This window comes from Neofelis nebulosa, chromosome 17 (genome assembly GCF_028018385.1).
Source record: "Neofelis nebulosa isolate mNeoNeb1 chromosome 17, mNeoNeb1.pri, whole genome shotgun sequence".
In the NCBI taxonomy this organism is placed as follows: domain Eukaryota; kingdom Metazoa; phylum Chordata; class Mammalia; order Carnivora; family Felidae; genus Neofelis; species Neofelis nebulosa.
The window spans coordinates 10,423,947-10,540,744 of record NC_080798.1 but is presented as its reverse complement, the minus strand read 5'-3'; the positions used below and the strand labels follow the sequence as shown (position 1 = coordinate 10,540,744).

General features: G+C 54.7%; 4 protein-coding genes and 1 long non-coding RNA gene across 10 annotated transcripts in view; 3 read left to right on the top strand and 2 right to left on the bottom strand.

Annotated features, from left to right (window-relative positions):
* The window catches only part of ARHGAP35 (Rho GTPase activating protein 35), a 122,765-nt gene extending 99,236 nt beyond the window's left edge, over positions 1 to 23,529 (top strand). The window contains exons 4-7 of the mRNA XM_058707645.1: positions 13,355 to 13,432; positions 15,052 to 15,183; positions 22,133 to 22,238; positions 23,021 to 23,529. Of these exons, the coding sequence (XP_058563628.1) occupies positions 13,355 to 13,432; positions 15,052 to 15,183; positions 22,133 to 22,238; positions 23,021 to 23,378 (674 nt within the window). The 3' untranslated portion in view covers positions 23,379 to 23,529. The remainder of the gene's footprint in view (positions 1 to 13,354; positions 13,433 to 15,051; positions 15,184 to 22,132; positions 22,239 to 23,020) is intronic.
* Positions 23,530 to 37,290: 13,761 nt separating this feature from the next.
* On the top strand, positions 37,291 to 52,633 carry NPAS1 (neuronal PAS domain protein 1). Of its 6 annotated transcripts, none has more exons than XM_058706887.1 (12): positions 37,292 to 37,523; positions 38,603 to 38,814; positions 39,246 to 39,481; positions 45,645 to 45,718; positions 45,972 to 46,061; positions 47,927 to 48,098; positions 49,471 to 49,586; positions 49,752 to 49,909; positions 50,379 to 50,485; positions 50,819 to 50,966; positions 51,624 to 51,718; positions 52,048 to 52,633. In XM_058706887.1, exons 2-12 carry the CDS (start codon positions 38,693 to 38,695, stop codon positions 52,509 to 52,511), a joined length of 1,782 nt encoding a protein of 593 aa, XP_058562870.1. In that variant the 5' UTR covers positions 37,292 to 37,523; positions 38,603 to 38,692; the 3' UTR covers positions 52,512 to 52,633. The 6 variants fall into 6 exon arrangements, with proteins under 6 accessions (XP_058562871.1, XP_058562870.1, XP_058562866.1 ...); XM_058706883.1 differs by having other exon boundaries at positions 38,582 to 38,814; XM_058706884.1 differs by having other exon boundaries at positions 38,579 to 38,814.
* Positions 52,634 to 52,751: 118 nt separating this feature from the next.
* On the bottom strand, positions 52,752 to 55,455 carry TMEM160 (transmembrane protein 160). Its single transcript, XM_058706889.1, has 3 exons — positions 55,206 to 55,455; positions 53,833 to 53,925; positions 52,752 to 53,093 (listed from the first exon to the last, which is right to left on the bottom strand). Exons 1-3 carry the CDS (start codon positions 55,411 to 55,413, stop codon positions 52,828 to 52,830), a joined length of 567 nt encoding a protein of 188 aa, XP_058562872.1. The 5' UTR covers positions 55,414 to 55,455; the 3' UTR covers positions 52,752 to 52,827.
* A 15,621-nt stretch (positions 55,456 to 71,076) lies between these two features.
* Positions 71,077 to 115,397, bottom strand: ZC3H4 (zinc finger CCCH-type containing 4). Its single transcript, XM_058708242.1, is given in 16 exon segments — positions 71,077 to 74,966; positions 76,137 to 76,388; positions 79,270 to 79,613; positions 79,761 to 79,927; positions 79,929 to 80,126; positions 86,406 to 86,515; positions 87,079 to 87,190; positions 88,538 to 88,645; positions 89,208 to 89,347; positions 89,460 to 89,556; positions 90,226 to 90,377; positions 92,537 to 92,759; positions 96,191 to 96,301; positions 96,610 to 96,829; positions 114,019 to 114,184; positions 115,300 to 115,397. Coding segments are annotated over 15 exon segments (3,915 nt in total). The 5' UTR covers positions 114,180 to 114,184; positions 115,300 to 115,397; the 3' UTR covers positions 71,077 to 73,446.
* LOC131499833 (uncharacterized) lies at positions 99,057 to 107,838 on the top strand. The gene is made up of 3 exons (XR_009256083.1): positions 99,057 to 102,547; positions 106,928 to 107,017; positions 107,066 to 107,838. It is a non-coding gene; the product is annotated as an uncharacterized LOC131499833 (long non-coding RNA).
* Positions 115,398 to 116,798: the final 1,401 nt, after the last annotated feature.

The window sequence follows — 116,798 nt, the reverse complement described above, 5'->3', positions numbered from 1 at the left end:
TTTCGGGACTCAGTCTCGCAAGCCAGTCCTCACTTCAGACGCCATTTGCAAGTATGGAATCCCCGAGTTACCCACGCACACTTCTGTCTGACCTGGCCACGAAGTCAGGGGTTCCCTCAACCTCCCCCTAGGTTCAGTAGTTCGGGCGAACGCCTCACAGAGCTCTGGACGGTGCCGGACAGACCCTTACAGTTGGTTACGTGGGATGCAACTCTGGAAGAGCTGAACAGAAGAGCTGCTAGGGCATCGTACACGTGCGCTCTCTGAGTGTGCCACCTTCCCGGCACCTTGGCGTGTTCCCCAACACGGCAGCTCTCCCAGCCCTGTTGTGGAGGGGTTTTACGGAGGTGCCATTAGTTAGGCATAGTTGATTAGGTCATTGACTGTCTGTAATTGGGCTGGATCTGAAAGTTGTAACCCCTTTAATCAAGACGCGGTCTTTGTGGTCACCAACCCCCACCGTGAAGCTGTCTTGAAGCTGTCTAGCGCCCCGTAAGAGTCACTCATCAAAAACTCAGGTATAGTTAGAAAGGGCTCGTTATGAATAACAAAAGACACTCTTATCTTTAAGGAAATTCCAAGGGTTTTAGGAGCCCTGTGCCAGGAACTGGGGACAAAGACCAACTGTATATTTCCTGTTATACGACACTGCCCCTGCCCGTCTTCCCACAGGGTGCTTAAGTTTAAGGTCTTGCCGGTGGGCTTCCTCTGCCCCTCTGAGGGCACCAGGGCCGAGGAGACAGCTGTCCTCCAAGGCTGGGAAGGAGAAGCCGGAAGGGAGCAGCCGGAAGAACCCAGCCTGGGCCAGCGTGCCCCTCCGCAGCCTGGGGAGAGCCCTGTGCTCGTGCCGCTTCTTCCCAGGTCGCCGTACAAACTTCATACGCTATTAATCTCAAAGTACCACTAATCCCTTTTTAGAAGAGAGGAAACAAGTCCTGGAGTCCTTTGGGCAGAGGCCACTCGCAGCCCGTCGGAATGGAAAGGACCCACGTTCCAGCTCTTTCTTCCGTGCTTCACACTGCTGAAGCTGTGAGCTTTGCTCGTCCGACTGAACAGATTCAGAATTTTACCAAGTTCTTTAACACTTGGGAAACTGCTACCCTAAAAAAGCGTCCATATTTCTGTCCACGTGCATCGTAGTCATACTCTAGAGCTATCGTGAGCCGTCAGATCCAGTCGGTTATTTCCCTGCCGTCAGCCTAGGTCTCTGTGGTTCTGTCTTTCAGAGAAGGCAGCTGATTTCAGTGCAGATGCTCCCATCTATCACTGTAATGGTTTAGTAGGCACGGTTACGACTTGGGTACACCAACAGGCTTTATGGAGTAATTGCCATATTTATACTGCTTTGAATTGATGATAAAGTGCTGAAATAGGTGTGTGGTTTCATCTGCTGTGATTTTTATGGGGTTCTGTGTTCCTTAATCTCCCCACCCCCTGTGATTCTAGGTTCGCTGGCAAGTTGCTGGCCCATAACCTAAATAGTGTGAAGACAGAGGTTTTTCCACTCTTTTTGACTGCCTCTCATGTGCCCCTTTCTCACCACCCTCCTGTTTTCTGGTGCCTTGTAAGTTAAACACAGGCACTTGTGTTGTAAAAATGCCCCCATGGGGCACCTGGTGGCTCAGTCAGTTAAGCGCCTGACTCTTGATTTCGGCTCAGGTCATGATCTCATGGGGTCGTGGGATCGGGCCCCACCTCAGGCTGTGTGCTGACAGTGTGGAGCCTGCTTGGGATTCTATCTGTCCCTCCCTCTCTGCCCCTTCCCTGCTCACGCTCTGAATCTCTCACTCTCAAAATAAACAAACATGTTTAAAAACTGACTTATTTAAAAAAAAAAAAAAAAAAATGCTCCCTTGCCATAAAAGCAGGCAGTCGGCCCCACTTTGGCCTCTTCCAGATAAGCAGGGTTCGTGTGGCTTGTGACTCGGCGTTGCTAGCGGATTTCCTCAGGACCCAGTGCCCTGATCTGCACAGCGCGCCCTGGCCGGCTGCCTGGACAGCCCAGCAGCCAAAGAGAAGTAAAGCTTGTTTCACAGAGTAATCCTGCCCTTCCATCCAAGACAGAAATAGTCTGGGTGGAAGCCCAGCTCCCCGAGACCGTTCCGACAGACCTGCCTGGCCTGGCTGTTCCGGTCGTGCCTTCCCTCTCGGCAGCGGTGAGCTCCGTCAGGCAGGCTGCTCCCCCTTAGCGAGCGGCCCGGACACACGCCGCGTTTGCTCCCACAGTCGGTTCTGCAGGCCGCCCGCAAGAGCCTCTCCGCACCCGCCTGTGCCCCTGAACTGTTGCCTGAGGGGAGCTCTTTGGCCCTCGCCCTCGCTCTCGGTCCCTGTCTATCCTTCATGCCTACACGTGTGCGTGTGGGAAGGGGTGCAGCCCACTGTGGGGGATCCCAGCCAAAGCCAAACTATGGCCCCTCCCTGTAAAAGTGAACAACCCAGGGGCGCCTGGGTGGCTCAGTTGGTGAAGCGTCCGACTTGGGCTCGGATCGTGATCTCACGGTTCATGGGTTCAAGCCCCGCGTCGGGCTCTGTGCAGACACGCTCAGTGTCTGGAGCCTGCTTCCGATTCTGTGTCTTCCTCTCTCTCTGCCTTCCCCTGTTCGCGCTCTGTCTCTGTCTCTCTTGAAAATAAAAGAAAACAGGGGCGCCTGGGTGGCGCAGTCGGTTAAGCGTCCGACTTCAGCCAGGTCACGATCTCGCGGTCTGTGAGTTCAAGCCCCGCGTCAGGCTCTGGGCTGATGGCTCGGAGCCTGGAGCCTGTTTCCGATTCTGTGTCTCCCTCTCTCTCTGCCCCTCCCCCGTTCATGCTCTGTCTCTCTCTGTCCCAAAAATAAGTAAAAAATGTTGAAAAAAAAAATTTTTTTAAATAAATAAATAAAAGAAAACATTTTAAAAATTAAAAAAAAAAAAGTGAACAACCCAGATCGGAAAGCCACACACAGAGCAGCAGGCGACTAACCCCCGGGAGATGATAAATGAATTTATGAAGTCCCCGTGACCTCTGCAGGGACTAGTGGAGATGGGGAGCGCAGACCCTCACCCGGTGCATAAAGGAAGGTAGGGGTTGGACACAGTTGTTCATGAAACATCTTTTCCATGCTGGCCAGGCCGGAGGCTTTCTCTTTCCCACATTCCACGGGCTGGGAAGGCCTGCCAGTACGCCTGGAGGCCCGAGGCTGTCCGCTTCCTCCGTCTCTTCAACCAGAGAAACTGCACATTTATTTATTTATTTATTTATTTTTTTAATGTTTATTTATTTTTGAGACAGAGAGAGACAGCATGAACGGGGGAGGGTCACAGAGAGAGGGAGACACAGAATCTGAAACAGGCTCCAGGCTCCGAGCTGTCAGCACAGAGCCCGACGCGGGGCCCGAACCCACGGACTGTGAGATCATGACCTGAGCCGAAGTCGGACGCTTAACCGACCAAGCCACCCAGGCGCCCCGAAACTGCACATTTAGTGTCAGGCACTTACTTCTCTTTCCCTCCATTCTGGGCCTAGTTGCTGCATGCCTTCTTCCGGTATGAGCGGCTCTGCCGAGTCCGGGTACCTAGACGGGTAATCAGAAAGCCCTCCCTGCTCCCATGGCCTACTGGGGGGCCAGCACGCAGCAGATAACCTCTCGGCTGTGCAGGGACTTTCCGGCTCGCCGGTGCCCTGTAAGAAAGTGCAGAGCGAGTGGGGTGTGGGGACTGAGCACAGGCTCCGGGGCCAGACTGCCTGGGTTCGAGTGCACCCCTGCCATTCGTCTGCCGCATGGCTCGGTCTGTCCCGCTGTAAAATGGGCACCATAACAATGGTAGTCTACAGCTCCCGGGTTGTTACGAGGCCTTGCTGAGACGGGGCACGTAAAGTGCTTATCCCTGAGCCTGGCCCGTCGTGGCAGCACCGCGTCAATGGAAGCACTTACCGTAACACGCTTAATTTAGATCTGGGGGTCAGGGGAGTCCTCTCTGAGGGAGCGACGTTTAGCCAGCCAGAAGCAATGGGGGGAAAGGTAGAAGTAACAACCTGCAAGAAGGCCTTGCGGAGAAGGATCCGGTGCTTCCAAGCCAACACGATGGGGGGCTGGGGGGCTGGGGAGCAGGCTCGGGCGGTGACGCAGGCCACCCCACGCCACGTGTGGTATTGTGTCCTAGACGCAGAGCAGAAGGATTGCCGGCCGGTGGGGGCTACAACCCCCTTTTCTGCCTGAGGATTATAGGCCTCTCACCTATGAAGAGTGCTCGTCTTAGTGAGGAAAGGGAAACCGGGAAAGGAAGGACACCGGGCTGTGATTGGTGACGTCTTTGTCCCTTTCATGGTTCATTGGGAATCAGGAACCTGAAAGAAGTTAACCTCTGCCCTCATTAATGCTTGGGAGGAATCTGCCCGTGACCTCAAGGGGCCGCTCTCCTTGGGGGCCTGTTGGAAAGGAAGTTGGCATTATATGCATGGGGCTGGGGCTGGCAGTGACACACTACCTCTGCGCTGGTTGGAGCTGTGTCTTTGTTGGTAGCGCTTTGTTTAGCCAGTGAGACCCCTCACCGTGGTGGCCCCGGCTCGCCTCAGAGCCACACTGCCGTCACCCCTGTGCCACTGGGCTTGTGCGTGTGCCGACAGAGCCACACCCGGAGCCCGAAGGATGCTCGAATTCTTGGCAGAAGGGTCTCCCAGCTGCTCCCGGCTTGGAACGTTGGTTGCTGCTTTGCTGGGTACGGTTTGCTCAGCTCGACTGTGGGTCGCACTCTCCTCTCCCCTCCATCCCGGGCTGCCCAGAACAGGCAGCATCAGCTCTAGGCTGACCTGAAGTTCACTTTGTCGGCGTGGTTTCTCAAACCCATCTTTCGGGGTCTGCATTTTCTTGAAAATCAGGAGAAAAATACAGGACCCCTTGTTTGGCTCAGAGCAGAGTCCAGAAGCCCTCTTTCACAGTTAAATGCAGTAAATACATGGGGAGCTTATAAAGGATCAGCCAGATGCTAGAGCCATATGATGCCCCAGACCTGGTGTGATATTTTCATCTCTTTCCCCCAGATCTCTTCTCTCCCTTCCTCCTCAGCCTTGAGATTTATGACATGACTGTGTGTACGTACAATAGAGTTGGAAATTTATAAAGCCACAGTGCCTACTTGTGGGGCTAACACCCGGTCAAGCAGTCATAATAGAGTGTTAGTGGCATTCTGTCATGGGGAGAGAGGAGGTCTGGCATTGCCAGAAACAGATCTTGATTGACGAGGGAATTACTGAGGGAAGACAGCTAACAAAGGGGCGCTGGCGGGGCCAGAGTGACCCTAGTGTTCGATTAATAGAAGAGCCAGAAAATCATTCCGAGCACATCCAAAACAGGAAGGCAACGGGGAGATCTGGCGGGGACTCTTTCGTGTCATCAATAGTAGAACTGCATCGTAGGAATAAAGCAAGGACACTTCCCATTGGCTGCTTTTTATGTGGCGAGGAGGTGGCATTTTTTCTGTGGCGCTTCCTCCTCACCCTCCAAGTGACAGATGAGAACACGGAGCGGGGTGTGAATGAAGAGATGAATGCGTAGGACTACGCAGGGGATGGAAAGTTCTCAGAGCCCATAGTGGATCGATCTGGCATTGGCAGGATGTAACCTCCATACCACATTCAAGGGAGAAGGGACCGGGGATTAGCGTTGCAGATAGTAGACCCCTTGCACAGTAATCAGATGTGAACCCACCACTGACCCAGCTCCGTGGCTTTGGGCAAATGGCTCAGCCTCACCAAGCCTCCATTTGCTACCTGTAAAATGGGAATAAGACCAATATTTACCTTAAAGAATTAGTGGGCGGATCCACTATGATAATTCTAGTGAAGAGCTGGAAAACTGCCGGGTACATAGTAAGCCCTCAGCAAAAGTTACCTGTCATCGTTTTCTTACTGCCATTGGCCTTCCAGCGTGCCAGCCATTCGTATTCCCCCCTTGCACGTGTGTAATCTCAGTATTTGCGGCGTCTCGACCAGAGTCCTTAATAAACAACCCTGTTTTTGACCAAGTAGCCGAAGCTCCGAGAGGTGAGTGATCTGTCCCCAGTCACCCTGCCAGCTGTGAGGCAGAGCCAGGATCAGAATCACGGTCACTTTGGTGTCGAAGCCCAGGCGTGTTTAAAAATATTTTTCTGCAGACTGGCTGGTTTGGGCTCAGCCCTCAGAACAGGCCCTGCCTCTAGGCGCCACTGCCGTCGAGGCTTGTGAAGGGTGTAGAGCAAGGGGGAGGACAACAGCAGCCGTTAAACTGAGGCCTTCGCGTAGGTTTCTGTCTCTTCCTCACAGCAGCGAAGGTGGGCGTGCATCCGTTCCGTGGTCAGGTGAACCGCAGCGAGGGTCAGGATTCGAGCCTGTGTCTCCCTGACAACAAAAGTCAGGTGCCCCTCCACTTGCCAGCTTGCTTTCCACTCAGATCATCCGGGTAATAGCTACTGCCTTAACCCCAAGGTCTCCCGAAAGGCACACCACTAGGCCACGGCGGGGGAGGCTGTTCTGTCTGTTCAGAGAAGGAAAGCCAGGGGGCCGGGACCCCACAGCTAGCAGGTCGCTTCTGCTCTTGACCTCCGTGTTCCACCGCCCCCAGCCCTTTCGTCTTCCTCCAAGGTGGGGGTGCTGCGGTGTGACCCTCAGGAGAGACCACGTGTGCTGCTGGCCTGCGGCCCCAACGGAGGGCATCTTCCTCCTCCCCAGAGGTTGGCCCTCTTCAAGACCGTTTGGATTTTATGGTCGAGGGAGTTGCCTTCTCTGCCGAGTTCCCAGCACCCCTCTGGGCTTGTAATTTAGCCCACCTGTGACTTCTTAGTCTTAGATGCATGGATGAGAAGAGTACTCTGTTAGATAGATGGGTTTTCAGCCCCCAGAAAAGTCAACAAAAGTTATTTCATAGTTAAGGCCTGTCTCGTGTGGGCCACTTAGAGCACCGGCAGCACCAATTAAGTTTTTTCTAAAGGACTGAAGTGCTGAGTTTTTATACCTAAATATAGAATGTGAAAAATAAACAAGTCAGAGTTTATCTTAGAAGAGGAATTGATTTGTTGCTAGAAAGGAAACTTGGGAGGAACGGAGTCCTGGTGTGAATGAGCAGAGGCAAAGCCTCACGTGGGCCGACTGTGGAAAGCCTCCTGGCCACGAACGCTGGTGCTGAGAAGTGGTGCTTGGGATCCAAGAACATAAACTCGTTTGGACATTTCGGAAAATCAGACACGTGCCCTGGCAGGAGGTGATTCGCCCCCCTCGGTTTCCAAGCTCCCAGTGTCCCTAGTGCTCCGGGTGCCAGGGAGGAGCCGGGGTCAGCAGCCACTCTGACGGGGAAATCAAGGGTGAAGTCTGCTAGTTCTCGGGCCCATGGGGCGTGCCTCCTGGCTGGCATGGGCGGGCCATCTAGCCTTCTTAGGTCATCAGAGGAGTTTTGAGGAAGACCACACCTGAAAGGCTCTGGAAAGGCACTTAACTGCCATGTAGGGGCTTGGTAAATATTCAGTGAAAGAAAGAATAAGGCCCTTTTGCCTTTCTCTTTACTATGTTTTAACATTTTTATGAAAGTCATACATGGCTGTGGGTAAAGTTTAATACATTAAAGGCTTGCTCACGTTACGAAAAAGCAGCAGTTTAATACTTTGGAAAATGCTTTGTTTCCAAAGTATCCAGTATTTATTTTGCCTTGTACATATTGCCTCCCAGTTTTATTGAAACGTCGAATTTAGGAGTCTGAGATCTTCAAGGTCTGGGTCATCTTCGACAGTAGCGGTTATGGTTATCAAAAAGGATGGTTCCCCGACCGGCAGCGTCCGCACTGTCCGGAAATGTGCTAGAGATCCACGTTCCGGATCCCGCTCCGGGCTGATGATGTCGGAATCTCTGCGGCAGAGCCCGGGCGCCTGTATTGCAGCCGGCCTTCCCAGGGGTTCTGACGCGTGCTCAGTTTGCAGAACTGGTGATTTAGAACAGGGTAAAAGAACGCAGACTCTAAAAGTCAGGTGGGGTTGAGGTCACAGCCCAGCAGCTCTCTGACCTTGCCCGTCTTACTTTACCTCTTAGTGTCTGCATTCCCGACTGTACGATGGGATCAGTAATAATCTCTCTGAAGAGGCTGTTGTTAGAACTAACGTAAAAATGCACAGCAAGCGCTTGGCATCGTGCACCTCACACGTAGTAAGCATCCAGTGGGCGCTTTGGTATTGTTGTTGTTAGCTATCTTCCTAGACCAGGTGTTAATATTTTTAAACAGAAACCCTTGACAAATGGCTGTCCGGTGAAGAGGGAGCTCAGAAGCTCTGGCCCAGGCCAGCGAATGTCAGCTGTAGGTATTAGATTGTTATTTCATATATTGAGAGAACGTTTCCCTTCCTGCAGTTTCCGTTCTTAGTCGTAGCCCTGTTCTCCAGAGCAGTTGGACAAGACTGTTCACGTAGCAGTTGTTGAGGTATTTGAAGAGAGTGACCTTGGCCATTCTGAACTCTCCCTTGTTCTATTCCCAAAAATTAGCTTTAATGGAGAAGATATCTGAAGGGCTTTTTCAGATAGGACTTTTTTAAAAGGAAAGAAAAAGGACTGTAGGTGAGGCCCTGCTTTACTAGTGGGTCTTTGGAGATTTCTGGTGTGCGGAGATGCCTCAGAGTTGAGGTTGAAGCTTCTCAAGCAGACTTGCGGGCGTGGAATGGATGTGTCATCGGGGCACCGCTGGCAAGGGCTTTGCTTCCTGCTGGCAGGCCTGAGCCACAGGGCGCTCCCCCCCCACCCCCACCCCCAGAGTGTTTCTGCGTGGGTCCCGGGAGGCGCAGCCCGGGGAAGCCGGTCCTGCTGTGTCAGGGGCCGTGGTTCTCAGCTGTATCGCTAGCCCTGGGCTCTGTTTCGGTAGCTGCCTTTGTGGTGTTTGCAGTCTGTTCTGAGCTTTTGTTTTTATTTAATTGATGTCTGATTAGTAGCTATGAAAAATTGTAGTGGCCAAGCAGATGATACCTTTCCTAAATTATGCTGTGGCGTTGTGTAGGGCAGCAGCAGAATTGCTATTTTAAAATGGCATTTCGTAAAATAAACACGTGTCCCGATTACAGGAAATACTAAGTTGATGATGAATTGACGCTGCGGAGCTGGCCTTGCGCTTGTAAATGCCTCCACTCCCGTGATCGTCCATCTAGTGAGGTTTCAGCAGGCCCACGCCTCGGATAGTTTCCAGAGAGCTGATTTGCAGCTTGTTTTCTGCCCTCCGGTGCTGGGGCAGGTGGCCACAAGGAGACAGCGCAGAGGACTTCTCTCCACGCTGGAGGTCAGAGTGGCCAGAAGATGGTGAATGGCCTGAGGCTGTGTCAGGATCTTCCGCAGTTCCTACGGGGCCTGTCCACACCTGGGGCTCAGACCAGGGCATTGCCACATTCTTGAGGGACTTTTAAGGCCCTGCCATTTGTGCCGTTGTTTCCTGTGTGCTGGAGGGAGCTGATATTCAGATAAAGGGAAGAATATGTAGAAAGTAGGTTGTATTTTCAGCCTATAGGAGGTGAAGCCTTGTGCCTGCTGACACATAACACAGGGCTTGCCAGAACGTTAAAGTGTGGATGATTGTGTGTGTGTGTGTGTGTGTGTGTCTGTGTGTCGTATGTGTGGTTACCTGGGATGTGAAATAGGTAAAAAGTTTAAATATGTCTGAGACGCTTTGGAAAAGTCACTAAGAAGAAAAGAGACCATTGGAAATTTACTAGGTCCATCCCTGACTCTGACCTTTGGGGGTTGACAGCATTAGGGGATGTGCCATCTCAAAAGCGACCCCAAATGGCGAGGACCAATGGACTTCACTCAAGTGTGGCCTATCTTCTGCGGGGAAGACTGTGGTCTGGACCCCAACCTGTTGGATAGATGCCAGACATCTTCCGGAACAGCACTGAGGCAGAAGGGTGACAGAGGCCCTGGACTTGGGCTTCTTATCATCTGTGTAGTTTGGGGCGAGGATTTCACCTTTTAGAATCTTCCTTTTCTCATCTGTGTTGTCACTGTCCAGCAGCTCCTACCATAAGGGCTGGAGGGTTCAGGGGCATCATCGTTTATTGAGTGAGTGAGTGAGTGAGTGAGTGAGTGAGTGAGTGGTAGGTGGATGTGGTGGGGAAGCACCCGGCTCAGTGCACAACATAGAGACACTCCAGAAACGTCAGTGCCGAAAGGGAGGCAGTGAGCAAGGTTGCCGAGCGGGGTTCGTCTGGGGCCTCAGGTTTGGAAAGTGCATGTACTTCTCCCTCCCCACAAATGCAGTGAGGGCAGCTCCTTTGTAGCCAGGCATTGCAAGGTAGGGTGTCCTTACGGCTGGCCCGTTAACCTTTTCTCTGGGGTGAAAGGCCTATGTGCAATTAACAGCTTTTAAGCCAGAGAATTGATGACTCTTGCTTCGATGTTCTTTAGAGTTCACCTGCTACTATTGTGGGGCCCCAGAAATAGGCTGCTGCTTTTATCTTGCCTGACGGGTGCCTCTCCAGAGGCAGTAATTACGGTGATAACTGACATTGAGACACTTGGCTCTCAGGAGCTCACTAATTGACTTCCGGGCCTGGTCCCGTCTCCACTGCCCACACTGCCTTCTGGTGTTGGCTCCGGGGCACATCCTCAGGGCCCCTTCAGCTAGCCAGGGTTGCTCGAAACCGTAGTCTTCAGGAGGGGCCAGGCTTGGTTTAGCCATGAGATCCCACTCTGCTCTTCACTGTGACTTCCTCGTCCTTTAGAACTGTGGTCTCAGGGGCACAGCCGTGGCCTCTCCTTCCCTGAGATGAGGACAGTAGAGGCAGTAGCCAGGGCCTGGACTCCACTTTAACCTGAGCGGTGCTTCCTGTGCCGAGGGGTCGAGAGCTGAAGGGTGGGGTGAGTCAGTCTCTCACCTGATCCTTTGTGTTCTTCTGTATTACTTAACTACATTCTAAGATTTTTTTTCCTTATCTAACGCTGTATATACTAAATCAGTTATAAAAGGATCACAGAGCTAAGTGAAAAAAAAAAAACTATAAAAGAACAAGAAAGAAATAGAGAGTACCTGCTCTAAAAATAGGAAAAGCTGTTCAAAGGTAAAAACAAAGGGAGACATCCGGGCGCCTGGGTGGCTCAGTCAGTTGAGTGTCGGTTGACTCTTGGTCTCAGTTCAGGTCATGATCTCACAGTTCGTGAGATAGAGCACCTCATCAGGCTCTCTGAACTGATAGCACAGAGCCTGCCTGGGATTGTCTGTCTCTCTCTCTCTCTCTCTCTCTCTCTCTGCCTCTCTCTGCTCCTCCACTACTCGGGCTGTCTCTCTCAAAATAAACAAACTTTTAAAAAAATGTTTAAAGACAAAGGGAGACATGATAAAGAAACAGACTGGTCCTGAAAACCTAAAAATTTTAAATTACATACCTCAAAAAATTCATTATACATATTTAGAAGACACATAACAAAAAGGGGGAATGTTGTAACATTAACATAGTTCCTTACTATTCAGAGGCCTCTTTCAAGTACACAGTGAGAGGGACCAGTCGTAAAAAATGAACAAGAATGACAAGAACAGGGGCGCCTGGGTGGCTCAGTCGGTTAAGCGTCCGACTTTGGCTCAGGTCATGATCTCACAGTTTGTGGGTTCGAGCCCCACGTCGGGCTCTGTTTTGACAACGCAGAGCCCGGAGCCTGTTTCGGATTCTGTCTCTCCCTCTCTCTCTGCCCTTCCCCTGCTCATGCTGTCATGCCCAATCTCTCCCCTCCTCCCCCTCTTTCTCTCTCCCCCACCTCTCAAAAATAAATAAACATTTTTTTAAAATTAGGGACACTTGGGTGGCTCAGTCGGTTGAGCTTCCGACTTCAGCTCAGGTCATGATCTCACAGTTTATGAGTTCGAGCCCTGTGTCGGGCTCTGTGCTGACAGCTCAGAGCCTGGAGCATTCTTTGGATTCTGTGTCTCCTTCTCTCTCTGCTCGCGTGCGCGCTCTCTCTCTCTTTCTCTCTCTCTCTCAAAGATAAATATTAAAAAAATGTTTTTTAATAAAAAAAAAGAATGACAAGAACATGAATAGGAAATTCACAAAGTAAGAAACACACATTGCCAAGAATCTGTTAAACTTACTAGCTTTCCAGAAAACAGAAGAAACATAATTGTGGGGTATTTAAACAGAAAAAAAAACTCAGGAAAAACTAAATGATTAACAATAGGACTGTTTTTAAAGTTACTGTATACTTTGATGTCTTTAAAAGCATGTTGTAAAGAATAGTTAATGATTAGAATAAGCTCACAACATAACTTTGTAAGTGAGAAGGTCAGGTTAAAACACAGCATTATCTCCCATTTAAAAAAAAAAATTTTTAAATTAAAACTCAAGGGGCACCTGGCTGGCTCAGTCGGTAGAATAAGGAACTCTTATTCTCGGGGTTGTGAGTTCAAGCGCCACGTTGGGCAAGGAGCCTACTTTAAAAGAAAATTAAGGGGGTGCCTGGGTGGCTCAGTTGGTTAAGCGTCCGACTTTGGCTCAGGTCCTGATCTCACAGTCTGTGAGTTCGAGCTCCACGTCAGGCTCTGTGCTGACGGCTCAGAGCCTGGAGCCTGTTTCAGCTTCTGTGTCTCCCTCTCTCTTTGACCTTCCCCCGTTCATGCTCTGTCTCAAAAATAAATAAACGTTAAAAAAAATAAAAAAAGAAAAAAAGAAAAAGAAAAAGAAAAGAAAATTAAGGGGCACCTGGGTGGCTCAGTCGTTTGAGCACCCAACTTCGGCTCAGGTCACGATCTCACAGTTCGTGAGTTTGAGTCCCACATCTGGCTCGCTGCTGTCAGTGCAGAGCCTGCCTTGGCTCCTCTGTCCCCCTCTTTCTGCCCCTCCCCTGCTCGTGCTCTCCCAAAAATAAATATTTTTAAAAGTTTTTAATTAGGGGCGTCTGGGTGTCTCAGTCGGTTGAGCGTCCGACTTCGGCTCAGGTCATGATCTTGCGGTCTGTGGGTTCGAGCCCCACATCGGGCTCTGTGCTGACAGCTTGGAGCCTGGAGCCTGCTTCCCATCCTGTGTCTCCCTCTCTGTCTGACCCTGCCCCGTTCATGCTCTGTCTCTCTCTGTCTCGAAAGTAAATCAACACTAAAAAAAAATTGTTTTGAAGTTTTTAATTAAAATACAAGAATATACATCAAAATGTGGACAAAAATTATCTTTAGCTGAGGTATTTCTCTATTATTTTAATTTTTACAAAAAATATTTTTAAATATTGAAGTAAAAACGAAAATGGGGGAAGTGGGTTGAAGCATCTAGGAAAGTCTGTGCTTCGCCCTCTTCCTCCCCCGTGTGGGCTCCTCGTGGAATCGCCCCGTCTTTGCTCAAGTCCAGTCCTGCTCATTCTCTGCACTCCCTGCTCCTAAGATACCTGTTTGTTTCTCCTCAGGACTGAGCACAGAAGGGATCTACCGGGTCAGCGGGAATAAGTCGGAGATGGAGAGTCTGCAGAGACAGTTTGATCAAGGTGAGGCCACAGCCTGGCTGAGCATCGGAGGCTCGAGCCGGTCAGGGCGGACGGGATGGCCAAATTGCCGGGGTGTCCTGCCGCGCACAGCCCCGGAGCCAAGAGGTGCTGGCTCTTGGTGACTGGTGACTGAGAAAGAGAAAGCATTTGGCCCCAGTTTGCCTTCCCTCCGAGGTCACACTGCCACTCGGAGGGGAGGGGAACGAGCCCTGCCGCCAGACGGAAGCATTCCCCGCGCCGAACCCGAGTCAGCCCGCTGCTCCCCCGTGTCACCGTCCACTGACCGTATTCCAGGTCACCTCTTGAGGTGCCTTGCTTCTCTCACCCTGGGAAGGGCAACGTGTGCCTCCGTCACCTCTCAAGGGCCTTGCTTCCCTTGCCCTGGGCCCCCGGGGCGTAATTGCAGGCACATAATCTGAAGTTGGGTTGCAGCAATATTCCCGTTTTGCCAACCCCAGGAATACCCTCAGCTATGACTCCCCTCCTCGCAGAGTCCCTGCACGAGAGAGACAAAGCGAGGGAACGTTTATGATCAGCTGAGCGTTGGGACCCAGACTCCCAAAGCTGAAGTCTCATGAGTTAGACTGGCTCTTGGCCGGGACTCCTGTCTCCAAAGCTGGGTCTCAGAGGTCTGAAGCCAGAGAGCTAAACTCTAAGTCTTAGAACTGAGCACACTGTGGGCTGAGAAGTCACACCCACTGGTGCCAGAAGCAAACGAGCCAAAGCAATGAAACTTCTCAGATGTCACCAGCCAGAGAGGAAAGTAAGCTGAGGATCAGAGTAGGGTCCAACCCAGCGTGTGGCTGGGCCTGGGGAGACCAAGCCAGATTCTGAAGCCAGGCAGCCCGTGTGAGCGTGTGGGACAGAGCAGCGGCCAGCGGCAGGCCCCCAACCCCGCCACGGCCAGCCGGTTAGCCAGCAGTGCGGGGAGGGCACGCACTAAGGAATCTTGCAGGATGGGAGGCCTGACGTCAGCACGAGGGTAGAGCCACATACTCCATTACGTACATGTATATATGCAAGAATCTGTTAATGGTTTCTACCGCCCCAAATGGAAATAGCTAGTGTCTAACAGTAGATGATTTCTTGTAAATCGGGAATGTAATAAAGCATTTAAAGAAAAGTGAAGGCACAGAGGTCATTGGTTTCATAAGCTGGGAGGGGCAGAGGGAGAAAGAGGACTCTCCTCACCCTGCCACCTTAAGGAATAAGGATGGAGTTGAGATTATTGGTAACATTCTGTAACCCACCGTGAAAAGTGAGCCAACCTTTTAGGAAAGTCCTTTGATTTTCCAAGGGGGTGGGGGGCGGGGGGGGGGTGTAAGGAAAAGGCAGGACAGAAGGAGGGGGTGAAGCTGCTTTATTCAAAGGATGACCTTGGAAGGAGGCATTGGGTGTTCAGCCTCTGTCTGCGAATCTCACAGCTTTTTTTTTTTTTTTAGCAGGGAATGCCACCTCCTGTTCAGTCTTTGATAATCCTGAGTCCCTGCCCAGGCTCCAGGCCAGCCCTGGGCAGCATCCCAGGGTCTTCGAGGTTTCTCTGCCTTTCTCCAAGCACTGAGTTTTCCTTTTGCTTCTTTCCAGCTTAGACTGACCTCACTCTCCCAACTTCCTTTCAGACCACAACCTGGATTTGGCAGAGAAAGACTTTACAGTGAATACCGTGGCTGGTGCCATGAAGAGCTTTTTCTCAGAGCTGCCAGACCCCCTGGTCCCGTACAACATGCAGATTGATCTGGTGGAGGCACACAGTGAGTACTGGTAACCCAGCCCGGCTCGTGGGCCCAGGCAGCACTCCAGGCTGACTGTGTTTGTTGAACTAAGGGAGAGGAGCTGAGCATCAGTAGAATGAGTCCTGTGCTCAGGGAACAGACACTCTGGCTCTTAGAGCTGAGGTTGGAAAGATATAAGGACAGGGAACTAACTAAGGATGCTGCTGTAGGGGCTTGTAGATCAGCCCCCACCCCTCCCACCCCCGCCTTTGTAGACCAGAGATGCTTTTCTAAGCATTCTAGCAAAATCGTTGCAGGTTCCCCCAAAACTCCATGACTTACTAGCCTGGTTTTGTGGCAGACTTGGGTCAAATCTGCTCCTATGCTTGTTCAAAGTGTAAGCGTGGTCGACACAATGTTCCCTGACCCTTAGTTTCCCTACAACACTGTCTCCGCTCCTATTTATGAAATATTAGGAGAGACCTCGAGGCAGGGTGGTAAGAGACCTGTTAAAGGGGGCGGGTATTTCTTTTCCCCTCTGCTTGCATCCCTCTTAACATCCCTCTTACAAGGAAGTTAGCATGTAGTCTGGGGCCAGCCCACCTCTGGGGGGAAAGGGATGGTTCCAGTTGCCCTGACCAGATGATCAATGGCCGGGGGGGTGGCAGGTCAGCACCTCTGGTTTTTTGTTTGTTGTTGTTGTTTTTAATTTTTTTAATGTTTATTTATATTTGAGAGAGAGAGAGTGAGAGCGAGCAAGCGGGGGAGGGGCAAAGGGAGGGAGACAGAATCCAAAGCAGGCTCCAGGCCCTGAGCACAGAGCCCTACACGGGGCTCCAACTCACAAGCCATGAGATCATGACTTGAATAGAAGCCGGATGCTTAACCGACTGAGCCGCCGGGTGCCCCAGCACCTCTGGTTTTAATGGCGACCTTTGTGAGCCATCCTGCCCGCCCTGCCAGCTGTTTCCACCCTGACCTGCTTCTCTCAGGAGGCATCTGTCCACCCGATTGGGAGCCTTCCCTCCGGGCAGCCTTTCCCGGACTTTGTGTAGTACCGCAGCTTCCCACCTTGTGGCACTTTTTACCTTTTTTTAGTCAGAGGCATCCTTCCTGCTGTGCAGCTCTGGTGGGCCGGGACCCCCAGAAGGAGCCATCGCTGCGCAGCTGCAGAAGGGAGTGTCTTGGCCGGTGACCATGGAGGTGGGGAGGAGGAAAAGGAGCCACAGGACTTTAGTCTCATCTCATCAGTGCCCAACTCAGAAGAGGGAGTTTCAAGCAAGCATGGTTTACTCACAAGGCTGGTGGCGTAGGCAGAAATTTGGGGGCAGTCGCAAATCAGGGTTTTAAGTCTTAGGTCACAGATTCTTAGTGGCTTCAGGAAATGGACGTGCCGACAAAAGCCCACCCCTGAAATGTGAGGGTGCCCAGGTCAGAACCTGGCTGCTGCCAGAACTGCGGGACCCCTGGGGTCACCTTTCCATGGTCTACGTACTCCGCGGTGCTAACTTTCACAACCTGGGTGCCACCTTTGCCTTGCTTTATCCTCATGGTCTCGGTGGATTGAAATCTCTCACGGCTCCTGATCTTATCCAAGCCCATCACGGATGGGGCAGGAGCGCATGGTTCTGGGGCTGTCGTAGGGTTGCCGGGCCTTCTTTCCCACCTGCTTTCTCTGGATAGGAGTCCGGGTTTCTCCAAGATGAGTTGGGTGGGGACAGGTGCCAGCTTCTGCTCTGATCCTGCTGTCCAAAGACTCCTCCAGCAGGCTCCAGGCTGGCCCAGATGTGAACCACATAGGAAATCTCTATGTGGAGCCAGCTTTCTCTCCACCTAAGCTTGTCTCTTGGCGGAAGTTGGGGAGAAAAGGTGTGGGCTGGTACTCCCCTCCTGGAGCCAGTGGATTCCTGTCAGCATTTGTCTTGACTTGGCGCCATCTAGAGGCTTGTAGAGTCCTGGCACCCGACAGAATCCCATTGTCTCTGCAGGAACTGCTAACATAGCATCTTTTTGGTTTTGGAGGGGTGTGGGGGGGCAGGAGAGGGAGGTGTTATTGATAGAGAATCAGCTGCCCTTCCTACAGCAGCTTCCCTGGTCTCCACTGCTGAGAAAGGGAGCCCCTTGCTGCAGCAGCCTGGAAAAGGGTGGAGATTTCTGCTTCCTCTTCCCATTGTGTGTTTCCTGTGCCCAAGCCAGTCAGCTGGGGTTCCGTTGTCTTGAACCTGGGGGCAGGAGGGTGGAGAGGATCTCGCTGACATGGCACCTTTCAAGGCCACAGCAGTTGAGTGAAGGTGGGCTGTGTATGCCCTGGGGTGGCTTTAACCAGGGGCACCAAGTAGGCAGTACCAGTGTTAGTGTTAAGGGACATTATGAAACGAAGATTCTCAAGCCCAAAAGTAGCTATTCCCAGCCTGGCTGGGTTTCCATGGCAACATCAACTTGACCAGCTCTTCCCACTTAATACCTAAGAGCTGTTGTGTCTGTGTGTTCAGGGCTTGAGAATGGTTTCAGATTCCATCACAACAAATATCAAGGTCACTATCAAATTGTTTTGTTAGCTGCAGAATTTCACAATATTGAACATTGCTGAAAATGTGTGCACAAATAGAGATTTTTGTGATGATTTACCATTTATCTTCCTACCACACTCAAGGTGATGTGTGGGTGATTCAGAAATGAGTGACAGTAGCATCCGTCACCCACACTGCTGGGGAGTGGCACGCTGGGGCTTGACCTTCCATGCAGAGACGTCGTCCCTGCCCTGCCAGGGTGCAAACGTTAGTTACCTGCCAGACAGAATGAAGCCAGCTGAGCTGGAAGGGTAGAAAATGCAGGGTGGAGGGCTTTGTGGAAGAGATGGCACCTGAGCTGTGGCTTCAGGGAGGACCAGGATTTCAGGAGGCAGAGAAAAGGGCTTTGGGTTCCCTGTTCATCTCACACGCGCACCTCATCCTGGCCCTTGCCAAATACTGTCATTCGTTCTTGCCCCACGTCTTCCCCTCCTCCTCTTATGACACCGCCAGCCTCACCACCACCTATTTAGAGCCCCTCCGGTCCAGCCAGTCCTGTCCTAGGTCCTTTATGCCAGAGGGACCTAAAGCTAGCTCTGTCTTGGTCCAGAAGTTCTGAGCCTAAGGACCTTTGGCTCCGGGGCCTCATTAGCCCCGTAACTACTTGTAAAGCTCCATTTGTGCAGTTTAGTGTACAGAGAAGACCAGCAGCTTCCATCAGATTGTCAAAGGGATGTGGGACCCAAGTGGTTCAGGGCACTGGCTCCCGTCTTACCATTCCCACTGGGAGACGGGGTGCCTTACAGCTAGAGGCTGGGATCCTGCCTCCTCTTGTCTGTCGAGATAGCTGCTTAAGGTCACAGGGGTGTTCCTCGCTCACATCCTGGCTCGTACCAGGCCCTGTGTGGGACAGGGACAAATGGCAGTAGACAGAGGAGTGTGTAGTCCCTGCCTCGGTCTGGTGGGGTAGGAGGCATGGAACAGGTTACTGCAGGGTCACGCCTCCCGGAGAGAGATACCCGGAATCCTCCATTCCAAGCCCGGCGGAGTGAAATCTTGGCCTTGGACTCGTTTTGTACCTGAGAGAGAGGTAGAGGGTGCATGCTGTACGTGCCTGCATGCTTCACTGAGAGGGTGCTGTGACCTTGAGCCACTTTTTTCCTCTTCTGGTGGTGCAGGTGTGCGAGATGGTCGAAGGCCATCAGATTTTCCTCCAGGCACTGTGTGGGGCGGCAGCAGGTCCAAGCCTAGAGCCTGTCTGATGGCCTGGGGTGACGTGGGCAGCAGGGCGGCACGGCCAAGGCAGGGGCTGTGTGTGGGATCGAGATCCCTGACAGCAATTTGTGTGACCTTGGGCCCGTATTCTTACTTCTCTGAGCCTTAGTTTCTCTGTATACTGTGAGGGGTGTGGCGAGCTAACCTCTAGGCTGTGGCCTCTGGCTGTCCCCTTCTCTTCCTCCCGAGTTCTTAGGGTATGTATTAGTTCTAAATTGGTTCTAAATTGCCTGGCCTGTGTAAAAATTTTGCCTCGGTTCAGCTGGCCTGAAAATGCCTCTTCTGAACCCGTGTTGCCGTCTCCATCAGCTGAGACCTCATTTCACAAGTATGACATGTTAGCTGGGGGGGTCCTTGCCCTGTAGAGGGCCCCTCACCACCCGAGTCGTCCTTCAAAGAGGATCTGAAGCCGGAGAGCGCCGCGGCCTGGCAGAAGGCAGGGGACCCGGAGCAGACGTGGGGGACCGGGAGACGGAGCCTGTGCCCGGCCGCCCTCCCCCCACCGGTCTCACGTCCTTGGCGCTGCCTCTTGGCGTCGCCCCAGCCAGCGCGTAGGGTGAGCCTAGTGCGGTGAGGGCTGCGCAGACAGCCGCTCCGAACCTGCCCCGCTAGCACTCTGGCCTGTGCAGAGGAAGAAATCACTGGCGTCCCGAGCACCGGGAAGAAGATTGACTTGCTTGAGGGGGGAGGTGAGCGAGATGAAGTCAGAAGGTGGTCAGCAAGATGGGTCGTGTTTTTCGTGAGACAGACAACAGAGGGCCGGGCCCTGCGCCGAGAGGCTTCCTGTTGTCTCCTTGACGTCCTTGCTCCTCCTGCCAAACCCTGTGCTCCCCAGCACTCGTGAGCACCTGCACCCTGAAGCTGGCTGGAGAAAGGGAGGGGAAGCATGAGTAGGGGGGCCATCTAGGTCTTCGTTGGGCACCTTGCTGCCGCACCACGTGGCATTCCTGAGAAAGGGGCATGAGTTACTATCGAGGCAGCCTGATACCCCCACCTCTGCCTCCCCCCCCCCTCCCCCTCCTCCCAAGGAAGACCGAGGGAGCCAGCATCCCTGTGGCACCATGGATGGGAAGGAGAAGACCGGCACCTGTCACTCCAGCCCCGCTTCCTGCCTCTAGTCAGGATGGCAGAGACCCGCTTTTGGGTGAAGGCGCCCTAGGGGTCAAGTGCCTGATGAAAACACACAGCTGCGTTTGTGCCGCACCGGCGCCCAGCAGACACCTGGGCCGGGCTTGCATCTGTAAGGGGGCGCGATCGCTTTTTTATGAAGTGAGATTCTGAGCCCTGCCTGTGCTTCTCAGGTGTCAGGACGATCGCGCATCCTCCCTAGAGCAGTGTACTATTTTTAAGTAAACTTTTTGCTGAAGTTTAACAGTAAAAAGTATTTGAAATTCAAGGCCGGAGACAAAGCGTGCTCTCAAGGTGGAACCCTTAAAATAAATCCTAGGCGCAGAGCAGTGAAGGTGATAGTGACCCCACCCAGTTCGCTCCCTTGGCTTTTCAATCATTTTCTAACAGACAGACGCTATCAAAACACTGTTGTTATCAAGTCCCAATCTTGAGTCCTAAGACTCCCCAGTTTCATGACCGTGAGCCTACCGGCAAAAGCTCTGGGTCGCTCCGGCCCTGCCTGTCTCTGTGGCCTCCCTTCCCGCTGCTTCCTGACACTCGGACCGCCTCCAGATGCTTACTGTGTGTGTGCTGTTCCTTTCACAGTATGGCATCACCATCCCCAGCCCCTTTGACAGACAAGGGCCTGACACTCACATGTGTCACTCACCCAAGATCCCACAGCTGGCGGGTGTCAGGGACAGAATTTGTGCCCAAGACCGTGTGGGTTGGGTTTGGCTCTGTCCCACCGCACGGCCCTGGCCCCCTGCCCCTTGCCACCCACCCCCCTACCGTTCATGCACCACCTGTCCTTCCTCGCCCAGCTCGAGCCAGGCTCCTCCTGTGCTTCCCCAAACCGTGACCCTCTAGGGGCAATGCCTACCGCAGAGGTTCTTAACTTGGAGGCCACAGGCTTCCTAAGGAATGTGATGGGTTTGGGCGAGTCCGTGAACTCCAGAGGTCGTAGACAGGGTTGTACACGGCCTATCTGGGGAGAGGTTCTGGAACTCACATCCAGCCCAAAGGAGTCTGTGCCCCCAAACCAGTCGGGAACCATCGTATTTTTTTAGCGATCCCCCCCGTTCATCCACCCCCATAAGTATGGGATAGCTGTTATCTCTTCCTGGGCCCTACTCTAGTTTTTCTGAGTGCTAGAGATCACCTTCAGTTCTAAGAAGTAGCCACAGGGGGATCTTTCCATGCTCGAAGAAATCTGTCTAGGCTGGCTCTCCTAGCCAAGATAAGCCAGGCATATTCAGGGAAGGGAGGTGGGATCCCAGGAAACACGATATCCACAGCCAGTCAGTGATGTTTGAGTCCCAGCTCTGTCACCTCTCTGGGTATGAGATTCCTTATCCCTCAATAGGGCGACAAGCCCCTTCCTCGTAGGACAGCAAAGACTTGCTGAACCAGGCCTGGTGTGGATAAGCCCTTACTCGAGTTAGCTTGTTTTCACACTCCCACCACATTAGGATTCCATGATGGGCAAAGTGTGGGTGGTGGTGGGGGAAAGGGGTGCATAGGCCCTTTGATGAACTGCATGAGAATTCCCCCACTGTTTCCATCGGCTCCTCCGATAGGGGGATGTGTAGAGGGTCCTTGTGTCTCTAGGGAAAGGACAGAGCCCTGGTCTTGTGACAGACTCCCTCCCCTAGACAGTCTGTGGGCGTGGGTGGGTGGCAGTGCTCACCCGTCTGCTCAGGAAGCACGCGGGCTTTCTGCACCGGGATTCCTGTCTCCGGGGGCAACCGGATGAGCGAAGAATGGCGTTCTGTATGGGGAGTCTGTGTGGATCGTTGAGTCTCGGGTGGTGGGGGGGCCAGGAAGCCCCAGGCGCACAGTGCTCCCCTTCAGCAGGGGCCTGGGACCCCGAGGTGGGCCCGGTTGCTGGGTCGGTGCCACCGCCAGGTGTGCCCGCTGTGGGCACAGACTTTTGGGGGGAAGAGTGGGGCTGACCTGGTGTAAGAGCCCTGGGCCACCCCTAGGCGGCCCCCGGCCCACCAGTCTCACCACCCGCCCAGGACTGCCATCTCTCGAGCCCGCAACACCTACCAGCTGTGGCCACGGAAGTCTTTGGTTTTCTCTTTCCTCAGAAATCAATGACCGGGAGCAGAAGTTACATGCCCTTAAGGAAGTACTCAAGAAATTTCCAAAGGAAAACCACGAAGTCTTCAAATACGTCATCTCTCACCTGAACAAGTATGTGGCCGGGCTTGCCCTCGGGTCTTCCCTCCACCTGAAATGGCTAGTCAGGGGCCGGGCCGGTGAGCAGCAGCGTGACGCAGAGCAAGGCCCTGTCCTCAGCCTGGCAGTGATAGGGCTGCCGTCTCCCTCCTCAGTAGGCCACGTCTGGCTCATCAGGGGCATCCTGGGGTCTCGACTCCTCCTCCCATGTCCGTCCTGCTTCTGTCTGAGAGGCCCGTGTGGCCTCGGGCATGCCCAGGGTCCTCCGCGGTATGTGACAGAACACTGCCAAGGTACGTGTGCTGTGAAGAAGCTCGAACTCGTCGAGTACGTGCAGGAGTGTGGGCAGGAAGCCTGGAACTGTTTCCCGGATTTATGTACAGACAGAGTAGGTTGGTTTTCCAGGCAAACCTGTTCTTCTCTCGCCAGAGTGGTGTTTGATGGGGTTCCTATTCCCTCTCGGTGCAGCCAGAGCAGTGTCACGCACTTTGAGGCCCGGGCGATTGTCCCTGAGGCAAGACCTCAGAGTCACTCCTCGGGGGCTGGCCCTGTGGCGACACCGAAGCAGAGGACCAGCCCTAGAGGGTCTCCAACCTCGACTTCCAGGCCAGGCCCGGGAGAGCTGTGCTCGGGCCTTTTCTCTGTTCAGGCTGTAGACGGGCAGGCGGGCAGAGCGGTCTGGGGTGTCAGTGAGCACGAGCACACATGGGACAGGGCAGGGTCCCTGCTGGCAGAGAGCCTCATCTGGGGCCCCCTGCCCTGTGGAGCCCTGACTGTGAGTTTGGTGTCACCCACAGAGTCAGCCACAACAACAAGGTGAATCTCATGACCAGTGAGAACCTCTCCATCTGCTTCTGGCCCACCTTGATGAGACCCGACTTCAGCACCATGGACGCCCTCACGGCCACGCGGACCTACCAGACAATCATCGAGCTCTTCATCCAGCAGTGCCCTTTCTTCTTCCACAATCGGCCCATCAGTGAGCCTCCCGGTGCCACGCCCAGCTCCCCCTCCGCCGTGGCTTCCACCGTCCCCTTCCTCACCTCCACACCTGGCACGAGCCAGCCGTCACCCCCCCAGTCGCCTCCACCCACTCCCCAGTCTCCCATGCAGGCCCTGCTCCCCTCCCAGCTGCAAGCCGAACACACGCTGTGAGCCACCGAGGCCTGGGGCCAAAGGTGACCTTCTCTCTTCCGCGGGGTGGCATGTGGCCTTGAACAAAACCAGGTCCACTGGGGTAGGAGTGGGGAGAGTGTCCCCTCTGCCCTGTTACCTTCTCAAGACCTCAGCGGTAGCACCAGCCCCAGTCCACACCTTGTGCTGGGCCATCAGGCTCCCCGAGCCCAGCGCTGCAGACCCCGGAGCCGGCCGTAGGCAGCAGCCAGAGGGCGCCCTGCTCTCTGACTTGGACCTTCTTGAGGACTGAACTGGCCAGGCAGTGGCCCCCGTGACCCTCTACACGCTCCCTGCTCCCCAGACCACTTACCCCGCCTGCCCGCGCACAGCGGCCTCAGGGCATCGTTCACCGCTTGGACAGAGCCCCGGCCTCTGCCAGTGGAAGCGGGTTCCGAGATCTGGGCTGCCCCGGGGCGGGGTCGGCGGTCCCTGCAGAAAACAATTCCCGTCCGTTTTGTCCACCTCTTTCCACCTTCCGCGTCTGCACTTCCACCCCCGTCAGGGTGGCGCCTGTCCGGTGGCCTCCTCGGGAATGCGCGGGCCGCGGCTCTGTCAACCCAAGGTACCGTGCTGAGGGTGTACCCCCTGCAGGTCAGAACCGGGGGAGGGCGGCTGTGTGCCCGGACCAAGAGCGTGGGACTCCCCTCCACTTGGGCACGCCCCCTCCCTCTTCACAGGATCTGGCCTACGTTCCCTTTAAAACAAGGGAACGCTGGAAGAAAAACGGAAAACCCCTCCGATAACTCACAAAAGAAAAAGGAAGAAAATCCAGACCTCGAGACTGAGCTCTCCTCCCACCTCTCGGAGAGGCAAACGGGGGGCGGGTGGCCCTTGCCTTGGTAAAAGCGAAACGGGGATGCCCAGGGGTGGCTGCCAGGAAAGCTGTTGGGGTCCCACTGATACCCTGTCAGCAGATCCCCTTTTCCCAAGAAGACAGTTCAAGCCCTTGGTGGGAGAGCTTGGGAGACCAGCCTGGATCCTGGTCTGCTTTGGAACACACTACAGTGCTGTGGAAACACTATTCTGTGCGGGGGTGTGTGTGTGTGTGTGTGTGTGTGTGTGTGTGTGTATGTGTGTGTGTCCCTGTTAGGGTGGCGCTGGGGGCACCTGGGGCTTGGTTTAGTCATCCTCATCCTGGGCCACCGAACACCACCAACCCAGTGCTGAGGGCACTTCATGGGAAGTGGGTGACATAGGGGGAAGTGTGGCCCGGGTTCCTGCACAGGGACTGAGGGCCTGGGGGAGCAGAAGTCACAGAAGCCGTCGGAGTCATGAGGAGGGTGCCGGGCCTGCCCGTCACTACAAGCCCCGTGGCTTTCCCCGGCCCTTCCTGGGAAATGGCCTTCCCCTCAGCCTCCGCGCCCTTCCCACCTTCCCACCGGGAACCCTTCGAGTGCCCGCCCCCGTCTCTCCAGTGCAGCGGCTGTGCTGAGGCTGCTACAGATACTGGCTGCCCTCCACTCCTCGTGGCCGGGCCGTGGCCTCTGCAGCGGGGGAGCCTGGCACAAAGGTGCCCCGGGCCCAGGTCGTGGGGTCCGGGGCCCTGCGTGCCACACAGCCTCCGGGCCTCTTTGCACTTTAAGAAGCAACGCCTGTGGTGGGTTCCCCGATGCCCTGGGTCCCCTCAGCCGGTGGCCTGACAAAAAGCTGCCTCGGTCTGGCCCCAAAAACTTCCTGTGGGGCGGGGCGGGGTGGGGGAGGGGGGCGTCTGCGCTCGCCGACTGCTCCCTTACTGTTCAGAGTTCTCGTACGGCAACATAAGGTGCTTGGAGAATACTACCCCGCAAGTTTTACCGCCTCTTTTTAACACTAGTCAAAAAGAAACCCAAGGTACATGAATGTTTTACATAAATGCTGGATGAGGGCTCTATTTCCTGGCCGATCTGCACCTGAGGCTTTAGGCCCGGGTTGGCTTGTGGGTGACTGTGGTGGCAGACCCGTGGCTCTGGCTCTCCAGCTCCCTCCACTCTGAGTCCCGGGCAGGCGAGGAAATGACTCCACAGAATTAATCTCGGCCTTTTTCTAGATCATGCCCACCTGTCCACGCCCCCCCCCCCCTCCCCAAGGCAGCCCTTCAAGGTATTGGGTGGGCGTGGCCTGGGACCACCTTCCCTCCTGTGGACGGGGACAAAAGTAGCCTGATCCCCACCCACTGCCTGTTTCCTCGGCCGCCCAGTTTGTGCTGGTGCACCAGGCCAGGTGCCCCAGGCCACCACCTGCTGCCTCGGCTGTGCACGGGGGACTCCACAAGCCCCCAAGTTCCCCTCATTCTTGAGACTACCAGATGTGTAGATGGTGACTTTTCTGGAGGGGGGGGGGGACCGGGGGGCGCGCTGGGAGGAGGAATACTTGCTTTGTGCTCTTCCCCTCCCCGTCCCCCTCCCCTTCCCCAGAGTAGCAGGAGCCGGCCTTCCCCAGGGCAGCCTCTGGGCCGACGGTGCCCCCTGGCAGCCAGCTCAGGGAGCCCCTTCGTGTGCCTGCCCTGTGCCCTGCCGGGGCTTTAAAAGGTGTGGGGGGCGGAGCTGGTGGCCCGTGCCCCACAAGAGCCACAGCGCACAGGAAGTGCCAGGGACCGAGCTTCCAGTTTTCTGCTGCTCCAGACCGACTCGGACTAGGGGGTGTTTGTCTTGTCACTCTGGGTTGGCGTTGCCACTAGTGGTAGTTCTGGGCCCTGGGCTTCCCCCTCCGGTCGGGGGTGAGCACCCAGACCAAATGGGCACTTGGGTAGGACCCAGAAGGGCAAGTCTGGGCCCATGTCAGGCCGTGCTGCTTTAGATGGGTCGCTCCCCACCCCTCCGGTGCATGCGGTGCGGTCAGCTCTGAAGTGTTTTCACAAATGATTCTCGTGCGAGGTGCGCCACGGCTCCGGAACCGAGGGCAGGACAGGCTTAATGAGCCTTGGCCGAAATGGGTGAGCAGGTCAGCAGAGGTGGGGGACTTGCTTCCCGCCCGACAGCTAAATAGCGGTTTGCCCGGGAGCGCTCTGCCTGGCCCGCGTTTGACATCCACAAGAATGTGGTTGCGGTGACATTCAGTGGAAACGAACAGCCCTTGGTTGTGAGCAGAAGGCTCCTTCTAGAAGGCTCTGACAACTGAGGAAGGGGTCGCGGCGTGGCTTGCGAATTCGCCCCGAATTCTTGGCTGTGTTGTGTTGGGGATCACACACGGCACATTTATTCCTGCTCTCTGTTGAGTCGGTCTTCCCGTCACTTGACGTGCTGGAGTGCTGAGAGATACTCCGTACGGTTTCCTGTGTCTACACCTACCGCCACCCTGCTCTTCCTGCTGCCGGGTGTGATCCTTCCCGCCGAACGTGTTGGTCTTTGCCAGGTGGGCAGAGGGGGACGTCCTAGGAGCAGTGCGCCTCCGCCCCGGGCCCCTGGTCTCGGGAGGGAGGCCTGGAGGGCGTTCCAGCCTCGGCCCCGAAACTTGAAAAACACACTGGGTAGAAGCCCCTCTCCCTCTGTGCCCCCTCCCGCTCCTGCGAGGACAGCCACACTGCCGCGGGGTTCCCGAGAAAGGAGTGGACGCCGGCTCGCTGCCGCCCGCCGAGGGCTCTGCCCACCGTTGCTTCTCCAAGAGAAGGAAGCCCCAGGGCGGCTTTCTGGGGGCCGGGCTCCACATTCCTGCGCGGTGGGCACGGTGTGCCCTGGGGGCCGGGACAGCGGGCGCCGCACTCGCTCCCGGGCCCTGCCGACTCGGCGGCCGGTGGACGAGGAGCCGCCCTCCTGTTGCTTGGCAGGTTCAAGCCACTCGTTTGCGCTTAGGTGAAAGGACCGACCGAGTCGAGTCCGGGACCGCTGGCCCCGGAGAGGGGGTGGCATGGGGGGAGGGCCGCCGGACTGGCCCCCGAGTCGAGAGGCGGGAGCCACGTCCGCTCGCCGCCCTGGGCCAGCGCCCGCGGCAGTGATGTTCCACTTTCATGTAGTCAAGACAGGGCGTAAGTTATTGTTTGCATAAAAGAGAATCCTGTTCCCTGTGTACATTAAAAAAAAAAAAAAAAAAAGGCAATGTCTCTGAATTGTATGGGAATAAAACTTGTTTGAAAATTTGGAATAGTGCTGCTGCCAGCTTATTTTTCTGGTACTTGTATTTTCACATGTTAAATGATCTTTATATATGTTGAATTAACAAATATTTTGAGTTTCCTGAGGGAAAAAAAGCATATTAATGGTATTGAAATGTGTTAGTAGTCTGGCCGTGTGCCCAAATTTCTGTTTTGCAGCAAAAGTGGAGAACTGTATGTAAAGAAAGTATAACAATTATTTCTTTGTATTTTAGGGGCTTTAACCAGGACATCATCCTCTAGTTGGTGTTAGGAATGTTTGCTTAATTTCCAGACCCCCTTTTTTTTTTTTTAAAAACACGTTGTGGGTTTTTGAGGCTCCAACCCGATTAGTGCATGGTCAGCCGTCAATCAAGGCTGAAGCATCTCTGACTGAGGTGGTTTTGTTTGGTTTTGTTTTTTAAAATCATGTATTTGCTACAAAGTAATGTATTCGTCTCAATGGGAATGGTGTACAAACTGAAAAGGCCTTATGTGATATGTATCATAGTTAATAAATCAATCTTGTAAAAAACCAAACCTGAGAGACATGAAGGCGGCCCCTCCTGCCGGGCCCAGAGCACCTTCCCCCCCTCCCCTGCAGGGCACAAGGGTCCCAGAGCACCTTCCCCCCCCCCCTCCCCTGCAGGGCACAAGGGTCCCAGAGCACCTCCTCCCCTCCCCCTGCAGGGCACAAGGATCCCTGAGCACCTCCCCCTCCCTCCCCCCCCCCCCCCCCCCGCAGGGGACAAGGGTCCCTGAGCACCTCCCCCCACACAGGGCACAAGGGTCCCAGAGCACCTCCCCCCCCCCTCCCCTGCAGGGCACAAGGGTCCCAGAGCACCCCCAGGAGAAGACCTTCTTGCTGGGGGTGCTGCTGGGAGTTGACTTCCTGGGCAGCCCTGGAGTGTTAGCCTCTGTTAACCGCCCACGTTCTGGACAGTGCTCCTCCCACGGGAGCCTCAGTCACCCAGATCTGGCTACTCTGCCCCCTCCCCTTCTAGGCTCCCTAGGTCCACTCGCAGCCATGACCTTCCTGCCCCTACTGCCTCCGTTCCAGCACAGGCCCAAAGTCCAGCTCACCTGGCCTCTGACGATAATCCCAAACCCTAAGTGGCCCCCCTGCCCTCAGTGTTGCCCCTTCTAATCCTTCATTCCCCAAAGTTAATCCAGAAGGAGACCTATGGCAGGAGTGGAAACCAGTCCCCATACAAGCCCCCTCCCCTTCCTGTGCCTGCGGTAGATGTGGCTTGTTGACCACGGCACCCACGGAGCTCGAGCCCAGCAGGCCTTGAGAGGCAGCCGCTGGCGATCAACAGAGCTGGCACTGGAGAGGCCACCTGCTCGCACGGGCTTCTGGCCGGGCTGTCACTCAGATGCTGTGACATCCATGCTGGAGCCCCTCGCACTGGATTCAGCCTGCCTCTCCCACACTCCTCCCAGCAGCTCCCCGGCATCAGTCAAAATCACGCGCGTCCCCGAATGTTGTGGCTGCTTCCCGCACCCAGGTCTTTGCTTGTGCTGTCCCCTTTGCCTGGAACTCCTGTCCACGTGCCCCCACACCTCAGCTATATCCTCACCTGACCCCTCAAAGCTGGTCGCGGTCTAGAAATGCTTCCCTGACCCTTTCACACAGTGACTCTCCCAACGGCTATTATTTGCCTGCTCTGGGAACTTCTGTAACTCCCCGTAAATGCCTGAGCATTTGTCCTCGTTTAAAACAAAATTCTCTACAGTATACAGTTGGTACTCAATGGTGCGCTGGCATAAACCTGTCTATAGCTCTCCACGTTCAGGTTGTACCTATATACTTGCACCTCTCAGCTGCCCCCACCCGACTGGAGGGCTTTGCGGAGCAGGGCCTGTGACTCCCCCCCCCCCCCCCGACATGTCCTCGCGAGCTGCCATGAACACGGTGATCCGTTTGGAGATGGCAGTGGTCTCAACCTCGCCCTTGACTTGATTCTCCATCTATTAAGCCAACCTCTCCCATGTGACCCTCCAGCTCTGCTCCCAGCACCGCACTCACCCACCTGCCCGTGACACTGTACTTGGCGAGTCCACTGTGGCATACCCACAGCCAAACCCCTGACCCTTTCTCCTAAGCTGTCCATCTCCTACAAGCCAGATACCCTGGAGGCCTCTGCGTGTCCTTCTCCCTTTCCCGTCAACCCGGACCACCTCCACGGTCCGTTGCACCTTCCACATAGCTGTCCGGCCTGGCCACTTTCCTCCACGTCCCCTGCCACCGTCCTGTTTCAATCTCACCTAGGTGTCTGTCCCGGCCCCTTCCCTGGCCTTCCAACGTCCCATCCCACCCCCTCCCTTCCACCTCCTCAGGCAGCCAGAGGGAGCTTTCCAAAACAGATCTGGCCCTGCTACTCCTCCCTCGACCCCTTCCGGGGCTCCCCAGATCCCTTAAAGGAGAGCCCCAGCATTTCAGCCTGCCCACCTCTGGGGGGACCTTCCCTTCCGCCTGCGTTCCAGCCTTCAGACTCCCAGGGGACCCGCCCCCCTCAGGCCGTCTGCAGGGCTGCTCCCTCCCGGAACACTGTCCTCCCCTCCTGGCCACCCCTCCTCGCTAACACCCTCCTCCTCAACCACCGACTTGCTCAGCAAAGCCCTCTGTGACCCCAGACCAGGACGCACCCATTTGCTTTCAAGGAAAGACAAGCTCTCGTCTTTAAGAGCATTCTTCTCAGTTTGTTACTCATTCAAATTGTTATTTGCCACTTAACACACTCTTCCTGAGCATCCACTCTGTACTAGGCCCCCGAGACACAACTGGGAACCGACATCTAGTGAAACCCACAGTACACAGGCAAAGAAATGAATGTGTGCCATAATGTCAATCAAGCACAGACAAGGAGCTAAGGATGTGGATTTGGGGCCGCAGGGATGCTTTTGAGGGTGGTCAGGAGGACCTCTTGGAGGAGGTGACGTTGCAGCAGAGCAAGTGAGTGAGGCACTCGCCTCGGGTACAAAAGGGATACAAAGACTCCGGGATCAAGATAAAAAAAAAAAAAAAATGTACCCAGGCGGTGTCTTTTTTTTTTTTTTTAAGTGCAAAAAAAAAAAAATCGGTGTTCACAATTTTAGATAAAACCGGATCGATAACGGTGTTGAACCATACCGAATGAAGCCTGAGGCCAGCGGAGAAATCCTAAGACGGCCTGGGGTCGGCAGGGAAATGGTGGTGGGTAGACAGGAGCGGGGACGGCCAAGTGGAGAGAAAAGGCCGGACCGGACGACTCCAGGGCTGACACTGATTACCCTCCGCGCCACCCCCACCCCCACTACCCTGCGACACCCAGCAGCCGGAGTCTGTCCCCAAAAAGCACATCCTAGGCGCTCCCGAGCCCCCGCCGGCGAGTGCGGCGATGCTCCCCGCGGCCACCAGGGGTCAGCAGAGCGCCGCCCTCCCAGCCCCGGCCGAGCAGGACCGCGTGGGAAGCCGGGTTGGTGGCGATCTAAGGAAAGGGAGTCAAGGATTACGGGGACCAGTGGGGACCGGGGCGGGGGCGAGTTCTGAGAAATGGGGCTGGCAGCGGCCCAAGAGCAGACTGAGAAGCACGGGGACGAGCTACTGCTCCTGTTGTTTCTTCCACCCACCCATCCATTTCTTCCTTCAGTCGCAGCCAGGCCACACGGGGCTGCAAGCTCGTCCCCAGGGCGCTGTCGCGTGGTGAGGCAGGGTTGGATTTGCAGGAGTTCGGGGGAAGGAGAAGAAAGTGGGGACTGGAGAGATCGCTCCATCCCGCCCTCCCCCTCCCCCTCCCCCCCCCCCCATGGGATTACAGAGCACACAGTGGGTGTAAATGTTAGCAAGGTGAAGAATCCTAACAAAAGCTAATGACACTTACAAGGTATCAGGCCTTGTTTGAGTCTTTTTTTTTTTTTTTTTTTTTTACTCTATCAACTCAGTTTTCCCACAAACTCCAGGACGTTGTCATTATGCCCATTTTCCAGATGAGGAAACCGAGGCACAAAAGGGCCAAGTGATTTGTCTGACGTCTCAAGCGAGTGAGAGGGAGCCAAGGTTTGAAGAAGCCCTGCCATCTGACTTCCAAATGACCAGGCTGGCTGTCGGCACAGGGCCCAACGCGGGGCTTGATCCCACGGAACTGTGAGATCATGACCTGAGCAGAAACCAAGAGTCAGACGCTTCACTGACTGAGCCACCCCGGCGTCCCTCCTCCTCTGTCTCTTACGAGGACACTGGTCACTGAGGTTAGGGCCCACCCAGACGATCCAGGATGATCTCCCCTCGAGATCCTTAATTTAATTACATCTGCAAAGACCCTTTTGCCAATAAGGTCAAATAAGATCACTTTCGTAAAGTCTCCAGGGTTAAGACGTGGACATATCTTTCTGGGGGGAGGGGGCCACGACTCAACCCCCCTTCAACTCTTCTCCATATTATTATTATTATTATTGCTGGCACTGGTATAATTCTTACTACCTTGAAGGGCAGTTCAGTTCGGGGCTGGAACCAAGTGAGAGACCCCAATGTGGAAAAGTCCGCAGAACACAGAAGGCAGTGACAGTGAGGGGTGGGTGCCTAATAATTGCACAAGCCATCTTATCGTGGCCCCCCCCACCGCTGCCTCCCCAGCGAGTGCGCAGGCTCTTGTCCCCTCTTGGGGGGGGGGGGGATCTGCAGCATCGTGGAGAGAAAAGCCCTCCCTCTCTGGAAGGAGCGCCCTTGGACCGGAGGAGGCATCCCCACTGGCCGGTGGCCTTGCCTAGTGTCCCTCAGGGGCAAAGGACGAGCCCAGCGCGATGCTGACTGTCCCTCTGTGCGCCCTGCTGTGACAAGCCTCCGGCTCTGTTCCATCGAGGTTCGTTTTCTTTCTGCACCTGTGGACAGGTGGCAGGTGGCAGGGTAACCCTCGCCATCCTCTTTGAGATTAGAGTTCCTCCCTGACACCTTGGGTGGCCTGAAGGAGACAACATGGGGCCGGGAGATGGGAGCCACAGCGGGGTGAGGCAGAAAGCATCCGGGAGGACAGTCAAGTGTCAAGCTGGGTGATATTTAGATGTGGGGCTATTTATGGAGTGGGTGGGGGGGGGTGTTTTCTCTCACCCCCAACTTCTTCTTGCTAATAATTGTCAGTACTTGACCAGCCGACGTGACATCGTGTATACGCGTGCGCCCTCACCCTCTCTTCTGTCCTCTAGCGCTTAGCTCCATCTGACACAGGTTTTTCTTGTTTTGTCTGTTGTCCGACACCCCCACTAAGACGGGCGCTCAGGTGACAGGAACCTCTGCCTGTCCCTTCCCTGCTGGATCCCTAGAGCGTCCGGTATACCGTCGGTACTCAATAAATGTTTCTGGCTAGACGGATCAAAAACAAAAGCGTGACAACTCTGGGGCCAAACTGGGCTGCCCAGGTGTCATCCATGGATGACCCCTCGTCATCCATTTAATGGGCTTTATAATATATATGTTTTAATATTTATTCATTTTTGAGAGAGAGCGCGGGGGGAGGGGGGAGACACAGAATCCCAAACAGGCTCCAGAATCTGAGCTGTCAGCACACAGCCCAACTCGTGGCTCGAACCCACGAACGGTGAGACCATGACCTGAGCCGAAGTCGGCCGCTTAACCGACTGAGCCAGCCAGGCGCCCCTAAAATATTTTCACTCTTAGAACTGAACACGACATCATCCTCTCAAGGAGAACGTTCCTGGGGTGCTGCATCCCACTAGCACCCCAGGGCCAGGGCAGACATCTCCCTGATGACCTAGGTCTCCCAATCCCTGGCCTTGGACAAGGCCTGGCTCTAAGGCCCCTCTGGGTACATGTTGGCGCACTGAGGACCCAATGCAGAAGGGAGGCGGATCAGACAGGAAGTAGGACTTCCTGAGAAGTGAAGGGGGGGGGGGTCTCCAGAACAAGACGCCTCGGGGGGTGGAGGGGGGTTTCATCCGCTGCTGGGACGTTGCCCCCTCGTGAGCTCGGACCCAGCACCTGCTCCTCTGGCCGCCCCTGCCCCCCATCTCATTCAGGGCGGCCCTGCCTCCCGGCCTCTCCTGCCCACACCCCTGCGTCCGCGTGGCTCCTCTCCCCCTCGCACCGGGTCTCCGGCAGGGCCCGCTGTCACCTCCTGTCTGGACTTTTCCAGTCTCTTCCTCAGCTGCACCCCCCCCACCCCCCCGGCTTCTGCTCTCGCTCATGGCATTTCTTTTCCCACTCAGCAGCCAAGATGTCTTTAGAAATGAGGAATTCGACCAGGCCCCGCCCCTGCCCCACACCCCCCCCCATCAGTTCTCATCTCCGTGTAGACAACACCAAACCCCTCCCCCAAAGCCCCTGCCCATTGACTCCCCCCCCCCACCCCGCCCCTTGTGCCTGCCTCCCCCCAGTCCCGCAGGGACCTTCTCTGTCTGGGTCACCGACGTCTCCCAGCCCCTAGCACATACTAGGTACTCCCCCATTTTTTAGGATCGAGCAGTTTGTTCATGTTTGTTCATATGTTCTCATTAAATGCATACGTGGTCCAAAAAAGTAATTAAAATAATCCCGAAGGCTGTACGAGGCAGAATAAATCTCCCCTTGCCGACCAGGTTGCCTGAAAAAAAGAACCCGTTTCCTGAAATCTCACTAAATCTGGAGACGATCCACTTTTTTTTTTTTTTTTTTTTTGGAAGTCCGTCCACACCCAAAGAAAGATGGCTTGTTACCTCTTTGCTTATTTATGATTTTATGAGACAGAGGGGGCGCAAGTGTGCCAGGGGCAGAGAGAGAGAGAGAGAGAGAGCGAGAAAGGACTCGCCCAAAGCAGAGCTGGGCTCAGGCTCGCCTGACGTGGGGCGCGAACTCACGAACCGTGAGACCATGACCTGAGCGAGAAATCAAGAGTCAGTCGCTTCGCCAACTGAGCCGGCCCGGCGCCCCCCGCTTGACCCTATTGAAATGGTTTTCAGCTCGCTGGCATTGTGGGACCAGCGCTTCCTATGTCTTATCGTAAATTACATCCTACAAACAAAAGATCCCACGAAACACCTCTGCCTGGTTGTTTGTAGGGATAATAACTAAGCGGTTATCGGGGGCCCACCCCCTGGTCCCCCGACCCTCCCCGGCCAACCACATCCTCTCCCTCTGGAGTCATTGGAGACTCAACGACCTCATCACGTTAGTCCTTCTCTCTCTCTTTCCCTAAGTTTGTGTGTGTATTTCTTTATTTATTTTAATTTTTTTTAATGTTTATTTTTAAGAGAGAGAGAGAGAGTCAGAGCACAAGCCGGGGAGGAGCAGAGAGAGAGGTGGGGGGAGTCACAGATACCAAAGCAGGCTCCAGGCTCGGAGCTGTCGGCACAGAGCCCGACGCGGGGCTCGAACTCACAAGCCGAGAGATCATGACCTGAGCAGAGGTCCGCCGCTTAACCGGCTGAGCCACCCAGGCACCCTGGAAGAATAAGGATGTTTAAGTAGAAGTCACTGGAACACATACACACACCCCACTCTCAGTGCACACCAAAATCCTTGTTCCTCTCCTTGATTTCCCCCCGGTGACAGGGAGCTCACTATCTACCAAGGGGACATGCTATTTTTCCCCATTTCTCCCTTCCCCCTCAGGCCCCAGGTGCTAAGTGCTCCCTGCTCTGCCGGCCCTGGGTGCCGCACCAGCCCTCCTGGATGTCCCCAAACCTTGGTCAAGGGCCCTTGGCGAAAAGCTCAGTTCCCAGCTGGAGGTCCCCCGCCGGCTACACACCCCAGCCCAGACCCTCTCGTGTTTCTTCCCACCCCTGGCTTCGGAGCTGCAGAAGAATGCGGGTAACCACAGGGCAGCCCACCCATTTCACAGACGGGAAACTGAGACCCCTAGTGGTGTGCATACGAGTCTCCCGGCGACTCTGTGAGTAGTGTGGAGGTAAAGGATTTGGGGTACCTCCTTAGGAAAGACCAAAGAGCTTTATTTTTGCTTTAGCAGCCACACCAGACAGTAAAACTGAGAATCTTTTTTTTTTTAAAGGCAACATTCATTTTTAAACAGCAGTAATAAATCTATTACAGGTTAACATTAATAACGTTTTTAAAATGTATGGTCCCATACAAAACATGTTAGCGAGAAGAATGTCATTATCTCACACTTTTGCAGAGTTCTGTAAAGTCCGGCATTACGGAAGACAGCCGGACCCTCAAGGCCGCTCCTGCGTGGAGCCTATCGCGATATCACATGCCATGCAGCTTCTGGAAAACTCCACTGGGCACCAATGCCAGAACGAAGCGAAAAAGGCAGAAAAACATCTCGGTATGCAAATCTGACCTAGAGAAGGTCTCAGGAACCAGTCGCCAGGTGACGCTTTGAGAACGGCCGGATGAACTTCTGTAACGCTTTCCGCCACGCTATGAGGGTGTGTACTAGATGGAAATTTACCTCGTTTTCAAAGAAAAAAACGGGGGGCCCAGAGAGGTGAAGCTCCTTGCCCAGTGTCACACAGCAGTAAGTGGCAGACCTGGGGTTTGAACCTGAGCAATCAGGCCCTTAACCTTGACAAGATCTGTGTGTACGTAATCATAGATCAATTGCATAGCATGAGTGCTCCTCTCAAGGCCTGTCATGGCACTTCCCCGGGCCACACAGCCAGGAAGTGGTGACAATGGTGATCGGGAGATAGGAGCCACTGATCTGGGCTTGAATCCCTACCCTGACGCCCTATCAAGTGTCGCCGGGGATAAACAGGAAAATATTATTGGCTGAGAGACCAAATAATCAGGCTGTGTGGTCTCTCTCTGCCTCAGTTTCCCGAGCTGTAAAATGGGTTTAGCAATAGAGCCCCGCTCAGAACTTTCCTACGGAGAAAAGAATTCGCAGAACGTAAGTGATCCCTGGCTGTTAATTGGTGATCGTGAACAGGTTGAAAAGTGTTCCCATCAGGGAGGCCTGGCTGGCTCAGTTGGTAAAGCATGTGATTCTTGATCGTGTGGTTGTCACCTTGGGCATAAAGCTTACTTTAAAAACAAAAACAAAAACAGGGTTCCCACCAGCTAGTGCACAGGACTGTTCGGAGGTGTGTGCCTCAGTGTCTCCATCTGTCCAACAGAGACAGGCCCATGCTCTCTGTGAGGCCCCGCCTGCCTGGCTCTCCTAAGACTCCATTGCATTGGTGGCCTTGGGGTCTCCTAGGAGCGGTTAAGCTCCCGGAGCCCCTCATGCCAGGCCGCTGAAGAGGCTTGGGAGGGACAGAGGTGGGCAAGGCCTGGCTTGGACGCCTGGATCCCCGTTCTCCGTGGGAGGCGCTACAATCCCTGAGTTCTTATTTATGATCTGATAGGAAGCTCGGATGTTGGGGTTCCCGTCCCTGTGATAGGGGGAGGATGTCAGATCCCAGGATCCTGATTTCTGAAGTTCTGCGGATACCTGGGTCCCAGTGCGTGAGAGAGCGTAGGTCCAGACGCCAAAGCCTGGCCTTATGAGATGGGGGGCCCTCGGAGGGCGGGGTCCTCTTCTTATGAGGAAGGGATACTAACATCCTGAAATTCTCTCCTGGGAAAGGAGGGTCTCGAACACCTGGCTTCGCGTCCCTGGCGCGGGTACTGAAGGTTAAGTCTTCCGTCTACAGGGGGCTTGGGTGCACGGTACCCGCCGTGTCCCAGAGGGGCTGCTGGAGCACGGGGTTCTCTTGGACGACTAAGGTGCCAGCTCCTCCCGGTGGAGTCTGGAGACTCCGGGGTTCCCCTGTCGGGGCAGGGAAGCTCCGACTCCGAGGTTCTCATTCCGATGGGAGGGGGGCCGGACCCCCGAAGCTGCCGTGGGGGGAGAGGACTCGGACACCAGGGCAGCTCGGGAGTCCCTGGCTGGGAAGCCCCTACCCCGGCAAAGGCCGGAGAGGCTGGCGTTGGGCGGGACCGAAGGGGCGGAGACTAGGTGGGCGGGGCTCCGCAGACGCCGCCCCCGCCTGCCAGCGCGGTCCGCGCGTCTCCAAGTCTGCGAGGCCGCGGTGGGCGCGGAGAACCGAGCGCCACCGCACGCGCGCCCCGCCGAGCCCGGCCTGCCCCGGGGTCTATGGGGCCACCCCTCTGCGCCGCCCGGCCGGCCCCACGCCGCGCCCGGAGCCTGCCCTGCGGCCAGGTAAGGGGGCTGTGGGTCCTGCGGGTCGGGGACGCCTGGAGGCTGGCAGGAGGGGACAGGGAACTCCTGGGTCCTGCAGAAATAGGGGGGCCGGAACTCCAGCGTCCTGGGGGCTAGGGTGTCAGGACGCCCGTATCCTGAGGTTGGGGGAAGGGGCACACGGATGTTTGGGTCCTGGAGAAATAGGGGGCTGGGTACCTGGACACCAAGGTCTAGGGCATCTGGACACCTGGTTGGAGAGGCTTGGGGGCGGCCTGGATCCTGGGGGCAGGGTGGGGGAGGGAATCCTTAATGCCTAGTCCTGGAGGAATGAAGACCTGAGTGAACACGTTCCTGGTTCTGGAGGATCTGGATCCCGGGACACCTGGGCCCCGAGTGTCGGGTCCATCCTGCGGGCGTCCTCTGGCTGATGCTCTGGCCACTGCGTCGGGGGCTGTGGCTCGCACGACCGGGTCTTCGGAAAGGAAGTTGCGGTTGCGGAGATCTGGCGGCCGGGACAGATGGCCCCACCCCAAGGGGCTTGGAGGGGGGGGGGTGGTCCCTGGGCCGGGCATGGGGTGGGGTCCCTTGCCCTCTCCCTCCCCCCCTTACCTCCTTAGCCCAGCCTGGGAAATGGGCGCCCCGCGGATGCGAGCGCTCGGACTCGTGGGATGGGCTAGGAGAGCGGATCCCCGGAACAGAGGGCTCCGGGGGCAGGAGCCGGGCGCGCCTGGGCCCCGGCGAGGCGCCTGCCCCCCGCCCGCCCGGCTTGGGCATGCTTGGCACGCAGCGCGCGGGCCGGTCGGATCCGTATGCGCGCCGCGTGCGCCTATTGGTATGCGGGAGCCGGCCCGGCGCGGGCGTGAGGCGGCCGCGCTGGCGGGCGGCGCGGGGGAGGCGGCGGCGGCGGCGGCGGCGGCGGGGCACGTCCTCGCCCCGAGCTTCGCCTGGGGCCGGGCAGGGTGAGAGAGCGGCGGGCTCCGTCCCGGGGCCTCCGGGGAGGAGAAACTGAGGCACCATCCGGCCCCAGCTCCTTGCTGGGACCCCGAGCCCCTCACGGACCTCAGTTTCCCCAGCAGGTCCCCGGGGTACCCCCGCAGGCACCGAGAGCTGCCTTCCCGCGGCAGGAGACGCGGGTCTCGAGGCTGCCCTGAGTCCGCCTGAGCCCGCCCCCCCCCCCCCCCGCGGAGATGGCGACCCCCTACCCCAGCAGTGGCGGCGGAGGCGAGGTCAAGTGCGGGGGAGGTCGTGGCCGCAGCGTCCCGTGGGACTTTCTGCCTGGGCTAGTGGTCAAGGCCCCGCCCGGACCCTGGTGAGCAAAGCCCCGCCCCCCGGGCCGTGGCCCCGCCCCCAAGGGCGTCCTGGGAGAATTCACACTCGGCTTTCCGCCCCGCCCTCCGGAGCTAGAATTTCTTACCCCGGGAAGCTCAACCTTTGTTCTACAAACAACCCCCACCACGTTCTGTTCCTACCCCCCCCCTTCCTCAGAGTTCACCCCCAACGTTCTCATTTCTCCCCTCTGCCTCCTCCCTCCCCCCGCCCCAGAATTGATTTACACCCCGGGGTTCTGTCCCCACGGCCGGGTGCAGCATCCACACGCGGGTTCCGCCCCCACCTCCAGTGTCGAACCCACTTCCCACGTCCCGACCCCGTTCCGAGGCCCCGAGGGCAGGGCTCCCCCAGGCCGCGGACCCCTTGAGCGCCGGGGGCCCCGCTGACGCCCCCTCCGCGCCGCCCGCCCAGCCTGCAGGCGCAGCGCAAGGAGAAGTCCCGTAACGCGGCGCGCTCGCGGCGCGGAAAGGAGAACCTGGAGTTCTTCGAGCTGGCCAAGCTGCTCCCGCTGCCCGGAGCCATCTCGAGCCAGCTGGACAAGGCGTCCATCGTGCGCCTCAGCGTCACCTACCTCCGCCTGCGCCGCTTCGCCGCCCTCGGGGCGCCGCCCTGGGGACTGAGGGCCGCGGGGCCCCCGGCCGGCCTCGGTGAGTGCGCGTGCGCAGGGGACGGGGGCGGGGGGGGGGGGGGCGGCAAGTGGGAACGTGAAGGGCCCACCAGCTTTTGCCCAGTTCCTTCTTGGCCGAGAGGGAGCACGAGGTTTGGAATCAACCAGATCCTCTGTGTGTCCCTATCAGGTGGCTTCTAGTCTCCGAGCCTCCGTTTATTCATCTGTTAAATGGGCACACGAGGTAGGGATGAGTTCATGAATTTTGGCCACCAGGGATCAGACCACTAGTAAATGCTATTATTTTTATTAGGGAACATGAATCATTTTCACAAAGGAGGCCCGCAGCTCCAGGGGCGGGACAGAGGGGGCCCAGCCTGGGCCTCCTATCCACTCATGGGCAAGAAACCCCCTCACTCAGACTTGAGCACAAGGACTCTGGAGTCAGAATTCCCAGTTTGGGAAAGCGGGAGGGAGACAGTATAATGTGGCAGGTAAGACGGAGAGAGCTTCAGAAAGACTCTCCTGGGTCCCTGCCCACCCTCCCTCCCCCCCCCCCATCCCGGCCACTCCCCAGCGTTGTGACCCTGGGCAGGCAGGTCGCCTTACCTCTCTGTGCCTCATATGTGAAATGGGAATCCTGATGAAAGTCCGCACACAGACACCCGGAGAGCCGAGAAGGAAGCCAGGTGATGTGTGCCAAGACCCTGGATATATTTGGCACAGCCTGGGCAATGCGTAGGTAGCGACCCTTAGTGCCACTGGTTACCTTGCGGAACCTGCAGTTTCTTAAGCACCTACTGTGTGCCCGCTACTGTGCTGAGTCCTCAGGAGCCAGCAGGAAACAAACTTGAGAAAAGTCCTGCACAGGCTGACATCCCAGTAGCCAAGACCCAATAATGAAATGAACAAAGAAATGCAATCTATCATCTGTAAAAATACAGAATTAGGTAAAGGACAGATACAGATACACAGATATCGACTTTTATTAGAACTCAATTTTTTTAATGTTTATTTTTGAGAGAGAGGAAGACAGAGTGTGAGTGGGGGAGGAGCAGAGAGAGAGGGAGACACAGAATCCGAAACAGGCTCCGGGCTCCGAGCGGTCAGCACAGAGCCCGACGCGGGGCTCGAACTCACGGACCGCGAGATGGTGACCTGAGCCGAAGTCCGCCGCGTAACCGACGGAGCCCCCCAGGCGCCTCTAGAATTCAACTTTATTCCTGATGGATGCATAGCAGTGTTATGTTACTGTTATTGCTTGTTTTATGTATTACTGCTTCACTCAACTAGAAGACAGTGAATCCTGTAAATCTGAGGTGGCAGGTGACAGCGACCGGGCACCCCAGGCGACGGGGCCCCCCAGAAGAACGGGTGTCCTTAGGGTGAGGTTGGAGGGGCTCCAGTTCCCCTCCTGCCCCCGGTCCCAGGGGAGGAGGTGGGGGGGGGGGAGAGAAAATAGCATTGATTAAGCTCGCAATAAATCACCATTTAAATTTAAATAATCCGGCTTCCCAGGCGGTAATTAGGCGAATTGACTGGCGCCCAGAGAATGCGGCATTAGCGCGGCTGATTACTGTCATTACCGCGAACAACATGTGCGCCGGCGGGGGGATAAACATCTTGTCTATTGTCCCGAACGCCGGGAGAGAAAGGAAGGGAGGGGGTGTTGAGATAGTCCCTCCGGCGTCCAGCTCCCCCCACCCCCCACCACCTCCCGCTGCCCGGATGGGCACTTGAAGGGGACAGGAGCCCGCTGAGGACACAGCACCGAGGGGGCAGACCGCAGACTCCGTGGAGGCCCCCCTCCTGTACTCCTGGGGAGCACCTCCCTCCCCCTCCCCCTCCCCCCGGCCCGTATGGGACGTACTGCGTGGACTCCCTCCCGGATCCCCTAAAGCGGGCATTTGGAGGCATCTCCTGCCTCCCAGGGGCCCCAACAAGAGGTCAAGCGCCTGTTTCCGTACTTCACACGGGGAAACTGAGGACAGGGTCTTAGCTAGTCAGAGAGCAAAGCCATGTGTCTCCCATTCTGTGGCTTCCTCAATAATAATGATAAAAACATACGCCTGTCAGACCATGTTGAGCACTATAGACAAATAACTCGCCAATTTTTTTTTTTTTTTTTTTTTTTTTTTTTTTTTTTAAACTCACTGAACCCCGGGGCGCCTGGGTGGCTCAGTCAGTTAAGCGGCCGACTTCCGCCCAGGTCATGATCTCACAGTGTGTGAGTTCGAGCCCCACGTCGGGCTCTGGGCTGACAGCTCAGAGCCTGGAGCCTGCTTCGAATTCTGTGTCTCCGTCTGTGTCTGCCCCTTCCCTGCTCATGCTCTCTCTCTGTCTCTCTCTCAGAAGTAAAGAAACATTAAAAAAAAGTGTTTTAATAAAAAAATAACAACACTCAATCCTCTCACAAACACTAGGAGGAGAGCAGTGTTGATTCCCATTTTATAGAAGTGGAAAACTGAGCCCCAGCGAGGGGAAGCCGTTCACCCATCGGTCAAGCCTGGGCCCGGCTGAGATCCAAACTGTCTTCAGAGTGCGCGTCCTCAGCCTCCAGACCTGGCATGGTCATAGGTCTCCGGGGATCTTGCGGGTCTCGGCCTGTCTCTGGGCCTCCCTCTGTGTCTGTAAAACAGCACAACAGATGCGGAAGCCTAGCCCTGGACCTCCACGTCCGGGTAGGGGACAGCCTGGATCTTAGATCAGTGGTCGTCATTCATTCAGCATCATCGAACACTTCTCGGTGCCAGGCCCTGTTCTAGGGACAGGACAAAGTCCCTGACCTCAAGGGTGGGCCTACCAGCCCTTCATGGTGTGCCCACTGTCCCTCACCTCTCTGATCTCATTTTTCTGCCCCTCTCACCTCTTCAAACCCCCACACACACTACCACACACACACACACACTGACTATCTCGCTATTCCTCAGAGAAACATGTTCCTACCCCAGGGCCTTTGCACTTGCTGTGCCCTCCCTCAGGAGCTCCCTTCCTTCCAAAAGTCAGCTCTTCAGGGAGGCCTGCCCTGACCACTCTGTTAAAATTGACAACACCCTTGTCCCCCAGCGCTCTCTTGTCTTCCTTTCCTGCCTTCTTTCTTTCCAAAGCACTCATTGTCTATTGTGTCTCTCCCCCATGACACCGTGTTCCCCGAGCCTGGGACAGCTCCTGGGGCACGGTAAGGGCTCCCTAAGTATTTGTTGGGTGGCCATGGAACAGAGTGAGGGGAGGAGGGTTGACATCTTAATTCACAGGTCAGGCCCAGCCTCGCTCTGAGGAAGTGACCTTTGAGCTGAGACTGGAAGGAGGTGAGGAAGCAAGCCGTGAGAGAAGCTGGAAGGAAAGCAGTCTGGACTGCGGGAATATGTGCAAAGGCCCTGAGGCAGGCAGGAATCCGCTTACTGGCTGCAGGGCACAATGAGGCCAAGTAGTCAGAGAGAAGTAAGTAGTTGAGGCAGAGAGTAGACAGCCGGAACCAGGTCCTGCAGGGCCTCGTGGGCTTTGGTGAGGCCTTTGGCTGTTAGCCCAAGTGGGACGGGAGCCAGAGGTGGAAGCAGGGAGCCCAGTGAGGACGCGAGTGCAATGGTCCAGGCTCCTGCTGGTGGGGCAGCTAGACCAGGGCGGGGGCCGTGGGGCGAGGGGTGGTGGGAATCAGGAGAGGGATGTGCTGAAAACAGCCGTGGGTGGGAGAAAGAGATAGGTCAGGGCCAACGGCAAGGAATTACCTGGAAAGGTAGAGGTGCCCCCAAGTTATCCACCGTACCTGGTAAGAATAAGGGCAGGACTCGGGAATTTGGTCCCTACCGTGTGCCTGGCTGTGTGTTGTTCACACGCACGAACCCATTCACGCTCTAGCACGAGACCCAGTTTACAATTGAGGCTGAGGAAGGTGCCCCGTCTGGCCCGCGGGGCCTGCCCCTCCTGGGAGCAGGGTTTCCCTCTCTGGACTTCATCCCCACCACCTGGTCGGGGAATCTCTCTGGGCAATTGAGAATAGGAGGTGATCAGACCCCTGGGAGTCCCCTTCTCCCCTGGGTCCCTCGGTCCCAGCTCTGTGATGACACCTAGGACAGTTTTTCTTCTCCAGCGGGCAGTCAGGCTCCAATAAAAAGCGCAGCGAATGTTTGTTGAGTGAGTGAGTGATGGTTGGGGGTTGGGCGCGAGCAGGGGGCAGATCTGGGAGCAGTAAAGAGCCACCTGCCGAATTTGGGGGACAGAGGAGCTGAGGCATTTGCCTGGAGAGGCCGGAACGCAGAGGAAGGAGTCTGGAGTTGGGTTTGGGGAGGGAGGGGGGGCTGGGGGTAATAGGACGCATCAGTCAGCGAAGGGGACCGACCCCAAAGCTCCCGTCCCAACCGGGGAACAGCAAGCCCTCCCCCTGCGCACCCCCCTCATCCGACGTGCCCATTAATGCTGTTAATTGCAGCCGTTCAGTCTGACCTGGGCTGATCCTGTGAGCGGGAAAATGAAGGAATTAGCAAAAATGACAGGGGAAAATTGCGACAATTAGCAGGCAGCATTGTTCCTGCCTGTCACCCGGCTGGTTCGCGCTGCATCTCGGGGGAGGGGTCCCCATCAGCACCCCCCCCTCCATTTATTGTTCCTGGTGCTCCAGCCAGGGGTGGGAAAAGGGTACGAACGGCGGGGAGGTGCTCCCGGGAGGAGGCGTGGCTTAGATGTTTTGTGGGGGTGGGGGGCTGAGTCCTGATGGGGGCGCCGGGGCGGGGCTTGGCCGCCCGGTGTTTTGAGGGTCTGGAAATAACCATAGCAATGACACTATTGATACTAATCCTGGCTCTGTGTTTGGGAGCACCTGAGGTGTGCCTGGCGGGTGCGGGGCCCTTTCTGTTCCTTATGCTGAGTGCTCAACCAGCCTGTGAGGTCCGCGCTCTTTGCAAATCCACTTGACAGAGGAGGAAACTGAGGCACAGAGAGGTGAAGGGACTGGTCCCAGGGCACACAGCCAGGGAGGGCCTGCCCTGGGGCTGGGCACCAGACCAGGACCCTTAGGCCTGCAGGAGCCAGCCACTTGCCCACCCTCAAGGTCACGGAGTCCCCTGGCTCCCTGATCTGGACATAGAGCCCCTTGGGAGGTGTTTCTCTGCAGGGTCAGGGAGAGGGACCTGCGTGGGAACAGCCTCCATCCACCCCCGCCCCCCAACCCTCTGCCCTCCTCTCTGCTCCAGACTGTGGGGGCTGGGGCGCTCTTTGCCCTTTGTCCCATTTGACATGACCTCCTGTCACTGTCTTTCCCTGTATTTCTCCTGGACATCTCCTTTCTTTTCTCTCCACCTCTTTTTTTTTTTTTTAATTTTTTTTTTTTTAATTTTTATTTTGAGAGAGACAGAGAGCCAGCCAGGGAGGGGCAGAGAGAGGGAGACACAGAATCGGAAGCAGGCTCCAGGCTCCGAGCTGAGCTGTCAGCGCAGAGCCTGATGTAGGGCTCGAACCCATGACCCATGAGATGAAGCCCTGAGCCAAGGTCAGATGCTTAACCGACTGAGCCACCCAGGTGCCCCTAGTTCCAGAACATTTTCACTGCCTCCTGAAAAAGCCCTGCCCACATCGGCAGACACTCCCATCCCCCCTCCCTCCCGTCAGCCCCTGGGCAACCACTAATCTACTTCCTGTCTCGGTAGATTTGGCCTGTTCCCCGGACAGTTCATAGAAATGGAATCACACAGTGTGTGGCCTCTTGGGTCTTGAGTAATGTTTTCACTTTTTTTTTTTTTTTTAAGTATGTTCCACACCCCACGTGGGGCTTGAACCCCCGACCCCGAGATCAAATGTCTTGCTCCTCCGACTGAGCCAGCCAGGCGCCCCTGGATTTTTTTAGTTTCTTGCGTGTTGTGTATCTGCCTCTGGCCTGGGAGGGGAGAACCAGGCCACCCCGGTCACCTCGGTGGCCCTAGGACAGGGCCTGCCGCACAGTTGGTGCTCAGGGAGTTTCTGCCTGGATTGGATGGATGGACAAACGGACGGACGGACCCCTGTCTGCATCCTCTGGTGTCTCTCTCTGTCTCTGTGTGTCTCGGCCCGCTTCTGCCCCTTCCACCCTTCCCCCCAGCCCAGGTTTCTCCCCGACAGGGCCCGGCGTCCCCAGTACCCCAAGGTGGCTGCGGGACCGGGAAGAGAGCGGGATTTGTAGCCTGGCTCGAATGGGGCCCAACAGGCCCCGGCCTCACCCCTCCCTTTGCCCCCAGCCCCCAGCCACAGGGGCCCCGTGGCGCTGGTCTCCGAAGTCTTCGAGCAGCACCTGGGAGGACACATCTTGCAGGTGAGGCCCCTTCCCTGCCTGCTGCTCATTGCTGCCACCTGGCGGCCACCTCTGGCGAGCAGCACCCTTTTCTCCAGCATCCATCCCAGCGAGGGCCCCCTTTCCGAGGGCCACCCGATCCCCTTCCCCTCCCCACCCCCCGATTAATCCATCCTAGGTGGAGATCCAGCTTTTAGAATCTCTTGCCACTTGCCTGCTGGACAGACAGATGCCCAGCGCTCCTCTCTCCGCCCCCTATTTCTCCCCACTCTAGTCCCTGGATGGCTTCGTGTTTGCCTTGAACCAGGAAGGGAAATTCCTCTACATTTCAGAGACCGTCTCCATTTATCTGGGTCTCTCACAGGTAAGGGGCCCGCAGCGGGCTGCCTGGACTGGCCTGGCCACCATCTCCCTTGCTGGCCCCTGCATGCCCTTCCTCTCTCCTGGCCTCACCATCCCAGCCCGAAAAGTGGGCTGCATCGGTGGTTCCCAAAGTGCACCCCTGGGAACCCCACGTGGCTCCTCCTTACAGGCAAGAGGGGGGGCTATTAAAGTAGCAGGTCAATTCGAAGACGACAAATTAGCAGAAAGGTCAGTTTCCCCATGAGTGTTTGCTAAATGCGCCATATTTACCAAAACTTGCGCTTTTTTTTTTGTTTTTTTTTGTTTTTTCCTCCACAATTGTAAAGAATTACAGCGATTTGCATCGTAAGGGCTTGGGTTTTGCCAACTTTGGAAGATTTTCTGTAGCGTTTTAGTGAACTGGCTTGCTTTTTCTATCTCGGCCAGCTGTTTCTGCCCCAGCTCCTGCAGCTGGCACTGAAAGGTAAAAGGCAGGGGAGGGGGCGCCTGGGTGGCTCAGTCAGGTAAGTGTCCGACTTCGGCTCAGGTCATGATCTCACAGTCTGAGTTCAAGTCCCGCGTGGGGCTCTGTGCTGACATCTCAGAGCCTGGAGCCTGCTTTGGAGTCTGTGTCTCCCTCTCTCTTCCCTCTCAAAAATTATATATATATATATATATATATATATATATATATGAAACGGAAACGGATTCCCAATCCTGGGGGGCCTGGCTCCTTGTGGCCTTCCTACTACCAATACATTCAGTACAAATCACTGTCCTCTGTTATCACTATTACAAAGGTTTTGGCAAATGGTAAATTTAGAAAATTCAATGCTAGGTATTTGGCCTTTGTGAGCACCTTTACAGTGAGTTGTTGGAGATATGTGGAGGAGGGAGACCCTGGAGGTAGGGGCATGTGGACAAGGGGAAGGGAGGGAGGGAGAAGTGGAGGAAAAGCTGGAAGCTGGTGCAGGGAAGGGTTTAATGAGGAGGAGTTCAGAGGGATGAGGGACAGAGGGGAGCCTGGGACCCCAAACCCAGGGGCAGTGGGAGCTCTGAGAGGTTTCTGAGAGGAGGCGGGCCATGGTCAGGTGAGGAATTTAGCAAGGGTGTTTGGGGACTGAAGGCCAGAGCACCAGGGAGGACCCTGGGGCAGGAAGGCAGCAGAGAAAAGTTGGGGGCCTGGACTAGGGGAGGTGTGGAGAGAAGGGGAACTGCTCTGAGAGTTTGGGGTGAATTCAGTGTGAAAGTCTGATTAAAAAGTTATTCTTGTTTGTTTTTTTTTTAATGTTTATTTATTTTGAGAGAGAAAAAGAGCGAGCAGGGGAGGGGCAGAGAGGAAGGGAGAGAGAAACGCAAGCAGGCTCCTCGCTATCAGTGAAGAACCCGATGTGGGTCTCTAACGCAGGAACCCGTGTGAGATAAGGACCTGAGCCGAAATCGAGTGGAATGCTTAACCAACTGAGCCACCCAGACGCTTCAAAAAGTTCTAACTCTTTAAAGAGTTCGGGAAACATTCCACTGCTTGCATCCTGATTGCCATTCCTGCGGGGACATCCTGTGATTCATTTCAGGGCACAGTTTTTTGCTGTGAGTGGGTGGGAGTTGGGTAAATGGAGGCTACGACAACCCAGTACACAGCTTCTTAATAGGGTAAGCAGGTGCAGAAAATCCTTAACGATCGCCGGGTTTGAAGTGGGAAGGCATAAGAAGAGGCTAAAAGTTTGTATTCTTCTTTTTAAAAGGTTAAAAAGCAATCCTAATAAAAACACGAGACTGGCGTGAAGCGCGCCTGCAACCTAGGCGAGCCAGCCGGAGGCCGAAGGCCGGGCGAGTGGCTGCGCGCGCATCTTACCCGCCCTCTGCCGTCCCCTCTTTCGCCGGCAGGTGGAGCTGACGGGTAGCAGCGTCTTCGACTACATCCATCCCGGGGACCACTCGGAAGTGCTAGAGCAACTGGGGCTCCGGGCCCGGACTCCCGGGCCCCCCACGCCGCCCTCCGTCCCCTCCTCCTCCTCCTCCTCGTCTTCTTCCTCGCTTGCAGATACTCCTGAGATCGGTAATTCCAGGGGCCCCAAAGTCACGCGGCCTCAAGGGTGTAGGGCTTGTTGTTACAAAACCCACTCTCCTTGGAGTTGTGCAAAGTTTTGCAAAATGCACCAGAGTCTGAACCAAGGCAACGCGACTTGGCTCCCGCAAGTTGCCTAAGGTTGCCTGGCTCCCCCAGACTCGAGCTTTAGAAAGACCCCTCTTGCCACTGCTTGTGGGTGACAGATGGGACCAGGCTTTGGTAATAATAAAGCCCGCGCTTCACGGGCTTTCCCCATGCTGCGCCTTTAACTGCGTGATTGGAATCCTAATCACCACCCCACAAGCGGGGAACTATCACTGTCTTCATTTTGCAGAGGTGGAAACTGAGGCACGGTGCAGAGAGGTTAAGTTAATTGGCCTGGGTCACACAGCTGTACGTGGTTGATCTGGACCGCAGCCCGGGTTTGTCTGGCTCCTGCATCTGTGTTTCTAGTCCTTCCCTGCAGTGGAAAATTCCAGTCCATGTTAGAGAAGGAGGGTGTTGGGAGATTACCCTGGAAGTTTCTTTTAGCTCTGAGATGTGGGGGGACTAGGAGGTTAACTTTCCCGTAAGGAGGAATTTCTTCTGTTGGGTTTGCTTAACAGCAAAAATACCTGAGCTATCATCAGGGCCTGCACGCTTGGGAGATGTTTGTGGGTCCACTGGGGAAGGTGATTAGGTTTGCATCAAAGATTGAGAAACAGGTTCGTCTGGCGGTGAGCAGTTACAAGAATGTATCACGGGATTTCTAGACTAATCTGTATTTGTGAGTCTTACTTGTTTCTTATACCAGAGCCCCTGCTCTGGGCTGGGGAGGGCTGGGGACACAGTGATGACAGCATCCCCAGCCCTACCCTCCCTGTGCTCACAGTCCGGGTGTGGGCAGACCGGCCAGTCCCTAGAGAATGATACTCCAAAGTGGTCGGGGCTGGGGTGGGAGACCCCAGAGGGATGGCTGACCCAGCCTGGGGGGGGTCAGGGAGGGCTTCCTGGAGGAGGAGCTGTCTACCCTGAGACCTGGAGGCTGAGGCTAGAGATGGTGTCAGTGGGAGGCAGTTCTTGTGGAAGTTTTAGGCCAAGGTGAGGAGCTGAGCTTTCTCCCAAGGGTCCTAGGGAGCCATGGCAGTTTCAGGGCAGGGAGGGGCCGGGGTCATATCTGAGCTTTAGACAGACCCGTGCAGCTGTAGCTCAGAGGGGAGGTTAGTCTGCGACTTCAGTGAGGTTGTGTAACCCTCAGGCTGTGCCCTTGACCTTGTCTGGCTAGATGTACGGGGCGGGGGGGGGGGGGGGTGCAGGGACGGCCTGTGTGTGTGTGTTTCTCCTTCAGGACCTCCTAACCTTCCTTCACTCTCCACCCCAGAGGCCAGCCCCACCGAGGTGCCTCACTTCTCCCGGGCCCAGGAGCGTTCCTTCTTCATCCGCATGAAATCTACCCTCACCAAGCGGGGGCTGCACGTCAAGGCCTCGGGGTACAAGGTGAGGGTCAGCTCTCTGGCCCCGGCAGCTGACTCCTGGGTCTCCTCTCCTGCGGGGGATGGGGGGGGGGCTCCCCCATTCCTGCCAGCTATGTCCTTGTGCCCCGGCACCGGTGGGGTGGTGGCCTCGCCAGGCCTCTCCTCCAAGCCCGCCTGTCGCCCACAGGTCATCCACGTCACCGGGCGCCTTCGGGCCCGCTCCCTGGGCCTGGTGGCTCTGGGCCACACGTTGCCCCCAGCCCCACTGGCTGAGCTGCCACTGCACGGACACATGATCGTCTTCCGCCTCAGCCTGGGTCTCACCATCCTTGCTTGTGAGAGCAGGTACCGGGGTCGGGGGGCCGAGGCCGGCGGATGGGGCCACACGGGGCCACACGGGGCCACACGGGGGAGCCAGGGCTGTGGGCAGGCGGGGGGGGGGGGGCTCTGGGGAGCCAGGGGGACACAAGAGCAGCGAGGGAGGAGGTCCTGGAAGGAGGGGGCCGGGGCGGGGCCTTTGGGGGTGGGGCGGGTTGCGCCCTGCACCACGCGGTGGGGAAAATTAAATCGCGAAATAGCCCCCACGCTCCGAGTGCCTTCGGGGGGCCCGGGGCCACCCCTCAAGGCCCACAGCCACTCCAGGCGGGACGCTGTTATGACACCACCATTGCAGCGAGGGTTAAACTGAGGCCCAGAGCGCTCCGGAGCAAGATTTCGGAGCTGGGGGTTCCAGAGCCGACCCTGCCTCTTTGCCCCCGACCCTGTTGTCTCAGAGCCCTTCTCACCGCCTCTCTCTGTCGCCCCCTGTGCGCAGAGTCAGCGACCACATGGACCTGGGGCCCTCCGAGCTTGTGGGCCGCAGCTGCTACCAGTTTGTCCACGGCCAGGACGCAGCCAGGATCCGCCAAAGCCACCTGGACCGTGAGAACCCCTGTCTGCCGGCACCGCGGGCCTGAGTCCACAACCCCCCCCCCCGCCCCCGCCCCGCCGTGCCCTGCGCCCCGGGCAACAGCTCACACGTGGGGTGGGAGGAAAGGGGCCGTGGGGTCTCTCGGGCCCACCCTTAAAAATCCAGAAGGCCCCCCAGCCAGGTTAGCCTTCAGTCCTTCGGAGTCTGTCTCTCTCCGTCCCCCCCCCCCCCCCCATCTCCTCCCTGCTGCCACCCTTTCTGCTCCTGTCTCCCTCTCTCACCCCCGCCTTCCTGTCCACCTGTCTCTCTGGAACTGTCTCACCCCGTCCCTGCGCTGGGCCCAGTGCTGGACAAGGGTCAGGTGATGACCGGTTACTACCGTTGGCTGCAGCGAGCCGGGGGCTTTGTGTGGCTGCAGTCCGTGGCCACCGTGGCCGTGAGCGGGAAGAGCCCCGGGGAGCGCCACGTGCTGTGGGTCAGCCACGTGCTCAGGTGAGGGCTGTCCCCGGCCGGCCTCACCGGGAAGGGGGCTTGGGGTGGAGGCTCTTCAGGGAGGGCTTCTCGAAGAGGACAAGAACCCAGAGGGGCCTGAAAACAGGAAGGGGAAAGGGGACAGTGAGAGGAGAGGCTTGGAGGTGGCGAGACCTTACCTGCAGGGGGGCGGCTTTGAAGTGGCCTCAGCCCAGGCAGAGGGTCTAGATTTGATTCTGGGGCACTGGGGAGCCACAGCAGGCTTCAAGGCTGGAGAGGGTCACAGTCAAATCTGCTTTGTGGAAAGACCCCTCTGGCTGCCTCGAAATGAGAGTTCTGAGGGACGCACAACGGGGGCTGGGAGCCCAGGGAGGAGGTGGGGGCAAGTCCCGGAAATGCCAGGCAATGCTGGTGGAGGAGGGGAAGAGCCGTCTGCTGCCACCCACGTCTCTGGCTTTGCTGGGCCTGGATTTGGGCCCCTAAGAGGAACAGGGGCTGAAAGGAAGATGCTGGGGACATTTAGTTGGTGGCATCAGGGGCAGGGGGGCACAGGCTGCCGGGTCTGGCCTCAGATGACAGGGCTGTGGGGCTAGAAGCCAGCTTGGAGCCTGGGGGGGTCCAGTGATGAGCCCTAAGTACCATGGGGTGGGGGCTCTACCCCACCTGTGTTGTCCCCAGCCAAGCCGAGGGTGGCCAGACCCCTCTGGACGCCTTCCAGCTTCCAGCCAGCGTGGCCTGTGAGGACGTGTCCAGCCCAGAGCCAGAACCCACAGGTGAGCCCCACCTCCCACCCCCCAGCACCCCAGCCCTCGGGGGAAGCTCCCAGGGGCCTCTGGGACCTGCGCTCTCCAGTCCAGAAGCCACCAGCCACGAGTGGTGACTTATGTTCAATTAAAAATGAACGGTTCAGTTTCTCAGTCACACCCGCCACATTTCGAGGGCCCCGTAGCCTCACGTGGCCAGTGGCTAATGCGGTTGGACCATAAAGATACGGAACGTCATGGGGAAAGTTCTGTTGGACAACACAGGTCTAGACCACAGATGGGAAGACTGAGGGCTGGGGACGCGCACCCGCAGTGCCCTTTGTATCTCCCTCTTCCAGAGCCAGAGCCTCCGGTGGAAGGGAAGCAGGCTGCCCCCCTAGACAAGGATGAGCCCCCTAGGACCCGGGGCAAACGCATCAAAGTGGAGCCTGGCCCGGGGGAGACCAAAGACCCGGAGGACAGCGCGGAGGAGGAGCCGTCCAGCCACCCGGCCCTGCCGAGGCCTGAGTTTACTTCTGTCATCCGGGCAGGGGCCCTGAAGCAGGACCTGGTGCGGCCCTGGGGCCTGGGGCCTCCTGGAGACCCCCCACCGTCCCTCCTCCACGCGGGCTTCCTGCCCCCCGTCGTGCGGGGCCTGTGCACGCCCGGCACCATCCGCTACGGCCCTGCGGAGCTGGGTCTCATGTACCCGCACCTGCAGAGGCTGGGCCCGGGGCCCGGCCTCCCCGAGGCCTTCTATCCCACCCTGGGCCTGTCGTACCCGGGGCCCCCGGGCACCAGGGTGCAGCGGAAGGGTGACTGAGGACTGGAGAGCGGCCTCCAGAGCCGGACCCTGAAGGAGGGGCGAGGCCTTGAGGGTGCAGGGGCGGGGCTCACAGCCCCGATGGCCCTCCCTGAGAATTAAACACCTTCTCCCCCTCCGTGGCTCAGTCTCCCGGGGCCTTGGGGCCCCTCGCTCCTTTTCTTTCTCCTTGGTTACCTCCACCTGCTTTTACTGATTCCCATGCCCGCCCTTCCCGGTCGCAGGAACCGCCACTCAGAATGTGGACAAGGGTCAGGTTTTAATGTCCCGGTCCTCGGGCCGTCCAGCGCCCGGCCATTTCCCGTGGCCCAGCTGTTCACTCCGGTGGCGGCCGGCCGGCTTCGTCGGGGCCTTCGGCGGTGGCGGTCCCATCGTCCTCGGGCACCAGTTCCACATCCAGCTCCAGCTGACCCATGTAGAGACCGACGGCACAAGCCCAGAGCAGGCCCACGGCCAGCACGGCCCCCACGCCCGCCGCTGCGCCCCCCAGCGACAGTTGCATGGGTCCCCGCAGTGCAGCCAGGCCCACCACGTAGGAGGCACCGCCCCACACGACGCACAGGCCGCCCAGCAGGAAGAAGCCTGTGTGAGAGGGCAGGAGGCCACGGTCAAGGAGAGGCAGGGCCTGAGCTCCCAGGCTGGCACTGCAGTGGGGTGGATGGAGAAGCCGGGGTGGGGAGGGGGATGGGGGGTTGGGGAGGGGATGGGGGGGGTGGGGAGGGGATGGGGGAGGGGGATGGGGGGGCAGGGCGGGGGTTCTGGGATTCAGATGACTCCGGGGACCGAGGCGGGTCAGGGGACCAAGGTGGAGTTAGAGAATGAGGCAAACTCAAAAGCAGGGTAGGCGTCAAGAGTAGTACAGAGCCAAGGTCAGGGACATGAGGAGGTATCGGTATCCGAGGAGGTGTCCCGGATGGGGAGGTGGGGTTGAGGACCAGAGGCGGAGTGGGGAGCTGGTCTGAGAGCAAAGACAGGGATGGAGTGGCAGGGCCAGTCTGGGGCTGGGCCAGCGTGAGGGGCTAAGACGCGACCGTCATCTTTGTGGGACAGTCAGATCGGAGGGGACAAGGACCCACAGCCACCCTGTGGGCCACCCACTCGGGTGATCCAGTGGCCACAAAGTAGGGGCGGGTGGATGTAAGGTCAACAGTCACACGTGAAAATGAGGTGGCTTCTGGTGGGGGAGGAAAGAGTGGGTGGCGGTGGGACAGGGCAGGGAAGAATCTACACCCACGGGGGAGGTTGGGGGTTCTGCCCTCCTCAGTGGGGGAGCAAGTGCCCACACTCCCTGGTTGGGGCGAGAGTGGGGGTCTGCACTCACCGTAGGCAGCTTCCCGACCCATGTCACTCTGCATGAAGGAGATGACCCCAATGCCTGATGCCAGGAGGCCATTGCGGAACCAGGAGAGGAAGGCTGGAGGAAGGGGTGAATGGGGAGGGGAAAGAAATCAGCATCAGCCTGTCAGCCCAGACAGTGTTATCCCATTGCACCCCAAATCCCCACCCGGTCCTGACGGCCCTCCACTTAACCTTAACCCCCCCCAAACTGTAGCTTCCATCCACCTGAGCCCTCTCCCCAAACTCTGCAGCACCAAAGATTCAACATAGTCTGCAGAATCTGCAGGAGAATCTAGGAACCAAAATTGCCAATCTTATTTAATATTTTTTTTAATTTTTTTTTTTAACGTTTATTTATTTTTGAGACAGAGCATGAACAGGGGAGGGTCAGAGAGAGAGGGAGACACAGAATCCGAAGCAGGCTCCAGGCTCTGAGCTGTCAGCACAGAGCCGGACGCGGGGCTCGAACTCACAGACCGCGAGATCATGACCTGAGCCGAAGTGGGCCGCTTAACCGACTGAGCCACCCAGGCGCCCCCAAAATTGCAGACCTTAAATATGAGGACAGGAAGATTCCCGAGGGGTCATCCTGGTCAACACCCCTCCTCTCCCCATACATGTGTGTATCCCCCTCCCGCCTCCCCGCTCTGGGACAAACTTCTGCACTTCAGGCCTCTCTCCAGCCTCCCCCTTCAGGGAGCCTCAAACGCCAATCATCTGCTACCGCGTGTGAACTTCCTTGCTGTTATTCACAACCATTCAAATCCCCTGTGTGGCGCTAACCGGCTGGTCCGGGTTACAAACCCCACACCCACTCCCCATCCACTATCGACACATGAGGCCCCTCCCCCTGCAGCCTGAATCACCTGGCCCTCCAATCAGCCCAGAGCTTTTCTTTTATTGGTTGTTCCTTCCTCCAATCCGGAACTCGCCCCCTCTTCTGATGGGATCCACGCTCCCGCCTAATGCAGAGTGGTCGCCTCTTGATCTGAACTGGGTCCTCCAAGACGGACCCCTCCAGTAGGCAACACCCCCGCCCTTCACCCTCTTCGGATGCCTCTCTCGCCCAGGCAGTGCAATTTTATGAGGCTGCCTGTCCTACCCCGACCAACCTTTCCAATCCCCAGTGCGTCCCACTAGCCGGACACCGTCCCATCCGCAAGCACTTCTATGCGGACAGACTGCGCTCTTGCAGCAAGCGCTTCCCTGCGCTTTTACGGAAGCCCTTCTCGCTCCGGAGTCCCAGCCCTGTTTCCAGCAGAAGCTCCACCCCCTTCCCCCACTCGCGCGCGCCGACAGCTCGGCTATCCGGGACCCCCTGTCCCGTCGGGGCCGACCCCAGCCCCAGCCTCAGACCTGTTTCATGCGCCTTCCGGAGGAGCCAGGCGTCCGCACGGTCCAGCTCGGACACGGGGGGCGGCGAAGCCCCGGCGCGGGGGCCGTGGCCGGGGGCGAAGGACCCTCGGGCGCCCCCGCTCCGGGGCCGCGGAGGCGGCAGCAGCGCCCCCCGGAAGCGGAGCCGGGCCAGTCGGGCGGCCCGAGCCCACCACCAGCCGCCTCCCATGGTTCCCACTACGGCCGCCGCTCACCGCCCCGCCCCCACGGGCTCCCGTAGGCTGAAGCCCACGTCATTCAGGCGTGGCGGCTCACCCATTGGCTTCGAGAGCGCCACTCAGGGCTGGCGCCCACAGTCCATTGGTCGAAATGGCGGTGATTCCTCCTCTGTCATCTGTGCCGGTGCTGGGCGTCCCACCTCGCTTCTGCTGCTGGACTACGAATCCCAGCGATCATTGCGCCCATAGAAGGCCGGTCTTCAGAAGGCGGAGGCCCGATGTCTGCCGGGACTTGTAGTTTATGTTAATAACTTTAATTCTAATAGCCAATCAACAAAAACAAAACAAAGCTGGGGTACTTAATGCAGAACCTTTGCAACATCTGGAATAGCCCGGAGGAGAAAGTAAACCTCAACATTAATCCCACTGATGAGCAGTTACTGCTATCGGTTGTACTCTTGCCCTGTCTTTTTTCTAGGCAAATGTCAAGTGAGATGCCCTTTGACACATTAACTTTTTTCATAGAAGTCGTGAACATGGACTGATGGCATTGAATACTTTTCATAATTTTTATATTAAAAATATGACTGGGGTGCCTGGTTAAGCCGCCGATTCTTGCTTTCCACTCAGGTGGTGATCCCAGGGTGGTTTGATCCAGACCCACCACCGGCTCCACGTGAGCGTGGAGCCTGCTTAGGGTTCTTTTTCTCTCGCCCCACCACCCCCGCCTCCCTCCCTCCCTCCCTCCGCCCCTCTCCCCCACTTTTGCAATCTCTCTCAAATTAAAAATAAATAAATAATTGGGTACCTGGGTGGCTCAGTCGGTTGAGCGACCGACTCCCCGATTAGGCTCAGGTCATGATCTGTTTTGTGAGTTCGAGCCCCACATCAGGCTCTGTGCTCCCCTGCTCCTGCTGTCTCTGTCTCTCTTAAAATAAACTTTAGAAACAAAAATAGGGGTGCCTGGGTGGCTCAGTCGGAAGTTGGGCTTCCGACTTGGGCTCAGGTCATGATCTCCCCGTTAGTGAGTTTGAGCCCCAACGGGCTCTGTGCTGGCAGCTCAGAGCCTGGAGCTTGCTTTGAGTTCTGTGTCTCCCTCTTTCTCTGCCTCTCCTCCGCTTGCGCTCTCTCTCTCAAAAATAAATAAACATTAAAAAAAATCTTAAAAATATAAATAAATAAAAATTAATTTATTTTGGACATGGTACAAGAAACAAAACATACAGAAGGATCTAATGGAAAGTAACCCCATGCCCCAGGCAACCATCCCCCTCTTCTGTTCCACAGCATGGAGTTTAATGGTTCATACTGATGCATTACAGGTTGGTACCACAGGTGATCCCCATCTGTAGGGTGTTTCCAATTTTCCTTGATATAAACCATTGTTGTTTCCTTTTAGGTCTAAACTTAGGTCTGAGTCTGGACAGACATGATCCCACTGGCAAATCTCAGCAGCCAGCTTCTGCCTCTGGGTCCACACATGGCTTTATGGCCCCCCTTACTACACTGTGTGGTAATGATCTCTATACTGATCTGTGTCTGCCAACAGGCTTCACAGCTTTCAGTGGACTGGGTCCTTGATTGATGTATCTCCTATGCCCTCAACCCAGTATAAGTAGGGAACTTGGTAAATAATAATAGCAAACATTTATCAATGACTTTGTGCCAAGAATTGTGCTAGGCATAGTCTGTGCGTAATGTTATTTAATTCTCATTGTAACCCTAGGAGTTAAGAATTAGAATAGGGGCACCTGGCTGACTCAGTCAGTGGAGTGTAGGACTCTTGATCTCGGGGCTGTGGGTTCGAGCCCCATGTTAGGTGTAGAGATTACTTAAAAATAAAATCTCGGGGCGCCTGGGAGTTCAGTCGGATAAGCCGTGGACTCTTCATTTTGGCTCAGGTCATGATCTCACAGTTTGTGGGTTCGAGCCCCGAGTTGGGCTCTGCACTGACCGTGCAGAGCCTGCTTGGGATTCTCTCTCTCTTCCTCTCTCTCTGCCCCTCCCACGATCTCTCTCTCTCTCTCTCTCTCTCTCTCTCTCTCAAAATAAGTAAATAAATATTTTTTAAAAGATACATTAAAAGATAATATCTTAAGGAGTACCTGGATGGCTGAGACACTTTTAAGCATCCTCCCGAGCATGTCATGATCTCATGGTTCGTGGGTTCGAGCTCCACATCGAGCTGTGGAGTCTGCTTGAGATTCTCTCTCTTAAAATAAACTTTAAAAAATAAATAAACTAAAATCTTAAAAAGAAGCAGAGGGGCGCCTGGGTGGCTCAGTTGGTTAAGCGACCGACTTTGGCTCAGGTCATGGTCTCGCAGCTTGTGAGTTCGAGCCCCGCGTCGGGCTCTGTGCTGACAGCCTGGAGCCCGCTTCGGATTCTGTGTCTCCCCCTCTCTCTACCCCTCCCCTGCTCACGTTACGTGCCTCTCTGTCTCTCAATAATAAATAAATATTTTTAAAAGTTTAAAAAAAAGAATTGGAATATTCCCTCTTTTATAGAAGGAATAAAATGAGGCTCAGAAAACTGAGGTAATAAAAGCTGGTGTTTACTGAGCACTAACTCTGATTAAATCCTCAACATAATCCTCTGTGATATATACCATTATTATACGCATTTTACAGAGAAAGGAGATAGAGCGGTTACCTTATATTAAATCACATAGCTAATTAGATAAGTCCAATGCTACATTACTAGCCCCAGTGCCATGCAGCTTATACTCATTTGATCTTTCATTCATTCATCAATTATTTACTCAGCACTCACTCCCTGACAGTTATGCTACACATTTGGTACAAATCAGTAAACAAAACAGACAAAATTTGGGGCACCTGGCTGGCTCAATCAGGGGAGCACGTAACTCTTGATCTCATCATTGCGAATTTGAGCCCCACCTCGAGTGGAGAGATTACTTAAAATCTGTCAAAAAAGGGGGAAAAGGGGGGGGGTCACCGGGGTGGCTCAGTCAGTGGACTGTCCAACTCTTGATTTTGGCTCAGGTCATGATCTCACAGTTGATGGGTTTGAGGCCCGCATCTGGCTCTCTGCATTGACCGTGCAGAGCGTGCTTGAAATGATCTCTCCCTCTCCCTCTATCCAACTCGTGCTCTCTCTCTCAAAAAACAAATAACCTTAAAAAACAAAAACGAAAACAGACAACATTCTCTGCCCTGAACTTTCTCCATCTGATCAAAGACATCTACAAAAAACTCACAACCAGCACCATTGTTAGTGATGAAATATTGACTGCTTTTCCCCTAAAATTGGAAACGAAGCCAGGACTTTCATTCTCCCCATTTCTTTTTTTTTTTATTTTTTTTTTAATTTTTTTTTTCAACGTTTTTTATTTATTTTTGGGACAGAGAGAGACAAAGCATGAACGGGGCAGGGGCAGAGAGAGAGGGAGACACAGAATCTGAAACAGGCTCCAGGCTCCGAGCCATCAGCCCAGAGCCTGACGCGGGGCTCGAACTCACGGACCGCGAGATCGTGACCTGGCTGAAGTCGGACGCTTAACCGACTGCGCCACCCAGGCGCCCCTCATTCTCCCCATTTCTAATCAACATTGTATGGGAGGTCCTCACTAGTGCAATAGGCAAAATAAATAGACAGAAGGGCATCGACATAAGATAGAAGAATTGAAACTGTTGATATTTGCACATGTGATTGCTTATGTGGAAAATTCCAAAAAATCAAAATAACTACTAAAACTAATAAGTGAATTTAGCAAGATTTCAGGGTACAGGATCAATATACAAAAATCAATTTTATGTTTATATACTAGCAGGAAACAGTTGCAAAATGATACTAACAATAAGTTCCTGGGGCCCCCTGCCTGAATGGCTTAGTTGGTAGAGCCTGCAACTCTTAATCTCGGGGTCGTGAGTTCAAGCCCGACGTTGGGTGCAGAGCCTACTTAAAAAAAATTTTTTTTTAGGGGCGCCTGGGTGGCGCAGTCGGTTGGGCGTCCGACTTCAGCCAGGTCACGATCTCGCGGTCCGTGAGTTCGAGCCCCGCGTCAGGCTCTGGGCTGATGGCTCGGAGCCTGGAGCCTGTTTCCGATTCTGTGTCTCCCTCTCTCTCTGCCCCTCCCCCGTTCATGCTCTGTCTCTCTCTGTCCCAAAAATAAATTTAAAAAATGTTGAAAAAAAATTTAAAAAAATAAATAAATAAAAAAAATTTTTTTTAATATTTTTTTTTCAAAGTTTTTTTTATTTATTTTTATTTTTTTTATTTTTGGGACAGAGAGAGACAGAGCATGAACGGGGGAGGGGCAGACAGAGAGGGAGACACAGAATCGGAAACAGGCTCCAGGCTCCGAGCCATCAGCCCAGAGCCTGACGCGGGGCTCGAACTCACGGACCGCGAGATCGTGACCTGGCTGAAGTCGGACGCTTAACCGACTGCGCCACCCAGGCGCCCCTAATATGTTTTTTTTTTAAGTTCGTTTACAATAGTATCAAACCCCAAAATACCTTCGGAAGTATTTTAACAAAACACATGCGAGATTTCTACACTGAAAACTACAAAATACTGTTGAGGTACATTAAAGATCTAAATAAATGGAGATATATACCATGTTCATGGATTGGAAAGCTCCTCGCTCTCATGGAGCTTCCGTTCTAGAGATATAGGCAGAAAATAAGCAATAAACATGCTAAGTAAGTACATTCTAGGGAAAGCCCAGGAGACTGGAGGAGCCCAGAGAGGACACCTAACCCAGCCTAGTTGAAACCTGAACTCTGACTAGGCATGGACCAGATAAACCATGATCAGAGCCTTGCAGAAAGAATCTGGGGCCCAGAAAAATTACACTGAGTGTAGGACACTGAACATAAACAATCATTTACCATCACGAGATGGTTTCCTTTCCTTTCTTGGGCAGCCGTCACAATTATATTTTCTAAGATGCCCTACAATGTGTAGAGATCGTTTGAATCCACAAAAGCAGCTCTCTGACCACCTTAACCGCAACCAGAGCAAGAGGACCTTCCAAGGTTACCCCCTTCAGTTCCTGGGTCACCTGTAACTCCTGACACTGTGCAGTAGAAAGCCATAGAGGATTTATGCAGGGGACATATGATGTTCAACTGATCTGTTAAGAACACTTCCACCTCCCTGTGAAGGCTGGGTTGTAGCAGGGAGAGATAAGAAACTTGCAAGAGGACAGGAGATCCTGCCAATAGCTATCAATTTCTCTCCATTTCTTTCCTACTTCAAACCCTTGCTATCTTTCACCTGGACAGCTGAAACCAGCCCACTTACTGGTCTCCAGAACGCCCTCAGGGTATATTCTCCACTTAGTAGTTCAGCAAATATTTATTATCTACGATGTACCAAGTTCTGCTTAAGACCCTGAGGATATAGCAGTGAACAAGACAGAAAATGATGTGTCCCAGCCCCTATGGACATGGCAGCACTGGGAAAGGGAGACCGAGGAAGGATTAATATATTTTCAGGAAGGTAAATCCATCCAGAATATAAATCTAGGTGGTGAGGTACAGAATGACAAGAGCATATGGCAGCGAGCTTCTAAGATGACCTCAGCCATCACAGTTTGTGTTGTCTCATCCCATATTCTAAAGACATACATCACATCATGCTACCCCTACCCCCACCCCCGCCCCAGCTCAGGAGTGCTCTGTGTGGCCAGTGGAATACTGTGGAAGTGACAGAGTGTGACTTCCAAGGCTGGGTCATAAAAGACATTGTCACTTCCACCTTTCTCTGTGGGAAGCCAGCTGCCGCATCGTGAGGACATACAAACAGCCTGGTGAAGAGGCCAGTAGCCAGCACCTGCTTGCCGGCCACATGAGCGAATTTCCTTGGAAGGTTCTCCAGTTCCCGTCAAGCCCTTGGGGGACCACAGCCCTGACCAGAACCTCATGAGAAATCCCAAGCCAGAACCTACCCAGCTAAGCTGCTCCTGTGGGTACTTCCTGATATACAGAAACTAAACGCAATAATACGTGTTTATTATTTTAAGCTTCTGAGTGTTGAGGATGTGACATATGAGTGGCAATATGAGTGACAAAGAGTTATCGATGAGGTGAGGAGGAGGAGGAGTACTCCAAGCACAGGGGATAGATAGCAAGTGCAAAGGCCCTGAGGCTGGAGTGCTTGACGTGCTGGAAGAATAGCCAGGGGGCCCTGCGTGGTTGGAGCAAAATGAACAAGGGGAGAGGAGAGGAGAGGAGAGGAGAGGAGAGGAGAGGAGAGGGGAGGGGAGGGGAGGGGAGGGGAGGGGAGGGGAGGGGAGGGGAGGGGAGGAGAGGAGAGGAGAGGAGAGGAGAGGAGAGGAGAGGAGAGGAGAGGAGAGGAGAGGAGAGGAAGTCAAAGCCAGATGGAGAGTCAGGTTGTTGGTGTCTCGTGGGCCACAGTGAAGGCTTCCTCTTTAATTTTAAGTGTGATGGGAGTTGGGGAGATTTTGAGCTGAGGGGTAGCATGAACTGACATATATGTCTTTAGCGTATGTTTAAGTATTTATTTTGAAAGAGAGAAAGGACTGAGCAGGGGAGGGGCAGAGAGAGAGAGAGAGAGAGAGAGAGAGAGAGAGAGAGAGAGAGTCCCAAGCAGGCTCTGCTCTGTCAACACAGAACCCAACGCAGGGCTTGAACTCACAGACCATGAGATCATGGCCTGAGCCGAGATCAAGAGTCTGACATTTAACTGACTGAGCCACCCAGGCATCCCAGAGAGGATGTTTTAAATGAGCAGCTAGTGATGTGTCTCTAGCTGAAACCCATCCGTAGCTCTCCATCACCCTCTGGAACCTTGTCTACGAGACCTGATCTTTATCTCCCAGTGAGAAGAGCTTAGATTTTATGGAGGGGGAGGCAAGTTGGGAGCTCTGGAGGGGGTTGAACTTGGGAGGGAGTTCAACTGGGCTGTAACAGCCTGCCTGCTGGCAATGAATGCTAAGCATTAAATGGGATTAAGTGGAACTGAAAATATTGGAGACACATTTTTCACATTCTTGGCTGGTGAAATGGTTTAGGCTGATGAGAAGGGAAAGAGAAATGAATGCCAGAAAGGGTCAGGGCAGAGAAAACAAATCCTCCTTAAAGAGACAGATCGTGATGTTGGCCAGCTGCCTCTGCATTTGTAATTTGATCAGTGGTTCTAATACACGAACTGTCCAGGAGCTTTAAAGACAAGTTAACGCTCCAGCCTTATCCCAGACCAACGCAGCCCTATCTGCGGATGGGAGGCAGGAAGCGGGCATTGGTGTTCTTTTACAGGATATATACCTACTCACCACGAAAAGGAAATGAAAATTATGTGACATGATGGAGGTGTTAGCTAACGGTACAGTGGTAATCCTATTGAAATACTATATGTGTGTGTGTGTGTGTGTGTGTGTGTGTGTATACATATACACATGTATATATGTAATCAGTGAGCATCAAAGCAACATGTTGTGTCTTAAACTTACGCAATGTTTTATGTCAATTACATCTCAATAAATTAAAAAACATTTTTTAAAGTTTACTTCTTTTGAGAGAGAGAGGCAGAGAGAGAGAGAGACAGAGAGAGCAAGCAGGGGAGGGGCAGAGAGAGAAGGAGAGAGAGAATCCCAAGCGGGCTCTGCACCATCAGCGTGGAACCTGATGTGGGGCTCAATCTCACAAACTATGAGACCATGACCTGAGCCAAAATCCAGAGTTGGACACTCAACTGACTGAGTCACCCAGGCACCCCCCGCGCCCCCCTCCCAATTTTTAAATATATTTTTATCAACAGCTGACCTGGGGGTGCTTGGGTGGCTCAGTTGGTTTTGTGTCCAACTCTTGATCTCAACTCAGGTCATGATCTCATGGTTCATGGGATCGGATCGAATCGTGATCCCATGGTTTCTGTCTCTCCCTAGCTCTCTGCCCACCCCCCCACCTCCCTTCCCCTCCCCATCCCACTCACAAGTGCACTCTCTCTCAAAATGAATAAACTTTGGTTCCCCGGGGGCTCAGTTGCCTGAGCGTCTGACTTCAGCTCAGGTCGTCATTTCACGGTTTGTGAGTTCGAGCTCTGCATCGGGTTTTCTGCTGACAGCACAGAGCCTGGAGCCTGCTTCGGATCCTCCGTTCCCTCTCTCTCTGGCCCTCCCTATCTCTCTCTCGCGCTCTCTCTCTCTTTCTCAAAAGTAAATGCACATTTAAAATAATAATAATAATAATAAATAAGCTTTAAAAAGAAAAAAGAGCTGACCTGATGTCAGGCCCCGTTCCAACCACTGTGGCCACAACAATGAACCAGAGACAAAGGATCAGCTTTTGTGGCAGGACTTTTGAGCGTGTGTTGAGGGATCACAAGGCAGGTCATGTGACCCACAAACCAAGCATTTTATTCAGGTTGCTAAGTCCTGCGACACAACTGTAACATTTCCTCTGACCAGGTGCTCACCGTTACCCTCTGTCTCCCCTTCGACCAAACCTTAGGCTACTCTCCCCCGGCCCCCGCAGGCCTTGAACCTCAGTTCTCCAAGTGCTAACTGAGCTCGGAAATGTGGGACATGTCCCTTTGCCAGCATCTCCTGAGATCCGCTGACCACAGAAGGACACATTTCCTGTCAAACCACACTGGTGACTTATTTCCTCTCTCTGACCCAACTTCCCCAACTGCCAACCCAGCTCACCATAGAGAAGCAATGCCCTTTCCTGTTTGACCTGGAGACACTTGCAGAGACCTCTTGAGGTCAGAACAGCCTCCTCACTGTAATGGTCTTTTTTTTTTTTTTTGAAGATTTTATTTTTAAGTAATCTCTACACCCATCGTGGGGCTCGAACTCACGACCCTGAGATCGACAGTCACCGGCTCTTCCGACAGAGCCCCTGTTCTGGACATGTTGGCGGGGGGGGGACCTTGTGTGTCTGGCTTCCTCTTTTTTTTTTAAATTAATATAAATAAACTTCTTTTATTAAATTTGTGTTTAATGTTTATTTATTTTTGAGACAATGTAAGAGACAGAGTGCAAGTGGCGAAGGGGCAGACAGAGGGAGACACAGAATCTGAAGGAGGTTCCAGGCTCTGAGCTGTCAGCACAGAGCCTGACACGGGGCTCGAACCCACGAACCGCGAGATCATGACCCGAGCCAAAGTTGGACGTTTAACTGACCGAACCACCCACGAGCCCCTGTCTGGCTTCTTTCAGTTAACTTAATGTTTTCACTTTTTTTGTCTTTTTGTAGGAGATGAATTTTATTTATTCACTGATCTGTGATAATCTTGCAAGAAAAGCTTATTATACCATTCCGTAGTTCATAAGCCATTGGGTAACTCAACTCTATTAAAATGTTTTTCTCTCACCCCACTTTACCCCCATTCTATGTGAAGTCATGCTTTACCTTCATATTTCTTACTGGCTATTATTATTTAAAAAAATTTTTTTAGTGTTTATTCATTATTTTTGAGAGACAGAGACAGAGCATGAGCAGGGGAGGAGCAGAGAGAGAGGGAGACAGAATCAGAAGCAGGCTCCAGGCTCCGAGCTGTCAACAAAGAGCCCAACCCAGGGCTCGAACTCACAGACCCGAGATCATGACCTGAGCTGAGTTTGGACGCTCAACCGACGAAGCCACCCAGGCGCCCCCAAAATTTTTAATGTTTATTTATTTTTGAGAGAGAGAGAGCATGAGCAGGGTAGAGGGAGGGAGAGAGGGGGACAGAGGATCCCAAGCCGACTTCGTGCTGATAGCAGTGAGCCCAATGCGGGACTCGAACCAACGAACGGAACCGTGAGATCATGCGCTGAGCCGAAGTCGGATGGTTAACCAACTGAGCTCCCAGGCGCCCCAATGCATCTGTTTTCTTTCTTTTCTTTCTTTCTTTCTTTCTTTCTTTCTTTCTTTCTTTCTTTCTTTCTTTCTTTCTTTCTTTCTTTCTTTCTTTCTTTCTTTCTTTCTTTCTTTCTTTCTTTCCTTCCTTCCTTCCTTCCTTCCTTCCTTCTCTCTCTCTCTCTCTCTCTTCCTTCCTTCCTTCCTTCCTTCCTTCCTTCCTTCCTTCCTTCCTTCCTTCCTTCCTTCCTTTCTCTCTCTCTCTCTCCCTCCCTTCCTTCCTTCCTCTTTCTTTCTTTCTGAAGGAGACAGAGTGTGAGTGGGGGAGGGGCGGAGAGAGAGAGACACACACACACCCAGAATCCGAATCAGGCTCCAAGCTCTGAGCTGTTAGCACAGAGCCCAACACCGGGCTCGAATTCACAAACTGCAAGATCATGACCTGAGCCGAAGTCGGCCGCTCAACTGACTGAGCCACCCAGGTGCCCCAAATGCACCTGTTTTCAATATTTGGGGGTTTGGTGGGAAGCATGGCCTGAAAGCCAGCTGCTCCCCTTGGCTTGGGGCCTCTTCCTTGAACCACTCCAAACTTTGCTTCCCAGTTAACCTCTCTGATCTCCTGCCTCCCCTTTTTTTTTTTTTTTTTAAGTAAATCTATTTATTTTGAGAGAGAGAAATAGCTGGGGAGGGGCAGAGAGAGAGAGAGAGAGAGAGAGAGAGAGAGAAAAAGAGAGTGCAAGCAGGGGAAGGGCAGAGAAAGGCAGGGGTACAAAGGATCCAGAGCAGCCTCCGTGCTGACAGCAGAAAGCCCTTTGGGGGACTTGAACTCACAAACCACAAGATCATGACCTGAGCCGCAGTCAGATACTTAACCAGCTAAGCCACCCAGGTGCCCCCCTCCTGCCTCGTATTCATTGAGGGTCCCTGTGATGACATCAGGCCCACCCAGATAATGCAGGATTGTCTCCCCATCTCATGACCCTTACTTAATCCCACCAGCAAATTTCCTTTTGCCATATAACGTAGCGTTCTCGGGTTCCAGGAATTAGGGGCCCATTAAAGGCTTTTACAAGAGGGAGGCGGGAGGACCAGTTAATAGTGGGAGATGTGACAACAGGAGCAAGAGGTCAGAGGGACATAAGGAAGGGGCCAGGAGCCAAGCACTGCAGGAGGATTCTAGAAGCTGGAGAAGGCAAAGAAATGAATTCTCCCCTGAACCCTCCAGGAAGAACACGACCCTGCTTAACATCTTGATTTTAGACTTCTGATTTTCAGGACTATAACAGGATACATTTGCATTATTTTTAAGCCCCTTAAGTTTGTGATAATTTGTTACAGTAGCAAACACAGTTACCAAGCCTGACCATGAATACAAGTTGCCAGGAGGCGGGAAGTCTGGAGAGGAAAGCAAATTGGTAATTGTGATCACTTTAAGAGCTGGGAAGTCCAGTGCCGTATGTAGGATTTAGGGCTGTGCCGTCCCACATGGCAGCCACTGGGCACATGGGCCTATTTATTTATTTAGAGAGAGTCCGTGAACGGTGGTGGGGTCGGGGGGCAGAGGAAGAGAGAGAGAATCTTAAGCAGACTCCATGCTGAGCCTGGAGCCCCATACAGGGCTTGATCCCCAGGACTCTGGGATCATGACCTGAGCTGAAATCAACAGTTGGACACTCAAGTGAGCCATCCAGGTGCCCCTTATTTATTTTTTTAACTTCACACTCAGTGCAGAGCCCAATGCATGGGGCTTGAACTCACAATCTTTTTTTTTTTTCTTATTAAAAAAATTTTTTTGATGTTTATTTTTGAGACAGAGCATGAGCAAGGGAGGGGCAGAGAGAGAGGGAGACACAGAGCCCTTGGCAGCCTCCAGGATCCAAGCTGTCAGCACAGAGCCTGATCCGGGGCTCAAACTCACGAACCATGAGATCATATCCTGAGCTAAAGTCAGATCTTAAATGACCGAGCCACCCAGGCACCCTTGAACTCACAATCTTGAGATCTAGAGTCAGTCACTTAACCAACGGAGCCACCCAGGCACCCCTACATGGCCTATTTACGTATAAATTCACATTAACCAAAAATTAAAATCCAGTACCTGGGCTTAAGTGCTCAGTGTCTCTACATGGGCCCAGCGGCTGCCTTCCTGGACAGCAAGGAGAGAGTCCATTTCCATCCCTGCAGAACATTCTAATTAATGGGCAGTGCGGGTTGAGAGAATAGGGCACAGGGAATGTGTCATAGTGTGTAAAGTTACAAGACAAACCTGAAAGTAAGGAAGAGGGGAGGGAGCAGGAAGTCGATAAAAAAACACCTAAAGCTGACACAGTTAAAGAGAAACAGAGTAACCACCAGAAGAAATAAGAAGGAATGCTTAAAAGATTTTGCCTTTCAAATCATCTTTTGGAGGGATATGGTGGAATGGGGCACGGTGGGTGCGACGGATTGAATTGTGTCCTCTCAAAAGTTCATTTGTTGAAGCCCTAACCTTTAGTGTGGCTGCATTTGGAGAGGGGACCTTTAAGGAGGTAATTAATTACGTTTAAATGAGGGGATAGGGTGGGGCCCTGATCCAGGAGGACTAGCTCCTGAGTGCTTTCTGGCTCTCTCCACCCGGATCCCCCGGAGAACGCCATCCCCAGCCCCACCCCACTCACTCATTGGCTGGAGCGGCCTGTCGGGGCGTGGCCTCCATGCAAATGTCGCGGTGAATTTCAGGTGCTGGGGCTTTGGGTGAGCGACGCTCCTGGGCAGTGGAAGACACCTTCTCCAGGCCACCATACTTCCTCAGCTGGCTACTGTAGCCCGTGGCAGGACCCCTGCAGGCAAGGAGGATGCCTGGGAGAACCTGGGAGGGCTGGTGTGGAGGCATTAGCGCTGGTCTCCAAGCAGCTCCAGTTGTCCGTCTTCCGGCCCCACAGCAGACTAGCACCTCCCGATACCCCTGGAAGTTTGGCTGGAACCCGCTTTAGCCAATGAAACACAACAGATGTGAAGTCCATGGCTTTGGGAAAGAAGCAGTTAAGGGCTGGGGGGGGGGGGGGTGCTATCCTCCGCCTTTCCTCACCAAGTGGTTTCAGGGGCGGAGCCTCAGCGCGGGTCCCTTCCTCAGTGGCTATGATGAGCAGAGCTTCCGGCCGACCCATGAATGAGCCACTGCGATTTGGGAGTTTGTGTTTCTGCAGCATAACCTTGCCCATCCTTACTTACACAACTGATACACTCCCCATCTTAAACAGTTGTTTCTATACTAGTCTTAACAGATCCTCACCGGGGAACCTGGGTGGCTCAGTCGGTGAAGCATCTGGTCCTTGATTTCAGCTCAGGTCCTGACCTAACAGTTTGTGAGTTCAAGTCCCTCCCCTGTCAGGCTCTGCGTTTGGGATTCTCTCTCTCTTTCTCGTTCTACCTCTCTCTTTGCCCCTCCCTCGCTCAAGCACACTCTTCCTCTCAATATAAATAAACATTTAAAAAAAAAAAAAGTAATCCTAGGGGCACCTGGGTGGCTCAGTCGGTTAAGCATCCGGCTTCGGCTCAGGTCATGATCTCGCAGTCCGTGAGTTCGAGCCCCGCGTCGGGCTCTGTGCTGACAGCTCAGGGCCTGGAGCCTGTTTCGGATTCTGTGTCTCCCTCTCTCTCTGTCCCTACCCTGCTCTCGCTGTCTCTCTCTCACTCTCAAAAATAAACATTAAAGGGGCACCTGGGTGGCGCAGTCGGTTGGGCGTCCGACTTCGGCCAGGTCACGGTCTCGCGGTCCGTGGGTTCGAGCCCCGCGTCAGGCTCTGGGTTGATGGCTCAGAGCCTGGAGCCTGTTTCCGATTCTGTGTCTCCCTCTCTCTCTGCCCCTCCCCTGTTCATGCTCTGTCTCTCTCTGTCCCAAAAATAAATAAATGTTGAAAAAAATAAAATAAAATAAAAATAAACATAAAAAAAAAAAAAAGGACTGTGAATATTGAACTCTGTGTTCTGATGTCTGCAAGTTGTTTTGAAATGCATCCAAATATGATGGATGGGTGGAGAGGGGGATGGGCAGATGGCTGAACTGGGATAAAGCGTGTATGGTACCATGTTCGCACCTGTGGAATCTAGGCCGTGGGCGGGGTCAGGTGCCTGAGGACAACCTCGCATGGTTGCCGGTCCTAATGCCCCAGGAATTGGGTGAAAGTGGAAGGCTCTTGACACAGCTCTTGGCCTCAGTCACCAGCCGGTGCCCAATGGCCACTTCTGTCCTCAGGCTCCATTTCTTCCTCCGACAGTGATACTCAGGGCTTCATGCACTTCTGGAGATGCCACCCGTTCCTGCAGCTCTCCTGACCAGCTCTGTGCAGGAGCCCCCCCAGCCTGCGACCACAGCTGCTTTCGGCCAGTTCCCAGACCACGTCCTCCTCTGAGGTGCCATCTCTGCCTCCCACTGGGCTGACCAGACATCTTCTCTGATCCCTCGCGGTCACCCACCACGTGTGACTGTGACCGACCCCTATCTCCCCCCCCCCCCTCCCAAGTCTCAAGTCTATTGGCTCCCCAGCTGCCTGCTCCCGTTGCTTTGTCATCCCGGCAGGCTCGCCCTAGCCAATCCCTTTCCTACACCCGCGAGAAAGAAGGTTCTAGGCTCCGGTCTGCATGACCCAGTCACTACCTTACTTGAACACAGACTCTCCAGATTCTCTCCGTGTGTCTGCAGCACCGCCTTCGAGGATCTCCAGGACCTGCCAGCGTGACCCAGGCACCAGCTCCCTTCCCCTTGCGGGGCCCTGCCCCAGGCCGGTGGGTCGCCTCAGCAGGAGCCCAGGGTCGCCGACAGGATCTGATGCACCATGGGTGCGTGCCCATGCCTGACTGCTGGCTGTATTGTCACTGTAACTGTCAACCCCTGTGCCTCCGCCCCACCTTACAGAGCCTTGCGGGCTCAGCCTCAGGATGCTGGATCTTTGTCGTTGTTAACGACTCAACACGAGACTTCTGTTCTCCTCTTCCCTGGGACCAACACAGGACGGGGCGCACAATCTGATCCTGGCTGACAAGACCGGACAGGAAGGGTCCTGAGGGACTTCCAGAACTCTTCCCTTGCTCCTGAGAAGGTACAGAAGAATTCCTTCCCTGCTTCCACACTTGGCTGAGGCGAAGGCTGTCGGGCGCTCTAGCCATCTTGCGATCACAAGGGGGTGACCAACAGTCTGAAAACCGGTCAGGACCTGTGTGAATTCACAACTCACTCCAAGCTGACCAACCCTGAACTGCCCTGTTGACCTTCCAGAAATGCTGGACTCCTGGCTGTTGAAGCCAAGGGGAGTTGGGAACTTTGAGTTGCAGGTGAAATCAACCTTACTCAATAACGGATGAATTGGAAGAAATTCAAAGATCGCATCCTGAGGTTGTGACATGAACTTAAGAGCTTAGCAGCCTAGACCAGCAAGCAGTGGAAGGGCTCCACCCTCCTGACCTCATCACCTCTCAAAGGCCTCACCTCCTAATACCATGGCATCGGGTGGGGGTGGGGGTGGGAAAACAGGTGTCAACATATGAATTGTGAGGAGACGCACGCATTTAGTCTGTGCTGGTCAGGGTTCCCATTTTGCCGCATCCCCAGGAGCCAGCCCGGGGGTCTTGCAAGTTCACACCGGACGGAGTGGGGCCCAGCAAGTGGGCTGGACGGAGGCAGGGCCGTGCAGCTCACCGCTATATCTCTGAATGCAGGGACTGGCCCAAAGCGGGGGTTCGGGAACCGTGGGAGGCAGGTGCCAACCACTAAGGAAAGCAGAGGCGGTTCGGAGGCCCCGATGCCATGAGGTCATCACGAATGTCACCCGGGGGGGCCGGCCACCACGAGAACCGATCCAGGTTTTCTCATTCCCAGGGTGGGGGATGGTGGGAGCGGCACAGAGAGGCGAGACCGCAGGATTTTTAAAATAACTGCATCCTTTAATGGCAGTAATACAATTATTGGATTAAGAGACCACAGGAGAAAGGGCAGGTGACATTTCTGGAAGACAGAGAAGGAGTACAAAAAGGGAGCTGGGACAGTCATGCGATGATCATTGTAAAAATACAGTACGTTATATACATATTTGCACCATCAACTTTCAACTCTGAAGTAATATTTACACTTTTGTTACAATCCTGGTTAGAGAACATTTTGTTTTTAAAAGCTTGGCCTGATGGCAAATGAAAATTTTGGGGGGAATTCATAGTCCCGTGAGGTTCTTAGGCTGAATATTCCTAGAGGAGGGTTCCAGCTTCTATTTCATCCACAGATTTCGGTTTTAAAAAAGTATTTAATTTTGCTTTTACAAAAGAAAATTCTCAAAGGAGGGAGAGAGAGAAGGAAAACAAAAAACAAAAAACAAAAAACCCACGGCCACACTGTGTATCTTTACTTATTTTACAAACATCAAGGGCTGCAGCCCTTTGCTTCAAGGCCAACACCGGTGGCTGAAGAAAAATCTCACTAATGATTGTTTAAAAACCACAAAACGAAATAGACAGAGACGAACCAAACCAACCTGATCACGGCGCACTGACCCTGCGGGCTGCCTCTTCCCACCCGTGCTTCTGGCCCCGAACTGGACAGTTTTTCTTCCGGGGGAGAGGGGTTTGGTACAGGAGCCTCATTCACCTCCCACCCCAAGGAGGTGGGAGGGGAACCCTCTGGCTGGATCACCAGTTTTCTTCATTATTAGCAAGAAAGAGATGGGGGCCTTTAGCAAGGCGGTTGGGGTGATGGGACAAGAGCAAGGCAAGAGATGGCCAGCACCTGCTTATGCACAGGTAGGAAGGACCCCGGAGCCATGGGCCGGCCTCCCCAGGTCCCATCCACAGGGTGAGCCTTTTCTGGAGCTCTGTGGATGAGGCTGGACCTCAGCCAGGGGCCTGGGGCAGGTGGGGGGAGTCCAGTGCAGATGTCTCTGCTCCCATCCCGGCTCAGCCGGAGGAGGGGAGCAGGATGCAGGCTTCTGGTTCCACGCCCTCCACCTGCAAGCGGGGGTCCTGCCGGTTCTCTCCTAGAGAAGGCCCAGCGGCCCCCCACCCTGCCCTGGCTAGTCTCCTGCCCTTTCCTCAAGCCCCCCAAATCCAACACTGTGACATACCTCTGAACCCGTGCACCTGTCAGCTGGGAAGAAAAACACACTAAAACCACGGGCCCTACATCAGACGCGGTGGGAGGAGGTTCAAAGCAAGCGGAGAACAGAAACACTTTGCAAGAACCCCCCGGGGCTCCTGTCGGGAGCCTGGCGGAGCGGCCATGCCACGGATCCTTGAGCTGTCCCCAGAGGGGCGGGGGCCGGCACACTGGGTGCTCTGGCTTCGGGGGACCAGGAAAGACCCCGGCCTGAGGGGAGGACGGCGTGGCCGCGACGGGACAAAACAAGAGCTAATACTGACAGAAAACACGCGGTCTGCGGAGGCTGCCTCCTGGAGGCAGCTTTTGGGGGATGCCGCCCCACACCAGCCCTGCCGTCTCCAGGTTCGTCTCTCACCCTGGAGTCTTCTGATGTGGGCGGAGGGCACAGGTCTGAGGACGAACTCTGGACGGAGGGCAGCAGGGAAGCCGGTGTGCGAATCCACAGGAGACGGGAGCAGAAATGGCTGTGCCTCTCCCAGCTCAGACAGCTTCCAAGGGCTCTCTGCCTTTCTTTCAAATTCTTTCCTTCCTCGGGCCCCTGAAGCGGGTCGTCGGGGCCGGCCCACTGCAGAGGGGATGGGGGTTCTAGAAATGCCTGGACCTGCTTCGACGCAGGGTCTGCTCACGGTCTCGGCTTCATCTCTCCTCGCTCACACGGGGTGAGCAGCGTTCAGTGCCTTCTCACACCTACTGTTCCCTTTGTCCTCGGGTGTGGGCTGGGGGGGAGGGGGTTGGGGAGGAGGAGGAGGGGCCCAGCTTTGCCCAGAAAACCCACTGGACCTCCAGCCACCAGACTGGGGCTCCAGCCTTCAGAGAGTCCCTGATAACTGAGCCTGGCCAGAGGAAGGGCCCGCTGGGGCTGAGGCCCCGGGGACTTCCAACTGTTCACGTGCACAAGTAGGTTTCCTTGGCGGGAGCCTGGGAGCCCCGCAGCACTGACCAGAACTGACTGAAAATGGTTATATACAATTTATATGTTGCAAAGAAAGTACTATTAAAAAAGAAAGAGAGAAAAGGGGAGGGAGAGAAAAAAAAGGGGGGGAACCACCCAGAGCCCCCCTCCCCCCAAGTTCCCAACTCTGGTTGCTACCCTTAAATATTGCCCTGGGAAGGGTGGGGTGCGGGGAGCGCTTGACTCCAGCTTAACACTACTGGCAAAAGGGGGAGGCAGTGGGGTCAAAGCCTTTAAAAACATCTTTCAGGGACCCCGCGTCCTGCTCGCCCTCGCGGGCTGGGCTGTTGCCAGCAAATGGGCTTCCAGAGCCCGTCTTGGGCGTCTGTTTCACAGTCCCAAAGAGGGTGGGCACAGGCAGGTTGTGCACGCCAGGCTGGGGCGGGGCGCCCTCTGGTGGCGGGGCACCCGGTGTGGCGGTGGGGGCCGCGGAGGCCTTGGGCCGGGGGCGGTTGTAACTGTTGTATCGGTCTGTGGCTGTGGCAGTGCCCCCGTCTGCACCGGGCTTCCCGGACTCAGGCTGTTCCAGGGCGGACTTGCGGACGAATGGGGGCTCCTTGGCCTTGGCGGCCGAGCTCTTGCCATTGCCCTCAGGGCCTTTGGGCTGGCTGCCCGCATCGGCGGCTGGCTCCGCAGTTTTGCCACCTGCGTTGGGAGTCCTGGGGTCGTAGAGGCTGATGCCACTCAGCACGCTGCTCTGCCCACTCCCGCTGCCCTGGCCCAGCCCGCCGGCAGCCAGCACTCGGGGGTCATAGGGGGCGGTGGCTGGTGGGGAGGACTCCCCGCCGGGGCTGGCGGCTGGAGAGGGTGCTTCGGCGGGGCCGGGCTTGGCAGCCCGGGAGGAGGCAGCAGAGTCTGCTGGTTTCTGGAGCCGAGGGTCGGTAGGTGCCTTCCGCACCCGGGGGTCACTGGGCTTGTCGCTGGAGCCAGGGGCCGCCGAGGGGCCGGTGGCATTAACGGTCTTAAGGATGCGAGAGAGGAGCTCGAAGTCGGGCAGGTTGGAGCTGGACGCGCCGGGGTCTGTGGAGGTGCCCAGGCGCTGTCGGGGGTTGGGAGGTCCCGCGGCAGCGCCACGGTGCAGCCTGGGATCCAGGGTGGGCATGGACTGCAGGGCTGCGGGGACGGGGGGCACCGCGTCCTGCTTGGGGATGGGCAGGGGGATCAGGTCCTCAGGATTCCAGAGCACAGTGCGGGCGAAGCTCGGCTTGCTCAGGGTCACGTCCTTCTTGATGTGGCTGAACTGCTGCAGCTGTGACCGTGGGTCCCGCAACGGGGGCCCAGGGAGAGGGTCCAGGGGAATGGTCATGGCCTTCTCCCGCAGGGCCCGCTCCCCTTCCTCCTCTTCTGCAGGGGGTGGTCCAGACCCTTTGGAGCCGCTGGGGCCTGCAGGGCTCGAATGAAGGCCGCCTTCGGGCTTTGGGTTGGGCAGGGAGCGAGCCAGCCGAGGGTCGGAGGGCCCCACGTCTCCCGGGCCAGACCCGCTGGAAGCCTCGGCATGGCGGGTGAGTCTGGGGTCGCGGCTGAGGCGAGGGTCGGCCAGCCGGCCTCCCGTGGGGTGTCCTTTCTGGAGGCGGGGATCCCCCAGCCCGCTGTTGCTCAGGTCCCCGACGGAAGCCTGGGGTCTGCTGGACGTCTGCTGTCTCAGGGTCTTAAGAATGGAGGTGACGCTGCTCCCGCCCTCATCCTCATCACTTGAGTACCAGTTTCCGGTGTCACCTGAGCAAGAACAGAGGTACAGGAAGATGAGCGGCCACCGCCACTGCCACCAGTCCGCAGACCCACAGCGGCCCGCTGGGTGAACGGCTCCTCTGCCTCTGACCTCTCAGAACCTCAGTTTCTCCTTTCCTAAAAACCCCTCCCTCTGCGGGCTGCTACGAACAGCCACGAAACTCAGGTGGGCTGAGCACCAAGCCTGGGAGATCACTGGCTACTGTTTCTGGATCCTTCCCCATGTGCTCTATCTTATTGATTCTCATGACCACCCAGAAGGCAGTGTTACCATCACGCCCATTTGACAGACGAGAAAGCGGAGGCATGGACGGTACCTTGAGATCGAGGGCAGAGCAAGGACTGAGCTCAGGATCCCAGCCTGGGGCTCCGACACCTCGTCCTCACCTGCCATGGGCTCAGGTCCCAGCATGGCAGGCCCTGCTCTGGGCGCCCGGGAGCACCTAGCACTGACTCCGCTCTTTCTGCGCTTGGGGCTCACAGACACTGGCCCCCGGGCCCCTCGAAGCGTTACCATATCCCGGCGAAGGGCAGTCACCGGCTGATAAGAGACGGGGCCGGCCAGGTGGGCCGACTCAGAAATTGGCCCAAGTCCAACCTTCTAGGCAGGTGAAACCGGTGTGGCCCCACCTGCTCCCAGGCTCCAGCTCCTGGTTCTAGACACCATTTGTCCGCCCCGTTTCCTCCTGGGCTGGATGCCATCAGATCCGCTGTGTGGCACCAAGTGACCTGGCAGCTGGGACTGTGCTTATTACTGGTTTATGTCAGCAACTGGCTGTCATCTGCTGACTTCCCGAGAGCATGGTCTAGGGAAAGGAGAGCGGTGAGCCTCCTCTCTAAGGGCTCAGAAGGGAAATCCTGTTGGCTGCTGTCTCCTCCAGGGACCAGCCCACCTCCCTCCTCAATGGGATCAGGGTCTCTCTCGACCCCCGAGATACAGAAAGGCAGCCCCGACTTCCAATTTCCTCAGGGACGTGCAATGCAGCAGCTCCAGCCCAGCTCCACGGCCCTGGGCAGGGGTCCTCTCTGGCCACAAGCTCCTTTCCGACACAAAACCCAGCTAGGCCTTCCCCACCTCTCCACGGCACAGTGGCCTGGGGGGGGGGGGGGGGGCTGTGCCTGTCAGGGGAAGCCCCTGCCCCTGGGGAGGACACATGCCTTCCTCATTCTCCCGGTCCTGCTTGCTGCTCTCAGCCAGCCTCCTCGCTCTCTCCTCCTCCTCCTGCTGCTTCTGCTGGATCCTCAGGTACAGGGCCCTCTGGGCTGAGGGCAGGAAGTCGGGGACACCGGCGCCCGGCTTCGGCCGGCCTGGGGGCCCTCCCTCAGAGAAGCTGTCGGGCTCCAGAGGGTGCTCGGGGAAGAGGTGCTCCCCAGGCTCCCCCGGCAGCTCTTCGTAGTGCCCGTAGTCCTCTGTGGCAGGGAAGAACCGAGGGCTCGTGTCGGGAAGGGCCTTGTGGCACCAGCTCCAACCCACCTGCGCGCCCTTAACTGGAGAACCCCCACCCCCTGATGGCAATGGGTGACGACGTACAGCCCGACCCTCCCCAGGAGGGTCCCCACAGAAGGCCCAACGGCAGGGGACAGAGCAGCCAACGGGGGTCTCCCCACCCAGGATGCAGCCACTGAAAAATGGGGTTCACAGCACGATTTAGTGATGTGGGCGGGCAAATGCTCATGAAGTGAAAACAAGACGCCACGTCGTACAGATGTTTACAAAATGCAACGAAAAGGCTTTGCAGACAGACGGAAAACAGTCCCCTGGGAGCGAGACTCGGGAGAGAGGGGCCCCCACGTGCTTCTGATCTGTTCTAATTACCGGTGAGGGGCATTCGGTTTATGGTTTCTTTTTTCCTCTTTTTTTAAGTTTTATTTATTTAGGTAAGCTCCACCCCCGACGTGAGGCTTGAACTCACAAACTCCAAGATCAAGAGTCACGCGCTCTTGCGACTACACCAGCCGTGCGCCCTCTTTTTATGATTTCTTTGTAATAATCAGAAAAGAGAAACCTGCATCTCGTAGAAAGCTCGTAATATGAGCTCGGCCACGGTGACCAGACTTGTAAATAAAAGGAAATAACTGAAATGTTGCTATGGCCACATGTCAATCCAGAGGCTCACGGGTGATTCCTCCTTCTCCCTCCCTCCTTTACGGGGTCCTGAACTCTGCAAATGCTAACGAGCGTGCGGTTGCACTTAAGGGCGGGGGGGGGGGGGGTGTCTCTCTCACATGGCATCTAGGAGGCACAGGGGTGGAGGGTCGGGGTCTGCCTTAGGGGCCTGCTGCACGTGGGGACTGTGTGTGCATGCGTGCGTGTGTGCAGACAGAGAACGTCTAGTCAGCGCTGCCCCATACGTACAACGTTCTGCAATGACGAAATATTCCGTATCTGCACAGTGCGACCTGGCTACCACTATCCTCCACGGGGCTACTGAGCATCTGAAATGTGGCCAGTGCTACCAAGAGGATAATCTGTAACTTAATAGAAACTAAAAGGCTTAACACGATTTGTAAATATTTCATACACAAAGCATATGAAGGAAAAAGCGAAAGGCCACCCTCTTCTAGCCCCTGAACTTCGTAGGCAAACCTGCACTATGGGGCAGGAGCCTAGCGCGGTGCCGGGCACACGCCGTGAACAACAGTCCCAGTCGCCCCTGCACAGAACAAACTACTCGTCGGCCGTACGACTGAATATAGTAACCACCACTGGACGGGCACAATTCAAACGCATAGATTTCCAGATATGGAAATAGGGGTGAATTACTTTAGAGGCACCTCCTGTGAACAGCTCGCCAGACTTGGTTTTCCTCCGCACCCAGGCCTTTTTCCATGCACGTTCTACACGTTTACAAAAGGAGGAGGGGCCCGTGGGAACCACGGCACCTCCCTCACACAGCCTGCCTTTCTCACTCCCGCTTCCAAAGCTCCCGCTCCTTGCCGCAAACACTGCTCCGTGGCTCCGAGCACCACCGAGACGCCGGAGGCTGACACGACCCCCAGCCTGGTGGTCTCCCTGATGCCCCGTGAAGTTTCCCCGCGGCTGTCAACTGGGCATCTCTTGCTTAACAGGGCGGCTGAAGTGATCTCTTGTGGGTGCTCAGCACCCACAACTTGGCTCTCTCCAGCAGGACGTTCCGGTATCAGGGACGGCGTGAGCATCCGCCCAGGTGACCCTGCCTCGAGGCCGGCGTCCCCATTTGCTCCTTCCTGTCTTATAACATGTGCACGAGGAGGAATGTAGGCTCCACGGCGTTTTCTCCAAACTCGCTACTTCCTGCCCTGTCACGGCCAGCTCTGCCCAGGACAACTCCATAGCATTCCAGAAGCTTCTCTGATTCCGCTCCAACCCCTACTATCCACCCCCTCGAATGCCTCTGCCTACACCCTACCATTCTTCCAATGAGGCCACCTCACCGGGGCTGTCGGAGTCCCCACGCTGGGACTTCTGTCCCTTCCCTTTCCCAAGTTACACAGCTGCCCTTACTTTTCTCAACCGAGCCGACGGACCGGGGTCTCTGCCCCTTGGCCTCTTCCCCTTCACATCCCAACTCACACTCCCTTCTCAGAGAGGCCTCTGCTGGCCATCCCCACGCGGCACAGCCACTCCCAACCTGACTCTGCCCCGACCGTCTGCCACAAGCTCTCCGTTTTACTTTTTCGAGAAACGATCTCTGCTGAAATGAGAGTATGTGTTTATTTACACGTCTCCTGTCTGCTTCCCTGAACTAAAATGCAGCTGAGGCAAGGCCTACGGCTGCCCTGCTTGCTCTGACCCCAGGCCTGGCAGCAGTGGGCACATCCCAGCCTTCCCGAAGGCGGCATGTGACCTCCTAGGGATGCAGCGCCATGGGCCGGCCAGCACCCTGTCAGACACTGAAGCTGTTACCAGGACGCATTCTTGTTTTAGCCAGGAGGGAAGGAAAGACGGAAGGAAGACGGTCAGTCGATAGGACACCAGCAGCTCCAAGCCAAGGACCGTCCGGAAGGAGCCCACACTGGAGAAGGCACTTTGGCCTCAAAGCCCAATGCCACCCCGCACCCGCCCCTCGGGCTTCCAGGCAGAGCAAGCGACAATCAAGTAAACCAGACTCATCACGTCACAGGACTCCCTTCAACCTCAACGGGGTGGTGAATCCCGTCACTGAAAACGTTCAACCACTCACGGGACAGAGATGGAGTCGGATTCATGCTTCCAAAGACTCAGACCAAGGAGGAAAGCCAAGCCCCCGATGACACTCCCCTGTGCGAGCCGCAGCGGCCCCTCCCAGCCCCCGCCCGGCCCCCCGCGCACCTGCGTCCCCGATGAGTCCGGGCTCCGTCTCCATGCCCTCCTGCTGCTGGTAAAAGTTTTCATAGAAGTTCTGAGATGGCGGGATGGGGGGCATCATTCCAGAGTGTGGGGAGTCTCCGGGACCATAGGGCATCATTGGGGGGCCACCGGGGCCCATGGGCGGGCCAGGGTTCATGCCAGGACCCATCGGCATGTCGGGGTGCATGTCGGGGTGCATGTCGGGGTGCATGTCCGGGTGCATGTCGGGATGCATGTCGGGATGCATTGGGCCCCCCATTGGCCCCGGGGGGCCCATGTTGGGCCCAGGGCCCATTGGCCCCGGGGGTCCTCCGGGTCCAGGGAACCTAGGAGGAAGAAATGCACCTGTGAGGGACTGCAAAGCATGCATGGTAGCCATGCCCTCGAGGAGACACGGTGGCATCCGTGAGGCTGGTCACGGAGGGCTCCAGACCAGCCCCGCCAGACGGCATCTGGGGCCCTGGGGCGCTCACCTCACACCCAGCTTCTCAGCCAGCTGTCCTGTGGGCCGCACCACGATCTCAAACAAGGAGGGGATCTTCTTGTTGTACATGTCCTGCTGCTGCTGCAGCTGCTGGGGGGACAACGGCTCGTGCACGGCCATGGGCATCTGGGGGGGCCCGGGGGGCGGAGGGGGGGGGCGGAGGCGGGGGCGGGGGGCCGCCCTGCATGGGCCTGCCGTTGGGAGAGGTCGGGGCCGGGGGGCCGGGGGGCCGAGGAGGGGTGGGCAGGAGGCCCACACCAGGGGGCGGTTTGGGCAGGGGGTTGATGCCCTGCTTCTTCAGTTCCTCCACTTCCTTCTCGTCCTCAGCGCCCGCCTCTGCGTCATCAGCCAACATCTGCCGGTGAGAACAAAGCGGGGGGGGGGGGATAGACCAGGATGAGGTAGGGACCAGGCCTCCCGCGCGGGAAGCTGAACTTTCTGAGAACCCTAAAACACAAGGACCCCGCGGCCATCATGCCATGAGGCACGGAAGTCATCATCCCACACCACTGCCGCCTCTGCTCTGTGACCAGCTGGGGGCAGGGAAGGGGGCAGACACTCCCGTTTGCACCAAGACACCTGTTTTTCTCCCCTTAAACTGTACAATTCAATGGCATTAAGTAGTCATGAGGATGTACAACCACCACCTCTATCTGGTTCCGGAACTTCCCCATCATCCCAAAAGGAGGGCCCATACCTATTAGCAGTCACTCCCCTTCCCCCTCGTCCGGGCCCCAGCAACCACTAATCTGCTTGCCGTGTCTATGACCTGCCTATTCTGGAGAGTTCATTAAAGCACACACTGCACGGCTTTTTTCGATTGGCTTCTCTCGCTCAACACGTTTGCCAGGTTCAGGGCGCCTGGGTGGCTGTCGGTTGATGGTCAGACTTCAGCTCAGGTCATGATCTCAGGGTTCAGGAGTTCGAGCCCCACGTCAGACTCACTGCTGTCAGCGCAGAGCCTGCTTCGGATCCTCTGTCCCCGCCTCCCCCACCCCTCCCCCGTTTGCGCTCTCTCCAAGATAAATAAAACGTTAAAAAAAATGTCAGGTTTACCCACGTTGTAGCACGTGTCACCTACTTTATACCTAATACCCTATTGTCCCGTGCCCAAACTGTTTATACAAATGATGTGCTTTCTGCCGAAACACACCCTTTCCTTCTGGGATTCTGGAATTTTGGTACATGCCAGGCAGAGGCGCCACCCTGAGCACTGAGTCTCTTGGGCATCCCTGGTATAGAACATTCCACAAGTGCTGTCACAACCTGAGGATTAAGCACGGCCCTTGTGACTCCACGGGGCAAGGACTCTTGGACGCTCACGCCTGGTTTCTCCAGCCTTGGCCCACTGTGGCTACATGTTTGGTCCTGGGACCGCGACCGCCCCCCGCCCCCCGCCCCCCGCCCCCTGCCAGGAAACGACTGAACCTGGGCCCGGGCCACCTTACGGACCTCAGCACAGATGCCTTCGTGGATCCTAACATGGGGCTCAGAGATGCTTCAGCAGCTAGCAGCTAGCATCCCAGCCCCAGCACTGCTCAAGACCGCCCCCCCCGCTCCTCCCTCCCCGCAGCGATGGCGGGAACATGGGTGGTGGGAGCAGGGTCTCCAGGTGCGTGTCAGGCCGGTCTCGGCTCTTCTCTCTCCTGTCAGGAATGGTACCTGCACCTGGGGACAGCAGGGTCTAGGAGGAACGTGGCTTCAAGGGTGCCGGAATACTCGAACAACCAATCTACAGAAAACATCTGTCCCTTAGAGCCCCAGTACTCGAGGCGTGGTCTGAGCGTGAACGAGCAGCACAGGGCGACCTGCTGAACCGGAACCGCATCTTAACAGGTGCCTGGGACGGTGTGGGCGACCCTGCCCCGAACCAGCAGGGCCTTTCGGCGGCGAGGCAGGCCCCGGCCCTGCATGCTTCACCGCCCTGACGCTCGGTCCACTTCCCGCCCGGCGTACTGGCCCCTGGGCCCCCTCTGCTTCTCGACCGAGCACGAGGCTGCTGCCTGTGCTGTGTCCCCTGCTCAGCATGTGCCTCTCACTCTTTTCTTCCTACCACTCACCTCGGGACCAGCACACGGTCGCCTCACCCAGGCTCCCGTGAATGGCAGCCTGTCTGCAGAGCCTCTGGGCTCCTCGTACATTCCCTCCACTTCCGCGATCCCGGTGCATCATCAGGATCTGCCCAATGACTGGATCCCGTCTCCTCGCCACCGTGTCCCCCAGGGCCCGGGACGGTGCCCGGCAGAAGCTAGGCACGGACGCACATTTGTTGGATAAATGAGCAAGGAAAACAGACAAAGGCACCTCCCCCTGCATTCCCTGGGCTCCAGAGAACAGCCGGTTAACATCAGGACCACGGAGGATGGGAGGGGTGAGGGGTGGGGGGCGCGTGGGGGGATGAGAGAGTGAAGGCCTTGGCCACCCTGACCCTGACCCCGCTCTTTGACGTTCCTCTCCAGTGGGTCTCCCCGGCACCCTGCCTCCACCCCCCCTCCCTGGCTCCAAGGCCCTGGCCTCCCCGAAGCCTTCAGTCAGTGCCAGCGCGGGGCTGGGGAGACTCCTCCATCTGGAGAGCTGCGGGTAGGTGTTCAGCTCCACCCGGGCACACTTCATCCCACGTGCCTTCTCCACTGGCCACAAGCGTGGCTCTCTGAGTGAGGGACCCCCCTCTACTTCCTGAGCCCCGAGCCACGATCTGGGGTCTCTCTCCTCCACACTGTTCCCAAGCTACTGCCCGGACCTCCCAAGCGGCCCACCCGCCCTCTGTCCTGGGCCCCGCTGCCTCTGGCCAGGACTCTGCCCCAGCCTCCTACCTGCTCTCTGGTCTCCCTCCCACCATCCCCTGCACACTGACCTAGCACGCATCAATCACGAAGCTAGGTCCTTCCGTCAGCGGCAACTCGATGCCCTCAGGCAGAAGGCAGAACCTAACAAGGTTATACCTCATTAACCAGGAACAACCTTGACCTCAGCTTCCTCCCCTCCCGTGGAGGGGGTGGCAAGCTCTGGCCACCGGAGGGGTCATGCTCCCTTGACCTCCCGAGCTCACACCCAGACGCCCTATCGTTCCCTCCTTGCAAGCGCTGCCTCCTCTGCCCCACGGCTGCTCTTCCTTTGGGTCGCCTCCTGCCACCAGCCTCTGATGGCCTCTGGAGACCAGACATGCCTGTCGCGTGCGCTTCTCTGTACCACTTAACAGTCGGGAACACCTGGCCAGCGTCCATTCCTCCATTAGACCACGGGCTCTGGAGAGCCAGCCTGTGTAGCATCTTCACTGGCGTCTGCCGGCGCCGGCCCAGCACCCCGCATGCGCTGGGCGCCACTCGGGACCAGCAGCGTCTCGGCCACCAGGGCCTCCATCTCCTGCCCCACGCCAGGCGGGAGTCTCCCGTCCCAGCCTACTGGCCAGCTGGAGGACGCGGAGCCCCCGCTGCAGGACTCAGCTCCCCTCACCCCTCGCCAGACCCCAGCTCCACGCCTAGACCAGCTCCCTGCGCTCGTCTCTCTACCCTCCGTCTCCCACCCTGAGCCATGCACGTCGCTGCGAAAGCAGGCGCCGAACCACATCAGAGGGCAGGACGGTGACACGTAAAACACATTAAAACCACGTTCCCACCAGGAAAGCCGAACCCAAACCGTACAGCCCTTGCTCAGAGACGCCGAGAGGGACACGTCTGTTCCAGACCTCCTGCGCGTCCCCTCTGGGCCTCTCCGCCTGCAAAGACAAGCACTCCCAGGACCTTTCCATCAGACGAGACACACCAGGGCCCTCCCCTACCAGGATGGATCCTGACCGAGGCCAAGAGTTTCCGAAAGTTCAGAGCAGCCTCTTAGCGGCAAAGGGCACGCACACCCACAGACACGCAAAGGTATGTGAGCCAAGGCTCATCAAGGCAAAGAAATCAGCTTGTGTCGGTTGGTTGGCTAGAAAATTCTTAAGTTTCTGCCCCACGCTAGAAACAATCCAAATCTTCTTCGGTTGATAACTAGACAAATTTAAGACCATCCATTACAACGGACTCGTACTCACCAACAAACAGCAATGAACTACCCTCAACAACTATTCTCAACAGATGCACTACGCCTGGTGGAAAAAGGCAGATTCAAGAGGTTATGCACACACGTACGTGTGTTTAAAAGCTCTACACTGGATACGCCTATTCAGAGAACATTCTCGAAAACACAAACTATAGGGACAGAAAACAGAGCAGTGATGCCAAAGGCTGGAAAATGGAGAAGCACTGAGTCTACAGGGGCAGGGTTTTGGGGGCAATGGAAGACTGAATTTCCTCAATCTACATTTTGGGATGGCTACGTGACTCTGTGATTGTCAGAACTCATAGAACTTTACACTAAACGGGAGGAATTTTACTGGATACAAACTATACCTTGCCAAACCTGACTATAAAAAAACAGAGCGTGAGGAAGGACTTCAGGGTAAAGGACCAAAACGTGAGCAACTTACTCCCGAATGGTTCAAGAAGGAAAAAAACCAAACAAACGTGCACACACACGTATAAAATAAGACAGGAGCAAATGGGGCAGAATGTTGCTAACAGACGATCTGGGCGGAGGAGCGAGCATGCTTCCCAACGTGGGACGGATGGCTGGGAACACACGTGTCTAGACGGACAGAAAGGTGTCCGCGACGTGGGAAAACAGAGCTGAAGGAAGGAAGGAAAGAAAAAGAGCGCAGGCATTTCAGGGGAGCCCGACCAAGGCCCAGGCATAACTGGCACCACGGTGTGGACCCAGGGGCCGCCCAGAAGCTCCAGGCCCCAGCCCTGGCCAACAAGCTGCAGCTGTCTGGGCAAGAAGGAATGGCCGATGCCTTCATCTGGGTTAACCGGGTCCTGAAAATTCATCTTGAGTTTTACTTTCTGACTACCCAAATTTGACTCTGGTATGGTTTTCCACCATCTTTTTTTTAAAGTTTACTTATTTTGAGAGAGAGAGAGAGAAGGAGAAAGAATGAATGGGGCAGAGAGGGAGAAAGTGAATCCCAAGCAGACTCTGCAGTGTCAGCACAGAGCTCAAAGTGGGGCTCGATCCCACAACCCGTTGAGATCGTGGCCCGAGGCTGAAATCAAGCGTTGGAAGCTCCACCGACAGAGCCACCCAAGTGTCCGTCAACACTCATTTTTAACCCACTGAGACTTAGTTTTTAGATTGGGGAGGATACGGACGCTTTCAAAACGTTTGTAACGGGGAGCTGAAATGTACCATCTTGGTTTGCTTTGGGTTTTTACTAGGGCGTTTAGAGCCGGGCTGTGCAAGGCGATGGTCACTGGCCACATGTGGCTACTGAGGCTTGAAATGCAGCTGGTGCAAACGGAGAGGGGCCCTAAGTAGAAGATAAGTGCCAGATTCCAAAGACACGATGGCAACAAGAACGATAATGCAAAACGTCTTACGTTTTTCGCTATCACTTGCTGAAACGGTATTCTGAACACACACATACCAAGTTAAATAAGACAAACTGCCTGAAATTAACTTTTCTAGGTTTCCTTCTACTTTAACGTAGCTTCCAGAAAATGTGAAAGGACACCGGTGGCTCGGCTGTGTTCCTACTTGGACAGCACTGGTTTAGAGCGCCAGCTCTGAACCTCCAGCAGGGGGCAGGCCTCGGCAAGTCACTGTTCAGCTCTTCTTGTGAGAGGAAGCCACTGCTTACCCCGCTCCCTACGCTGTCAGAGAAACAGACTCTAGACAAGCTGCTCATTACAAAACCCTATTCCCAGGATACTAGATTTCCCAGAGGGCCTGGTAAGGGGAGACTTTTTCCCACGGCACTGCCCGTGAGCACTGGGGTGCTTCCCTGCTCTGCTCGTGCAGTGCTCACCCTTGACCCCTCAGGCAGACCTGGACCCCACCAGAAACAGGGCGGTACTGACGGACTCCAGAAGCTGCCTCATGTGCTACTCAGACTCGATCCTTTCCATCCTCAAAAAACCGGCCAAAGCTCTCAAACCGGCTGTGAACTAGAAGGCACGAAAGCCTTCGTCTGAAAGGACCTGTATTCTCCCTCACCCGTTCCCTTGGTGCGTTAGGAAGCCCAAGACAGGAACCTGGGCCCCCCAGAGTCCTCATGACTCATCGGGCAGAACAACAGATACTAGGATGAGTCTCAAACATCGCCTGGCTGGGGAGGAAGGCCTGGCACAGCATGGGAGAAGCCGCTCTCTCCCGAGAACCTCCAATTACCCTGCACTTTGTCGGCTGCATGACGGAATCCTTAAGCCTTAGGAGGAAGCATCTGACGTTTCCATCAAAATACAACCCACCCAAGTTTCACTCTCCTCCTTGTGCATCATGGGCTCTCTCTAAAAGATGGCTAAGCAACGCAAAATGTGTTTGCAAGCAACGTTCCTTTCACACCGCTGCCCCCCCTCCCCCCCGCTGCCCCGCCACGAAAACCGCTGTGGCTGGAGAGAAGATACACGCGAGAGCACCTCAGTTCTCCCCGCAGAGAAAACAGCCCCCGTTCCCTCCCTCAGACGGCCCAGCTCCAGATCAAGGCAAGTGGGAATTCTGGTCCCGCACAGAAGCCAGATGGACGCGCCAGGTCAAGGGGAGGCGCACCTCCTGGTTCCCCTGGAGGCAGCTGTGGCCCCACGTTACCCCCAAACGTTACCTTATCCAAGAGCTCTCTCGTCTCCTCGGTCAGGGGGTCGTGGGAGAACATGCAGTCGTCCCCGTTGATGCAGTTCCCCGTCGTGTGGTACAACTTACATGGGAAATCACGTTCACGGGCACGTTAAGGCAAACGTATCGTGTCACAGAACCCACGCAAGCGCGGAATCCAGCCCCTTCTGTTTTGGAGATGGGGAAACGGACACCCAGAGAGGTGAAGTGACCCGCTCGGGGGCTGCATGACGTGCTCGCGGCAGACCCAACAAGAGCCCGTTTTCTCAGGACCCTCCCTCCAGAGGGCTTCCTGCCCGCACCACGCTGGCCTCGGGGCCGCGTCCGCAGGTCCTGACTCCCCAGGAATGATTCAGGTCGAGGATTTGCCCAAGGCCACACGGCCAACTGGGGAAGTCTCAGGAAGGGAACAGACAAGGGCGCTACAAACGGCCTTGAGGGTACCCGCAAAGAGAGCGGACGCGTGAGTGGTTAGTTCACTCATCTGCAGGACAGGGACGGCAGCTCTGCCACGCGACAGACCGCGAGGGGTCGCCAGGAGAGGCGGACGCAGCACAGGCGCGGAGGGCCAGCGCGGGTGGCGCAGGCCAGCCACCGTCACCGGGGAGGACGGGGGAGGTCCTGCACGCTGCGGCAGGTCACGCGTGAGCGCCAAAGGATATCGTGCATGTAGGGGCAGTTCTCGGCTCTGGCACAAAAGCCGGTGATGTAAAATTTGCACAGCTCGCGCTTCTTTGGTAGCTCGATGTCGTGGCTAAAATTACAGTGGTCTCCCTGGAAGAGAGGCGGGAAAAGGTAAGGGGGTGCCACGCTAAGCCCTCGCCGACGCCCACCTGCAACGGGAAGTCCTCCTCTGTCACCGCTGAAGCACGGAGGGACCAATGGCAGGGACGCATTCCCCCCCCCCCCCCCCAACAGGGCAGGGAGGGCTCACGACGTGGCTTCTCACCACCTTGAAAGTTGGCTCGGGCCCTGCCTCCCCGCCCCATGTATCCGTTCATCCAGGCTCCGCTCCGCTGCCCCGTACCGCTTCATTCTTACTCTCCCTCTCCCTCCCTGCAGCCACTATTTTTCACCATTTGCTGCATGACGGCCACGCTTCTTCCTTCCTAACGCAACCTCCGTTTTGTTTGGGAAGAACGTGCCCGGCTACAAACACATTCTCCAGGCTCGTGTGGAGACATCGTGTGGCCGATGAAATAATAAGCCAACGTCCCCGAGGGAGGACAATACTGCTTCAATTAAAAGAAAAATCAAACCCCTTCACCCATCTTTCCTCTCAGCCCTTAGATGGGACGCCCGGAGCCACAGCAGCCGTTGTGGGACCGGCAAAGATGGCGGATGTTCTTAAAAGGAGGAAGGAGGAAGGAGGAAGGAGCTTGAGTTCCCCAGGGTGCCACTGACCAGGGCACCAACGTCCCTCACCTCAGAGGAACAACGTCTGAGCGTTCAAGCTAGCGGGGCTTGATTTTCCATTATCCACAGACACACTCAGAACACAACACCCGGGTGAACAAAATATAGAAACTGTCCTATGGCTCTTTCCCCTTACTCTCAGGAGTGGCTACTCATTTTTCGTTAAATGTATTACAAGCTTCTAAAAATAACATGAATCGAAACCGTAACGCAGAGCGTTTTTCACACGTGTACGCATTTGTTCGTATTTGTTCAAAACGCACAGTTTTTCCTAAGACTTATCATGCGGCGCGGCATTTCCTGGGCACGCGTGTGCCGTTGTCTGTCCACTGCCATCGCACTTGAATACAAGGCTGGCGGCACTCACACCGGGTTACACCCTCAGAGCTCTGCGGTCATCGGCCCACCTTCTGGTATTGAACTCTGCTGTGAAATTCAAGGCTGGCCTGCTTCACCCCACCTGCCTTTTTATCTAGAGGTCGTAACAAATTCCCTTTCCAACGCTAAAGTCCAGTAACTTCACCAGAGCACGTGACATCTTTGCAAGAGCGTCTTCCCCAGCATCTCTTGTAGGCGATCACTTCCACCCTCACCCGGCCACCGCCCCCAATTAGTGTGGCTTCTAGAACATTCCCAGAGGCCTGAGCATCCTCCGTGAGGTGGCTGCCTTGCTCCGGCAGCCAGGCACTGTAACTGGCCCCTTACCCACGTACACCGCCCCTCCACGAAGTATTTGCAGATGACTTTGCCTTTCTTGTCGGACTGCTGGTGGGGCTTGTCGTGGTCGCTCCTCCGGTAGCTCCCGCCACCATCCTGTCAGGAACACAGAGCGTGAGCATAAAGGGGAGTGAAAAGGAAGGGTTGGGGGGACAACGCAGGCTGGGGGAGGTGGGTTCCGAGGGAGTGACAGAAGTCGGCCGGTGGGCACGAGCATTCCCTCGACAGAAGCGTCTTCTCGTAACAAGAGCAGTGTCATGGCCGTGCGGGGTGTGAGCCCCAAGGCAGGGGGCGCGCTGGCGCGGACAGGAGAAGTTCTGCCACTCGGAGCTGTGGGCAACCGAAGGGCACCACACAGCTGTGCAGGAACGCATCCACCTCCCAGAGGGCAAACTCTCCAGGCTGCCTGGACGGGTCACCTAGAACCTTCCACACCTCAGAGATGCAGGTGCTACAGAGATGTGGTTTTAAAAACAGAGGGTCTCACCAGCAGCACACCCACCATGAGAGTTGACGAGAGCTCATCCGTCCCATGGAGAAGAGCGGACGGGAGCAGGAGGATGAACAGGCCTCAGAGGCCAACTTGTTCAAGAAAAGGAAAAGTCCGAGAAGGGGGCCTCGGCTAAGTATCTCAGATCCGAATGAAGGGTCAACTCACGCCCATGTCCTCGTCATAGAAGTCCTCGTCGTCATTCATTCCGCCCTTGTTCATCCCTCCTCGGCTGCCACCTCGGCCGCGACCCCGGCCCATCCCTTTCCCTCGACCTCGGGAACCCCGGCCACGGCCTCGATTTAACCCTGCAGGGGAGAGAGATGGCGTTCACCTGCTGCCTCTCCCCAGGATCCCGGTCCGGCAGCAGCTGCCGGAAGGAGCCCCGCCGACCCGTCACCTCCTGGGCCCCCTGCCCACCTCGTCCTCGGCCATCTTTGGACCGGCGGTACTGGCTCAGTTCCTTGGAGTACTCGTCATAGTCCTCATCTCCCATCGGCTCCTCACTTTCTCCATACTAGGGTTCCAGAAAGGAGGAGAGAAGCAGGTGGCGTGCGGGGAACAATGAGCACTGTCCCTAACTGTGCTCTCTGTCCCCTTACGCCTTTTTATTTGGCTGAACACCAGATTCAGAAGGGCAGATGACCCACCCAAGGCCACCTGCTCGTGCCCCCTCTTACATGCGACAGCCTAAGGCGGAGGGGGGTGTCTAACCTCTGGTACTGTCTTCACCCCTACAACTCCTCTCCCCTCCCCCCAGGTAAATCCCACAGGGCTCCTCCTACACAGGACAGCTGTGGCTGTAACAACGGACCGCCAGGGAAAGGTCTCGGGCAGGGATAGAACAGTGAATGTGGAAGCTGTGTGCGTGTGTGTGTGTAGGGGGGCGTGAATAAACAAGCACCTGACTGCAAAGGCATCAAACATTTCCAGAAGGCACTCAGGAAACTTGTCTCCAGGGATGGGAACTAAGCTGCCGGGGGCAGCAGTAGTGGGGAGAGGTTTTCACAGCTTTGGTACCTTTCCAATTTTGAACCACGTGAAGGTTTCCTCTATTCCGAGATAAGAAACGAATGTGGAAACACAGAGAACTGCCACCCGATGCTTTCCTTCCACTGTTTCCAAGGTTTCCCCCAAAAGCGCCCACCAGCCCCCCACTTTCCCGCGGGACTGGAGGAGAGCTTACTTCCATCTCTTCCTCGTAGAAGTCTTCTTCGTCCTCCGGGTGGTCTCCCACGGAGCCCCTGCCCCTTCCACGGCTGCCCCTGCCCATGCCTCGGCCTCGAGATCCTCCGCGGCTGCCTCGGCCCCGGTAGCCCCTGCCACGGCCTCGGCTGCCTGCAGGGCGATTCAGATGGTGAGCAGATGCCCCCAGCAAGAGAGAAGTCAGCCCGTTTTCCACCCCCGAGGTCGGTCATTTCCTCCTCCTCCCCAAGCCTTCCTAGCAGCTCCAGGCAGAAGGTCCCATGGTTCCCAGCCCAGGTCCCCTCAGCATTCTGGATGTGCACCTGCTACGGGCACTCACTGCACAGCCACAAGGGCATCTGTGCGTTGAAAGCTGCACTCACTGTCCAGCTACTTGTGGCTACGGAGCCCTGTGACACGACCAAACTAAGAGATGCCGCAAGGGTGAAACACACTGGATTTACAGAACATCATTTAAAAAAAAAAAGAAAAGAAAAGAAAAGAAAAAGAGCGGGGGTGCCTGGGTGGCTTAGTCGGTTGAGGACCTGACTCTTGGTTTTGGCTCAGGTCATGATTTTGAGATTCATGGCTTCAAGCTGTCAGTGTGGAGCCTGCTTGGGATTCTCTCTCCTACACACGCCCCCCTCCCGCCCCCGCCCCCGCCCCTCCCCTGCTCACACACACAATTTCTCTTTCTTTCAAAATAAGTAAACACTAGGGCACGTGGGTGGCTCAGCCGGTTAAGCATTGGACTTTGGCTCAGGTCATGATCTCATGATCTCACGGTTCGTGAGTTCAAGCCCTGCGTCGGGCTCTGTGCTGACAACTAGGAGCCTAGAGCCTGCTTCAGATTCTGTGTCTCCCTCTCTCTTTGTCCCTCCCCTGCTCACAATCTGTCTCTCAAAAATAAATAAATGTCAAAAAAAAATTTTTTTTAAATAAGTAAACATTAACAAAAAAATACAATTGCAGTAAACATTAAAAAAAGAGAGAGAGAAAACAGAGAGGGAGAAAGGCATAACATAAAATACCACATCTATCTGTTTGGATAATGTGTTAAAGTAAGATTTGGAGTATATGAGGTAAATAAAATAAACCGTTAAAATTAATCTCATCTGGGGCGCCTGGGTGGCTGAGTCGGCTGAGCATCCAACTTCGGCTCAGGTCATGATCTCGCGGTTCATGAGTTCAAGCCCCGCATCGGGCTCTGTGCTGACAGCTCACAGCCTGAAGCCTGCTTCAGATTGTATCCCCCGCCGCCCCCTCTCCACCCCATCCCTGCTTGTGCTCTTTCAAAAATGGATGAACATAAAAAAAATTTTAAATTAATCTCATCTGTTTCCTTTTATTTTTTTAATGGGACTGCTAGAAAATTCTAAATTCTACGGTGAGGTGACTTGTGTTATATATTTTTTCTTTTTAAATGTTTTAATCATCTTTTGAGAGAGAGAGACAGCGCGCACACACGAGTGGGGTGGGGTAGAGAGAGAGGGAGACATAGAATGTGAAGCAGGCTCCAGGCTGTGAGCTATGAGCACAGATCCCAATGCAGGGCTCGGATTCATGGACCATGAAATCATGACCTGAGCCAAACTTGGACACTTAACTGACTGAGCCACCCAGGTGTCCCACACTGTATTTCTATCGGACGGCACTGGTCTAGAATCTCCCCAAAGAGCAGGGCTTGTCCAGGGAGGTGTCCAGGGAAGACTTGCCAAGAAAATGAATGAGCAGCCACTCTAACAATAAGCTGGGCCTTAGTCAGGGCTAAGTACTGCTGAGCTATAAGGTCCCAGGAACCCTTGTGGGTTGCAAAACCTCGCAGGCAGGAGCCAGTTCTAGAAGGTCTCCGGTGCTCCGCCCTCCCTCACCTCCTAACTGCCACAGTTCAAGGTTCAGAGGCTGCACACCTTGTTGGGTGATAGGAGCTGGGAGGAGTGGGGAGGAGGCTGGGGCAGCCAGCTGTCCGTTACCCTGGCCTGTATCTGACAAGCTGTCCCTTCTCTCGCTCCTCACAGCTGAGCAGGAAGTGAATGAAGAAAACAACCCTCAGCCGCGAGGGCGTCTCCCCGCCTGCCGCCAGCCTGGCTGCGTCCCAAGCACAGGCCTAGCACTGGGGCTTCTTCTCAGGGCCCTGTGTGTGCAGCCCCCGCCCTTCCCCTGTACTCACCCCTGCACTGAAACCACTGCCGGTCTCTCCTCGCACACCGGAGGCTCGGCAGCACTGGGCCCCACACTGCACCCCGAGCCCCCACCGCGGATCTGCTCGGACCCCCTCCCCCCCGGCCCCCCCAGAGGCGGCAGGGCCTCACCTCGGCCCCGGCCGCTGCCCTCCTTCGCGCGCCGGTACTGGTTCAGCTCTTTGGTGAAGTCGTCATAGTCCTCCTTGCCCATATCCTCCTCCTCGTCGCCCTCGTACTCCCCGTACTGCTCGTTCTCGTAGTCTTCGTACATGCCGTAGCCTTTGCTGTCCATCTTGGAGTAGGCCTTCTTGGGCAGGGACGTGGTGTGCGATGGGGGGTACTGCTGGTGGGACTGATGGAGAGAGGGCGTGAGGCGGCCCCGGGGCCCTGGGCCCGGACTGCCAAGATCCCCGCTGTTCCCTTAACTGATGCACTGTCTGGGGGCCTCTGCCACCCCGGCGGCGACACACCAGCCCCCAGCACTCGGGGCACTGGTTCCCAGACGAGCGAGAGCTGGGCGGTGGGCTCAGACGTTTCTGTTCTTCAGAAAGAGCCACGGCTTGAAAGAAAATTTAGAAACACGGACCCCACGATCCCTGAAGAACTGGGGAGGGGAGAGAAAGGGCTATTGCCCAGGGATATGCAATCTCATTTGGGGAGAAGGCCTGGTAGGCAACAGGGGTGCGCCTTTTTATGTATTTATTTTGAGAGCGAGAGCAGAGAGAGAAAATCCCAAGGCAGGCTCTGTGCTGTCAGCACAGAGCCCGACATGAGGCTCAAACTCACAAAACTGAAATCATGACCTGAGCTGAAATCAAGAGTCTGCCGCTGAACCGACTGAGCCACCAAGATGCCCGCATCTATCTACCTATCTATCCATCTATTTATTTATAGGGGACGCCGTCTAGGGGATGCCGTCTAGGGACGCTGGGGTGGCTCAGTCGGTTCAACGGCAGACTTCGGCTTGTGAGTTCCAGCCCCACATCAGGCTCTGCTGTCGACACAGAGCCCACTTCAGGTCCTCTGTCTCCCTTTTTCTCTGCCCCCCTCCCCCTGCTCTCTCAAAAATGAGTATTTAAAAAATAATAATAAGTAAGTAAATAAGTAAATAAATAAATAAAAGTAATCTCTACACCCAACATGGGGCTCAAACTTAACCTGGAGATCAAGAGTCGCACGCTCCACCCACAGGGCCAGCCAGGCACCCCCAAGAGGAGGGGTGCTCCTTGGTCAACATTTTCTTGGGGCCTTGGAATTCAATTAATAATCTACTTGGCAACCAAACTAGAAAGCTATTAAATGATGTTTTCCAAACTGTGTTAGTGCAAAGAGATACCGGATGAAGTTAGAGACAGACACACACAGACATACACACACACACACACACACACACACACACACACACACACACACAAATGGAAAGCACCAAGACGGCCTTTAGTAAACAAATAAACAAACTGGGGTCCATCCAGACAATGGAGTATTATTCATTGGTTAAAAGAGATGAAGCACGGGGCTACGGAAAAACATGGGAAAACCACAAACACATACTGTTAAGTAAAAGAAACTGATCCGAAAAAATTATACGCTGTAGGAGTCCAGCTCTCTGACATTCTGGAAAAGGCAACACAACAGAGACAGAAAAAGACTATGGGTTGCCAGAGGCTCAGGGAGGAGGGAGGGGGTAAGGCACAGGGGATTTTTAGGGAACTGAAACTATTTTATATGATAGTGTATGGTGAATACATAACATGAGCATTTGTCGAAAGCAAAAGAACTGTAAAACACAGAGGAGGGAACCTTAGTATAACCATAAGCTTTGATTAATAGCCATGCATCAATACTGGCTCATCAATTACAACAAATGTACCATAATACTGGCTCATCAATTACAACAAATGTACCATAATAACGTAAAGCGTTAACAGGAGAGGGACACGTGGGTGGCTCAGGTTAAGCTTCCGACTTCAGCTCAGGTCATGATCTCACAACTCGTGAGTTCAAGTCCCGCATCGATTGAGCTCTGTGCTGGCAGCTCAGGGCCTGAAGCCTGCTTCAGATTCTGTGTCTCCCTCCCTCTCCACCCCCCCCCCCCCACATTCATGCTCTGTCTCTCTCTCTCTCTCAAAAGTAAATAAACATTGGGGCGCCTGGGTGGCTCAGTCGGTTGAGCGTCCAACTTCGACTCAGGTCACGATCTCGCAGTCCGTGAGTTCGAGCCCCGCGTCGGGCTCTGGGCTGATGGCTCGGAGCCTGGAGCTTGCTTCCGATTCTGTGTCTCCCTCTCTCTCTGCCCCTCCCCCATTCATGCTCTGTCTCTGTCTCAAAAATAAATAAACGTTAGGGGCGCCTGGGTGGCGCAGTCGGTTAAGCGTCCGACTTCAGCCAGGTCACGATCTCGCGGTCCGTGAGTTCGAGCCCCGCGTCAGGCTCTGGGCTGATGGCTCGGAGCCTGGAGCCTGTTTCCGATTCTGTGTCTCCCTCTCTCTCTGCCCCTCCCCCGTTCATGCTATGTCTCTCTCTGTCCCAAAAATAAATAAAAAACGTTGAAAAAAAAAATTTTTTTTTAAATAAATAAACGTTAAAAAAAAAAAGTAAATAAACATTTAAGGCATCTGCTCAATTTTCTACAAACCTAAAACTATTCTAAGAAACAATCTATATTAATTTAAAAGACCCACACTCGTGGGGCGCCCGAGTGGCTCAGTCGGTTAAGTATCCGATTCTTGAGCTCAAACTCAGGTCTTGATCTCAGGGTCATGAGTTCAAGCCCCACGTTGGGCTCCGTGCTGGGTGTGAAGCCTACGTAAACAAGTAATTATTAAAAAAAATAAAAAGTCCACACTCGTTATGAGAAAATACAGAACGTAAGTATGTAGACACATAGGACTACATTAGCAGACCTTAAAATCCCTCAATCCCAGATGCCTGGCTGGCTCAGTGAGTGGCACGTGTGACTCTCGATCTCGGAGTTGTTGAGTTCGATCCCCATGGGGGGGTAGAGATTACTTAAATATAAAATCTTAAAAAAAAAAAAAAAAAAAAAAAGCCTCAAACTCTAGTTCCTAATCGAAGCTGTGGTGTGCCCTCCATTTCTTGCCTCAGGTTGAAAGTCTGAATCTCTGCTAGCATATCAACGTCAAGTGTAACATTAGATGATTGAATTATTCGTTAGGACAGATGATGCTGAGTCATGGGACACAGGGATGTATTTTAGAGCTACTAACTTTAAAAGCATTTTTCATCAAAACTTGAAAATCTACATCAATTTTTATTACCGATTTTGCTGGGGAGAAAAAACAGTACAGAAACCAAACAAATAATTTAAATGCCCGTTTAAGCTCCGTGTTATAACAGGATAAACATCTGACTTCTGACTCTACGGCCCTTGAGATAATTTGCTCCAATTTTCCACAACAGGTCATTTCTCAATGGTGGACAACGGTCAGCTACACCAAGGATCAATCAGCAGATTTCTGGGGGACGGGGACATCCTGAGTCCTGCCAAGGCCATGGGAAGAAGAGGGAAGTCTTAGGATGGCTAATGGAGATCAGCCACTGACTGGGCTCGAATCCCAGCTCCTACACTACACGGCTGCCACCTAGCTGGTTTCCCAGCTCTGTTTTCCTCACCTGTAAAACGGGGATAAAAACAGTATCTCATCTTGCAGGCTTAAAACCCACGTAACACGCGGTGCAAGAATGCCCAGCAGGCAGCAAGTGCTTAGCAAACAAGGGCAGTTTACCCGGCTCCACGGGGGCCCCTGCGAGGCAGATACTCACCGGTGCATACGGGGGGCTGTACTCTCTGTACTTGCGGTGCCCCTTCTCGCTGGGGCTGAAATCCGAGTCATCTGAAAAGTCCGAGAAGTCATCACTGGAAGAAGCGTGGCGCTGCAGTGGCAGAAGAAACGGACTTAGTGATTCCGCTGCGGGCAGTGTCAGCTCAGGGACAGACGCTGCCGGAATGTGCCGGAAGGGCCCAGGGCTCCCTGCCAAACACCTCACCTAAGGGCATTTAGTGGCAATGGAGCATGAACCACTGACTCTTTAAAGAAAAATAAAACTGTTTATCCAATTTGGGGAAGGAATAAGCACCACTATTACGCGTGCCCTCTGGCCTCCGAGGCGAGCTCGGCCCCCCGGGCTCCGCTCCGGCCCGGTGCACGCAGCCCGGCCCCGGGGCACTCTCCCAGACCTACTTTGTGCTTGGATTTCCTCCTCTTCTTCGACCTCCTCTTCTCCTTCTCCCTCTCTTTCTTCCGCTTCCGCTTCAGTCTCCGGTGAGACTTCTCCTCGTCCGAATCGCTATGGTGCTTCTCCCCCTTTTCCTTCCGGCTCCTCTCGGGCCCTCCGGAGGTGTCCTGGGTCTCCTCGGCCCCATCATCCTCCAGTTCACCTTCTTCCAACTCACCATCTTCCCTATAAACCAATCCCAAAGCCAATATGAAGCCAGGGTGTGAGACAGGACGTCCAAGGGCTGCGGGGTGGCCCCGGTGGACAGGAAGAGAGCGAGGCCTTCCTCGGGAGGACTGGGGGCCGCTGCCTCTCGGCCCCCCCTCCCCAAGGACTGCGCCCACTCTCGTGTAACCTGGCTGGGGGACAGCGGGTGGGGGCCCGACACCGCTGGATTTTCAAGGTGCAGCCACTGATACGGGGACCACCCTAAGTCAGTATTTCTCAGAGTGCTCCAAGGACCTCGAATTCTAAAGAAGAAAAGCGACAAGGTTCTGTGGTCAAATGAGGGGAGGAAATCCCCACCTTGGGGCATCACAGTGCTTAATGCTCTAATGGAAGTTCCCAGAGGTCTTACCGTCCAGAAGCCTGTGCAGCCCTGCTTTAAGAGCATTTCCAGGACTTACTTGACCAGAGAGGCTGCTGTCTCTCAGGGAACACGGATTAGCATCCGTCCCAGAGTGCAGTGGTGCACAGCGGCCTGAGGTCACGGGCTTGGTCCTAGTCCTATGGATGTGTCCTGTGAGCTGAGGGTGGTGGCTGTGCACAGTGGGGACAGGGCCGTGGTTCTAAACCAGAGGCGGCCCCCGGTCTCCTGGACCCGACCCACAAGCAGGCTTGGGCTGTGCCCGAGGACACAATGTATTTCACCAAAGCCCCGTAAGAACTACCAGCGACAAGCTCTGGTCTCCAGAGGTCTGACCCACAGCCTGGGCTGCACAGCTCTGGGCTGGGGAGCCGGGGGGCAACCGAGCAGGTGAAGAAAGGGGAAGGGGTGAGCGAAGGGTCCCAGGCCCCAAACCCCTCCTGATGTCCCCTCCTAACAACTGTCGGGGTGGGGTCCCCCGCACTCCACTGCTGCCGACCCCCAGTATCCCTTCTGGCTCCCCTTCCTACAGATTTCCTGATTTTGTCACTGCCCCCACATCACCCCCATCCCTAGTGCTTTCAAAAATAAAAGCACTCTCCAAACATGACAGTTGCTGCCCACAGAACATTCTAAATATCTACAGGGTGGGGAGGAGGGAAGGGGATAAATAGGGTTAAGAAGGAAAGCAACTGGAAAAAGAATCTAGTTTTTGGCCAAACCCACAGAGACAGTTCTCACAAGTACAGGAGTTGGTTTAAAAAATAAAAATAGGGGCGCCTGGGTGGCTCAGTCGGTTAAGCGGCCGACTTCGGCTCAGGTCACGATCTCGTGGTCCGTGAGTTCGAGCCCCGCATCAGGCTCTGTGCTGACAGCTCAGAGCCTGGAGCCTGTTTCAGATTCTGTGTCTCCCTCTCTCTGACCCTCCCCTGTTCATGCTTTGTCTCTGTCTCAAAAATAAATAAACGTTAAAAAAAAAAATTTTTTTTTAAAAACCTATTTCATTAAAATAAATAAATAAAAATAAAAATAAAATAAATTCCGCAAATCTTTTTTAAAAGCTCCCACAGTTCCTCATGCATGACCATGGAAGAGCGTGTGTGAGAAGAGAAAAAATTCCTTTCTTCTCCATTAAAACTAGGACCCCAGAAGAGAACGAAGAAAACATAAACGGGCGTAATGAACCCAGGATCCGAAAGGCTAACCATGAAAGGATCTAATCCAGGCAGAAAAGACCTTGCTGCCCAGACGGGCCCGGGGTCAGAGTGGGAACAAGCCTGCCCCCAGAGCCCCCTCAGGTCCTATGGGGCTTTGTAGACAAACACCACACTGGTGATGCTCCCAGAGTCCTTCACGTCCTTTCACTCACGCAACCCCCTTTGTCCGCCCCGGGTGGCGCTGCTCCCCAAATGTCAAGGAGCCTCTCTTAACTCTCATTCCCCATTCAAAGTGGTCAGGTCAGCTTAAAACCCAAGCGGCCCCAACCCCACGGACAGCCCGGCGGAGGTCAAAGGCAGCTCTCTCACACACAACGCGGGGGACACAAAATTTGTTCAGATGTTTCAAAGGAAACAAGTCAGGGAGGTGACCGACGACGTGCGTCTCGGGTTGTCTCCTTGCAAATCGCCAGGGTGGGGGGTGGGGGGAAGCCCCGCAGAAAGATGCAGAGTAAAGCGGGGAGGAGCCGGCATTCCTGACAAGTGAGGCACCTTCCGGCTTGGGCTTGGGTGCGGCCCACGGAACGGGTGTGGGACGAAGCTGCCTCGGCTGGAGTGGCCTTGCCCACAGTAAAAGTGCCACCCGACTGGGGAAACTGGTTTCGGCGGGCTCCCTGCTGCCTGGAACAACGGCCCACGCCAGGGTGTGGTTCCCGCAGCAAACAGGACGCATGTCCCTCCCTGCTGGGAACACCGTGGGCAGGCCAGCTCGCCACACCTCAGGAGAAACACAGGGAGACAGACAGACAGACAAAATGGAGCTGAGGAAGGCCCAGAGACAAACCGAGAATGGCGGGGACGGAGGCCCGTACTCCATGAAGAAAAGCTAAAAAGCGCATCACTCTTAACCAACAGTCTGGAAAGGAAAAAGCTCAGAGGGACATGTTGGAAAAGGGGCCAGAATCTCAGGGCAGGTAGGGACGGAGGGGACACAGGAAGACAAGAAGTGCCCGGGCTCCCAGAAGCCCTGATGAAAGAAAATAAGGCTCCCAGAGCCAAAGACCCTCATGGAGTCAGAAGAAGCCTATCAGAGTGGAAGGGATGGCAAGACGCTCTGAACGCTCTCCTCTCAGGCAGGTGGATCTCAAAGGGAGGACAGGTGATGGGACTTGTCAAGGGCAGACATTCCAGACACTCCCTTACCTCCGCCCACAGCATGACAGGGCAGGCCAAGGTCTTGCCCAGGGTCAGGGTCAGGCTCCATCCCTGTCCCGCACCCACAAGCCAGCTTGCTTGAATACGTGGGCCGGGTCTACACCTAACACCTGGGGGCTGGCTACAAAGACCACCGGTGAGCGACTCCAAAGTCCTCACCACCATCAAGAAAGATTCCTAGGGGACACTTGGGTGGCTCCTTCGGTTAAGTGTCCAACTTCATCTCATGGTTTGGGAGTTCAAGCCCAGCATCGGGCTCTGTGCTGGCAGCACAGAGGCTGCTTGGGATTCTCTCTCTCCCTCTCTCTGCCCTCCCCCCACTCGTACACATACTCTCTCAAAATAAATAAACTTAAAAAAAAAAAAAAAGGAATGATTCCTGAAGAAAGCCCTTTCATGCCGAAGGACTTCCCAAAGCAAGGAAGCACAGTGTTCAAATCCACCCTCCAAAGACTTTCAGCCAAAGAGGGGCTCTGCATTACCTGTATGAACACCTCCAGGATATCTGGGCTCAGTGAGAATCTACCCCGCAACTTTTTACTAAATGGGTCACGAATACTTAGAACTTTGTTTGTTCACACGGACTTGGGGAAAACTGACAAACAGTATTTAAAAAACAGAAACAAAAAACCTGCTGGCGACTTACGAAGGGAAAATGGGAGACTGGAAGGGACACCAGGCCGGTGACCCTCCAGTGCCCACTGTGCGTCCTCAGTGCCATCTGGCCATGCTGTGCTCTCAAACTTCTCGGAGCCCTGGGCTAACCTCTGGTCACCTGAGGGGGTGCCCTCTGATAACACAGGAAATTCCCAGCTTAACTTCTGTATGAACACGGGGTCTGTCTTCCTTATAAGGGGAAAGAACAAAAACCAAGAAAACCGAACCAGCCGGGACAGGGGCAGAAATCCCCGGAGACCACTGACGCCGGCACAAAAGCAGGCTCCAGGAATAGCAGCCAGGCTTCAGTGGTGCCACCTCACAGACTGCCAGCAAAGCCCATGTCAGAGTGGGATTAAATACCGAGGGAGCTTGCCTAATAGACTGTGACATAATCCCTCAAGAAAAGCGGGGGAAGCCCCACTGCGCTAATCATTTCAATCTAGACCTGCCAAGCCCTCTTGAGACCAGTAAGCAGGAGAAAGCCTGAGGCGTCAGCCTGAGCAGGGACGACCTTATTCCCAGAGCCCGGACTGGCAATGTCCCAGGATGGCCGCACCAGGGTCGGCCCACCGGGGCCATCGGGGACAGGCAACCGACCAAGCTGGGGGACTGACTTGGAACGGGTGTCCAGGAGGGAACGGGAAGAAGCCACCGGCTTGCCGAGGGTCAGATCTGTCTCGTGCCTCCCGCACTAAGCTTCCAAGGCATTTAAATTCCCACTCACAGAGCTGGTGACAGCCAGCTCCTCCCTCTCGGGACAAAGACTAGATCTGGGTGCCCATTCTAAGGAATGCCTGTTTGGCCACTCCACAGGGCACAGGAGTGTGCTGAATTCAACACACACCACGGGCTTGGCAAAAACAGCACTCAGTCAAGCAATCCCATGACTTCAAAGTAGGCTGGCGGGGTGGGGCACGGGGCCGCTTTCTGCAGGCCAAGTGACCAACCACCAGCTCCGCTTCTTACGCTCTTGGTACGCGTAACTTAGCGCCTTGGTTTTCTCACCTGTGGAATGGGGTGACTGTAGTACCTACCAGGGTGGTTAAGGTTAAATGAGATTAATGTGGATAAAGCCCTTGACGTGAGAAAGGCACAAAGTACCAGACAAAAAGCAGCTACCAGATTTAAGGATAACCCCTAAACTGGCCGGGGTGCTCATCAGGAAGCACTTTCTGTACGGAGAAGCTTCAGCCAACTCCCCTTGGGGGTCGCTGCTGACCGCTGGCCAACAAGTTCCCGCTACACTTGGCCGGACCGAGTACGCGCTATCCTCTCCCGACAAACCCTGCTGACAAAACTGACAAATCAACACGTCCCCTTCCTCTGCTCTAATCCAGCTGGTAAGAGGAAGTAACCGAGTGGGTGACCAGGAGGGAAAGGCACAGGGAGAGCTGAGCCCCAGGAAGAAGGGACAAAGGCCCCTTAAAAAAAACAAAGCTTCCCGACATGGAAATTCTCTGGACAAGAGAGCTGGAAGGAAACTGAAAGGGGCCCGGGTTTGTGGATCGATCTGGTTTGCAAAAAAAGAGAATGGGGTGGGGGCGAAAAAAACAAAAGGTGGACACTCATGGGAGCAGTGGCTGTTACCTGAAGATCATGAGAGCCCTTGACAAGAGGCGGCTAGGTTAATGTGAAGGTCAGGGTTATGACCATTAACTGCCCAAACGCTCAACAAATTGCCTGGGTAGGCTCGGAATGACCCATTAACTAGGGACAAAACTACAAAAATTACGGGGAGGCTCTGCCTCTTCAGATGGTTAACGACAGGCCTAACTGCCGAAGTCCCCAAATCCGACCGTGTGGGACAGTTGTTTACTGGGAGCGAAGGCACAGAGGCTTTCCCTCGCTTTCCGACGAGGTGAAGGAGCCTCGGGGGGTGGGGGGGCACCTCACTGAGGGATTTTCAGAGGCAGGAAATTCTTGAAATAAACCTCTGGGCCTCGCACATGGTTTTCAGTGTCCTTACTACCTAGGTTTATCGACCAGAACTCAAGAGCAAATGGGCTCTATGTCTCCCTTCCCCTCAACATTCTCACGTGGTGTCACAACAGACTGTGACATCGCGCCACCTCCACGGTAACGTGCCCACGTAACAGACAACACCCCACCCGAGCAGCCAAGCGCAAACCAACCATGGGACACGAGAAGCCCGATCGCCAGCACCCCGAACCCCTCACTTCAACGTGAGCAGAAGAGCCGGTCCGGTGCTGAGACCCGGATGGGAACGCACCTACAGCCAGAAGTCAATTTCTCCAATGGAAATGGAGAAATCTGCACTTGGAATGGGTACTTGAAATATTAGTTACTGTCAATTTTGTTACATAGGATTATAGCTTTGTGGTTACGTTAAAAAAAAAAAAAAAAATCATTGGGGCACCTCGGTGGCTCAGTCAGCTAAGCACCAGACTCTTGATCTCAGCTCAGGTCTTGATTTCAGGGTCTTGAGTTCAAGCCCTGTGTTGCGCTCCGCACTGAGCATGAAGCCTACTTTAAAATAAATAAAGAAATAAGTCAATAAGTGTAATAATTTTTAAAAATCTTCAAGTTACAGATATACACTAAAGAATCTGCAGGTCAAATGACGTGAAATCTGGGATCTGCTTTAAAATACACAAGGCAGGGGCGCCTGGGTGGCTCAGTCAGTTACGCATCTGACTTCAGCTCAGGTCATATCTTGTGGTTCATGGGTTCAAGCCCCACGTCAGGATCTGTGCTGACAGCTCAGAGCCTAGAGTCTGCTTTGGATTCTGTGTCTCCCTCTCTCTGCCCCTCCCCCACCTGCACGCACACGTGCTCTCTCTCTCTCTCTCTCTCAAAAATAAACAAACATTAAAAAAAATACGCAAGGCAGATGGGGGATGTAGTGAGATGAACCAAAATTGGCAAAATGTAGATAACTGTGAAACCAGGTGATGTGTAGATGATGGCTTTTCTCTTCTAACGAAAATGCTAGAAAATTTCTGTAAGTTAAAGAAAAAAAGATGCCCTGAGTGGGGACCGCCTCAACAAGTTGAGGAGAGGTTATCGAGGAAGGCAGAGAGCTGGAGTCTGGGGTTGGGGAGGAGGGCCCTGATTTCCTCAATGACAAAACCTGCCAGGATACCTCAGAGTCTTATACACCGAAAGCAGTGAGAAGTATTCGTGACAAACATCCTGTAGCAGCCGACTTCCATGCCAGGCACCAGACTGCTGAGTTCACATCCACTCATCTCTCACTGAAACGCGGTAGCAGACCCACGTTGGTCGTGAGTCATCGGTACCCCCGTTTCACAGAGGCTCAGGGAGGAGAAGATATTTGCCTACAAGGTCACAGCACAGAGCAAAACTGGAACGAGTCCTGGATTCTCTGACTCCAGGCCCAACTCTCAACCTCGACCCTGGAGAATTAGAAATCATCTGGAAGAGAATAATTAACTCAACAGGCCAACCGCCAAAACCCCTCCCCGAAATTTATAACGGCGCTGGCAAAAAGAAGACAGATGTACAGAAAACCGACCAAAGGCAACAGCATTCCAAGAAACACCAAAGCGAGGTATTAAGATATTGGGCGAGGTCTGTGTCCGGGTTTCAACTGTGAGGTGAAGACAGAAGCAGAACCTGTGACAAGGACCGAATCCTCTTGGGAAGAATTTCCTGAGACCATGGTCAATCACGTGCTTGGCACTACCCCGGCCGAGAACAAATGCCTAGGAGGAAAAACCATGCTTAAGCAAAGGCACGAGACAAATACAGTCCTTCCAAGATCAAATAAAGGGAAATGAGACGTTCAAAAATCTCACCAAAGACTTTTGCACAGAAAGGCCCAAAGAATCCTGGAAAAACCCCAAGGAAAGGGTCTTCTCCCCAGATGGACAGAGAGCAACGGGAATCATTCCAAGGGAAGGAAATTCCAAAGCCGTGCAACACCAGCAGGAACGCTTCATCCCGGGGTGTGCGGCATCCACGCCAGGGTTTGTCCAAGCACACAAACCCCTCAGGCAGAGTGTTTCTGCAGAGCTTCAAACAAGCTGATCGAGAAAAAACCTGGCCTACTTACTAGAGGCTCACGGAGTCCGGTGTCATTTCCTTCGCCTGAACAGCTACTTTTTCACTCCCACTCACTCCGAACGCTGCTCCTGGTTTTTTTTAGTGTTTATTTATTTATTTAGAGAGCGAGAAAGCCAGCACTCGAGAGTGGGGGGGGGGGGGGGGGGTGTGGAGGGAAGGGGGAGAGACAGACAGACAGACAGACACCCCCAAGCAGGTTCCGTGCTATCAGTGCACAGCCCAGGCTCGAACCCACGAACCTCTACATCGCAACCTGGGCCGAAATCGAGAGCTAGATGCTTAGCCGACTGAGCCACCGGGCACCTCACAGCTCCTGTTCTTGGTAAAGGCATCCATCTGACCCCAGTTCCTCCTGTCGATGAACCTCTGAAGTCTGTTTCTCAGCAACAGAGTTTCTTAACCACCTTCTCATGCCAACCAAGGCTTCAGACAGCTGGAAGGATGCTGGTTCTCATCCAAGGAGGACCAATTTCTATTATTCCAGAAAGGAAAATCAAATCACTTAACTTGTGAACCAAGCCTCTTGCTCGTGTGGAATCTTTTCAGAGGAAATAGGTTTGGTTCCATTCAACATACATTCAACTAAGACAAAGAATATATTAACATTTTCGTCTCAAAAGAAAACCTAGCCTAGGATTACTAGGATTTCTTGTTCATACACCACCAAAGAATTTCCTTAAGAACTGCACTTATCTGGGGGTGCCTGGGTGGCGCAGTCAGGCAACCGTCTGACTTTTGGTTTCGGCCCGAGTCATGATCTCACGGTTTGTGAGTCTGAGCCCCACATGGGGCTCTGTGCCTGCTTGAGATTCTCTCTCAAAATAAATGAACAAACTTAAAAAAAAGAAGAAGAAAAAAAAACCACCGCAATTATCCGTATTCAACTCTTTGCTAACTTCCAGTCAACTGTGGGCTCCTGGAGGACAGAGAAGAGGCTGGCGGTCACCTGAGTTTCCAAGGGTCCAGCACAGGGTCAGGTTCAGACTGGGGGCAACACTTGTGACATGTTCTACACAAACCCAGCATCGGCCTCAGCTCTCCATACCCTCTTGCTCAGTTTCGTCAACACAGACATGGGACTATTTTCACAGGCAATAACGTGGGTTACCTAAAACTCCAATGAGGTAATCGAGGGGTTGTCTTTAATCAAAAACTCATTCACCGAGTGTCTATCAAGGGCTTCCTGATAGGCCAGAGAGCGACAAAAGCCCGTACGTGATGCATCAACCGACGTGAAAGGGGCCACCAGTCAGCACCCCCCAGGGATGCGGCCCACCTCCCTTGGCAAGAAGCTATGGTTCCCGGGACTGCTCTGGCTTTCCGTGCAATGGCAGGGCCTGAAATCCCAAGGAAACCTAAGCCCTGGTGTCTGTTAGGAAAATGAGGAGGGCAACAACCCAAGCCACCTGCAATGGACATTTAGCCAAGTGGCAATGGACATTTAGCCAAGTGACACTCATGTCTGGGCCCAGCTCCCTTGGGTTGGGCCCTAACAGGGACGTGTTAGCTGCAATCCACTTCCCGCTGGCTTCAAGAAGTCTCCTGTTACTTCCGATGAATGAAAATCTCTTTGACTTAAAGGTTCAAAAGCCCAAGCTGGGGCCTCTACATGCACTGGAAGGAGTGAAACAACGGGCTGACAGAGCTGCACCAGGTCATGGAGGGTCCCTACTCTCTGAGGCCAACTTTTTTTTTAAATTTTTTTTTTTAACGTTTATTTATTTTTGAGACAGAGAGAGACAGAGCATGAACGGGGGAGGGTCAGAGAGAGAGGGAGACACAGAATCTGAAACGGGCTCCCTCCGGGCTCTGAGCTGTCAGCACAGAGCCCGACGCGGGGCTCGAACTCACGGACCGCGAGATCGTGACCTGAGCCGAAGTCGGACGCTTAACCGACGGAGCCACCCAGGCGCCCCCCCCCCTTTTTTTTTTAAAGTATTCTCTACATTCAAAGTAGGGATGGAATTCATCACCCTGAGATCAAGAGTTGCATGCTCTACTGACAGCCAGCCAGGCGTCTTTGGGGCCAACTTTTAAGGGAATACCTACACTTCCCTTCCATTCTCTCCCACCACCTCTGCCACAACAAAGATAACGATGGCTCCTGTGCAGGTAGGGACCAGCCACCTTCTTCTTTAAGGGCCCAAAATGTGGGGGTGCCTGGCTGGCTCAGCCAGAAGAGCATACAACTCTTGATCCTGGGGTCACTGAGTTCAAGCCCCACGTCCGAGGTAGAGATTACCTAAATAAAAAAAAAAAAATTTTTTTAAAGGGCCCAAGAATAAATACCGTAGGCTTTGCAGGCCGTACAGTTCTCTGTACCTTTATGGCAACTCTGAGGTTTAGTGCAAAAGCAGCACTGACCTTATAAATTAATGGCCGTGGCTATGTTCCAATAAAACTTTACTTAGGGGGGAGGAAAAAAAAAAGCCAAGTGGGCAGGCTTGGATCTTGTAGAGCCACAGACTGTCCACCCGTCCTCCCAGCAGTAGCTTTTCAGCTTTGACCTTGACCCACATCTCCTTTATGTGTTTCTCTGAAGTTTTACAAAGTGGCTCTTAAACTCCACTGTACTCTGCTTTTTCTACCCTGTTTCATTCCTTTGTTTTTCAAATGCAGGAGACAAATCAATAAACGGGACTTCATATCCTGCTAACGGCTGCACACTGCAGTTTGAAAACATCGTATCGGCCCCATGCCGGCATATAGGTATGACGGCATATAGGTATGACGGCATATAGGTATGACGGCATATAGGTACGGGGCTTGGGCCCGGGGTTCTACCTCTCCCTCCACACCCAGCTCTGTGACCTTGGACACGTGACTTCATTTGTTTCAAATTCTCAGCACAGGCCTGGGGCGAGCTAGCACATGGGAAGCACTCAGCAGGAACCAGGGAGGTAATCTTTGACCTTCACACGAGGCACTGTCACACATTTGGGGAGACTAGCAGTCAACGACTCACAGGTCACATACAGTCGGCCTGACCCCACGTCCACGCGGTCCACCACTCCCCACCATCCCTCTACCAGAAGAGGATCAAGACACGTTTAAAGGGAACAAACGGAATCCACGCAGTACTAAGCTTTAAACTTGCAGGAGTTTATGGTTTCTGGGGACCATCGGACAGAGACAACAGGGACAAAGGAACCAGGTGCTCAGCTGACTGACAGATCCACCTGGGATCTAACCACTCAGCCTAACCTCGCTATTCATTTTTAAGGCACCCCCTTTGCAGTTGGGTCTCCAGAGCTGCCACAGCAGCAGCAACCCCGATGGTGGCCAGAAGCTGCAGGTGTCAGACATGGGAAGGAAATTTGAGGCCGGGCAAAGGTAGGAACAAGCTTAGCTCAAATCTAAATAAAGTCCTGCAGAGAGAAGAGCTCCCTGCACAGCCTAAAAACTTTTCTGCTCCAAGCAAAGCACGGTACGGGCCTGACTGCTGAATGAACAAAAACCTTTACTGACTCAGCCAAACTCCCAAGGGGCGAGGAGAATCTTGGGAGCTGGGACGGGCCTTGCTCGTCTGTCAGAGACTTGCTTGAGGTGACGAGACCAGTCAGCAGCGGGTTGGGGTGCTCCGGCCCCACTATCTCAGTTCTCAGGAGGCCCACTGAGGTGGCAGGAAGGCTCAAACCCTAATCGCCAAAGATGAACGCAGGCAGGACGTCAGCATAAGCTCAAGCCGCCGAGACCGTCCCAGCATCTGTAACAAGGACCTTGAGCAAGCCAGAAAGGCCTTAAGATGGCTTCCACTTAGTTTCAACCCCAATCTGCTGCTCAAAATTAAATAAGCTGGCCAGGAACCTAAGGGGTGAAGAGAAACGGACTTGCCTCAAAAACACAGTTGCTCTGGGGCGCCTGGGTGGCTCAGTTGGTTAAGCGTCTGACTCCAGCTCGGGTCATGATCTCACAGTTTGGGAGTTCGAACCCCGCATCGGGCTCTGTGCTGACAGCTTAGAGCCTGGAGCCTGCTTTGGATTCTGTGTCTCCCCCTCTCTCTGTTCCTCCCCCGCTCATGCTCTCTCTCTCTCTCTCTCTCTCTCTCCTTCAAAAATAAATAAAAACATTTAAAAGAAACAAAAAAAAACACAGATGTTCGTTCTTCCGCTTACATACCAGGCTATACATTCGATTTAGAATTTTTCTGCAGCAGAGACAGCAAGAAGATAAAGAAACCAAGATTTGCCAAATGCTAGGCATCGTGTGGGTGTCCGGTACATGCCCGCTTGACCGCAATGACCCTGAGAAAAGAGCATTAGCCTCAGTGCCCACTGCAGGGATGGCCAAGCCTGGACACAATCTTATCTGCCTCCAGAGCCCACACTGCTCCTTCCTATCCCGTAGCCACCTCCAATGTTCAAAAGATGTCAACACTTGCCTTACACACAGGGAGCTGAGTCACCAATTCACACAGATACAAATTCACCAAAAAAAAAAAAAAATACACGAGGGGGGAAAAAAAAAAAAAAAAGAGAGAGAGATTCTCCATCCTGAGCAATTTGGCCAAGAGAAGCAAACTATGCTCCCGGAAGACATCCAGTATGGGAACAAAAAAACATTCTATCGGAATGACGATTGTGGGATGCAACTGAGTCCACACCAACCGAGGGGGCCACATCTTCAAACTGCCATCGACTGATCAAGTCAGAAATTTTAAAACTGCCCGTGTAATCTCCTTTCGTTACAAAGCCCCCCCCACAAAAAAAAAAGAAAAAGAAAAAAACCCTGTGCAGCCTTTCCAGGCTGCCATCTTCATTAACTATCAAAACTAGAACAGTTCCGCGGCAAAGACGAGGCCGATGCGTTTGGAGAGCCAGATCCGTGAACGAAACCTGGCTCCAAACACACAGCCCCGGTTTTACCTTAACCGAAAGCACATCATAAGCCACCCGAACAGGCAGCTTGCTCCTCTCTTTCCATTAGGTGTTAATTATGAAACCGGCCTCGAATCATTTATTCTGATTCCTGCCTCCGATGAGCCGACTGCGCTTACACGGATGCCTGAATCGACCTATTAAATACCAACTACCAGGAACCTCAGAGACCGGCCTCTTTTCTCCTATTGTGTTAGGGGCTATGTTGCCAAGGTAAAGGCAAGCACCTTGCCTGCTCAGAAACTCAGCCATTTCACTTACTATTTGCTCCGAATTATTGTCACTCAACTTCCCACCCTGGGTCAGCACCAGTCACTCTGGTTCTAGCACATTCTGTCCACAGGGACCAAAACTGGGTTCTCCGGAATATGGTTTGACCTAAAGCTATCCCCGGAGGCTTGGGAGTAATTAGCGACTTTCACCATCCAGGTATTTGCTGTAACTGGATCTGGCTTCTACGAGATGGTCCTCGGGCCTCAATAGCCACGACGACGTTAACGGAAGGGAACAATGGGTAAGGCAACAGGGAGACATCCATTCCTCCCCTATCAGGGAAGGGAAAAGACTGAAAAGAGCGGAGGTGGAGGAATTATTAACGGATAAATTACAGGGCACCTGGGTGGCTCAGTCCGTTGAGCATCTGACTCTGGCTCAGGTCATGATCTCACGGCTCACGGGTTGGAGCCCGTATTGGGCTCTCTGCTGTCAGCACAGAGCCTGCTTCGGATCCTCTGTCCTCCACTCTCTCTGTACCTGCCCTGCTCGCACACTCTCTCTCTCAAAAATAAATAGAACGTTAAAATAAATAAATAAATAAATAAATAAGGACAAATTACTAAGCCAGCTTAATATGAAACTGTCTGCATTCAACTGGATGGAAACAAACTCAGAGTCGACCATTCATCTCTAGCTTGCCAGGGAGTCAACAGCTGGGAAAGCCTTCAGTTCCACAGGCGCAAAGCAGTTTCCACTTGGGATGAGCCTTCCTGGCTAAGCAAAAGCCATAGGAGTGTCTTTGCTGTACTGACAAATCCTGGCTTGTCAACAACTCAAAAACTTGAGCAAATCGAAACCCTATCTGGGAGACAGGACAGACGGGGAATGAGAAAAGCCCTTTTGGGGAATCGTCTTTTTCTTCTGCAGAACACATTTAAGAATAAAAAATAAAGGGGTTTCATGAGCAGAATACCCGTATTTTCATGGCTACAATTGGTTGTACTTCTACTGGGAGATTTGTATTTGGTTTCAGATTAAACCTCTCCCCAGAGAATATAACAATTTTAAAGATTGCAAGCGTCTAAGAGTTGCTGTTAAATCAGGGATTCTGAGTGACACCCTTTTTCTTTTTTTGCAACATCCATTAATTTGAATTTTAACTAGTATTGGTACATCAGTTTGGGGGGGTTAAAAAAAAAAGGCAGTACTGTGACATTTCAAAAACAAAGACTATGGAAATACAGTTTGACATAATTACTGGGGCTTCTTGGTTTTCATGGATGAGATTCCTTCGAGAACGGGGAAAAAAAAACAAAAAAAACAAAACCAAACCCTTGTGTTGCTACGCCTGAGTCCTTTTTAAGTGTTTGGGGAGATACTTTTGAATTCACTGAATGATTGCTACAATGTTCACTTACAAAAGAAATCCCATTTCCTTAACATTTCAAGTCAAGTTAAACAAGCATCCTTCTACAACTCAGTTGCCCTCGAAACTTGGAAAGTTCGTCTGTGAGCAGCCAGTTGCTGAATCTGGCTCCTGGAGAAGGAATTTCACCAAGGATGGAAAACCTCAAATAAAGGCAGTTCATTTTCAGCTGACCCTGCGCACTGGAGAGAGTGTGTTCAGTTCGTGCTTGAGACTTTTTTTTTTTTTTTTTTTTTGCAGGATATTGTAGTGTGGACACTTCTTCCTCCCACAACTGATTTTACATACCTAACATCACCACTTCACAGCAGTTACGTTGTGAGTATTTTGAGAGGAAGACTAAGACAAATGGCCCACTGAACTGCAGTTACCTTTTCCTTATCCCAACGTAAGTGAACGTTTTTTTCCCCCTAAGAATGGAAAAAAAAAAAAAAAAAAAAAAGGTAAACAGGACCTTTCAGAGGGGAAAAGGGCCGTGTGTTAAAAAGTTTTCTCGACCAAAGTACATCAGGGACCAAAACTGGGGCCAAGAGGGAAAATGGAACTTCAACGTGTTTTGTCTTTTAACGGAACTTATGCTTGTAAAACACATCGGAAGTACAAGTGTTTGGTTCTGCAAGTCATTTCTGTTGCCGTTTTTTTCCTTGTATGTGTAGGAGAGGGAGGACTGGGGGCCGGAGGAAGTGTTCTCTCCACCATGACTGGGCATGTAACACGTTTGCATCAACTTTTCACGGTCAGGCATGTGCTTTCGAACAAAGGGAACAACAGTGGAGACGGGGAGAGGAGACTGGGGGTTGACACTTTACAGATTTGGTGCTTAAACAGTACTTTACAAATGACTTGCTTAATTTAAACGTCCATCACCATAAGAGACATTGGAGTAAAATGAGAAAATTGGATCTACCTGAACCACAATCTTTGGGGGAGGGGGGAGGGGCGGGGGGGGGAGGGAGGGAGCACATTAACTCAAATACAGGGATCATAAACCAAATTCAGTTTTAACCTCGTCTCCTAGAAATGGACCTCTGAAGTGGCCACTTTCTTCAAAGACGAAGGCTGGAGACAAAGCAATGGACCGATAGGGAGAGAGGGATACCAAGGGCTTGAAAACATATGGGCCTTTTACATAAGTTTTTGTCATGTTACAGTAACGCTCTTTTTTTTTTTTTTTTTTGACAAAACTGTGTACGACAAATTAAAAAAAAATTAAAGATCGAAAGGATGTGCAAGTCTAAAAGGGCTCAAAACTGGGTTAGAATCCTGATTCGAACATATCAATTCACTCAAGCATCACTTTGGTCTAAAGGCAGGAGGAAGGCAGGCAGGAAAGGGACAAAAAGAGGGAGATAATTGAATTACTCAATAAAAGAGGCTACTTACCATCCCAACCCATTGTAAGACATACACTTCTGACATAAGAGAACTCCTTAGAGGTCGAATAAAGCGTGTAAGCACCTTTGAGTAATGCACCTGCCCCCCAGAGGGGGCCCGGAAGCCCAACGTGGGCTTAGCGCACAGACCTTTGCTAATCTGTTTATTTCCTTGAACTGGAGTCAGGCTGCGATGGGCTGCGATTCCCAGGACGATACATTTAATTAGAACAAAACAGAAAACAAAAACAAAAACAAAAAACCAAAAAAATTTTTTTTTGTAAAAGCTCACCAAACTGCTGCACTTGTGTCTCTGAATGTGGGTGGCATTTCTTTTAAAAGGCAAAGTATGGTCTGTGAAGGAGAAAGGGAAAAGGGGAGGTGGCAGTGGGGAGAAGGGGCCGTGGTGCCTGGCAAGGAAGCGCTCGCTAAGACCCCAATCTAGGGGAGGGTCCTCCCGCGACTCCCCAGCCCGGGCTGCTATGGGGCAGCCATCTGTCCAGCTCGATCTTTTCCCCTCCCCACCCCCACTCCTTCTCAGACTGCCTTTCCTGCCGCTTGAAAACCTCCTTCCATTTCCCAATCCACTCTCTAGACACCTCTTCCCCTGCCCCGCCAGGAAAGGGAGGGCAAACCCTGCACCCCAACCCTCTGCTGGAGCAGGGGAAACAGGGGCCCCAACCTCGCTCTAAAACGCGCCAGGCTGGCTGGCCCCTTTATCACCCTCCAGAGAAGGGCGTGGGGCAAACCCATTTCGCACTTCATAAAAGGGGAAGGGGGGCACTCCCTTTCACCCCCTGCAAAAGCACAAAATTTATAAAAAACAAAACAACAACAAAAAAAACCACCTCGTTTTCTCCCCCGGAAGGGATGGCGCCCCATTTTAGCCCGAAAGAGGAGGGAACCCCATGAGAAAGAAGAGACCAACTTCCTCTCCCCTCCAAGGCAGGGAAAGCAAGCCTCACCCCCCCACCCCCCTCGCCAAAAACGCATCACCTACCTACGAAAAACGAGAGGACCCCTGCCTTCAAGGAAAAACACGGGGAGGGGGCTTCTCCCCGCAAAAGAGAAAGGGGCTTCCATCGAAGGAATTAGAGATTCCCCCCCCAACCAAATTTGCCCTCTAGGTAATAGGAAATCCCTCCCGCCAAAAAAAAGTGCGAGAGCCCCCACCCAAAGGACCCCCCCCCCCACTAAAAGGATGGAGCTAGAACTGAACGAACCCCCACTTTCTGCCTAAACTAGGGTACCTCTCCAAGTAGGGCAGGGCACACCTCCCCCAGGAGAAAGGATACTGCCAGGGGCTGGAAACCCCCAACTCCCAAATCCCTAAGAGCGGGGTTACTACTCGAGATCCCCCCCCCCCCTCAAAAGGGTCCGGGAGCCCCTCCCCCATCCCCTTCCCCGAAGCCAGGCGACGGGCAGGCGGGCCCATGGCTGCCAGCTCCGGGCGCTGGGGCAGCCAGGACCCCCGTGGGCCTCCGCAGCCCCCCCCACAGCGCCCCCTCCCCAGGGCGGGCGGGCGGGCGCGGGGGTCCGGGGGGCGCCTCCTCACCTTCCCCTCAGCATGGCGCCCAAAAAAGACAGAGCGAGAGCGAGGGAGAGCGGGCGAGCGCCGCGAGGGGGGGGGAAACGCATGAGGCCAGGAGAGAAAGCAAGCGAGAAAGAGCGAGCGAGCGAGAGACACCCACCGACCCCGCCCTTCCTCCTCCTCCTCCTCCTCCTCCGCGGCCCGGCCCAACATGGCGGCCGCCCCCCTTCCTCCTCCTCCTCTTCCTCCCCCCGGGGACGCTGCCCCGGCCGGGCCGGGGGCCTGACCTGTCGTCAGGGAGCGGGAGGCGGTGGTGGAGGAGGTGCGGGGTGGCCGGGCAGGCGTCGGGGGAACACGGAGGAGGCGAAGGCGTTGATGGCGGCGGCGGCGATGGCGGCTGCGGCGACTCTGATGGTGGCGGCGGGGGGGTCCCGGGCGCGGCCTCCATAGTTCCTTTGGGGGGGAGGGGATGTTAATGCACGAAAAAGGACTGCTTGGGCGTGGCGGGAGGGGCACACTTCAGCTCTGAGGGCTCCTGATAGGAATGGGTATATAGTTTTTCGGTTTCGGAATCACCTCTGCGCCGACCTCCGCGTAGGCCGCGCGGCCTAGGCCTCGGCGGGCCGCTCGCCGCCTTTCTCCGCAGCCCGCCCCTGGGGTCACTCGCTCACGGGCGCGGGGCCCTCATCGGGGCGAGAGCCCCCACACACACACCTCCCCCGCAGGCCCGGAGGTGGGGGACCCGGGAGACACGGACACTGGTGGGTGGTTGGGTGTAATTAGCGCGGGCCGCGCGCGATGGAGCAAGCGAGGGGGGAGGGGAGAAGAGGAGAGCGAGCGAGGGGGGTTAAAAAAAAGGATTTTGGGGAGGGAGGAAACGGGCCGCGGAGACGGGCCGACTGTCTTGTCTGTCTGCCCGCCCTAGGTGCCCCGGCTGCTCGGCCCCCGCCGCAGTCAGAAATTCACACAAAATGGCGGCCCGGCCTGGAGGAGCCGAGAGGCTGAGGCGGGAGGAAGGGCGAGGTGGGAGGGGGAACTGGGAGGCGGAGGCGGAGGCCGCGTCACGTGGAGGAGAGGGGCACAGGCCTTCTCCCGAAGGCCGGCGGAAAGAGCCGAAGGGAGGGAGTGAGGTCGAGGCAAGGCGGAAAAAGCCGAAGGCAGAGGAGCGAGAGACGGAAAAAGCCGAGGTTGGTGATGGGGGTGTGGCTAGAGAATGGATGGAAAGTCGCGGGAGCCGGAGATAGCCGAAGCGGGACCAGGACGGGGTGGGGGGGGCGGGGGGCGGGGAAGGCAAGGAACTGCGATGATCCGGAAGGAGCCGAAGGCGGTGTCGGAGGCGGGTGGCAGGAGGCGGAACTAGCCGAAAGAGGAATTTAGACGGGAAAGGCTGAAGGGCGGGGCTCGGGAGGCGATTAACAGAGCAAAAGGCTGGGAAATGCACCCGAGCGCAAGCGGGAAGAACCGAAAATTACCAGCTTGAGGGAAGGCGGGAAGAGACTAAAGTTTTAGGTGGAAGAATGGGAGGGAAAGAATTCGAGCTACGGAAAGAAAAAAAAAAAAAAAATAACCGAAAGCTGGAGGCCGGGTGCCGTGAGTTGTAGGTTTCCGGAGAAGGGGAGGATGGAGCCGAACAGGTCCGGAGCTGACGTCATTAGAAACCTCGGTCAGTGACGTCTCCCTGGGGCGGTGCGAGAGGGGCGGGCCTTGGTACTGCCTCCGGGAAGTTTAAGAGCTTGTAGCGTAGGTTATCGGGAAGGCTCAAGATAAATGTTACACGTGGGAGGGACTGACCGGGTTCAAACGGTGTGCAAACGACCGACAATCTTTTGATCCTCAAAACTCCGCTGGGAGTAACTACTATTCTCATTTAATGGATGCAGACAATCCTGGCGTCTAAATAGTTGTCTCAGGAACGTAATATCAGCCGTAAAGAGCGCCTCAAGAATTTTAGTCCGTGTGGGCATTCCATTGCCTACTGCAAAAATTCGTTGAGGCCGGTTTATATCCAAGGATCTTTGTTCTGTGCTTTTATGAGCTCCTTGTACAGTGTCAAGCTCTGTGATGGTCGATGGGAACAGTTTCTAGCTTCCTGGAGCTTAAAAACCGATAATGCCCCAGGGGAAAGGAACTGGAAGTTAGAAGAGAGCCTCTATTAAATGAGGTGTTAAAGGGGGCGCCCAGGACAGGGTTGTTTAAGTGGAGATGGGAAGGAGAAGAGAAAGTTCCAAGCCAAGGAAAAGCTTATTTCAGAGCCTGACGAGGTATGGACCATTTAGGTTCCGGGAACAGAAAGAAAACCAGTGCAGCATGAAAGATAAATCTGGAGGTAAAGGCGCCAAGTTACTTCTTGGTCTATTAATCCTACCATGAAAGAAGAAGAAAAAAAATGCCCGCAAACTAGTCTGGGACATACGCTTTTTGTGAGTAATTTATAACAATCTCCTTCAGTGAAGTAATTAGCTTTCTTGATAAAAAAGATTTAAGCCATTTCGAGTGAATTTTGATGGTTATGAAATTTGTTCTGAGGAACTACTGCCTGCCAATCAAGACTCCTAATCTTCGTCTTTCCTTTCTTATGTTCTGGATCTAGTTTTATTTACTTTCTGGATCTAGCCTCTAGTTTAATGATAGTTATTTAACCATTCACTTCTCCCCTAAAATGTCCATACCAAGAATACATTTCTAATTCACCTACAAGAGACTTTTTTTTTTCTTTGCATGCATCATTGCAATAAAATGTTGGCACGTGCTTTTAACAAAATTGTCCGAAAGGTTTCTTTAACACAAGACTGGTAGATCAGGATTATGAGAATGGGAAGAAAAATACTGGAATTGTCTTTCCCCTTCTGTGCCTTGTTTTCTGAACCCCATGTATTCTAGCGATGGATGAAACCACACTGGTTAAAACCAGACCACACGGTGGTCTGTCCTTTCAAGCTGTGGTCTCCAGCTGGCCATCTCTGAAGCTTCAGCAGGCCATTCCAGAATTCTAGAGGGCTGTCTGCTTTTAGGTAATGAGAAAAATGAAAAGATCAACAAGTCTCACGAGGCAGGAAGGTTTCTCCAT

Coding starts and splice junctions, on each gene's coding strand:
- NPAS1 (XM_058706887.1), top strand. CDS start 38,693: ATGGCGACCCCCTACCCCAGCAGTGGCGGCGGAGGCGAGGTCAAGTGC. Junction 38,815..39,245: donor AAGGCCCCGCCCGGACCCTG/GTGAGCAAAGCC, acceptor CCGCCCGCCCAG/CCTGCAGGCGCAGCGCAAGG. Junction 50,967..51,623: donor TGGGTCAGCCACGTGCTCAG/GTGAGGGCTGTC, acceptor TGTTGTCCCCAG/CCAAGCCGAGGGTGGCCAGA.
- TMEM160 (XM_058706889.1), bottom strand. CDS start 55,413: ATGGGAGGCGGCTGGTGGTGGGCTCGGGCCGCCCGACTGGCCCGGCTC. Junction 53,926..55,205: donor CCGGAAGGCGCATGAAACAG/GTCTGAGGCTGG, acceptor CCCTTCCTCCAG/CCTTCCTCTCCTGGTTCCGC. Junction 53,094..53,832: donor GGGTCGGGAAGCTGCCTACG/GTGAGTGCAGAC, acceptor CCTCTCACACAG/GCTTCTTCCTGCTGGGCGGC.